Source organism: Adiantum capillus-veneris, chromosome 5 (assembly GCF_014529385.1).
Source record: "Adiantum capillus-veneris isolate H3 chromosome 5, ASM1452938v2, whole genome shotgun sequence".
Taxonomy (NCBI): domain Eukaryota; kingdom Viridiplantae; phylum Streptophyta; class Polypodiopsida; order Polypodiales; family Pteridaceae; genus Adiantum; species Adiantum capillus-veneris.
Window position 1 is genome coordinate 122,474,457 of NC_140935.1, and position 118,562 is coordinate 122,593,018.

General features: G+C 43.6%; 4 protein-coding genes and 1 pseudogene across 16 annotated transcripts; 3 read left to right on the forward strand and 2 right to left on the reverse strand.

Moving 5' to 3' along the window:
• Positions 1-19,971: 19,971 nt before the first annotated feature.
• Positions 19,972-20,954, reverse strand: LOC147458018 (uncharacterized). 2 transcript variants are annotated; one of them, XM_086512784.1, is made up of 3 exons: positions 20,733-20,954; positions 20,442-20,638; positions 19,972-20,353 (listed from the first exon to the last, which is right to left on the reverse strand). In XM_086512784.1, exons 1-3 carry the CDS (start codon positions 20,901-20,903, stop codon positions 20,176-20,178), a joined length of 546 nt encoding a protein of 181 aa, XP_086368910.1. In that variant the 5' UTR covers positions 20,904-20,954; the 3' UTR covers positions 19,972-20,175. The 2 variants fall into 2 exon arrangements, with proteins under 2 accessions (XP_086368910.1, XP_086368909.1); XM_086512783.1 differs by having other exon boundaries at positions 20,730-20,954.
• A 19,266-nt stretch (positions 20,955-40,220) lies between these two features.
• On the forward strand, positions 40,221-41,702 carry LOC147458019 (uncharacterized). The gene has a single exon (XM_086512781.1). The coding sequence runs from the start codon at positions 40,548-40,550 to the stop codon at positions 41,217-41,219; it is 672 nt and encodes a 223-aa protein (XP_086368907.1). The 5' UTR covers positions 40,221-40,547; the 3' UTR covers positions 41,220-41,702.
• Positions 41,703-48,333: 6,631 nt separating this feature from the next.
• LOC147458020 (uncharacterized) lies at positions 48,334-91,997 on the forward strand (annotated as a pseudogene). Its single transcript, XR_015188178.1, has 6 exons — positions 48,334-50,498; positions 90,091-90,501; positions 90,623-90,825; positions 91,159-91,323; positions 91,405-91,545; positions 91,629-91,997. The product of XR_015188178.1 is annotated as an uncharacterized LOC147458020 (transcript).
• LOC147458021 (uncharacterized) lies at positions 57,025-99,295 on the reverse strand. Of its 11 annotated transcripts, none has more exons than XM_086512769.1 (4): positions 98,734-99,284; positions 96,551-97,015; positions 96,396-96,463; positions 82,563-84,949 (listed from the first exon to the last, which is right to left on the reverse strand). In XM_086512769.1, exons 1-4 carry the CDS (start codon positions 98,828-98,830, stop codon positions 82,760-82,762), a joined length of 2,820 nt encoding a protein of 939 aa, XP_086368895.1. In that variant the 5' UTR covers positions 98,831-99,284; the 3' UTR covers positions 82,563-82,759. The 11 variants fall into 11 exon arrangements, 10 of the variants coding, with proteins under 10 accessions (XP_086368895.1, XP_086368898.1, XP_086368897.1 ...); XM_086512772.1 differs by lacking the exon at positions 96,551-97,015 and adding an exon at positions 95,830-96,321 and having other exon boundaries at positions 96,396-96,451; positions 98,734-98,813; XM_086512771.1 differs by lacking the exon at positions 96,551-97,015 and adding an exon at positions 95,830-96,321 and having other exon boundaries at positions 98,734-98,796.
• Positions 84,970-90,080, forward strand: LOC147458022 (uncharacterized). The gene has a single exon (XM_086512780.1). It carries the CDS (start codon positions 88,252-88,254, stop codon positions 89,191-89,193), a length of 942 nt encoding a protein of 313 aa, XP_086368906.1. The 5' UTR covers positions 84,970-88,251; the 3' UTR covers positions 89,194-90,080.
• Positions 99,296-118,562: the final 19,267 nt, after the last annotated feature.

Here is a 118,562-nt window from a genome sequence, read left to right on the forward strand (position 1 = left end):
CATAGCAGTTTTAAATGAAAAGACTGGTTTACATCAGCAGTAAGAACATTTGAACTGGTTAACACTTATATACCACTGGTACGTACCAAGGACATGTGTTCATTTTTTTTAACACTTATTTCTCACTGGTGTACATCGTGGTTAAGTGCTCACATGTACTGGTTAGGTAAATAACATACCATTTTAAATGAAAAGATTGGTTTACATCAGTAGTCAGAACATTTGAACTGGTTGACACTTATATACCACTGGTACGTACCAAGGACATGTGTTCATATATACTGGTTTGTTTAACCAATTAAGTGAAAAAACATAGTGATTTGAAATAAAAATACCGGTTTATAATAATGTAACAGTTTTCCTCAAAGATAATAAAAACCTGCAGTTTTCTTCAATGTTCTTTAACCATATATGTCTTTCATTGTAAGTGGAGCTCTTTCTCAACTTCAAAGAACAATACCCTGAAATTGTAATAAGGCAACGGGCATTTGAGTACATGAAGCCATATTTTGTGCGGAAATTGAGAGACTGATATACTTGCTGCTGCATTTCACATGTTCAAATGTCCTTCCTAAAGGATGCCATAAATCACATGCGAAGTTCTGTATTCGGTCTGCATGGAAAAGCTTGCCAATGTCAATGCAACATATGCAAAGACAATGGTGGATGCAGGGCACCAAAAAATCCTATCAAGAGTGTAACAGCCTTATTGGACTCTATACTGTGTCCAAAATCAGATACGTCCACCTTCCATGCCCTTGCTTGCTTGAGTGGTCAATGTAAAAGGTGTGGCCCAGATAAGTTAGACTTTTGTGCTGCAGAGGCTGCATTTATTGCTAAAAAGATTGTGGTGAAGATTTTTGAGGAGATAGAAGTAGGAACTGCGCATGACGGTCTGAAGAAGAAAAGGAAAGTCTTGTCGCATAAGAAAATATCATGCCAGGATCTCTCAGTCATGTTCAAAGACCATCTTAAGAAATACATATGCATAATTTTGTGTATAGATGGCAAGCAGAACAATATAAGGAATGTATACAAATCTTTCCAGAAGATGTTGTTGTGTTAGTTGTTGACTTTGCTGAAAATTATAGTTTCAAAGAACAAAATGAGATTCAGTCCATGCACTGGTATTCAAATCAAGTGACTATTTTTGTGCACTGAACATATTTCCGAATTGCAGGTAACGACATCACCCTAGATCAGTATTATTTCTTTTGTATTAAGCCTTCAATAATTTTTGATTTTTATATTATGCACGTGACATCCACAAGACAATTCACTTCTTCATTTCAGATGACAAGCAACATGACACACATTTTGTTCAACACTGTTTTCTGAAACATGTGGAATAGCTAAAGCAATTTGGTCTAAACATAAGGAGTCATTGGGTATGGTCTGATGGAGCAGCTTCACAATTCAAAGCAAGAAGACCATTATATTTCCTTGCCAGGTATACCATGTTCTAACAAACATTATCTGAAGGTGGTTTTAATATAGAGACCTATAATATTGGCATTAAAGTTGTAATAAAATGCTTGTCTAACATCAGTAATATTATAATACGTGTTTTTTTTGGTAATTTTATCGTGCCAAGAGTATATTAATCTTCTTCTATCCATTGAATAAATTGCAGATACAGTGTTTTTACAGGATGGAAAATGTCTTGGAACTTTTTTGGATTCGGCCATGGTAAGGGAGAACATGACGGTGCGGGAGCAGTGATAAAAAGGTCTTTAACTCAATACCAATTGTAGCCAAACTACCCAAAGATAGACTGTGCTACAGATGTTGTGGCATTATTGAGACGGACCTTGTCAGATGGTGCTACAGCCACCTATGCATCCCACGCCCGTTATGTAAGCATGTTTTTTTGGGTGACTGAATTGGGAGATGTAGAAAGGGGAAAAAATTGGGATGTGAAGGCTGTAAAAAATACCCGCTCAATGCACTCTGTTTCTGCATATTCAGAGCATGATACAACTGCTTTGAGAACACGTTCACTGTCTTGTTTCTGTAGTGCATGTAAACAAGAAAAGTGGAGGAGATGTGTGAGCAAGTCACACGTTTCTTTCTGGACATACCTTATTTTGGAGCCTACGGAAGAAGGGGAAGACGATGACGACAAAATAAATGAGGATGCAGCGTATGAAGGACACTATGACACCCTCAGTCAAGCTCTTATTGTTGGTGATAATTTTGTTGTTCCCGCACCAAATGACAATGAAGAAAAAGTGGATTTCTATATAGTGAAATGCACTGCAGCTATTCAGGAGTTTCATTCGGACGCTGAAGATGACTGGGGCAATATCATTGGGTGAGGATCCTATGCTATCAAAGGGTTTTACTATCGTATGATAAATGAGCAAACCTACGAGCTTTTGGACAAAAAGCCAGAGGTGTTCATATATTCACATCTTGTTCGGCCAATCAAAATCCCCATGATACCCCATCCCAGCAACTCAAAACTATATACAATATCACTTGATGTCAGTGAGTCTATCTACAGTAGTATGCCTTTTGAGCTGTAACCATCTTAAGAAATGCATAATGCATAATTTTGTGTATATCTACCTTTAACTGTAAACTGAGTTGTCTCCCTCTCCCTCTCTCTCTCTCTCTCTCTCTCTCTCTCTCTCTCTCTCTCTCTCTCTCTCTCTCTCTCTCTCTCTCTCTCTCTCTCTCTCTCTCTCTCTCTCTCTTGTCACTTCTCAGTATCATTTCGGTATCATACCAGTCATTTCTCAGTATCATACCGGTATCATAGCAGTCAATTCCCAGTATCATACCAGTATTTTCTCAGTATCATACCAATATCATACATTCCCTCTCTCTCTCTCTCTCTCTCTCTCTCTCTCTCTCTCTCACACACACACACACACACACACACACACACACACACACACACACACACACTTCTCAGTATCATACCGGTATCATACCAGTCACTCCTCAGTATGATACCAGTATTATACAAGTCCCTCTCTCTCTCTCTCTCTCTCTCTCTCTCTCTCTCTCTCTCTCTCTCTCTCTCGCTATGCAATAGAGACAACTTACACAACACCCCACCTAGATAGGGCCATGGCTACAACCATTGAAGTGTTTTCTTGCTGCCACATCTCTCTCTTTGTCTTTGTCACTTCTCAGTATCATATCGGTATCATACCAGTAACTCCTAAGTATCACACCGTTATCATACCAGTCCCTCTCCTCTCTCTCTCTCTCTCTCTCTCTCTCTCTCTCTCTCTCTCTCTCTCTCTCTCTCTCTCTCTCTCTCTCTCTCTCTCTCTCTCTCTCAGGATTATACCGGTCACTCCTCAGTATCATACCGGTATCATACTAGTCCCTCTCCCTCTCTCTCTCTCTCTCTCTCCCTCTCTCTCTCTCTCTCTCTCTCTCTCTCTCTCTCTCCTCTCTCTCTCTCTCTCTCTCTCAGTATCATACCGGTCACTCGTCAGTATCATACCGGTATCATATTAGTCACTTCACAGTATCATATCGGTATCATACCAGTCACTTCTCAGTTTAAGACTGTGTGTGTGTGTGTGTGTGTGTGTGTGTGTGTGTGTGTGTGTGTGTGTGTGTGTGTGTGTGTGTGTGTGTGTGTGTGTCACTTCTCAATATCATACCGGTCACTTCTCAATATCATAACGGTATCATACCATTCACTTCAAAGAATCATACCGGTATCATACAAGTCACTTCTCATTATCCGACTCTCTCTTTCTCTCTCTCTCTCTCTCTCTCTCTCTCACTCTCTCACACACACACACACACACACACACACACACACACACACACACACACACACACTTCTCAGTATCATACTAGTCACTGCCCAGTATCATACCGGTATCAAACTCTCTCTCTCTCTCTCTCTCTCTCTCTCTCTCTCTCTCTCTCTCTCCTTTTATTTGCAAGATACTTCAAATATAGAAAACAATGTATTTCCGTGCAACTTGCTTGTAAATGTATTATACATGAATTTTGTTACATTGATTGACAAGAAGGCTGAGTAATTCTCCATTTACATCCATCGACAAAAAAATACATCGACAAAAGTCGCCCACTTCACAGACTTTATGAAGCTTTCTTTTTATTAAAAAAATATGTTCCTTTCTTCTTGAAAAAGTCAATCCGCCATTTCCAATAAAAATGACGCACATAGGTGTCGTCAGGTTGTCCATCTGCACAAATTACAGTCCTCTTTGTATACTCAATTATGTTCATAGAGTACAACCAGTGTGCCAACCAGTTTATGACAGTGGTTGACAGAAAACAGGCGCGCAGAATCTTTAGACTTCTTTTCTAGCTTGGGAAAAACAAGAAATGACCCCAATGGATTAAACATTAGCTTATATCCAGAATCATCAAAGATAAGTGTGTCAGGTGGTAGGTCAGGAAAATTTTTGAGATTCTTGTGGAACACTGGTTTATCTGTCGCGCCCAATTTAAGAGGGGCCCTTGTGCACTGCGCCTGACTTACCACTCTATTTAATCTTTTGTGGTGGTCAGGGAACACTGTCGCTAGCGTGCGTTTGAGCTTCTCAAACTCGCAGCAGCTCCATATCCACACTTCGAACCATCGGAAACAAAAATTTAGAAACACTTCTGCATCGGGCCTTACCCAAAACTGTGTATCCTCTTCAACAACATACTGCATTTCTGGCCAGTAGGGCAATTCTTCACCATATTTTCCATCAAATTTCTTGAGCAGTAATCCATTAAGGTCCAAAATGAGAACCCTACGCTGGACGCTCAACGGAGGTGGTGGCCTTGGCCATATCAGTGGGATTCTTTCAATTAGTCTAAACCATAGAGGAAACACGAGCACTGCAGGAGACAACACGCAATTCCATATTGCACGAATGTCAGCCCTGCCATTCTGTTTGTCAGCCCTGAACCTATCTGCAAGGCGCCATCCTTCAACTGAAAACATATCTGCAGATGCAAAATTACACAAGACTCAAATTTAAATATGCAATTAGGACATATCTATAGATAGAAATCATACAATAAAAATACACAATGTTCAAAAATTAGGCACAAGATGAAAGAGACGTCAAATGGGAAAGAAAGTTATATTAATTTCAGAAGTGGTTACATACAAAGAAACATAGGGGGGGAAAACTATAATCTTTTGCAGGCTCTAGGTTTAGGGTCAGAACTTGTGCCGTATTCTGCATCTCCTTAGTGTCTTCTATGTCCATCTCCTCTTCTGGCTGCCCCTTGGTCTCTTCCTCTTCCTTGCTTTTTGGCTCCATTTCAGGCTTCTCATCTCCAGTCTTCTCGATTTTTTTTCTTTTTGCCTTTCTTATATGCTGAGCAAGGGTCTCCTCGGGACTTCCCTCCAGCCTGACATCTACACGACCATCATCTTTAGAGAGCTGTGCAACAAAAGATCACTTATTAGAGCCATAATCAATGAAAAAACTTACTCTTGCCACGTTAGCCTCGTTTTCTCGGGGTCTTTGATCTTGTCACCCGCACGCCAGTGTCTAGCAACACATCGTCTTCCTCATTCTGGGTTTTCCCTTTAGCACCAGTCGTACTCTGCTCCTTTACCTCAAAGTTTTGTTCTTCTTCAGTTGTTTCCGAAACAGGTTTCTCAGCATTACCAGGTACATTTTCATCAAGAAATACCTCCACAGGTGTCTTGTATGCAGGCGTCACTGCATCGTTCCCTGTGTCTTTACCGGTAGTAGTTCTGAAGCAGCTTGACTCAGAAAAAACATCAAAGAAGAAAAAAATCAACCACCTGAAAAAACATCAGAGAAGACAAAAATCAACCACCTGATTACCCATTGAAACAATTTTCTCACTTGTTTTTGGGCATGGTTCAACTGGCTTCTTCTTTAGAAGGGATTGTTCTTCTGCAGAAATAACTCCGGGGCAATCCTTAAGCATGCACTTTCCTTTCTCAGCCAAGTGAGCATAGCAGAATGCATGGTATGCATGTGAACAAGGCAATAGAACAACATGTCTTGAGCGATTGTGATCATGAATTTTTACACCACAAGCATTGCACACATCAATGAGAACAACACTATGTCCAGGAGCTGAAACTCCTGCAGGCAAGACTATGGTTTCAGGTAGCATTGGTTGACTAATCATGTCTGTCACAAACGTGACATAGAGACCAAAGGTTTCCTCACGCTCCGAGCATTTGGATAATTCATTAGGAAAAAAATGGACTCTCCATGGGCCTTGTAAGAATCCCTAATTTAAAGGAAGCCTGCCAAGATTAAGGGGGACAAAGGCTTTGAATGGGGCTATTTTGGTAGGGTCTCCTCCACCTTTGACTCCTAAAAAGGTAGGGGGAAGGGGGGGGGGGGGGGGGGGGGGGGGGGGGGGTAACCATTTAAAAAGTAGGGAAGGGGGGGGTAAACCATTTGAAAAGTAGGGGGGTAGGGGGTCTCTTCTCTCTAACTTTTTGGCCAACTTGTAAGTGGCCTCTTAACTCTCCCATGCCACCTAAGCAAATTCGTGGGTCAAAGAGGTTAAAAAATGACTTTTTTCAAAAACTTTCAAAAAAACTCTATTCCCCCCTAAAAAGTACCCCCAACATATACACATAATAAAAAAAGATTTTAAAGTTAAATTACTCAAAATTCAACATTTTTTGACTCCCTCCAAACTTTTAGGAAATTCCCCCCAAAATTGAAAACTTTCCCTCTTAATCTAAGCTCCTCTCCTTCACCCATCCCCCTTGCACCTGCACCTGCACCTGCACCTACACACCCATCTCTCCATCCTTCAAGCTCCATCTCTCCATCCTACAAGCTCTATCTCTCCATCCTTCAAGCTCCATCTCTCCATTCTACAATGCCTCTTGACGACGTGACCAATGTCCCAGCAAGCTCTTCACGCGGTAGGTCTCCTGGGCTTTTCCTACTCCTACCTCAAGAGTATGTTCCGACAAAGAAAACATGTCTTGGGTACATTACCTTCAGCCAACGAACGTCGCGCTCAAGGGGAGAAGAATGTGGATCTCTGGACAGACGGATGCTTGTATCCAAAGGATCCTTCTCTCAATGTTCATCCGTCTTTTACAAACATTCCATCATTGTTGCAATACGTTGGAAATGGAGAGCAAGGTTTGTTGAGCTACTGCAAGAGACTCAACAAACACGAGATTGCGCGGTCCGAGATCTACTTGCGTCATTGGCAGTTGCTCAATGCGAGTTTCCACAATCTTCAAGATCAAATGCAAATAGCTACTAGTGCGCTTGAGGAGGCAAAGAGCACCATCACAACCAAGGAAAATGTAATTAAAAAGCTTGAGGATACTCTTTCACACATGAAGAGTACTGCCATGGGAGGTAGGGTGAGGAAACGAGAGTTGTCCGAAATTGAGACTCTTGCACCACGTGGAGGTGCAAGAAAACGAAGGGTGACAGCTATGAGGTAACATGTTCTGTCCCTCATGTTGTTTAAGTCTAATACGGCTCATCATTGTTGTTTTGGGCAATAGGAACTTCGTCCAAGAAATGTGCGGCGGCGAGAATGCGGAAGCTAGGGCTACTTTACTTCGTTCTTGTTTCAACAAAGAGGATTTTATTGGGATGCTTGATGCTCCAGAGGCAAAACACTTGAAAGACGCAATCACTAAGAGAGTTCTTAGTGATTTTTCTAATATTGTCACTGATCTAGATGTTCAGGATATTTGTGATGCTGTTGAGATTAGTACCAAGGGCTATCAAGCAATACATCAAGTGTTAAAAGATGCATTAAGAAGTCGAGGAGTCACGGAAAACCTATTCCCACTTCCTCATAGAGTGCAGATTGCCAAGAAGGTGTCAAATGAAGATGTTGTTCACCGATTAGGGGACTACTTGTATATTGAAGACACGATGCCTCTTCAGCCGCTCAATAGCAAATCACAAGGAAGGAAGGGCCGCGGGAAGGGAAGCGGTGTTGTTTCTAACAGTGTGTTGCGGACCGAAGGATTTGTTTACACCAAATTCAACAATATCTTTGTGGACTTGATACGATTGCAGCAGCCCATGGCTGTTTTCTACAATTTGAGTGATGTAGGTTAGTTTAGAGTTGCCTACATGCTCTATGATGTGTCATAACAAGCATTCTGAGGCTTTATGTTGTTGGCAGTTCTTGAAGGCAAGCTTGTGTTCGTGCTGAAGTTGGATGAGTGTGTAATTGTTAAAGGGAGAAAGTTGGAGAGAATGAGCATCACGCTTATGAATGAAGCCCTAGCTTATGCCAAGCAATCTTGCAGTTCAAGTGAAGCGACAAAGCCCTCTTTTAGTGTGCAATCAGAGAAGGATATATGGTGGCTTGGTGCAATTGAAGTTCCGAAAGAGACACATGAAGTCCTTGCATGGATTTTCAGTAGAATCCCATGGGTCACAGAGGTCATTAAAGCTCAAATAAACGGTGAGAAGCTCATGGTTCTAGAACATGGGGAGTTTGATGTTGAATGGAATTTAGGTGGTGATCTAAAGACCATAAAGTGCATGCTTGGATGCAAACAAGGTGCAAATTCTTTACTTCCCTGTCCATTCTGTACGAAAGCCTGCACAAGACAAGTCGAGCAACTCAAGTGGAAGGTCAGGACGAAGATAATGATGACCATATAAATAGGGAGTGGCAAAATTCGGTTCTTTCATGTGATATGCTGCAGGTGCCCAATAGGGATAGCAAAGATCCTGGGTGGAACCCCATAATTCCCTTCTCCCTCAACAATGTTCACTTTTGTACATTGCATGCGTTTATGCGAATATTTGATAGGATCCTAAAGCATCACATTGATTATGCTTTCACAATGAAGCCCCTTCAACGGTCAAAAGACTCCTTGTAGGGGGTGGAGACGCTCCTTAATGAGATTGGATGTCACCGATCAAGGGTGAACATTGTAGCACAGACTTATAGGGAGAAGACATATGAGGTGGCACAGAAGGTTTCCATGAATGGAGCCAAGGCACGTTGATTTTTCAAGAAGATGTCAAAGTCTCCAATGCAGGTATCCAAGGCAAGTGTCGATCTAGCAAGTGAGAAGTGGTGGGAGTTGTGGAAAGATTTGTGTTCATGCACGACGGACAAAGATCCCAATGTGGAGGTTGCTAACCAACGCAAGCTAGTATGGTCATCCTTTTAAAAGGTTGTGCAATTGATGAATCTTTCAAGCACCACCGTTGAGCAGCCAGAGGAGTTCAAGAAGGTGCTTTATGAATTCACAAAGGCCGCTAAGGAAGGATGGTCTGAAAGCAAGATTACACACTACATGGTTTGTTTTAACGGACTTAATACATATGCAATGTTTGAAAATGCAACTTTTCTATTCGATTATCTCCTTTTTGGTTGTTTTAGCACATTCTCTATGCGCATGGTGCATACTTCATGGACCGCTATGGTTCGCTTGATATATGGAGTACACAAGGCATGGAGAAGTCCCACTTTCGAGCAAAAGGAGTCTACTTCAAGAATACTCGGCATGGTGGTGGTAGTTCACACTCCAACTACCTCCAAGAGATGTTTAACTGGTTTTTTAGGCACACCTTTGGGAGAACTCGTACTATTGAGAAAGCAAGAGAATCAATGTTAGCAAAGCAGTTACACAACGCTTCCCGTACTGCAGCATCCGAGAAGTGGAAACGCTCGTGAGCGTCCCTGGGCCATGAAGCTTGGCGTGCAACTAAATATCGAAAAGGCAACGTTTGGGCGTTGTGTCAGCCGTCCGCATGATCCAGGTTTAGTTGTTAAATTCAATTGCTTTATTTGAGTTTCACTCAATTGGCCGCATAGTGTGAAAGGGCCCAAATCTCAAAAAAAAATATTTAAAGGTTGAAGGGGCTCATTTTTGTCATTTTCCCTACTAGGTGCTACCATGGCAAGAACAAAACAAACGGCTAGGATTGCATATCCAGAGGGGCCGGATGGCCAACGACTCAAAGGTACAGCAACAGAAGCTGGAACTTCACAAGGTCAAGGTGAAGTCCACACAGAAGAAGCTGGAGCTTCAAATTAGCATGGCCAGTCCTCTACAGCAGCAAAAGAGAGACGGAAGCATCGCCTTGTTGTCTATTCATCGGACTCCAACGATTCTGATGGCAACAGGGAGGATGAGAGCGACCAGGGCAAAGAAACAAACAGCCAAAAGCAACCATCAGAAGGCTCCGAAGAGACGCAAACGGATGAAGATGCCCCATGGGTTGGCATCCAAATACAAACTTATCAGGCTCACATGTCTATTGGGGGTAAGACACTTCCTAAAGGGAGTGGACCTACACCATCACATCCGGTCAATAGTGAAGAGCACGAATCAGATGGAGAGTGGGTGGAATCAGATTATGAGGTGTTGGAAGTTCCTGTGCAGAAAAGAAAGAGAAAGAGCATTGTCTACAAGAAGAGGAAGCAAGTTTCCCCGACTCGTGCCAAAAATGCACCTCCATGTCGACCTCAGAAGGTACGAAAGCGCAGCCGTGCTTTTGCGGAGATTTGACACTATCAAAAGAGAACCGAGCTCTTGATTCGGAGGGCCCCTTTTGCAAGGCTATGCAGGGAGGTTTTGCAATTGTACAACACTCAGTTTCGGATGGGCGCCGTGGCCATAGAGGCAGTCCAAGAGGCAGCAGAGCAATATTTAACTGGCATATTCGAGGATTCTAACCTCTGTGCCATCCATGCAAAGCGTGTAACCATTATGCCCAAGGATATGCAGCTTGCTCGCCGTTTGCGCCATGAGGAGTAGCTTGTAATTAGTCATCAACCTTTTTGTATTTACAGAACTCCAAGATTGGGAAGAATTTGAATACAAGTGTCTTTTGATTGTATATCCCACTCTGTGCATTGTATTGGGAAGAATTTGAATATAAGCGTCTTTTATTGTATACCCCACTGCACATTTTATTGTTTTAATTCTGTACCATGCAATGTAGCACTAGTTCAAGTTTTGTCTACCTTCTATTGTATGTATGTAGCCATTAGCTTGTTATTGTGAAAAATTGCCTACGTTTAGCACCTTGGCTAAGTGGGGCATGCACTTCCTGATGTATCCATGCTATGTGGCTCACTATTGCATGGCAAAAACATCTACAAAGTGTTGAAAATGGCTTGGAATGCCCCCAAATTGGCTGCCACAAGGGCGCGCATCTGGGGCTTCCAGAGGCCTATGGATGGACATAATGCGCGCCCTTGTGGCAGCCTTTCCTAGTGCTTTCCAGACACTTTCCAATGGTTTCCAGACAATTTTGACAAGCAATAAGTATGTTTTGTTTGCTTCAATGCTTCAGTTAGCATAGATGCTGCTGGCAATCATCCCCGCTTAGTCCATGTCAGTCCAATAATCCAAAAAGGGCTTAGATATTGCCACAAAGTTTACTCTTGTGGTTTGTTAATACAACTTTAGGTATCTGGGGCAAGATGGGCTTAAGGTTACCTAGTCACTCTGTTTTGTAACTGGGTATGCTCCTATACTCCAAAAAGGGCTTAGATATTGCTACAATTTACTCTTGTGGTTTGTTGATACAACTTTAGGTATCTGGGGCAAGATGGGCTTAAGGTTACCTGGGTATCCATGTCTTTCTCTTTTGCAACTGGGTATTAATGTCTTGTCACTTTGTTTTGTACCTGGGTATGCTCTTAGATGTGTCCAATTTCATCTGCCACAAGGGCGCGCATTTGCACAGTTCACCAGCTGATGGAAAGCCCCAATGCGCGCCTTTGTGGCATCATATTTTAGGGACTTCCAAGCCCTTTACTAGGCACATACATAACTTTGGAAGCCTAGATATAACAAAGTATGCATTTTTTAAATTTTAATGCTTGCCAGACCCTTTAGTAGTCATACGAGAAATTATGGTGCTTCTCATACACAATGGAAGCCCAACATATAAGAAATTCAAAACCTTGCAAGAAAGAGAGTCATAGACAGCAAAAAGTAGTTTCATTAAAGAAATCAATGCTTTACATGATATCCGGCTTTTGCTTTAGGATCTTTCTAATTACAATTTTCTGGCGCTTGGCCTTTTGGGGTGGCTCCTTGTTAAGTAAAGTGGTTGTGATTTCTTGGGTGTCATTAACCCCTACAACTTGGTTCATGCCGACATGGGCAATAAGGCGCCCGCGAAAGTTTACATCGAAAGTGGATATTGCAAAATCTTTCTTTACAAGCACTACAAGGTTGGCCGTTTGGGCAAGTGTTGTTAAACACAACGCCTTGGAGAGTGAACGGAGAGCAAAAATGTTGTAGCAACCATTGGGAGAGTAGTCGGCATGGACAAACACCACGACACCAGTGGGAAGTGTGCCGAGGTAGTGAGCAAGTGCCGCTTGAGGTCCGAACGGCGTCTTCCTCCCCCCTGACCGTTGCGCCCAGGCATCAACCTCCAGAACATCCCGCAGAACATAGGTTTTCTGAGATATGGCACAGAATTATCATATAACATTAACAAAATCATTTGTAACAATCAAATGTAAGTGAGCATCTATACCTCTTGTCTACGATCCTCCTCATCGGCATCCGGGTGCAAGTAAAGATCCACGCTTGACTTCCCCTTTGGATCAAGCAAAACAGGTGTTGCAGCAGGTGGTGGTGAATCCACTCTTGCGCGTTTAGCCAAACACATGGCTTGCACGGCCACAAACTCCTCCTCAGAGACCTTGGCCTGCTCGGCCGCTGCCACCTCGGCTTGTGCGATCGCCACTGTGTCCGCCAAAGTATTCCCCATGGGCAGTAGGAGATCATCGTCATGGGAGGTGGTGGTATCAAGATCAAACTTGCCATGGGCATCGAGGATGGCGAAACACTCATCCATGCGAAGCTCAAAGGATTTCTCCAGATCGTGCATAAACACAAACTCCTCCCCACCCACCACAACGGAGGAGAAGCGGGTAATCTCTACCTCAGGGATGGCATCCCGAGTGGTGGTTCCTTCTGGCGGTCCGGAGGATGAACCGACTGATGGAGAGGCCTTGAATCCCTACAGGGTAGGTCAAGGCAAGCGTCCTCTCCTCTGCGGATGAGTCAATGGCCGCGGGCTTGGGGTCCTTCACATCAGCCAATACCCCGCCGATCTGCAAGTGAGGTAGCACTACGTCAGGGCCTGCTAGGCTCGTGAAGGAGGAAGATCATTATCGCCTGAACAGAGAAAAAAGTGTTTCCGATCCTTCCCTTACGCATTGCTCGCACATCATCAGCTTCAAGCCGCACATATTGTCCGACGGGTTGTGCTATGGTGGCAAAGCGTGCAAGCCGCTGATGAAATGGCATGTCCCCTTGGTAGATGTGGTGGAGAAGGCCTTCAGGGACCCATTGCCCTGGCCGGTTTGGTAACTCAACAATGAATCTCCCCATGCACGTGGAAATGTATGAAGTAATGTGCTCAAGAGATTGAGAGTGGAGGGTCAAGGTGGTTTCCAAATCGGGTTGGGTTGTGAAAAATGCTTGAAGCTCAGGGCGATTTGCATGCCCAACCTCAGTAAGGAATGCATCTAAAGCACTAGTAGCAGTCATTTCTTCTCTTTGCGTGATTGGGTATGCTAGGTCTCTCTGCAATGCTGGGATGAAAATGGTGAAATGAGGAGGTGGTCCTCCTTATATAGACATATTCCATCTCGAAAAAAATAAAAAATATGCATTTAAAAAATAAATTTACACCACCTTAAAACTCAAGTACAAAATCAAGTACAACACCTTAAAACTTTTCAAAATCTTAAATAAAATATCCAATATATAAATGATTAAAGTTACAAGCCAATTCACTTAGACAAGATGATTTCGTCTGTAGCCCAATCTTTGTAAACAAGCATAGTGGCCTCCATCCGCCTTCCAATCTATACAACCAAAAATGGCCAATCAAAATACAAAAACCCACAAAAAATAAGAAAAGGTAGCTAAGCAAGCACAAAGCAGACCTTGCGTTGTTCTAGTTTGAAACTTGCATTACCGACATCCTCGAATCCCATTATGACAAAGTGTTCACTACAACCACCTCCACCTCGTTATTGGGCATGCGGACACGAATTTCAAAGGATTGAATCTCTTCGGCTGTCAGTTGCAAGGGTATCCATTTGCCACGTTTGTGCATCCACCTCTCACAGCTAAACCGTGCATACAAGGTGCACCTTGCTTTCAAATACCGAAGGCAAAGCTGTGGTGGGGGACACATTGCACTTATAACGGTCACCATCATGCAAACCGTCAACATAGCCCCAATTGACACCTAGAATGGTGTCCATTGCATCTATGTCAACTTCTTTGCAAACAAACATTGTTGGTGTTTCTACAATCGGCAGAGAGCGGAATGCATGCACAAACAAATGAATGGGACAATGCCAACTGAGACCCACCGATCTGGTTGCCTTACCAAACTTTAGGGACCCTTGGAAATCTTGCAGCACCTTGCGCTTGGAAGAAAGCAAAGCCCAATGGTCCGGAGTTGGCCATTCTGCACTCTGCAATGAGGGTGTCTTCACGGCTTCTAACCTACCATAGCTTTGGCTTGACTTCGGCACCACGTACTTGTGGGAGTACATGAATATTCGCTGCTCGGTAAGTTTTTTCGATGAAACATTAGGAAACATAATCTCCCCAATGTGAGCATGCACAACCATGAACGTGCCTGAGAGGCACTCAAGCGGCTGCTCCTCAACTAAGCTGGATGGAAAAACATCTTTACAAATGCCCTTAGTTAAACATAATGATCACATAAACGTAAACATGACATATGCATGGGATAGCTAAACCATGAAAACTTACAATGAGGTGCAAATTGAGTTGAAGCTCTCTTGAGGTGGAGCTCAGCTACACTGTAGACATGTTGCACGATGGCCACCATTCCGGACTTTGTTTCTTTGCCAATGCCAATAGCCGGCCCTTCCAATGACGTTCCAATACGCCTCGACACCGTACGCGATGAGGTCTAGCACGTGACGGTTGCATGTAGATCCATGCACCCTTCTTGAATACTTGTGGGATCCATACCCCCTCTGAGTCTTTTGTCTTGTGCAACACAATCTCCTCTATCTCTGGTTTGGGCCGTCTATGCATGGACATGCTTGGGAAGTTGGGCTTAGGAAGGGATTTGAAAGAGTTGAGTACTGAGGGGAGGGTGAGGTGAGCTGCCTATGGTGGCTATGGTGGCTTTGATAGTAGAGATAGAGAAAGAGGGGAGGAGTGAGAGGTAGAGAGGTAGAGAGGATAGTGGAGCTGTGGGCTATGGAGTGTGGGACTATAGAGGGTTGATGGAGGTGTGAGAGACGGGGGAGCTATGGAGAGAGAGGAAGAGAGTGGTGGAAAGCTTTTGGCTATGGCTGCCTTGACTGTAGAGAGAGAATGGGAGGAGGGAGAAGAGGGAGAGTGTGGGAGAGAAAAGCAATGAGGGAGAGAGAGAAAAGTGGATTTTGGGGGAAAAAATTGACTTTTTTAAGTTAGTTCATGTTTTGGGACAGTTTTGGAGGCAAATGGGTCAACTTTGGAACTTTTAAAAAAATTTCAATTTTTAGGGTTTTTAAGCATGCGCGTTTTTTTTTTTTGGGTCCCTCCCTCTTTTATGACACCTCTCTCCTCCTATTTATCCCCCCCCCCTAGCCTACCTCCCACCTCTCTCTAAGAACCAAGCATTGAAGAGGGAGACAATTAGGCTGCACCCCTACCATTCCTCCCCCTCTAGGTGATATCCCAAGAGCCTTCTCATTGGTTCTCCCTTAAGCCTTCACTAATCAAAAAGGCCCAAGGAGAGTCCATATTTTTCCTAATGTCTTTTTGTAGGCAAGAGACCTCTGTTATCAGACAATGTCAAACATGTATAAAATCGGTATGAATGCTTGAAAATCGGTATAATGATGTTATCATACCGGTATGATTACATCCTGCCGGTATGTTGTTATCCCACCAGTATAATGTTATTATACTGGATAGTATAACATCATACCGGTAGGATAACATCCGGTAACATCATACCGGTAGGATAATATTATACCGGAAGCTTTACATCCAACCGGTTGGATTTTATCATACCGGTTGGATCTAACCATACCGGTAGGATGTTATCATACCGATAGGATTATATCCTAAATCCTACCGGTAAGATGTTATCATACCGATAGGATGTAACATCCTACCGGTATTGTCATCTACCCTTATCGAATATGATATAATCCTACCAATATGAAAAATCATACCTTATGGTACTTTGCAAGTATTATACTACAATCAGATGGAGTTAAAAGCATACCTGTGCCTATTGTAGGGTGGCTTTTGCTTGGTCAAATTTTTCTTGGAGGTTGTCAAGCAAGCCTGTTGGTACATTGGCATCGTCAGGGAAGTGCATTCGGATGGTGTCAAGGGCACCCTCGCAACGGTGCACATCAGCAACAGATTTGACCACTGAATCCTTAGCCTTCTGACACTCGGCTGATACATTGTCATGAGATTTTCTAACCTCAACAAGAAGTTCTTGCAAGGAAGTGGATACTTCAACACTAAACGCAGACAGAGTAGTCACAAAAAGCCCACTTCCGACTGGTGTACTTCCGGATGGGGTATTTACTAAGAAGATGGAAAAACCACTTGGGATTCCTGTGGATACTTGGGAAGTCTCTAACTTCCATTGTTCTCTTTTCCTATCTAAGTGACCTTCATTGGTCACATTCTTCACCACCTCAGATGCAAACTCAGCCCACTTTACCGGACCTGTGTATACGAAATAAACATATCCGCGTGCAAACTTGACTCCCAGCAGATAGTTTGGTGGTTTGGATTGGTAACCTACTTGTAGAGCTGGTAGAGTGTCTTGTAGTGATCCGTCCTTGCTGTTTTTATTGGCACTTTTTTCTCCTTCACTGGAAGACACGTGAAAACTTTCATCCAGCCGGATATGGGCACATCTGAATCTGTCAACTTCCTAACATCTTTCCCCTCAAGACTTAACCCATATTCCCTGTGAAAATCCTCCTTTGTCGTGCAGAATGCCTTAAATGGCACCTCCACATCCATGGGGTGAACAAAGTGGCTGATTTTGGGAGGAGGCTGTAACTTCTGTCTCTGAAAGGAATAAATCCATATTCATTACTCAATGTATCCACACCTCAGTACTCTACTACACATACATGCCCGCTGTACACAACACAGAGAGAGGTGACATACCTTCGTGGGAGAATGTCGGGTCTTTGTGGGGGAGACTTGTCGGGCTGCATTCCTTGGGCTCTTTCTTAGGTTGCTATCCATAGCAAAGGATAAGCAGCGTGCACAGGGGGCTGTAGAGTGAGCTCAGAAAGGCGCAGAAGGAGAAAGGCACAGAGATACAGAGAAGTCATAGTCATGAAAAAATTCGACTGAACATTCGTTTTGACGTGGGCTCCACACGTGTTTTTGAATCCTCCACATGATTTTTAAGATTTTGTATCCTCCACACGATTATTTAATTCAAACAATTCTTGCCCATAACACCAGTTTCATACCCCCTAAATTTTTAGCCTCAAAAAGCAACTTTCAATCGGTTAAAACTAGGCCACCTATTCATGCATCCACCCTAATACAAAGCCTTTTGGAGGGGGGGACCGGCTCCATGTAAATCTGGTCCTCAACTGTTGTCAATTGTTTTATTTCTCTCTCTTGTCAAGTATTTTCAATGCCAAATTAGCTAGGTGTAAAGTGCTATGTTTCTTTTCTCAATTAGGTACTCTCTCTATGCTCATTAGAAACTTGTCCTTAATGAAATGCTCACTATGTTCTCAATTTCCGCTACAAACAAGTATTAGTGCATTAAATGTTACAGGGAATGTTAGCAGTGGCTAACACATGCGACACCGATTATGTACCAAGCTAGGGATGTGCTATGGATGTTCACAATATTTCCTATTCACATTGTATAAAGTCTTGGGCTCATTTGGGAGTTCCAAATTGTATATGCTAGCTAGAGGGCTCAACTTAATCCCATAGTAGGAAGACTTGTGGTGCATGCCTTTATAAGAAAACCTTTTATGCAAAGAGGCTTCATTATTGAGTAGTCATTCTTGAGAGCTCTCTCTTGAGTGTTCACTTTATGGATGGCCTAGCCTTGAGCTTAATATCCATGCTTAGAAGGCTAGTGCTAATCCATTCTAATTAGAGAAGTATTTCCTAATTTAATCTCTACTTTCTTCATTAGTCCTAATTCTTGTATATTCCATTATGTCATGAAGTAGTTTCACCTTCTCATTATTCTAGATTTGAGTGTCTGTGATGACTTCTTGCTTATTGACCACTCATATCCTTTTATGAGCACTCAATTTGTGATATTTAATATCTCTAATTACGTTGATTAAGTAGGTTCTTAATCTTGTGATTAGAGTATGTTCCCTATTGTTTGCTTGTGTGTGGATGGGTTTAATGAAACTCAAGCACCATTCACCTTGTGTGTGTAGCATTTGATTAAGTACCTTGGCTGGCATGTGATGATTAGAGAGGCCAACACCAATGCAATTAGTGTGTGCTTGTCAAGAGTGTGCTTTAAGATTATAGTCTATGAAAGGTCGAACTTTGGTGGTCTTAATGTGTGTAGGTGATGCTTGATTGATGATTATGGTGTGATTAGAATTAGTGATTCATGGCTAATCTCTATTGCATTGGAAGAGCATTCTCTTGAATCCTCTCATTCGATACATCCAAAGATGTTCATGCTTCCATACTCTAGCCGGGTTGCCGATACTAAGATTGATAATTTTGTTGGTCTTGGGTTGATTAGGTGATGCTACGATTATCCCCAACATTTGGCGCCAAAGCAGGGGATCGATAACCTAAGCTAGGAGTAGAGGATGTTTAGAATAGAGTAATTTTCACTACTAATTTCATCAATTTTGAGTGTTTGTAACTCGATTTTGGTTTAATTTGATTGTGTGTAGAAGTAATGGAAGGTAATTTTTTAGTTATGAATACCCCAAATCCCCAATTTCACTAATTTCTCACTAACCATTACTAATTTCGCTTCATTTCCATGCTAACTATATTAATTCCATAATAGCTTTTACTAAATTCTGACTAACTTTGCTAACCTAACCGCTAACATTTGATGTGTAATGTATGTTCAATCCCCTTATAAGAGGTGCAATCAAAACTTTTATCAAGTTCTTTGTGCTAATCCATGCCTAATCTATTGATTTGAGTGTTTGATTTTTGGCCTACAATGGTCAATTTTTGGGCCAAAATTGGAAGAGCCACACATGTGTGTGCATGGTGGAATCATCTCGTGGATCAAGGATTAGTTTCGATGTAATCGATTGTAAGTGTATTGGCCTACTCCATTCAATTTTTGGGTGATTAATTTGATTCCAATGTGTTGCTAATTTATTGCTAAAATTAGGTGTGTAAATCAATTGACATACTTTGAGAGCCTACTTTGATTGTTTTGGAATGAAATTGATGGTCGATTTTGACTAATGAATGATGTGTGTGTCAAGATTAATCTTGATTTGCAACAAGAATTCATGTGTGTGTAAATCTCAATGTGTGTGTAATGCACCAAAGAGGAAAAAAACTGCCATAAAATTCAAGTGTGTGTGCACCTGATTTAATGATTGATGGTCAATTGGGGCACCCAAATGATTTTCGGTTTGTGATTTGTGCATGAAAAGTGTGTGCAATCATTAGGTGTAAGCCTAAATTCAGGGGTTTTTATTTTTGTGAGCTTTCAGTTTCGAGCTTTTACAATTGGAACTGTTTTTTCGAGCTTTTAAACCCAAATTTTATACCAATGATATCTTTAAATATCATTGTATAGTGAAAAACTCAAAACCTTACAGTACAATCCCTCAACTACCAAACACTTTTAAGAAATATGGAAGCATGTCTATACTTATGCAAAATGAAACTTTATAAAAAGCACCATTTGTATGTATTTTTGAGGTTGTACTGAAAACCGTGGGCTCCCACATGGGATTTCTTTCACATAAACTCTTATTTCCATCACTTTAATGATTTTGATATCTCACAAAAATCAACACACAAGCCAATGGTGTCAACATAATCTAACTAAAAAAGATATCTCCAATCAAAGTCATCTCCACATCATGTGGCCGTCATGTACCAAACAAACACAAATGAAATATCCAAATGAAATGTATGGAGCATACCAAAATGCCATGTCAATGTCATATGGCTACCATGTACATAAAAACATAAATCAAAACATGAAGATGTGTACTGTCAGAACAGAGTTTCCTCAACCAAATGTGCATCCACAATCAACATTTCACAGGTCCACATGCAATATCGGTCAAACATCTTTCATAGAGCACATGATCTAGCTCTAGACACATGCAATGCCTCATATCTTCCGTAGAAGCTCGGCCCAAACCACCACACCCCGCAAACAAGTCCAAAACATAGTCATGAGGCTCAGTAAATGTTGCCAGCAACCACCTGACCATATAAAAAATAAATTAGAAACCGAATGCAAACACATATATACCATAACATTCACTAGTATCATACTTTGGACTAGTCTTACCGAAAGAACAAAGAAGACTGCTCTGCCCCGCCTCTTATAATAACACCATCAATCTCAATGGGGAAGACTACATCATCTATCATGTAGCTACAATCTACTGGAAAAAATCTCTCGGCAATTTTCTCCCCTGCCTCTCTATCATAGTGTGGCATAGGATGGCCAATACGATACCAAAGACACATGGTAAGATCAAGTATCTGCATGAATAAAAAACTCAAAGAATGAATGGCATAGCTACAATGTTTTTAGTTAGGAAATTAAACTATGAAACTAAGTTTGTTATCTCACCACCTCTCTAGTGAGTGGATTCCGATATGCCTTCTTATTACACATGAGAGTCCATGTACGTAAGAGCACAAGTCCTACCCTAGTTGCATCTGCAATAAAATCTCCAATATGCTCGGCCATGCACATGGTGACTAAAAACCCCTCATCGGCCAAAAACTCACGAGCAACATCCATGCACCCTGTCACTAGACCCCTGGAAAATGTGTTCTACTTGGGAACACTCATGCCCTCTACAAAAGTGAATGATGACATGTAAGCATACAACCATAGTTAGTTGTAGGTACTAGTCCAAAGAAAAGTTACTTACCCAATGGGATTGTTCCTAGACCATCCACAAGAAAACTTGTAGGAAAATCTGCAAAGATAAGCCTAACAACCTCACGACATGGCACACCATCTTTGCTATATAGATTTGTATTCTGTGTCGCAAAAAAAAATTTGATGCTATAAGAAAACCAAACATGAATTATGTTCAAAATCATAGAACAATGCAAGAAGAAAATGCAAATAAGCAAGCACTATGAAAATCTACCTATCCAGGGCAAAATTATCAATTTGTGATATATCCACAAGAAAAACATCTACAATAGTTTGGTAATGGAACCCTGCAAGCATTATCCAAATTAGCTTTGAATTAGGAAATATGGAAGACAGATATGCTAACAATTTTCTTAAACTTACCAACAACAGATCGTGTGATTGGCCTTCTCTCCCAAGCCTCTCGCCCAAGTGAAGACTCGGCAACAAACGAAGTAGTGTGCACCAATGAGGATGTAGTGGGCACATTAGAAGAGGGTGCCATATGGGGTATACTGGTTCCCAAAGAGGACATGCCGGGCTCTGTAGATGGCACAATGGGAGACATTGAAGAAGGAGTGGATTTCCTTGATGTACTTGAAGGTTCCATTTTCCCTTTACCCTTCCTGAGTACATTGCTTGCTAGTGGAGTACCTTGAGAGCCACTCTCAATGGTGTTTTGAGTAACTCCTTGAGAAACGGGAGGGAGAGACTCTTCTTGTGTGTTCTGTAAGTACTCATCACTCTCATTTTGAAACCCTTCACTCAAAAACCATATAGCACAATATCACATAAATTAGTACTAAAGTAAGACATATACATTCTCAAAATAAAAGAGCCACTAGTGTTAAGATACTTACTCTTACGTAATTCAAACTCTTGCTTTGGAATAACTCCTAGTGGATAATCCAACCACCAAGGACAAACCTTGGCTTCCCATGTTGTCAGATTCCTTTAAATCAAAGAGGGAGAGAACATTGTATTCTCATCACGTACATCAATCCACTCTCTAGTGAATAATGGGGCTTCATTCAATTCATGCACCTCAACGCATTGCATAACCCATCTACACAATTTGTAGAGCATCATCCACTTTGAAAAGCATATAAATGCAATGGTGTAATAAATGTCATGTATCCAAAAAAAAAATGTCAGAGTCTCCTTTGTATGGAGAATACTTTTTCAAAATAAACCATAAACCCTATCTTGGGCTCCCACAAGGGATTTAAGTGTTTTCAACATAGACATTATACACACGCGTATTGTCAAAAGAACCATCCACCCCATATCGGGCTTCCACACGGAATTTAAGGATTTTTTGTAAACACAAAATGATATTTCATCATTCTCAAATTGACCCACTGTCACCAAGCCATGGCAAAAAAATGAAATTCTCTTTTTTTGCAAAGAGTGCAAGTGGAAGATGCAAACCTGTAAATCACTCTCTTAGCCGACAACACAGCTCCGGCATCTTCTCACTAGAGTCGGAAGACTTCACCGCATCCATTCGATAAATAAAATCCTACATACATAGTAACAATCAGAAAGCACACTCAACTTGATCTTGTATAAATTAAAACATGTCAATATTCCTTTAAAAACAATGGTCAAACGTCTACCTCTGTAAAATATGATTCTTCATGCTCATCTTGTAGAATAGGTCAAAAGAATTAGGAAGTTGTGGACCTTCTACTTGTATCCTTTCAATCATAAGTGTAGCCTCCCCAAGCAAGTGAGCCCAATAAGTCTTCTTTTTCATGTAACTTCTAAAAAGCTTGTAATCACCAAAATGAAGATATTGTGGATCCTTAGACTTAGTGAGGCTCATGAGGTGCAAAATTATCTTCTTTCTACAAGCAATAAGAACAACATATCACTTAATCATATAGAAAAACAAAATGGAATGAATACAATTAAAAATGAGAAACTAATAGCTTCAATACCTCTCAGGAGTGATTTTAGAGCTTGTCCAACAATAGAGCTTATCTCTAGTGATCTTTAGCATTCCAGGTTCATCCCATTTAATGCTAAAAAGAAACTTGAAGAACTCATCACCATTAAGAGGATTGGTGATTGACAAGTACTTGTAGCCCCTATCTTTCAACCGTTCCTCTTCTACCTTTATGGCCTTGTCCAGTCTCTTCTTCTTCTCAACATCATTTAGTCCAAGTGCATCTAGCTTTGCTCTTTCTTTGGACATAAATGCAGTGAACTCATCCTAATACAAAACACTTTATTGAAACCATAATAAAATTTTACATTAATTACCCAACATGTAGAGTAGGTATCACCTTCACACAAGTTGAGATATCAATCCACATGGAGTGTTGTATCATGGTGTAGCACCATGGTAATACCTTGCCTCCACAGTCATCTCCACCCTAGCCCATTCTCTCATATCAAGTGTCAATTTTTGAAGGATTGAATCTTTATTTTCCATGCCAAATCTTTGAAACATATAAACTTCATGAGTGATGTTTGGCATGACATGTGCCCTGGAAATGCTGCAGAAAAATTGAAAACAAAGAGTTGAACACAAGCATTGCTTGCAAAAAAATGAGAGTCAACATGCAATTAACAAACTTACGCATTGGAAGTGTCAAGTGCAAGAAGCAACTCTGCTTCTTTTGCTTTGGACAACTCGAGGAATTGGCAATGAACACTAACATGGTATTGACCATTGTCCGAGTACTCTATCACACACAAAAAAATCATCATTTGTAAACACAAAGCTTTACAACAAAAGAGTGAAAAAGGTGAAAGATCTTACTATCTTTGATTCTCTTCCACCATGTTTTTAGCCTATGGTTGCCATCCCATACCAGAAACTTTTTTCCTTTGAGCTCCTGCCATTCTCTACCAAGTGATCTCTCGAACTCAGCATTTCTTTCTCACCAAAGTGGTCCCCATTCCTCCAAATCCGCTGCGGTCATGGGAATGATATCTCCTCTAGAATCCCCAACGGACACAAGGAAATGCCCCATAGTTTCTAAATACCCAGCAAAATCAAATGAGGAAATGAGCCATTCTACATCATCTCTAGCAAACCTAACAGCCTCATGCACCATGAGACGACAAAGTGGAACCGGAGGAGGCAATGTCTTCTTCTTTACATAAAACTGACTTAGAACATCTTTCATCAAGCCAAGCGAAATTTGCTTGCCTAGGTGTTTGGAATGCTTATTCTCCTCATCCCCTTGAGGATCACTATCTTCTTCATTGTCATGATGATCTTCAATGTGAACATTGGTCTCTGCATAGAGATAACAAGTGACAAACATTCAATTGTCCAAAAACATATGCAATTAGGATTAGATAGTGTAAAGTATTTAATTTACAGAAATTTTGCGAGAGTATCCTTTGTATGGAGACAAATTTTAAAAAAAAAAACCGCACACCCTCTATAGGGCTCTCACATGAGATTTAAGGACCTTTTCTCCAACATAAACAAAAACAATACTTAATATTTTCTCTAGCAACTATCAATGGTATGTATACAAAAAATGGTTCACCCTTTCTTACTCTCCCACATGGTTATTAATTACCAAACTTTCCAAACGAAAAAAAAACGTCCGTCAAATTTAACAATCTACCATTGAAAAATTTATAATATAAACTACGTATTGACATAAAATTATAGCATACACTCATAATTTACCTGTGATCTCTACGTCATCTTCGATGTTGTTGGAGTCTTCATCAACTTGAGCCTCATCATCAATAAAAACACACCTTTTGAGAATCCTGTTCTTTTATTTGGTGGAGTGTCCAAATGTCGGACTCATGATGATGCCTCCTGATCGATATCTCCCTTTGGTATACAACCGGACCTAAGCTTCATGCTCACTTGACGGTTGCTAAAAGGAGAGACTGGAGGTTTTCTTTTCTTGCTATCCCTCTTTGGTGCCATTATCTACACAACACGTATAATATAGTTTTTAGTTTATATAAGACCACATAAAAAATGCAAAATAAGGGGGAGGCAGAGCTTCCCCATCATCCGCGTGCGCGCGGAGGATGTGGGAGCTCTGCCTCCCCTTTTTTTGTTGACACAGATGATGGGGGAAAAACATTTCAAAAACCTTAATCAAAAGACTATTTCCATCAACACCATTGACAAAGCTCACCAAATCTACAAAAAAAGGGGGAGGTAGAGCTCCCCAATCATCCGCGCGCGCGTGGATGATGGGGTTTCTCTGTCTCCCCTTTTTTTTGCGTTTTTGATGTGTTTATTGAAAAAATATATATCAAATAATTTAGGTTTTATTTCAATAACCTCAAGCAAAAGCATTTTTCCTACAATACCGTTGACAAAGCTAACCAAATCGACAAAAAAAGGGGGAGGCAGGAGCGCCATAGCACCAAGGGACCACAAAGGAAGAGGGCGACAGAAGGCGCCATGAGGGTAGGAAGGGTTGGTGCATGAAAGAAAGTGGTAGCACAGGGGGCAAGGCTTGGTGCTATAGGAAGAGAGAGAATGAGAGATCAGGGCTAGTCTTGATCATGATCTTCGGCAGCTAGTGGTGACATATTTAAGGAAGTTTATGTAATGCAGCCTCGCGGTTTTGTCATAAAAGGACAAGAGGACAAAGTGTGCAGATGTAAGAAGGCTTTGTATAGGTTGAAGCAATCTCCTCGTACTTGGTATGAGAAAGCTGACACTCATTTGGTTAAACAAGGCTTTCATAAATAGTCCAACAGAAAGCACATTGTATGTAAAGCGTGAGGATGATATACTTCTCATTATGGTTCTTTATGTCGATGATTTGCTCATCACTGTACCAAATGAGAGACATATTGCTGAATTTAAGGCTGATTTGAATGCTACTTTCAAGATGAAAGATTTGGGGTTGTTGCATCATTACTTGGGTATACAGTTTAAGCAGTGTGATGGTGGTATTGCCTTGTCTCAGAAAAGTTACATAGAAACATTGCTATGTAAGTTTGGGCTTGAGGATTGCAAACCTATTTCCACTCCCATGGAAACAGGTTTGAAGTTGAGTCTACATGATGTTGGCGATCCTGCTAATGTCACTCGTTACCAAACTGCTGTTGGCTGCCTCATTTATGTATGCAACACGAGGCTAGATATTCAGTTTGCAATCTCACAGGTCAGCAGATTTATGCATAGCCCAGGGTCTAAGCATTGGCAGGCTGTCAAGAGGATTTTCCGCTACCTTAGTGGCATTTTACGTCTTGGCTTGTTTATCCCAAGGGGGGATCATTGCCGCCAGACTTACATGCTTTTTCGGACTCGAATTGGGCTGGTTGTTTTGACACGCGAGTATCCACAAGTGGTTTTTGTTTCATGCTTGGCAGTTCATGTATATCATGGTTGAGCAAGAAGCAACCTACTGTGGCCACTTCGAGTTGTGAGGCTCAGTACAGGGCAGTCTTCACAGCTACGGTTGAGTGTGTATGGCTCAGACGCCTTATGGATGATTTGGGTGTTGGACAGGACACTGCCAACACTATCTACACTGACAGTCAGAGCGCATTAGCAGTTGCGAGGAACCCAGTTTTTCATGCTCGCACAAAGCACATTGAGGTGCATTACCACTATGTCAGGGAGAGGCTCTCAACAGGAGAGATCAGCTTGGCTTATATGCCAACACAGGACAACCTTGCAGATCTTTTCACAAAGGCATTGTCTCGTGAGAAGCTTGAAGCTTTCCGCAAAGATTTGGGCTTACTCCCCTTTGTGGACTGATCATGTCCTCAAGGCATGGCAGTTCCCTTTACTCATGTGCCAGCTCTCGTTCACCGCATCACTCCGGGGGGATTTGCTACCATATACATGTGGTAGTGATGTGTGTGAACACACTAGGACCGCCGGGGCATTTATTCCCTCTTTAGGAGGTTTTTTCCCCCGAGCATTATATATATGCCCATCACTCTAGGGATATCTATCTTTCCATTGCACACTAAGTTATACACTCTCTATTGTGTGCCTTGAGCTTCCTTCGTCTTCTCCAAGCTGTGTGTGATTCTCTACAACTCTAATTCCAACATTGGCAGGCTTGGAGCTTGTGGAGGCCGTGTGAAGACACAGGCCATGGGCATGGCCCCTTGAAACCACAAGCCGAAGAGGGTGAAGTGAAGTCGCGGAGCGGGGCGTGGATCACAACTCACACACACACACACACACACACACACACACACACACACACACACACACACACACACACACACACACACACAGATGCACAGAGAGATTACACAGTACACAGTACGCAGAGAACTTTGTTTTGAAGGGTTATCTCCCAAAACCTTATTGTCCACAAAAGTATAAGTGAGTATATACAAAGAGTTAGAGATAAGTGAGTTAGGTGGGCGGCCGGCCATATCTGTATAAGAGGCCACTTGGGCTATAATCCCAACAACCTCCCACTTAAAGTCCAATGTGGCACTTTAAGTAACTGTAAATCTATGAACATAAATGTACAAAGATTTACATGGCTGCCATCTATCCAATGCCCAATAACTCACGACAATGCGCAAAGCCCACTCCTGGAAGTCCCTTTGTGAGTAGATCAGCAGGATTGTCCTTGGTGTGGATCTTCAGCAGTTGTATCTGCTTGTCTTCAAGTACTTCCCTAATGAAGTGATATTTCACATCAGTATGCTTAGTCTTCGATTGGAACACTGGATTCTTTGCCAATTGTATAGCACTTTGACTATCACAATATAACTCTGGCATATATACTTTGATTCCCAAGTCTGCTACCAATCTACCAAGCCAAATAGCTTCTTTGCATGCCTCATTTCTGCAACATACTCGGCTTCTGTAGTAGACTGCGTAACACAATCTTGTAATCGAGATCGCCATGATATGGCACCTCCAGCCAATGTAAAGACATAGCCTGATGTAGATCTCCTCTTATCCAAGTCTCTTGCATAATCTGAGTCAGTGTATCCTCTGACACTCAAATCCTGACTACCATAACATATGCGCATACTCTTTGTATGTTTTAAGTATCTCATGATACCTTTCACTACCTCCCAATGTTCCTTGCCGGGATTTGACATATATCTGCTAACCACTCCCACTGCAAATGCAATATCCGGACGTGTAGCAATCATTGCATACATCAAACTACTCACTGCATACGCATATGGAATCTTATCCATTTCAGCCTTTCTTCCTCAGACACAGGACAATCTTGTTTGCTAAGTTTCACATATGGTGGCAATGGAACACCTCAATGCCTTTCCCTTCTCCATATTGAAACGTTGCAAAACCTTGTCAATATACTCTGTTTGAGATAACCAAACCAACGTCTTTGATCTGTCTCTCTCAATGCGCATACCAAGTATATGACTTGCCTCACCCATGTCTTTCATGTCAAACTATTTTGCCATCTTTGACTTCAAAGCTGAAATTTCTTCCAAGTGTTTGCCAGCAATCAACATGTCATCCACATACAAAATAAGGATCAGCCAACTGCCATCCTTAGCCTTCTTTGTATATAGACAGTGATCGAATTCACTACGTTTGTAGCCTTGTGAAAGCATAAACTGGTGGAACCTATGGTACCATGCCCTTCGTGATTGTTTTAAGTCATAAAGACTTTTTAACAACAACTGGCATACCAAATCTTCCTTGCTTTTCTCAACAAACCCTTCTGGCTGCTGCATGTAAATTTCCACATCTAAATCACCATGCAAGAACGCTGTCTTGAAATCCATTTGGTGCAACACCAAATCCAATAGCAACCAATGCAAGAAAGCATCTCAATGTAGTCATCTTGACCACTGGAGAGAAGAATTCATCAAAGTCAATGCCTTGTTCTTGCATAAAGCCCTTGGCAACAAGCCTTGCTTTGTACTTTGGCTGACTATCATGAGCGGTGATCTTATACCTGTAAACCCATTTACAAGGTAGAGCCTTTTTGCCCTGTGGTAATTTAACCAGCTTCCATGTCTGGTTTTTATGCAGATCTGTCATCTCTGACTGCATGGCCAACTGCCATTTTTTTGAGTCAACCACTTGTAATGCTTCCTTATAACAAGATGGTTCTCCGCAATCTGTGAGCATGACATAATTTAGAGATGGCACATAACGATCAGATGGTTTGGAGACACACTTAGAATGTCTCACCACAACTGATTCTACCTCTCTAGCCACTATAGGATGTTCCTGAGCCTGACCATGTTGTCTTGATGTGCTAGCACTAGGTCCATCTTCCCTGAAGACAACTCTTTTGATCTCCTTTGTCTTCTCTGGCTTAGCATGAAACTTGGCTTCATTGAAATGCACATCATTGCTACGAATAAGTTTTCTGAAATCAGGATCCCAAAGCCGGTAACCCATCTCGCCCGATTCTCCGTAGCCAAGAAATATACACTTCTTGCTCTTTGGTTCTAACTTATTCCTGAACTCCTTAGGAATATGCCTATAAGCTTCACAACCAAAGACTCTGAGATGCTTATACGAAGGTGCCTTGCCTGTCCATAGCATCTCGGCCACTGCACTCTTATCCAGAACCCTACTAGGAGACCTGTTGATCAAATGGACTGCTGTAGCCACTGCTTCCGCCCAAAATCCATCAGGCAACTCACCATTTGACAACATGCTTCTGACCTTCTCTTGTATGTTTCTATTCATACGTTCTGCAACCCCATTCTGTGAAGGATTATATGGTGTAATAAGTTCCCACTTAATCCCTTTTGCTTCACAAAAGTCTTGAAAAGCTTTGGAAACGTACTCTCCACCATTGTCAGTTCTCAAGCACTTCAACTTCTGACCACTTTGATTCTCCACAAGCTGCAAGAATGTCTTAAAGACCTTGAGCACCTCATCCTTGTGCTTCAAGAAGTAAACCCATACTTTGCGAGAATAGTCATCTATGAATGTACAAAAGTACGCTGCTCCCCCTAGTGACAAACTAGGCATTGGTCCGCATAGATCAATGTGCACAAGAGCTAATCGTTCGTCCCTACGACTCCTCTTTGATCTATGCGGTTCCAGTGTTTGATTACCATAAACACAATGCTCACAAAACTCGAAATCTTGAAATGAAAACCATAATGAGAAAGTATTTCCATTCCTCTTTTTGACATATGTCCCATCCTACGATGCCACAGTGACACACTTGGCTGCTCAATCACATTAATTACATGGTTTTTAACCTCTGAAAGATGTAAAGTGTACAGAGTTCCTGACTTGCTGCCATGTGCTATAGTGATCGAACCTTTGGAGATCTTCCAAGCACTGTTCCCAAAAACTATCACATAACCCGCATCATCCAACTTCCCTGTACTGATTAAGCTCTTTCGCATTGCTGGAACATGTCTGACATTCTTGAGCCATAAAGAAGACCCATTCTGAAACTTCAATTGTACGTCTCCCACTCCAAGTATGTCACGAACCTGCTCATTGCCAAGTCTGACATAATCTTTAGTAGCCACATATGATGTAAACCACTCTTTGTGTGGAGAAACATGTAAAGATGCCCCTGAGTCGATAATCCAATCACTCATAGCATGTCCATCCTCTGCAGTCAAGCAAACAGAATCAAGATTTCTTGTGAGGAAGATGTCACCAACTGCTATACCAGAATCACTGTCTGAACCAGATCCTGTGACATTCACCTCTTCAATCTTCACTGAACTCTTAGTTTCATCTTGCTCAGAACTCTTTGTTTTTCCTTTTTCTTGTTTCCACTTCGTACAATCTCTCTTCATGGGACCCTTCTTGCCACAATGGTAGCATTCTATGTCATCCTTTGACTTCGAGTCACGAGACTTACTTCGGTTTTGTGTTTTCTTACCCTTCTTCTCTTTAGAGTGTTGTCTCCCTCGAACGACCAAAGCACTATTTCCTTTTCCTTTGTCAATGTTCTTGATGTTCACTTCCTCTGTGAACAAGATGCCTTCTACATTGGCACTTGTAAGACCTTCTGGCGCGAAAAAATTACTTAACGTTGTACGAAAAGTATCCCAACTGTCTGGCAAAGTCATTAGGAGAAACATAGCCTTCACTGAATCTGGAAAGACTATCTCCTGTGCTGTTAACTGGCTAAAAATTGTGTGAAATTCATTGAGATGATTTGACATGGCTGTCCCTTCCTTCATCTTCAAATCCACCAATTTCTTGATCCAGTAAATCTGAGAAGCAGCACTTTGTTTCTCGTACATACCACATAGCTTTTGCCATACGCCATACCCTGTAGTCACTTCTGTTACGTAGAAGTAAACATTTTCTGCAAGTGTCAGCATGATTGTGGAACAAGCTAACTCGTCAAGCTCTTCCCACTCATCTTCAGCCATACCTTCTGGTCTCTCTCCTTTGAGCTTCAGTGGCTTCACTTGTTTTTTCAGCACCAAAACCTGTCAATCTGCTTCTTCCATAATGGAAAGTTTGTGCCATCCAGCTTCTTTATGTTGTAAAGAGTCTCACTTTGAGAAGATTCCATATCTACCAAACTGTTTACTTTTGGGAAAAATCCGGCATAGTCTCCCCTGTAAACTGGCCTCTGTACATAGTAAACAAGTTGTAAACAACAAGCTGAACACCTTTCCTTACGAACTGTCAGTATTTTGGAAAAATTTTGACAGAGTCTCCCCTGTAAACTGAGACCGCCGAGGCATTTATTCCCTCTTTAGGAGGTTTTTCCCCCCGAGCATTATATGTACGCCCATTACTCTAGGGCTATCTATCTTTCCATTGCACACTAAGTTATACACTCTCTATTGTGTGCCTTGAGCTTCCTTCGTCTTCTCCAAGCTGTGTGTGTTTCTCTGCAACCCTAATTCCAACATTGGCGAGCTTGGAGCTTGTGGAGCCCGTGTGAAGACACAGACTGTGGGCATAGCCCCTTGAAACCACAAGCCGAAGAGGGTGAAGTGAAGTCGCGGAGCAGAGCGTAGATCAACTCACACATACACACACACACACACACACACACACACACACACACACACACACACACACACACACACAGATGCACAGAGAGATTACACAGTACACAGTACGCAGAGAACTTTGTTTTGAAGGGTTATCTCCCAAAACCTTATTGTCCACAAAAGTATAAGTGAGTATATACAAAGAGTTAGAGATAAGTGAGTTAGGCGGGCGGCCGGCCATATCTGTATAAGAGGCCACTTGGGCTATAATCCCAACAACCTCCCACTTAAATTCCAATGTGGCACTTTAAGTAACTGTAAATCTATGAACATAAATGTACAAAGATTTACATGGCTGCCATCTATCCAATGCCCAATAACTCACGACAATGCACAAAGCCCACTCCTGGAAGTCCCTTTGTGAGTAGATCAGCAGGATTGTCCTTGGTGTGGATCTTCAGCAGTTGTATCTGCTTGTCTTCAAGTACTTCCCTAATGAAGTGATATTTCACATCAATATGCTTAGTCTTCGAATGGAACACTGGATTCTTTGCCAATTGTATAGCACTTTGACTATCACAATATAACTCTGGCATATATACTTTGATTCCCAAGTCTGCTACCAATCTACCAAGCCAAATAGCTTCTTTGCATGCCTCATTTCTGCAACATACTCGGCTTCTGTAGTAGACTGCGTAACACAATCTTGTAATCGAGATCGCCATGATATGGCACCTCCAGCCAATGTAAAGACATAGCCTGATGTAGATCTCCTCTTATCCAAGTCTCTTGCATAATCTGAGTCAGTGTATCCTCTGACACTCAAATCCTGACTACCATAACATATGCGCATACTCTTTGTATGTTTTAAGTATCTCATGATACCTTTCACTACCTCCCAATGTTCCTTGCCGGGATTTGACATATATCTGCTAACCACTCCCACTGCAAATGCAATATCCGGACGTGTAGCAATCATTGCATACATCAAACTACTCACTGCATACGCATATGGAATCCTATCCATTTCAGCCTTTCTTCCTTAGACACAGGACAATCTTGTTTGCTAAGTTTCACATATGGTGGCAATGGAACACCTCAATGCCTTTCCCTTCTCCATATTGAAACGTTGCAAAACCTTGTCAATATACTCTATTTGAGATAACCAAACCAACTTCTTTGATCTGTCTCTCTCAATGCGCATACCAAGTATATGACTTGCCTCACCCATGTCTTTCATGTCAAACTATTTTGTCATCTTTGACTTCAAAGCTGAAATTTCTTCCAAGTGTTTGCCAGCAATCAACATGTCATCCACATACAAAATAACGATCAGCCAACTGCCATCCTTAGCCTTCTTTGTATATAGACAGTGATCGAATTCACTACGTTTGTAGCCTTGTGAAAGCATAAACTGGTGGAACCTATGGTACCATGCCCTTCGTGATTGTTTTAAGTCATAAAGACTTTTTAACAACAACTGGCATACCAAATCTTCCTTGCTTTTCTCAACAAACCCTTCTGGCTGCTGCATGTAAATTTCCACATCTAAATCACCATGCAAGAACGCTGTCTTGAAATCCATTTGGTGCAACACCAAATCCAATAGCAACCAATGCAAGAAAGCATCTCAATGTAGTCATCTTGACCACTGGAGAGAATAATTCATCAAAGTCAATGCCTTGTTCTTGCATAAAGCCCTTGGCAACAAGCCTTGCTTTGTACTTTGGCTGACTATCATGAGCGGTGATCTTATACCTGTAAACCCATTTACAAGGTAGAGCCTTTTTGCCCTGTGGTAATTTAACCAGCTTCCATGTCTGGTTTTTATGCAGATCTGTCATCTCTGACTGCATGGCCAACTGCCATTTTTTTGAGTCAACCACTTGTAATGCTTCCTTATAACAAGATGGTTCTCCGCAATCTGTGAGCATGACATAATTTAGAGATGGCACATAACGATCAGATGGTTTGGAGACACACTTAGAATGTCTCACCACAACTGATTCTACCTCTCTAGCCACTATAGGATGTTCCTGAGCCTGACCATGTTGTCTTGATGTGCTAGCACTAGGTCCATCTTCCCTGAAGACAACTCTTTTGATCTCCTTTGTCTTCTCTGGCTTAGCATGAAACTTGGCTTCATTGAAATGCACATCATTGCTACGAATAAGTTTTCTGAAATCAGGATCCCAAAGCCGGTAACCCATCTCGCCCGATTCTCCGTAGCCAAGAAATATACACTTCTTGCTCTTTGGTTCTAACTTATTCCTGAACTCCTTAGGAATATGCCTATAAGCTTCACAACCAAAGACTCTGAGATGCTTATACGAAGGTGCCTTGCCTGTCCATAACATCTCGGCCACTGCACTCTTATCCAGAACCCTACTAGGAGACCTGTTGATCAAATGGACTGCTGTAGCCACTGCTTCCGCCCAAAATCCATCAGGCAACTCACCATTTGACAACATGCTTCTGACCTTCTCTTGTATGGTTCTATTCATACGTTCTGCAACCCCATTCTGTGAAGGATTATATGGTGTAATAAGTTCCCACTTAATCCCTTTTGCTTCACAAAAGTCTTGAAAAGCTTTGGAAACGTACTCTCCACCATTGTCAGTTCTCAAGCACTTCAACTTCTGACCACTTTGATTCTCCACAAGCTGCAAGAATGTCTTAAAGACCTTGAGCACCTCATCCTTGTGCTTCAAGAAGTAAACCCATACTTTGCGAGAATAGTCATCTATGAATGTACAAAAGTACGCTGCTCCCCCTAGTGACAAACTAGGCATTGGTCCGCATAGATCAATGTGCACAAGAGCTAATCGTTCGTCCCTACGACTCCTCTTTGATCTATGCGGTTCCAGTGTTTGATTACCATAAACACAATGCTCACAAAACTCGAAATCTTGAAATGAAAACCATAATGAGAAAGTATTTCCATTCCTCTTTTTGACATATGTCCCATCCTACGATGCCACAGTGACACACTTGGCTGCTCAATCACATTAATTACATGGTTTTTAACCTCTGAAAGATGTAAAGTGTACAGAGTTCCTGACTTGCTGCCATGTGCTATAGTGATCGAACCTTTGGAGATCTTCCAAGCACTGTTCCCAAAAACTATCACATAACCCGCATCATCCAACTTCCCTGTACTGATTAAGCTCTTTCGCATTGCTGGAACATGTCTGACATTCTTGAGCCATAAAGAAGACCCATTCTGAAACTTCAATTGTACGTCTCCCACTCCAAGTATGTCACGAACCTGCTCATTGCCAAGTCTGACATAATCTTTAGTAGCCACATATGATGTAAACCACTCTTTGTGTGGAGAAACATGTAAAGATGCCCCTGAGTCGATAATCCAATCACTCATAGCATGTCCATCCTCTGCAGTCAAGCAAACAGAATCAAGATTTCTTGTGAGGAAGATGTCACCAACTGCTATACCAGAATCACTGTCTGAACCAGATCCTGTGACATTCACCTCTTCAATCTTCACTGAACTCTTAGTTTCATCTTGCTCAGAACTCTTTGTTTTTCCTTTTTCTTGTTTCCACTTCGTACAATCTCTCTTCATGGGACCCTTCTTGCCACAATGGTAGCATTCTATGTCATCCTTTGACTTCGAGTCACGAGACTTACTTCGGTTTTGTGTTTTCTTACCCTTCTTCTCTTTAGAGTGTTGTCTCCCTCGAACGACCAAAGCACTATTTCCTTTTCCTTTGTCAATGTTCTTGATGTTCACTTCCTCTGTGAACAAGATGCCTTCTACATTGGCACTTGTAAGACCTTCTGGCGCGAAAAAATTACTTAACGTTGTACGAAAAGTATCCCAACTGTCTGGCAAAGTCATTAAGAGAAACATAGCCTTCACTGAATCTGGAAAGACTATCTCCTGTGCTGTTAACTGGCTAAAAATTGTGTGAAATTCATTGAGATGATTTGACATGGCTGTCCCTTCCTTCATCTTCAAATCCACCAATTTCTTGATCCAGTAAATCTGAGAAGCAGCACTTTGTTTCTCGTACATACCACATAGCTTTTGCCATACGCCATACCCTGTAGTCACTTCTGTTACGTAGAAGTAAACATTTTCTGCAAGTGTCAGCATGATTGTGGAACAAGCTAACTCGTCAAGCTCTTCCCACTCATCTTCAGCCATACCTTCTGGTCTCTCTCCTTTGAGCTTCAGTGGCTTCACTTGTTTTTTCTGCACCAAAACCTGCCAATCTGCTTCTTCCATAATGGAAAGTTTGTGCCATCCAGCTTCTTTATGTTGTAAAGAGTCTCACTTTGACAAGATGTCATATCTACCAAACTGTTTACTTCTGGGAAAAATCCAACAGAGTCTCCCCTGTACACTGGCCTCTGTACACAGTAAACAAGCTGTAAACAACAAGCTGAACACCTTTCCTCACGAACTGTCAGTATTTTGGAAAATTTTTGACAGAGTTTCCCGTGTAAACTGAGATCTGGGAACCAAAAGATAGCTTAAAAACAACCATTATTAGCTAACCACTGACAAATCTAAAAATCTTTGTAATATGCTATCCTATAAGCATACACTGTCTCCTGTCTGGGCGATCACAGAACCTTTATCTGTCTCAAGACTGAATCCGGAACAATGCCTTAACGGCCTGACGCATAAGATGCAATCCAGTGTCTACACAAAGTCATACATCCTATGGGATAAAAGTCGCCGAAGAGGATGCGTGTAGAGGGGAACTCCAACAGCCTAATCCACCTCACACATGGTAACCCAGCCCCTAGTGCTCGGCTTCAAAAACCTCACACACGACCATCACAAATGGCACAGCAAACTGCCCAGAACTAGCATACATCCTACAATAGACCAATCATTGTCTTATGACCATTGCAGCGGTCTGTCTGCTAGCGTGACTCACAACTAGCAGACCCACACTCACAGTACATCAATCTGCAATACATGCCAGTGGTGTCAAGCCGTCGTATGGCCACACCTCCCCTAGAACCTGGCAACACAAGAGTAGCAATGCAGACTACAATATATATATCTGATGATATATATGTGTACCTGGTCTAGAGATGATGCTTTGAAGACGAATGAGTGATGTATGTCGATCCGATATTGATGCCGACCACCTCTTGCTTGCCAATCTACACAAGACGGCGGGTTTCTTTGCGGCTGAAACCTATCTTCTGATATAGTGCTCAAAACCAAATTCTGAGGGCATAAACGGCTTCGAAAGGGGGGTAAAACCGTAGGTCACCTCCTGGAAATGCTCTCGGAACGCCGAGTGTGAATTTCCAAACTTCGGATCGAGAATCTGTATGAAAAGTGTGCACGCGCGCGATTACACAAATACGCACTGAACCAAGCTCTGATACCAATTGCAGTTGCGGAGCGGAGCGTGGATCGACTCACACACACACACACACACACACACACACACACACACAGATGCACAGAGAGCTTACAGTACACAGTACATAGAGAACACTGTTTTGAAGGGTTATCTCCCAAAACCTTATTATCCACAAAAGTATATGTGAGTATACACAAAGAGCTAGAGATAAGTGAGTTAGGCGGGCGGGCGGCCATATCCGTATAAGAGGCCACTTGGGCTTTAATCCCAACATGAAGCAGGGCCGTGGGCATGGCCCCTTGAAACCACAAGCCGAAGAAGACAAAGGTCGACCCAGCCGTGGGAGCAAACCCTTACAAATAAGGAGGAGCTCGGCAGGGGGAGGCCGTTTGCAACACAGGCGTACCAAAAAGCGTGCACGCGGGCCTGCTGGAGAAAACGCGCTTCACCACGCTCTGCATCTGCGCTCTGTAGCGGGCAGGGTGAGCGCAGCTTCGCCCCCTACGCTACCAAAAATCATCGCCATCGCTCACCTCCGTGTCTTTCACATGCAGCCGCCCAAGGGGAGGGCCTTTGGATAATTAAACAGTTAAAGGGGCATGCCCACCCCGGGCACACACCTCTCCGGAGTTTGACGTCTTGCTTCGCCCAGCTCGGAGATCCGGGGCGGAGGAGCTGTCGAGTTTCAGGACGATGTCCCAGCAAAACAGAACTGATTCGAAAACAATCCTATGATGGAATTCACGTTAACATGTACAAGTAGACATGGACTCGACGATTGTATCCGCCACAATCGGTTGTCTAGGGGATAAAGCATTCAAGGATTCAAGCGGCGTTGGTATCTGAAAATCCTTCGGCATATTGCGAGGCATATTGGAAACTCTGACACAATTCCAGGTACTCATGTTTCGATTTTCCCATTACATTCAAATTGGTTTGTGAACATCAATTTATGCCATGATGGCCGCCCAAGGGGTAGATTGGACTTTATCAAGCAAGGCTTGATTGTCAGTCCAACATGGATAGTATTAACTTTAGTCACTTACATTTCTTGGCATGGAAGATTAGCTAATATGCTGATCATTCATGTACAAAATTGCATACATACGCCTTCAGCATATGGGACATATTCATCATTGGAAAAATTGTTTTATGCATGCCATGTTGCATCCATTATTGGCATAAGACCCATGCTTCCCTTGCCAACTTGAATCAAGCATGGCTTGAGTATGACATGGTTATGATGTTTCTAACGGCAAGGCTGTGTATTGCTTAGGAAGCGTATTCTTCAAATAGAGAAAGTATCACCTCTATTGCATATCTCTACATGCATCACAGAAAGTGCATCTTCTGCACTCCAAGCACAAGCATGGCTTGTGACAGTTATCTAAAACATTAAATTTTGTTGCCTACATTGTTGGTAAAAGTCCAAAGATAAGCTTAAAAACACGAATCAAGCACGGCTTGACTCCCAACCACCTGGCTCCGAAGCCCGGCTTCTCAGCGGTTCACTTTGATGCAAAAGCATAGCAAATTCACGATGCTTTAGAATCTCAAGGAGATGATCGGCACAACCTATTGCTCGACTTGATGAAGGGTGCAAAGTACTTGGCATGGCTGACTAATGGTCACTGCTTCTAGAAGTCGACAAAGGATGCTTGCCACACAACACTAGCCAATTTTGGTTGAAATTGCTCGACAAGGTCGATTTTCCTTTGCTACGACATCTGTCTATTAGCAGGAGTCTCCGTTAGCTATGAGCACAGAAACTCCATAAGTACTTATGTGAAGCAAGGCTCGACATTTCCAGCGTTTGGAATATGCTACACACATACTCACTGAGGGGAATTTGTCAATATGTCTGCAAGTTTTTCTTCATTACGTACCAGACGAGCGTAAATGATACCTGAGGGTGTATATGATATACCTGTGAAGAACTGGCAAAAATATCACTTCGCAGAATCCCTACCAGTTTAAATAGTACAAGGCCCTTATGGTTTTAGCTCTCACGTTTGAAGCCATCACTATTGCCAACGGCTTCAAATTTTGCATGCACGGTATGCTAGGTAGGTAGATTCAATTCTACCACCTCATGAAATATGCTAGGTAGGTCGATTCAATTCTACCACCTCATGAAATATGCTTCCGCTATAACACCAGACACTTTGTCAAGGACAAGATACGTTCTGGATTGTTTAACATGCTTGTTTGTTACTAAAGGAACCTAAAATTTGAAATTCATACAAGTCAGCCATAAGATGCGTAACACACAGATTGGGCACACACTCTCAAAATTTAAGAAAAGTTTCTCAACCCAGCATGGTCTTCTTCTCTCTCTTTCTTATTTCTCTCAATGAATAATGAATATGTTTTGCTTGTGAATCAACTTAAGCCACGGTGCTCTAACTCTCGGCTAGAACTTGGCCAAGATGCCATTCACATTAGTCTTCATCGATTCGTCGATTGAACACTAATTGCCATAAGGGCCATGAGCCACACATGCTGGCTACGAGTCATTGACAGATCTCGGGTAAGGCCCAATTGCTGGCATTGCTTGGGTGTTTGTTCTCTAGCTGGAACAAACCTACCCAGTGGACTACCCATCGATGTTACTGAGCAAGCAAGAGTCTTGTCATTACGGATATCTAAGGTGTCGTTTTTTCCACTACATGTTTTCAGTGCGACACTCAAGTTGAGTTTTTTATACTCTTCAACTCACAGCAACTGAGCTCTACAAGGATGGTTGTCCATAAGAGCTCGGCAGTTCACTAGTGTGGATTTCTTGCTCTCTCTATGGCACTAAGGTGTGTCTATGGACATACTGTTTTGGGGTAAGACCCGGCGGGTGATTGTTACATCACATCATAGGCATTAAGGATCACAGTTTGATCTGCATTGACGATCACAGTTGATCTCTCCCAGTTATATTTTCAAGGAAAGAATTCCGAAATCTACCAAACGCGTAGCGGACGGACACACTTTTCTAGCTGATTACAATCTTTTTATACACGATTGACTATATTGGTTATCGTTATCTGCTAGTTGAGCAATTTTTACACAGAGTCTTATCAAGAGATTTGATTACGTAGATTCTAATCCAAGAGCTTGGATTGCAAAGGCAACACCCAGCCTTCCAGCGCAATGCTATTTGTTTTTCCAGATAGGCTAACCTCCTATAAATTAGTGGCACATTGTTATAAGCCTCTCATCAGCTGCAACACAAAGCAATAGAAGAAGCGCCTTCCTGACGACCTGCGTGCCTGCGAAACAGAGAGAAACTAGGGTTTGTATTGCATTCTGTCCAGAAAGCAATTCAGCAGCCATGGCGTCGCAAGATTCTCTCCTGAACATTCCTGCCTTGCAGCTGGACGACATCACCGGTTCTGCGTCAATACTGGAGGAGGATCCTAAACTTGCCGAGCTGAAGCGCGTGGTGCTGGTCCTCAAGAAGTCCATTCTGCACCCCAAGGTGCCCAAGGCGAACCCGCAGGCTGTCCTGGAGGCCTTGCAAGACTCTGCCTCCGCCATCTCAGCCCAACTCCAGCAGCTCTCATCACCAACTACTACTCAGGATATTGGCTCTTGGAAAATCAAGGAGCTCTTCGCCCTGCTCTACACCACGGGCATGGGCAAGGTTGTCAACAAGCTGCGCAAGTACCCTCACTCCCGCCACGTGGTCGCCCTTGCCAAGCACCTCTTCCACATCTGGAAACAGGCGGCCATGCCTGCCGTCACTCATGCTGCTCCAAGTACTTCGACAGGCGCGCCCCCGACCAAGGCCCTCATGTGTCTGCTGCCTGTCCAGCCTCTCCCACTGTGTATGTTGTGGTCGACGGTGAAGCAAATGCAGAAGAATTTGTTCTGGTTCCTCCACCTCCATCAGCTGCACTACCATCACGTCAGTACGCGCCAGGGAATGCCACAGTGGCATCCACACCCTCATGCCCAGGAGGACATGCCTCACTCTGTAAAAAAGTTAATAATGTGTCAATGACCAATATTGGCCTGCAAGTTGAAGAGGCCACATCAAGCACTTGGGTGCATATTCACCGGTTACCAGAAAACCACAAACAATATGATGCTCATGGCCGCAGATAATTGTCGACCAGTACCGCGAGTTTGACATCCCTGCACCACAAGAAGAAGCGACCCGCCGCCAGTGTTTCGGCCGAATGCTACTCGTCTCTCTCCCACCATAAAGCTGCGCGACGGTGTGCTTGGCTACTGGAAGCACTACCCAGCTGATCCAACATCTGGACCGCCAGTAAGTAATTTAATTGCAGGGTGACTTTTGGACCTGATTCAGAACTTCATTTCTGCAATTTTATAGAATGTAACATATATTGGTCCCATGCATACTGTATGGCTGCTTGGCTCCAGCAAATTGTACATTATATCTTTTGGAATTGTCAGAGAAGCTCGATGTGTTGAAGTATATTGGATCATTAATGCCTTTGTGTGTGATTGGCATATTATTATGTCAAGTCTTTTATCCGTCGAATTCTCTTATCCCATAATTCTGTGGCCTTGAATTCCCAGAAGTGTAAACTTCTGAGGTAGCAGACGTATTTGTGGATTTTCTTTCTCATTTCAAGAAGCAGCCAGATTTTGGGGTTATGCCAATGTTTCGCTTGCACGCTACTCGTCTCAGTACAGATGTTGTAGATCATATCAACCTCACATTGCAATGTTGACATCTGAGTAGCATTGATAAAAAAAACCCTGTGTGCTCCTGGGATCCCCTCACAAAGATAAAAGGGGAAAAATGTGTTGGTTTGTTTAAAGTAACAAAACAGCAAACTGCAGGCCAGATGTCTCCCAAAAACACCAATTGACATCTGATTAGCACCTATCAAAATCCCTGTGTGCTCCTGCGATCCCATCAAAATGATCACAAGAAAACTTAGTGTTTTGTTTACAGTAATAAAAAAGCAAACTGCACGCCAGATGTCTTCCAAAAACACCAGTTGCCGGCATCTGATTAGCATTGACAAAACTCCGTTTGTGCTCTGGGATCATCCCATCACAATGACAAAGAGAAAACTTAGTGTTTTGCTTAACATAACAATTGAAGGCCAGATGTCTTCCCCAAAACCACATCTTTGGACTTCTGCCTTTTCAAGCATGTCATATATATAGTTTCCATACGTTCAACTAAAGCATGGTCTTCAGTAGTGAAAGTGCGTACATGGAAGTTCATTGCCTCACAAAATGTTCAATCAGGGTAGCCCACTACAGCTTACAAGTCCATACTAGACACACACTTTACTTACATATGTGCTCCCTAAGTCAGTGTCTCAGCATATCTCAGCATATGACTTTAACCCATCATCTACAAATGTTTGTTCCAAGCATACCTGCCACCTTCTTTGAGGTCAATAATGTGACATATGTCATCCACTTCAATGTCTTGTGCAATAATGGCACAGCCAAGGGTGCGTCGTAGCTGGTGTTTTCATTAGTATGCGGTTCTGATGCCTACTAATTAGTGGTGGCATATTCCATGATTGGAAGCTTGAGACTCTTTTTTTTTTTTCCAAAGCGGGTATGGGGACCCCATTTAGCATACAACTTGATCACAACAAGGCCCGTACAGAATGTAGCATGTGATCTTGTGGCGGTACAATCAAATGCATTGGCTAGAGTGAAGGCATAAATTCCTGAAAAAACTCTGCACAAAATGTAATTTCACATGTTTACAATTGTAATTATTAAAGCATCAGTGCCTACCATGAGCCCTTATTCCAAAATGAGCTTATCAAAACTTTTGGTAGTTTTTGCAAGGTGCCACACTTGGCATATGTGCCATATAAGGACTATCTCGGACAACCGTTTTCTCTCATGAACCCTAGCTCCTAGCAATGATGCGGAGCAATGTTAAAGAAATCTTCTAGACATATCTGATTACATCCCGGGGAAAAAAGCTCCATGTCCAAGATTAATCTAGAGAGTTCCATATTTTACACCGCATGCTACATATATCGTGTGACCAATTACTCTCCGACAAGACAACTTGCAAAAGAGAAACATTTAGAAATTCTCTACTGCTTGTGAGAACATTCAGTAATAATATACATAACAAAACGTGTGCAATTGTTTCTAGGTTCTTCTTTTGAAAGACCATCAACTGTAAATGACCCTAATAATATACATAACAAAACATGTGCCATTGTTTGTAGGTTCTCGAGTCCTGCCAAGGATAACGTGCTACCTTCCCTACAGCCAACTTTCATTTTTGCAAGATACATAAAGCATATGGGGAACATGTTCTAAATAGTGAGGATGTCAGGCTGGTACTAGCGCAAGAGGTATGATGCCGCAGAATCTTGTGAAACCCCAACATGCACCAATTTTCCCCTTTTGATGACTGTTGTAGTTAGAGCAACGCAAAACCTTAATTAAGGACGACTCCAACATGGTCGGCGGGGCTCGGGAAAGCCCCTTTGAATGCATTCGTCAAATACCACTAGCCTTCACGTGAGTGTTCTCAAGAATGTCAACACCTTGCTTGAAGCCAACAAATGCCAATTAAAAGGCTCACGTTCAGCTCAAACTTTGCTACACCTTTTCTCTTGTTGTTTCCAGGCATCTCTGAAGGTGTCCCTTGAAGTTATGTAGACCTGGGTGGGGGACCCGGGAGCATCCCATAAGCTACCCAAAAGCATTGCTCTGAGCACCGCTAATGGCACGTCGCAAACGCTCTACCATTTGCCACACAATGTATTAGCGAACGCAACATGATGCCACTCAATGATACAAAAAATTTTGCATGCACGATGCAAACGCGTCGCATACTCAAAATGAAACGCGTCGCATTTATGATATAAAACACATCGCATATATGATGGCTAGCGTCGCTTATCCGACTCTTATTAATATAAAATATAGTGTCACATATACAATGGCAAGGGCATCACAAATATAAAATATAACGTCGCTTAGAGCACGTCCACTCGTTGCATATGTGACGCTAGGACTATTTATTTTATAGCACATCGGGGGTGTTATGTGTTGGAGCTATATATAGAGCACTTGTCTAGCCGACATCACACACTTCTCCGGACATTGACGTGCGGTCTCGCAAAAAATAGCAGGTTTTGGGCAGGGTGAGCTATGGCATACACTGTGTGCCCCTCGATGTGTGAGGGAAGGCAGTACAAACAACTCTCCAAATAGAGCTCCTTGTGGTGAGATATGGCCATCATCAGATAACCGGGGCCATGCGCGCGCGGTTGCGGGTAGTGAACAAGGAATGGAAAATTGCGAGTGAGTGCAAAAAATGATTTCTCAATATTTCCGGTTCATATTTGTGTTGAAGGGATTTCTGGATATTTGTGAAAATGTTTTTCCTTGAACACAGGAAGCATGGTATTTGGCAACACCGGCCTACCCTCCATGGGGTTGAATTTGGCAACCCTTCCCGCCCTTCCTTTATCTCTAGCCCTGCAAATGCATGGCAATATTTTTGTAGCCCTTCCCAGAGACAGACAAGTTGATTCAACTGCCCTTCCCAGTTGAAAGGTGATCTTTGAAAGACCCTTCACCACCACGAAGGGCTACCTTCCCACGTGCCTTGCAGATGATGCCTTCCCACGTGACTTGTAAGCCCACTCCAGCTTACAAGTCCATACTAGACACACACTTTATGTCAGATGCGTGTAACAACTACACGAGCACCTGCACTACGCCACTACGGGCATAGCCACGCCGCTCCTGGCATGCACTCAACACACACTACACATGAGAGGGGTAGACTGACTGCTCTCCACCCAACCGTGAGACTGGTGAGGTTGCCCCTCACCGAGGACCAATATATATGTGTGGCATGCCGTCCACATTGGTCCGGCCGCCCAGGCACTCCTGCCCGGGCGGTCTCCCCCTAAACTCCACCCTCCTAGCTTTACGGCTAGAGGGTGGGCGGTCTAGGTCACAGCCGTTAACAGGCTACATAACATTACCCCCCGCCCCCCCCTTAAAAAGAGTTTTTGTCCTCGAAAACAAATGGAAAACATAAAGGAAAACACACTACGGCGTATCCAAGTAGCAAGTTTTGTGTCTACATCTGTCCACATAACTAGTACCTCTAGGTACTATCTCAATACCCTATATTCCTTCCGGATCATGTGGTATCCATGGTGATTCAATCAGATTCACCAATCTATGGAGAAAACTACGTTCTCCAACTTGTAAACTGACCTCCTCAGTTTACTAATGTGGAAGACGAGATATACTTGAGAACTCTACGGTAACTCAAGTTTATATGCTACGTTCCCAATCTCTTTAAGGATTTTATTGGTTTCTGACTACCCAGAAAGTTTCAGAACACAAATTCACCTCCTTCAAAGGTTACTTTCTACACCCTTTAGCGCAATGGTTCGCGTTATCTGTGCTCTCGCTTGCCGCATAGAGCATACATCTCCTTCTCACGGTCTACAACCATAAGAGATCTTAGCTGGACACCATCAAATGGTATAGATCCAGTCACCAAATAAGGACGCAACATGTTCTCTAGAATTTGGTTAACTCTTTGGTTTTGATCACCAGACTGCAGATGATCTACCATACTCATACTCAGAGTAGCATCTAGCTTTGAAGATTTCCCTTCAAAAAGAACTATCAATCCTTTCTCTATCTGTTACTATATCTGCGGGCACGCCATATAGCTCATAGAGATTTGCAATAAAGAGTTTTTGCCAACCATGGCTTCTAACCAATTTCTTTGTGACAATAAACTTTGTCATTTTATTTCTATCCATAACCACCCATATCAAGTCAGTTCCTCAACTTATTAGGTAATCTGTTAATGGAATCTATGGAAATGATTTCCCATTTCCTCTCATGAACATCCAATAGATGGACTAATCCGCCTATCTACCCGTACTGCCTCACAACACATGAATTCAAACATGCAACTCCGTGAAACGTGGAAGTATTGGCACAACTCTGTGCACCTTGACCTTCCAAAAATAACCTTATGCATTAGCTCTACGGCTAACAAGGAAGTAGGTCACTACAGATACATAATTAGAGATTACACTCTAACTAGTAATTCATCCTATGATGAAAGGCAGCATATACACTATGACAGGTTATCCAACCATAACCTCATCTCTATATCAAGTTGTACCTGTGTACCAAGTCATACAACTCTAGAGATCTCTAGTGACACCATACCATGTGTCAATCTTGTGCAAGTCAAATGCCTTGTTCCTGTTTCTCCCCCTTTTCAAAAAGGTTTTTGTCCTCAAAAGCATGAGGTCTAGCAAGCTACGTGCTAGTCAATCTGTAGTAACTTGTGTCTACGCACAACATATATGTGTAATGCATAAAGTATTTAATGCATACTACTGTGGTTTTAACTCTGATGCAATTACATGCATCCAAGTCAATCTACTAGTTCCATCACTAACAAACTACGGATAGTGATATAGCTTTCTACAAAGTTGTTAAGCTGCTTGAAACCACACATGGTAATCAAGTGTACAAATTTGCAAATAAACGTCGTGATGACCACACCATAGAATGTTCCGTGGATATGCTATGAAGAGTACCTACAGTTGTATTTTGTTGCCTCCTAATCATATGGCAAAAAACTACCTACTTGTCTGCGCAAGTGGCAATCTCTACCTCTATGATTGGTAACTAGCAAACATACAACGCATAACAAGTCATACGCATGTCCCGTGTGAATATTACGCTTAATCACTACGGGTAGCGGACCGAGAGTACACTTGTCACTACGGACAGAGTAATGTGCTCACACTTGTCACTACGGACAAAGTAAATTAAGAAGCCAAAGAGTCAATGTATTTGCACAGGTCTTGGCGTCCCATTTCACCAAGACTACAATTAATTCAGTGGCAATTTAGATGTCCCATACCACTAAAGTACCACCAAAGTAACCGTCGGTGCCACACACATTACTCTTCTATGTTCCTGGAGAGATAACCACAAACTCACGAGGAACCAGACGCCTACGCGCGGCATAAGAGAAACTAAAAGTAGAAAAACTTTCAAAACCTTTTTAGGGTTTGTCTAATGTGAGAACTCCGTCTCAAACAACTCCTGCCAAAAAGACCACTCCCGCAAAGTACTGTCTTCCAAGGCATCATTCACATTGGATATTTCCATCCAATTTACCAGAAGATACGCATTTCTGTGAGTATAATCTACTGGTGCGATTTGACCTTATTATGAAGATCAAATCATAGCACTATGGCTGTATAATTGGCTCCACTTTATGAGCCTAGAAGGCTACTGTTGTAAGTCAACGGTTGACAATCACAGTAACTTGATAGGTCAACCACTTCACTTTCATATTTATTGAGTACTACGCTCAAAAAGACGATTTTATTGTAGCTCTATTTTTTCCAAATCAAACTACGTGCCTTTGCTAGCTTCAATAATGGTTAGGCCATAAATAGTAGCCATAATTACGCTGAATCCCGCGAGCATATATGTAGCCCATAAAAAAATGTTCACCCTAGGTGACACTCCGTGTGGATTCCATCACACAATAGTTGACGAACAGACATTCATTGTGACCCCATCCAATTTCCCGTGTGGCTACGCACACAACTTTGATTTATCCCTCAGACATTTTAAAGCCAATCAGTATGAATGCAGACTATGGTCATTAGACTATGGTCATTAATGTGGAATGTTTATCAATCCCAACGCTAAAGCTATCCTACGAGCTCTTCCTTTGTTGTCGGGTTAGTAAGTTTGAAGCTCTCACAAACAAAGAACAGATAATTTGAGGGTCTGAGGGCTATCGTTAGTTTATTTAGGTTACCCAATTTCGACTACGCAAAATCGAACCAGTAAAACTGCAGTTGGATAAGAAATTTGAAACTACATTCAAAATTATGGGGTTTAAACTTGAAGCAAAGTTCAATTTTTAATAAAGTGTGGGTAAAGAAAATAGTCACCCCCGGCCTCTATGAGAGCCAATCCACGCAGAGATTATGTGTCACCACCGGCGTGGCTTTACACACCTGTTTTATGTGACTTTGTGGCGGTCAAAGGGTTCTGCCAGGGCTCGGGAAAAGATAGGTTCTCTTTATCCAAAGCCTGTTCAAAATGAAAAATGGCCGGCTCAAGTTTGGGCAAGAAGGTTCTCAAGCCAGTTCAAATTATGGACTTTTTAGTTATAATATGAGATTTCTAGTGTGATTATCCCTCTCAAATTTACAGTTAGTATGTTCATATGCGTGTGAAAAGGTTCCAAAGCCTGGTCCACAAAAAATGTTTCCCGAGCCTTGGGTTCTGCCCTATGCGAGCATTGAGCAGGTACCCGCATCGTCCACACTTTAGATTTCTTCCAGAAATTTTTTTTTTTTGAGAAAGGTGATAAATTTATATAGAAACAAAGCATAAACTGTTACATAGCCCAACAGTAGGGGTTGGCCACCCTCAGAAAACAGTAAGTAACAGTTAATCATCCTTAGTCTAGGTCCTGAATACAATTTGAAGAGGATGGCTGACCATTGTTGCCATATGACTTCCTTGAGGACACTTGAGAGTGGGCCTGGTAAGGCATCCTTCATCATGTCCACTGCATACTTGTTTATCCTCTGAATTTCCCGTTGCAGAGAGAAGCTTGGGTCTGAGTTAGATTCCTTCAATTGTAAGTCTGTGCTTTCACTGCAAGCCTTCAGCTTTTGAAATGAGTGAGCCTTGAATTTGATGGAGACAAAGAGGGGCAGCCTCTTTTAATTATTCTTGGAAGCATTGGCCGGCCAGCCAGTGAGAAAAACAAAGGAAGTTTTAGGGCACTTCAAGAGGAGGGAGTCGGGCCCTATCCTTTTACTCTGTGCGGCGAGGGTGAGCGCCAAGTTCTGTACTCGCGGAATGGGGGGGCGCTTGCTGAAGAGAGCCCACGGAGGGCCAATTGTGTATGGGTGGGGCTTGCTGGAGACTCTGCGTCATCATGGAGGTAGCAAGGTTGCGGCCGTCGTCAGGTTGAGGTGCAGGAGCACGTTGACGGCACCGCTGCAGAGGTGTGAGGTTGGGTGGCCTATTCTTGTGCGAGCTTCTCTGCCTACGAGAGTGCTACTCGACTGCCTGCATGCTAGAGTCCGCTTGCTAGATCCGCTCCCGCTCCTTGGTTGCTCTCCCAGCCGTCTTGACCTACGATGCTCTTGCACGCTGTTTGGCTACCCTTAGAGGCTCTCTTTGTTAGCGAATGTTGCTCGGCCTCGTGCTCTTCAACCTGCACACGCGGTAGCACTGGTGGTTGTGTTGCAGTTCAGCACGCGACGCTGATCATACACAGGCCCAGGGGCTGAGTTTGGCGTTGGACCAGGCACTCTGTTGGCACTTCATGGCAAGATTCCCAGCGAGCTCGTGACGCTGTTGGCAGCAGCTGCCCTGACGACGGTGGGGAGGGGATTTTCGATAATCGGGCCCCCCACGTCATCCAAAGGCGATGGGCCTATTTCCTTGGCTTTACTGCAAAGGGTTGGCGGCTTGATGTTTTGCTTGCAACGCACTTCTCGCTGACCTCTTGTTTCTTTCTTGGTGCCAACTGTGCAGCGCTTTCTAGTGCTCTCTTTTCCTCCTGTGCAGTTTAATGATTGTGCTTGGTTGTTTCCCTTCGCCATCTCCCATCTTTTCCAAAATTTGTGCCTGTTGTCCAAGTGCTCGACCTAGCGCAGCCTGCTACGCTACCGACCTGTTGAGGTTGCCCGCTGCCTGCTATGGCCGCATCTTTTCTGTGGTGCGTCCTACTGTCTGTTCCCACTATGCAGCTACTTCTCTATCTCCCTAGAGGGTGGCCACCGGTGCATACTGAAGGGCGCTTGGCTTGCAGCTGCCCTTCTCTTCTCTGCTCACGCGAGCTTCGCTGCTTCTCCTCTCTGCAGCGCTGGTAGAGAACGCACTGTAGCAAAACTTTTTCAGGATGGCTTTAATTTCATCCAAGAGCTTCTTCTCGACTTGATCGGCACCCGTAGCCAGCTTGATGAAGAAACATCCCATCTTCTCCCAAGCTTCTTTGGTGTGCCTATGAGCGAGTTGTGCAGCTTATACTAGCCCTTGTGCGAGCGCCTCTACATGTGCTCTGCATGTCGGCATCGTGGGCTGCTACAACGCTGTCCCTCCTTCTTGAATGGCGACTCTGCTGCTGAGGATAATGGCAGTGGCAATTGAGGATAGATGGCGACGGCGTTGCGGCTTCAGTCGGTGGACAACGGCAACTTGCCTTGTTGAATGTAGCATGTGTGGCGGTGGAAGGTTGGACGCATGTGGCCTGTGGCTACTACAGTGAATGGTAATGATAATAATGATTTAATTGTGCTTGAGAGAGAAAGAGAGAGACTTGATGAGTGGAGTGTGTGTACGTAATGAAAGCTTGTAATAATTTGCTAAATGATAATGATAATAATGATTTAATTGTGCTTGAGAGAGAAAGAGAGAGACTTGATGAGTGGAGTGTGTGTACGTAATGAAATACAACGGTCTTGCCGCTCCCAAACCAAGACACGGCTCTGATACCAATGTCAAATGCATGTAACAACTACACGAACGCATGCACTACGCCACTACGGGCATAGCCATGCCGCTCCGGGCATGCACTCAACACACACTACACATGAGAGGGGTAGAACAACTGCTCTCCACCCAACCGTGAGACTGGTGAGGTTGCCCTTCAATGAGGACCAATATATTAGTGTGGCATGCAGTCCACATTGGTCCGGCCGCCCAGGCACTCCGGCCCGGGCAGTCTCCCCCTGAACTCCCCCCTCCTAGCTGTACGGCTAGAGGGTGGGCGGTCTAGGTCACAGCCATTACAGGCTACATGACACTTTACTTACATATGTGCTCCCTAAGTCAGTGCCCTCTCAAGAGGCATGAGTTCCTTAAAGTTGTCCCTAAGTAAGTGCGTTCTAGAGGATATTGTTTGTTGCATTATCTGAGCATGTGACTTTAGCCCATCATCTACAAATGTTTGTTCCGAGCATGCCTGCCACCATTTTTTAGGTTAATATGCCATCCACTTTAATGTTTTGTGCATTAATGGCACAGCCAAGGGTGCGTTGTAGCTAGTGTTTAAAATAGTATGCAACTGATGCCTACTAATTGGTGGCATACTCCATGCATGGAAGCTTGAGATTTTTCTTTATCTCTAGCCCTTCCTTTATCTCTCGCCCTGCACATGCATGGCAATATTTTTGTGTAGCCCTTCCCAAAGACACACATGTTGATTCAACTACCCGTCCCAATTGAAGGGTGATCTTTTAAAGACCCTTCACCACGAAGGGCTACCTTACCAAAAAGTGCCTTGCAGATGGTTCCTTAAAGTTGATTTTGACCATGCTAGTTTCCTTTTAAGATGACTAGGATTTTGGCTCAAAGTTTGGATATGCCACGTTTGATTAAACTTTGTATAGAGCCGGGCTATTTGGTCGGAAACTTGCAAAATAAACTCTTGGTTGACCGTGCTACGCCCTCAAAGTTTGTTGGGGCAATGCTAATGATGTGGCGTATAAGGGAAGTATGTGCCATTTTCCTCAACTTGCGAGCCCCGTTTTCATGTGATTCTTCGCGTCCCTTGTATTCGGCACTTTTTTATGATATTGATCATTCGTTCGCGTCCCTCACTCTCCTGTCCCTCTTGCGTTCAGTTTTCAAGTTGCGTTCTTGTGTATGCGTTTGCTTGCCTGCAGGTCCCGTTTGCAACGCAGGTGAGCCGGCGCGGCCCCTTTTCACCGACGCCCCGAACGAGGGCGTCACACTTGGTATCAGAGCTTCGGCTCGAGTCTCCGCCAACCCGACGTCGGCCCGTGGCTCGTGATTGTCACCACGTTCTCGGCCCGTTTGCCCCGTTTGGCCACGTTTCTCCACGTGCTTGGCCCGTTTTGCCCCGTTTGACCCGCGTTCTCCGCGTTCTTGGCCCGTTTTGCCCCGTCCCTTGCGTTTTCTCCACGCTCCCCACCGTTTTTCGCCGTTTTGCCTAGTTTGATCCGCGTTCCTTGCCGTTTTGACGCGTTCCTCCACGTTCTTCACCGTTTTACCCCCGTCTTACACCGTTTGGGACCGGTTTTCATCGTTTTTGATCCGTTTTTCACGGTTTTCGTCGTTTTGGACCCCGTTTTGCGCTGTTTCATCGTTTTTCGACGTTTTCAAGCCCGTTTTTCACAGTTTTTCAGTTTTTGACATTTTTTGAGTTTTTTTTCGGCTTCGGCCATAGGAGTACAAAAATGTCTGGAAATCAAGAATGTGACGAAGGATACAGGACCGAGCCTAACCTGAATAAAGACCGCAAGAAGAAGAAGGAGACGAAGCTGCGACAAGATGACCAAGACCTCATGGAAGAAAAACTGGAGGCACGCATCATGGCCTCCGTGGAACACCAGATCAACCTGATGTCTGCTAACCTGGGCGACCTGATTCAAACACAGTTAGGCCGACGACACGAAGACCGCCCAGGCACAAGCAATGTTAACACCCGACGAAACACACAAAGGCGACCGCGGTCCGGAAGACTAGGGACAGTCGACGAAGATGAAGACTGTCCGAATGACCAAAGGGAAGGGCGCTACTACAGCCCTGAGAGAAATCTAGAAGATGAGAACAGACTGGGAAAATTCAAACCCATTCCCCCAGAGAAATACAAAGGCCACCGTACCTCACTGGAACTCAACAAGTGGTTCAGAGAGCTAGAAGACTACATGCAGTGGAACAACATAGGCAGACGCGGATGGGTACAAGTGTCCAAAACCTTCCTGGCCGACGACGCCTATGTATGGTTCCTCACTAAACAGCTATCAGAGCACTGGGAGGACTGGGAGGACCTACAAAGAGACATGCTCAGCTTCTTTGTCCCAGAGAATGAGGGAGTCAGAGATTCGTGGCGCGATCTACGCCAGGACGGCCATATATCAGAATACATTGTCAAATACCGTTGACTCATGCTCCAACTCCCTTTGATGCACACAGCAGACAGGCTACATGGGTTCCTGTACGGCCTTAAGCCCTGGGCCGTCGAGAGGTAGAAAAACAGAATCCCAACACCTGGGAAGTGGCCGCCAATATGGCTGAAAAGCTACGCGACACAAGTTCAACACCAAGTTTGCCTCCAAATAATCCTCGCCCCAACCATTTTTCCCCCACGGCCTCCAGCAACTAGGCTAACCCACCCGCCGGGCGAGGTCGCGAATTTATAACCAATAACAGAAGCAATGACCCCCGCCCACCACCACCCAATGTCAACCCGGGATTAGGCCGCGGAAATGGCCACTCAGTCCCACGAAGCTTTTTGCTCGCAATTCTTATAGCAATACTTACAACGGCAACAATAACCAGCCGCATCCCGATCGCCTCTGGTGCAGTGACTGCAGAATCGCCCATAGACCCAACTACGCATGTGTCCGCAAGAGAAATCAGGCATCATCCTCATCTAGCAGGGTCAACACCCTCCAAATAGAAGAACCACCCTCCCTCCCCAACATAAGAATCGAAGAAAGGGATACCCCTGTTGCTGACCAACAACCACGTATTGGAGCGGTATCCCTCCACCCTCAATGCATGGCGGCAGCTATCACGGACATCCAGAACTTTTATGTCTAGGCAACAATTTGAGCACAGCCGCAATAAATCATGGTGGACTCAGGCGCTACACACAATTTTCTATCCCCGCAGTGCGCCGCTCGCATGGGCCTACGCCTCACCACCGTAAATGAAACCACTGTCAAGTTTGCCCAAGGAAAGGATAGCAATGTCAAGGCAGCCCGTCAAGTCAGGATTGAAATGGGTGAATTCACATGTCGACTTGACTTCATAGTGGTATCAATGGACAACTTCGAGGCAATCATTGGTCTGTCCTTCAACGACAAGTATCTCATTGCACTCCTAGGCATGAAGGTGGACCAATTGCTTCTGAACAATCAAGGCAAAGCAGTTACAGTCCAAGGCGCTAGACTCACAACAAAGCAAGCATTTACACGTCGATCCCTCACTTACCCTCATTCTCCAGAAGTACAAAGATGCCACTGTCCCCAGAACTTCCCCCCGGCCTACCCCCTTCACGACAAATTCAACATGAAATTGATCTCATCCCCGGGAATACACCCCCGGCCAAGGCCCCCTACCGCATGAATGACACGGAGCTAAAAGAGCTCAAGAAGCAACTCCAGGAATTAGAGGATCAAGGCTTCATCCGGCCCAGCAGCTCTCCTTTTGGAGCCCAGTCCTGTTTGTTAAGAAGAAAGATGGCTCGATGAGACTGTGCGTGGATTATCGAGCCCTCAACAAGATCACTATCAAAAAAAAGTACCCAGTTCCCCTCATGGAAGACCTCCTGGACAGACTACAGGGTGCCAAGTACTTCTTGCGCATCGATCTCCGATCAGGCTATCACCAAGTCCGCATTGCTCTTAAAGACATTGCGAAGACCGCCTTCCGCACCATTACGGCTCCTGGGAATGGCTTGTCCTGGGTTTCGGTCTCACCGGCGGTCCTGGCACTTTTTGCCGAATAATCCATGACAGTTTCCGCGCCATGATTGACGATTTTCTCATCACTTACATTGACGATCTACTCATCTACAGCAAGACCTTAGAAGAGCACCAGAAGCATGTCGCCGCAGTACTCCAGGGTCTCCGCGAGCACCAACTTTATGCCAAGCTGGAAAAGTGTGAGTTTGTTGTCCAAAGCATCGAGTTCCTCGGTTTCATCGTCACGTCCGAAGGTATTATGGTGGATCCCAAGAAAGTCGACGCCGTCATCAAGTGGGCTCCCCCAACATCCATCAAAGAAGTCCGAGAGTTTGTGGGTTTCTATCAGTACACACGCCGCTTCATCCGCGACTTCAGCAAGATTGCAGCACTACTTACAGAGATAACTAAAGGCCACAAACCCTTTTAGTGGACCTCCAGAGAAGAAGAAGCTTTCGAGAACCTGAAGATAGCCATGTGTGGCGCCCCCGTCCTCCGACTGCCCGACTTCACTAAACCCTTTGAAGTTCAAACTGATGCCTCAGATGGTGTCATTGGGGGTGTCCTCATGCAAGAGAATCAACCCATCGCCTATGAAATACCTGCAAAGCCTCCTGTCACCGCCTACCAAGTCGCCAAACACTTCTTCGCCAAAGTCTTCAAATACCACGGCCTACCCTTAGCCATAGTTTCTGATCGCGACACCCGCTTCCTCAGTGACCTCTAGCGCGAGCTCTTCAAGCTACTAGGCACCCAGCTATGCTTCTCCTCCACCTACCACCCCGAAACAGATGGGCAAACTGAAAGAGTCAACCAAGGCATCGAAGACTACATCCGCACCTACGTCAAGGCAGATCAGAAGGATTGATCCGCATACATGGACGTCCCGGAATTCCACTACAACAACTCCATCCACAGCAGCACTGGCTATATCCCATTCGAGCTCTCCACAGGTAAAGAAGTCATCACCCCTCTTACATTGGCAACCGGCGACGTGCATGCCCAGGATCTGGAATGTGAGGAGTTTCTTCAACAATGGCAAACGCGCATGCAACGCGCAAAGAAAAGCCTCGAGCAAAGCAAGGTTCGCATCGCCAAATACGCCAACCAAAAACGACGGCCTGCCGAACTCTTCCAAGAAGGTGACTTAGTCCTCGTCAGCTCCCAGAATATCACCCTCCCTCAAGGCCTCTCCCCGAAGTTCAACCACCGCTACTATGGGCCATACAAAGTGCTCAAGTTCTACAACGACATCACCTACAAGCTAGATTTTCCATCACACATTAACATCCACAACGCCTTCCATGTAAGTCTACTCAAAAGTTTTGTGCCGGATAACACGTATGGTAGAAGCCTCCCCGAATATGTAAAGGATGGCCCGCCACATGAGCCGGAGGCCATCCTAAAGTCGCGTTTTGGGCGCCGGGGACAACTCTTCTATGTCAAATGGAGCAATCGCCCCATGACGGAATGCACTTGGATACCTGAAGAAATCATGCTTCGACTCGGAAGACCCCTTGTGCTGCGCTTCTACAACATGCCCACTGAAGAGGAGGACAACACACTACATGAAAACAACATAGAGTAGTCCTCCCCCCCACTTGTAACTAGCATCACCTTAGGTAGCTAGACATTTTTGGCAACACTTCACTCCCCCCTTGTAAATATCCGCCCCAAAACCTCGGCATCAACTTTTGTATCGGCACCTCTCAAAACCCCGGCTTGACGTGGGCGTCAAGCTCTTTCAACCCGGGGGTGTATATAAGGGAAGTATGTGCCACTTCCCCCAACTTGCGAGCCCCGTTTTCATGTGATTCTTCGCATCCCTTGTATTCGGCATTTTCTTATGATATTGATCATTCGTTCGCGTCCCTCACTCTCGTCTCCCTCTTGCGTTCAGTTTTCAAGTTGCGTTCTTGTGTATGCGTTTGCTTGCCTGTAGGTCCCGTTTGCAACGCAGGTGAACCGGCGCGGCCTCTTTTCACCGACACCCCGAACGAGGGCATCACATGGCGCGTTTCGGACATCTGGGACCAATTTGAACAAATTGCACCAATGCAATCTTTGGCCTTGGGCATCGCCAGCAGAGGGCACACTCATCAGAACCACAAACGGGCTCTTGAATGGCCGTATGATGTCCCTAAAGTTTGTCGTTGTGATGCTGATGATGTGGCACTCTCGGTGCCGCAAGGATGGTGCTATGTGCCGTAGTCGTGCTACTACAGATGCCCCACCACTAAACCACTCACCGTCCCTGGTGAGTGTGAATATGTTGGCATGCTTTGGAGGTACGCAAATGTAAAAATTGGAGTGTTGGCTACAAGATCGTGAATTTTTTACATGACAGAGAGAGATGAGGAATGTTTCAAAATAGAAAATTTCATACTCCAAATAGTATACAAACTCCATGTAGTGTCTCAAAATAGACAGGCGCTGCAGAAACACTTTCTCAAAAGACCAGTTTCCCAGAGTGTGAGCTCCCAGTAGGACGTGTTGTGGTGATGCAGATACGAGGAGGGGTATAGTGAAAGTGGCAGTAGGGATAGTGACAATAGCAGTGGGTAGTGATGCGACGGATGGTGTAATAGAAGTGGGCGTAATTGCAGTGGGTGTGGTGATAGGTGTTGTTGGAAATTGGTTGACCATTGATGGAAGAGGAAAGGGTGGAGATGTGAGGGTGGGAGCTCTGTAACCTGTTCTTTAGTAACTTCAATAACCTGTTCTTCAATAGAAGTTAGTGCTTGCGCTGTAGTAGTGGAAGTGCTCTTATATTAGTGAATTGTGCCTCCTCTTTAGGAATTTCATTTGTAACTGCAATTTGCTGAGGTGTTATATCCATTTCCTGAGAAGTCGGAGTTACGTCCGCACTCGTACTCTGTCGAATTGCTTCTTCAGTTCTTAGGCATTGTGCAGCTTAGTGAAAATTGGGAGATCCTATCCACATTTCTTCTTCCTACATCTCTGCGGAGTAGGTGTCTTCTCTCTCTGCCTTCTTCAACCCCATGAAGCCTGTTTTTTGCATTTAGTAATGGAGCTTGTAGGTGCTCATTGTTTCTTTGCAACACTTGCAGAATGGAATGATCCCCGCTCATAATGCCCCTTTGAGCCACCTTTAGTTATGCACCATACGTGCAATTAAAGGATTGATTGTTTCCAAGTCTTCTTCGAACCGCAGGCGTAGCGAGCTTCATAATCTCTCTGTACATTTGACATTTTTTGAATCGCTTGATGCATTAGATGCAGAGAAACCCTTCCTTGATTAATGATTGAAAGAGAAGTAATTCGATGATCGGCATCAGTTGTACAATATCTAGACCTATCATCTCTTTGGTGCCAGATATACTCATGGAACAGTGGTTGCGGAAGATTCATCTCTGCTTGATCGACTCTTTCTTGTTGACGTTGACGTGCTTCAGCTGTTGTTGACGATTCTGGTTGATCTTGTGCAAGAGGAGTTGTGGTGATTCTAGATGGAGGGGATGACATGACTAGTGCACTAGATGGAGTCATAGGTGGAATGTGTATTTGGGTGGATGGGGTGAATGTGGTGTTAGTGGGTGGTGTGACTGGGGGTGAAGTATCTAGGTGTATGAAACCCCTTGTGGCATATATGGTGTGGAAGGTGTGTGTAAAGGTTGAACATTTCCTGTGTCACCCATTGCTCGTGCTCTTTTATCACATGTGAGTGGTGTGCGTGGTTGTGTATGTCTAGTGTGTGGAGCAGAAGTAATACCTCTTGAGATGAATTGAGACATGATGAGCTCCTTCATAGTCCAAATAATGATAGGTGTGGACCAGACAAGCGTCCACTCGGTTCTATTGTTGTTTGAATCTTCATGGCCCCTCTTAAATGTGCTGTGGCATGAATCCATGAAATGGAAAGGGTGTTATATTTATGGCAGAGAAAAGCATGAGCCACCTTTCTTGTGGGCAACTTTGGAATGCCTCTCTTAGTTCTCTAACATAAAATAGTAAATTAGTACATTGAAAATTCTTACGCTTTGCTCATGATGAGGATGAGATGGTTGAAGAAGAGCGTTTGCATCAACGACTCCAATAGCAGGAACATCGCATATAATCCTTGAATTACATGCAGCTAACGAAACTCCCAACATGTCTCTCGTGTGGGGGTTGTGGGGGTGGGTGGAGTCTATCATTCCTTTAAAAAAATGGAACTACTGCATTAGTGTTGTAGTTCGCTGGATCAACCACCACAAGTACTGCCACTAGTCGTCTAATACCCAACCTGCTTAGTTTTGCATCAAAGAGAAACTCCTTGACGTTGTGTGAGTGGGTCCTGCTAAATCAAATGTTACCTCTGCAAGACCACCCATTGTTGCTTCTTCGTGTGTTTCTTCTGCTTCCTCTTCTTTAGAATCGGCACCTTTTTTTTCTTTTGCTCGATCATTTGCCTCTAGTTGAGGTTCTTGTGGCTCGGCCGTTGTTACTTGAATGGTTGAAGTTGTTGTGGCCGCCATAGGTGGGTTGCCGAGGGCTCCAGAGAGTGGTGTAGTTGGCACATAATACGTAGCGGAAGCCATGACTATGACTAAAGGAGCTTGTGTACCCAAGTAATGAGTGATAGGGTGAGATGAAGGAGGGGTAGTCAAAGATGGAGGCCCATACATAATGATGATAACACTAATCTGTCAACGGCTAGCATGTCTTTTTTTTTGCTACAGATAGCAACGGCGCGGAGACACAAGTTTAGAATACGGGTCTCCGGGAGGACGAGCACACGCACGCGATAGGCAGGGTAGTTAGGATGTAGGTGAAGCAGTTGTGGAGGACGAGGTCTTTATCCAGTGAATGATGCAGGTTATGCTTGGATGAAGTGGTCAAGGATGTGGGGAGGGCAGGTGCAATGGTGCTTGAGGGTGCGATGGAAGAAGTGGCTCAGGATGGTGAGGGAGTGATGAGGTTGGGAGGAGGAGAAGAGGGCGACACGATGCGTATATGCAAGGACAGAAATTAGTGCTTGGGCGAGACCTGGCGATGGCAAGGACGACGCGTGTGTAGGCGATATTTAGCGTTGGCTAGTTGAGGTTGAGATTGTGTGGTGATGATGGCGCTGGAAGAGGGTCGGCAAGGGGCGAGTTCATTGATATATATGTACCCAAAACAAAAAGCAAACAACACTAAAAAAATTTAAAGAAACAATTGTGATGCAAAATACATTTGTGCGGGGTGTTTGTATTTTGCGGGGTGTTGACGTGCGCTATGTGCGTATGGGCGTATGTGTGCATGCAGAGTGGACTGCACGCATGATGGCGAGTGCGATGCCTTGTATGTGCACTGTAGCAGTGAACTTAAGCGGTGGTTGCGATTGTAGGTGTGCAAGTTGCAGCACACGAGAGCGCGCGCAATTGGGGCGCTATGCTAGTTGCACAAGGGCGCGCACACAACGTGTGCTTTGTTTTAACATGCACGTGTGTCTACGGATTTTGCATTGTGAGTGCATGCATGCTTAAAAATGTGTGGAAAGAGTGGACGCGTGGGTTTGGGTGTTAGTATAAGGGTATGCGGGTGGACGGGTGTGCGAAGGTGGGTGGGGTAGGCGGAAGGCCAAGTGTGTGGGCATGCGCGTACGCCAATGGGCAATTGGAGTAGGCAAAAAGGCGGCTGCGAGGGCCCAACATGTACTAGAGGATAGAATGCATACGTGATGTGCTCGTTGCACACATCTATGGGTGTAGAAATATGATGTGTGTGTGTTATGGAACGTTGTCTTTGGCGCAAACTGTGGATGGCGATTTAGTGCCAGACGGGGTACGTAGGTGCGCGAGCGCAAGGGGCAGACCAAGGGATGGTGCACGCTTTACTTAATTGTAGAGGCTATATTGGAGGCTAAATGAGAGGCTATGTCTGAGGTTATCTGAGAGGCTATACCCGCGGCAGTCAATTGTGATTGCGTGTATGTGTGTGATTGTGCACTTATGCTCCATCTATGCAATTGGTGTCTCTAAAGTGGTTGTGATACGTGGAGTGTTATTTTGATTTAGTGTGTGGGCCTTTGGGTGTAAAGTTAAGGGCCACGTGTGGTGGGTGTGCAAAAACTATCGTGTGCTTATAGTGTGTGTTGCAAGTTAGTGGTTGAGTGAGGCTCAAAATGAGTGCAGTGTAACTGATGTGAGGCATGAATGGCAACGCGGTTTTGTTGAGCGTGGCAGAAAGTGTAAGGGCGCTTTTGATAAAGTAAGGGTGAAGTGTAGTGCCAATATAAGCAGAGGATATGTGTGCGTGATGGTATGATAGGTGCTTGGTATGCATGGTGGGTAGAGAGGTGAGGGATTTTGAGAATATAAACATATGAGAGTATATACATATGAGAAGTGCCTCTACTAGACAATAAATCAGATTGTGAATAATGACACCAAGTGTAAACACTACATAAGACTAACATCCCGTTTTGAGTCGTGTCAAATTACGAATTTATCCGAGAGCCATTGAAGAGGGCAAGGTCTTGCCCTTGGAGAGTTGAAAGTTGAATCGCTCTTTGCAGTAAGACTGCCTTTACTAGAAATGGTCCTATCAAACGGGAAGGAGTTTCTTTGCTTTCTTCACAAATTTGACATGATATAAGAGAACCAGAGAGACTTCCTGGAAGATGCTGTGAGAATTGAGACGGCGGATCAACCTCCCTACCACCCTTTATATAGGGAGAGCCTTTCCTCTAACCCTAATTGGATCCCCCGTCCACACTAGTCCAGTCTAGACCACTCGGGCTAAGCTTGTGACTCCCTAGAACCCTTAGGTTAGGACCCTTGTCCTTACCCCTTGGAGAACAAAAACAAATGTACGAAAGCATTTCTTAAGAACGGAAATATTTTCCCGAGTGGCAGCCTCCTCAGGGCGATCTTCCCACTTAACAAGTGCTTGACAACGAAGATGATGACAAGTTCGTAACTCATGATAATCCAGAATAACGTTGTGGTCATGTGGCAATGAAGGAGGTTCAATAAGGTCAACCAACACACCTCAATCAACAATATTGACTTCGTTGCGTAATTGCTGTTGTAAAAAATGACTGACATGGAAAATAGGATCCACACGAGAGTGAGCAAGCAATTCCAACTTATATGCCAAAGGGGCAACGTGTTTGAGGATCTTGAAAGGTCCCCAAAACCATGGGGATAACTTTGCAGTGGGACCCATAATTTTCAGACTTTTTGACTTCTTCGATACGCGTAAGAAAATAGAGTCGCCTTCCTCAAAGAGAACCTGGCGTCGTTTCTCATTAGCAGAATTTTTATAACAATCTTATGCTTGTGGAAAATTTTGACGAGCATACCTTAGCATATCCATATGATCTACTAATAAGTCCTTGACTTGTTATATCCGCTCGTTTCCAAGCCAACTCCAACGGGCGAGCGTGGTTGAAAACCATACATAAGCATGAACGGACTAAACTTAGTGGAAACATTCTTAGCACTATTATATGCAAACTCAAGAATGGGCAAATAATCTTCGCAATCAGCTTGCTTCTTACTGACATACGCTCATCGCATATCTTCAAGTACCTGATTCACATGCCCAGTTCGCAGACCACGCCTACAACTTATTTGTACAAACATCCACTAAAGTCAGACCTTTTCAAGCTTTATATGGGCGGGATCCTCACTTATTGCCTCATTTGCAAACCCTACACATCCAACCCATCAAGGCAGATGCGGCTGATTGGATATTGTACCTCCAGCAACACCAACCCCTCCTACGCAGCGCTATACAATATAGCTTAAACATGGCCGAGCAACGATGAAAACGAGCTTACAATGAAAACCGTCACTTGGTCGACTATGAAGAACAAGCCTTGATTATGCTCTATTTCTCTATCCGAAGAAAAGGCCTTTGAGAATCTCTAGTTCTACATCGATGGATAGGCCCCAACAAAGTTCTCCAACGATTGTGCACAAATACCTACCATCTCTAGCCTGCCCACCACAGAGTCAGTGCAAGGATCACAAGGGACAAGCGCCGCCCTTATTATAGTCATTGATGAGGTAGAGGGCTCGACGGCCAAAGACCTAGAGTGCGAGGGATTTCCGGGGATGCAACTTCTTAGAACTCGCTACAATGCACTTTGTAGCAAGACAATTGGAATCCCAAACAGATGTGTGCGCAAAGGCCGGATTTTAGGCAAAGGCAATTATGGCACGACATCAAATCCATATTTGATGGTGTCTCTTGGTTGCCACCAAACGTTACTTATGTCATTGAGTTGTTTGGTGGTGATCCAACGGAGTCCTTGAAGTCCTACAGCATTGAGGCTTCGATCGACATAGTGCACCCTGGAATCGTAAGACCTATAGCCCACACATTGGAGGAGCCATTCATCCTAGTGTTCCCCTACTTGAACGGAGGGACACTAGGCAATCTGCTTGATATGGTACCCACCAGAAGGAAAGGGGATCATTTCAACAATGTTGGCAGCCTCTGATCCCAAGTACAAGTCCAAGAAACCCACCAAAGGTGACTAGTCACATACGAATACAAGCAGTGGTGCAAAATGGCCCAAGTATACTCGATGAACTAGTGCAAGCCTTAAGGTTGCTTATAACATGGGTTACTTGCATTGTGACCTCCACCCGTGGAATGTGATGCTGGACTTCACAAAAGAGTCACTGTCTCGGGTTGGAATCATAGATTGGGGCATGGCCTTGCGGGATTGCAGAGGCCTTTGCAAGAAGGATTATCTACTCAATGGGAGATCTTTATTCAGGTCATGATCAATTTCAGCTTGCATCTGAAAGTAGGTACATTACAACAATGCAGACTCCTTTAGGTTTACTACGTATGTGTACTCTTCCATAGGGTGCAACCAATTCAACTGCACATATGATGAATGGTATGAACAAATTTCTTCGTGATTTTATTCCACATGTTACCATGCCATATTGATGATTTACAAATAAGGGTTTTGAAGAGAGTAAAAAAAGATGAAGAAGTTTTTATTTGCAGGCTCCTACCTTGAGAAAGGTAGACCACAAAAGTGGAAGGCTAGTGATCCTTACAGTTGACACTAGTTTTTTGTTTTCGGAGTCGGGCGGGGCAAGCCCGGCCACTCCCCTTATCCACCATAAAAATGGACAAGAAGAACGACCAGGACTATGCAGTTGACAGTAGTCCTACAGGGATTGGATGGGCTATTGGTCAAGATGATGAGAAGATCACAGGTATGGCAAAGATTTTTTTGAAGTGAGACTCACACTAAAGCACTATAAGAAAGCTTAAGAAGTTTTTATTTGCAGGCTCTTACCTTGAGAAAGGTAGACTACAAGTGTGAAAGACCAGTGATCCTTACAATTGACACTAGTCCTACAGGGATTGAATGGGCTATTGATCAAGATGATATGCTGTGAGGTTTGGAGCTAAAGTGGTAAGTGGAAGACAACGTGACTATTCACAGGTCAAGAGAGAACTTTGGGGTGTTGCAACCGCCCTAAAGTGTGATAAAGAGTATTTAATTGGAGCTACAGGGATTGTTGAGACAGATTGTTTGCCAGTGTTGGGGATGATTGCTCTTTGTTCTATAGCAAATATTGCTATGCTTCCATGGATTGCTTTTACTAAAACACTTAACCATGAAATTCATCACATTACCGGAGAGATAATCCAGTTGTTGACATGTTGTCTCGAGCTAGGTATGAAGATGACGAGGAGATGCTAACAACGAGTGATGATGTGGGTTTGAATTTCTATACATCATCTCATTCATGCTAATTGAGGTTCTATTGCTCAAGTGTTTGAAGCATTTACTGAGTCTATGTATGATGGTGAGTGGCCAATTATTGGTCGCTATCTTGGTACACTTGAGAACCAAGATTATTGAAGTGATGTAGAGTTCAAGAAGATTTGAAAGAAGGCTTATGGCTACTTCTTGAATTATGGACATTTGTGGCAGCAGCCAAAGCTAGCTAAAGGAGTTTCACAATGGATTTTATGTCACAAAGCTATTCAACAACAGGTACTCAAAGAGTTTCACAAGAGTTTGTGGGTTGGACACAAAGGTGTTTGGGCTACTATGTCAAATATTAAGATCGATACTATTGGAAATCCATGTATAAAGATGTGGTTCAGTTTGTAGAGACGTGTGTTGTCTATTAGCAATACTCCAACGTTCATCATCAAGATGGTTTGCATCCTTTTTACCCATTAGCTTTGCATTATAAGTGGGTTGTTGATCTTATCAGTATGCATGTTGGAGTATGGCAGATGTGATATATTGTACTTGCCAAGGAAGACCACTCCAATCAATTGGAGGGAAGAGCTTTGCATACTGAGCAACCACTATTGTGTGTAAATTTTTGCTTAAAGATGTTATTTGCAGATATGGTTGTGTAGGGAAGATCATGGTGATCATGGAGAGCTCGATGCTAATGAAGCTTGTGATTTTTTTGATCAAATTGGGATCAAACTTGCTTTTACTACGGCATACAATCCAGAGGGCAATGGTAAGAGTGCGCGAGGTCATTCTCCTGTTGTTAAAGCACTTGCTAAAGCCTATAGAGGGAAGATTGGAGCTTGGCCAAAGATGTTTCCATATGCATTGCGGGTGGATCATACTACTCAGTGTTATACGATATATGCCATAGGAGTTGATGTACGGACAAAAGCCAATTATGCCGACTGAAGAAGTTGTTACGACTTGGAAGATTTTTCCCTGGGAAGTAGGAATGTCACGTGAAGACTTACTTGTGCTTCTTAGTGAACAGCTAGAGAGGCGTCAAGAGGACATTGGCCAGTGAAGCTCAAGGAGGAAAGACTAAAGAACAAGACATTATTTGATCAAAGCATCATTTAAGACCTACAGCTATTGAAGAAGGTGATTGGGTTCTTGTTTATGACAACAGTCTTGATACTCAGTATATAGCACTTGGAAAGATGGTGAAGCGATGGTTTGTTGGCCCCTACCAAGTTATACATGTTTATGTTAATGGGACTCACCAATTATGCGAGCTTGATGGAATAGATCAAAATTACAATTGCAGGTAAGGGAGTGAAGTACATCAAGCGGAGATATGGAGATTTGCAGTTTAAAGATCCAGAAGCAAATTCAATAGAAGAGGATGCAGTTATGTCACATGATGGGTCTAACGACTACGCTAACAAGATTTGAAGACCAGTTGGTACAGATTGGAGGCTGTATAGGTTCAGAGGCAGTGGATGCTGTGATGTAAAGACGTCATATTGGGAAAAATCTAGGAGGGTCATCTTCAAGGAATATTACATCCATGATTGTCCTCATGACTTGAGATTACCAAGGCTTTTGTATATAAAAATAATCACCCCATATGTGAAGATTAAGGTTAAGTAGAGTAGGGTTGCAGGGCGGTTCGAAGTGCAAACAAATATAAATAAAGTCTAAAAGAAGGAGAAAGGAGTTAACTTGAGCGCTTGTTTGATGTTGAAATAAAGCGTGAGTAAAGAGCTCACGTGGATCATCAAGAGAAGTGTCATTGTACTCAAGGTCTACATTGTGTCATTTCAAGAGTGTGCCATAGACGTGCATACTTAACATCAAATCCAGTTTTTTGTACTTATTTTGGTTTCAAGGCTAAAGTTCAAGTTGATTCTCCATCTCTCTTATGTCTAATAGTGTGTGTTTCTCATCTCAAACATCTCTCCCAATGAGAAGTCAGGCGCTCATCCTATCCCCCCTTGAAACCGCATTATCCCCGACAGCGTATAAGTACAATAACCCTAATCTGGATCCTAATTCAGGGATGTAACTTAGCATCAGTGAAAAACATCATTGCAAGTAAGTGTACAAACTTTGGTGAAATGTGGACTAATTGGTTGTTTTATCCACTAGTTTTCATTTGCAAGTGACATTTATGCTTGTTTGAGCTAACTGGAGCAGCAAACCAGAGCAAACAAGTGTGAACTTGGGTATAAAAGACCAAAAGGGACCTCTTTGGGAAAACCAAGTATAATAGGATCTAAGAGTTTATACGTTTATAAAGACATTAAGGCAAAATTGACAAGGAGTGAAATAATTGGGTTATCTAAGTGTAAGGATTCCCGTTGCACATTGGAAACCAAATTTGGTTATAAAATTCATCAAAGACAAGCTTTGAGAGCATAAATTGAAGAAAACAATACAGAACTAGAGTTTTGACCTAATTGAGCAAATAGTGGTAGATATCCAAGAGTTTTGACCAATATCCAAGAGCTCTAAGGCTTCAAGTGAGGAGAGCGTGAATAACATTGAACTAGAGCCATTAGTGGTTTTCCTAGAGGAAGTGTCAGACACCTCTTTGGACCAATCGTCCATCATAATGGCAAGCTTTATTCCATCCACAAGGGTTGTGAGCAACTCCGAGATGGTAGGGATTTCTCATTTCGGAAGAGATTGGAACCTGAATTGGTTGACTTTTGCCGAGACAAATGTGAAGAATACATCCATCTAACAAGATGATAATGGCATTTACTTCCACTTAGTAGGTGATTCCAATTTGGAATCCTCAAAAATATACGAATTACAATCGTATCTAAAGATCAACAAATGGACGCTCAAGGGGCAAGCCACCATTTACGAGATATTGAATGCCAAAAGCGGAGAGTAAGATGCACAAGGCTGACATATATCCCTCACTCCCTCCTAGCTCTACCCACCACAGCCATCGGAATTCATGTTGCCTTCATGGTGTTTGAGGCTTTGAGATTGAGGCCAATTTTGATTTCTTGTTGTTTACAAGACATGTTAATGGAGGTGCATGAAGTTTTTCAACTTCATGACACCCTATTGGTCTAAGCAACACCAAGAATGTATGGTACCAAGTCTCTCGTTATGGAGGGGGGACCGGCTTCTAGTAAACATCGTCCTCAACAGTTGTAAATTTCTCTATTCCTCTCTCTTTTGCAAGTATTGATCACACCAAGCTAACTAGGAATGTGTATAATCATTCTATCTCTAACCTCTCTCTCTCTCTCTCTCTCTCTCTCTCTCTCTCTCTCTCTCTCTCTCCCCCTCCCTCTCCCTCCCTCCCTCTCTCTCTCCCTCTCCCTTGCTCTCCCTCTCTCTCTCTCTCTCTCTCTCTCTCTCTCAGTTGCATTATATGTTATACACGATACGTATTATACGTGAATAATACATATAACTCATCAAAAGCATTATAATTCGGTCGAAATATACGCTGCCATGTATGCAAATGCGTAAAAACGTATTATTTATTAAACATCCGATCGAAAGATGTTTTCGATCAAAAAAATCTTCCGATCGGAAGAACTTTTCTATCAGAGATCTTTTCGACCGGAAAATGTTTTGGACCAAAAAACGTGTTATATATGTAACCCACGCGGGTTCTCTCATTGTTGAAGACTCCAAAGAGTCCTTCTCCAAAAAAAGATGTAATATTTGAAGACAAAACCCTTGAAATTATGTTTTTTATCTTGCCATTAAATACTTACTTAAAAAAACTAATTTGTTTATCTTGGTGATTTGTGAAGAGTATCGTTATCTCTCACTAACACAAGATTTTGCGAATAGAAATTATTGATCCTGTGCAGAGATTGCACTCGCACACGAGGTAATTAGTTTTAGGAATAGAAAAATAGAAATTACTATTGTGTGTTGAGGTGATCCTGTGCAGAGATTGCACTCGCACACGAGGTAATTAGTTTTAGGAATAGAAAAATAGAAATTACTATTGTGTGTTGAGGTTAAACTCGCACATTTAGTAATAAGTCTTAGTTTAGAAAAATGATTTTTTTTGTAGAGATCAAACTCACACATTAAGTAATTTAATTTTCATTAGGTTGGTTCGATTGTGATATGAAGAGTCATTGTATTTCTCTCACTTCTATTCGAACATAGATTAGATATTAGTTATGTTTTTATGTCTAGGTGAAGAGTTACATTTTACTAACTCTCACCAAAGTAAAAAATAGAAAAAATGTGTTATAGAGATATTAGTATGTGAATTTTTATTATGCAATATAATCTTGTGTTGCATGATAAATTTTCACAGCTTTCTTTCTAAAAATCTATGGTGAAGTGTTAAGAACAAACCGTTCGCACTCGAGGTAGATATTGTGACAATCAAATTATTAGATTGATTATAATACAAGAGTTGTAACCTATAGCAATTGCAACAAATTTAGCCTGGAATTATAGTCTTTTTAAGAATTTGTTGATGTCAATTTGATCGATTATTTTAATGTGTTAAAAGCTATAAGCTTGCACTTTAGATAAACCGAAGGGGATTGTGAACGGGTAGGTTACGTGATTGGAATAGTGCGTAGGTTTTGTTATTTTGTTGTCATTTGCAGTTTGTATGACATGCACTCTTTTAGTAGTGCACTAATACTCTTATGATTTGATATATAGAGTATTCTTGTGCGAAATGGGAAGAGGAAAGGAGTGGAATTACATGCATGTCGTGCGACATGAAAAGACGACATCCAGAATCAAATGCAAAGCTTGCGGTCACGAGTTCAGCGGTAATTTCACTAGGATTAAGCAACATCTCTTCAAGGTGGACAGTGAAGTGAGAGATTGCAATTGTCCTCCGTCGGATATAAGAATAGTCTTCCCCAAATATGCGTTGTTTGTGGATGCATGGCATGAAGCGAAAAGAAGAAAATTGGCAGCCAAGGCAGGGATGTCCGAAGATTCAATGTCTATGGGCAATGAACAAATGGCTACACAATTCCCTGATCAAAGTTCACCAATGGTAGGAGGGTGTACACCATTAGGTGACGGACCTGCATCAACGTCCGTTGCACCTGAATCAAGTAGAGCTCGCGATTCAACTAGAGTGCCCGAAACAAGCGGGTTTTTCAAGTCTTTGTACAATGGTCAAACATTGCATCAAGCATTCGATAAACAATCGTTGCTTGAACTCCATTTGAAATGGATGCAAGCTTTTATTGCATGCAGCATATCTTTTGATGTCATTCGCAATCCAATTTTTCAGGATGCGTTAATGAGCACGGCCAAAAAGGGATTTGTATTGCCCGGTTATAATAAAATGTGCACATAGTACTTAGATAAAGTAAAAGAAAGCACTGAAAGTATTTTAAAACGGTGTGTATTAGATTTTGGTCCAACATATGGATGTACTATAGCTTTTGATGTTTGGAAAATTTGTCAAAAAAAACCATTAATTAACGTCATCCTTATTAATCCCAGGGGGTCTATGTTTATTGAGGCCATTGATACTAGCTTGAAAGAGAAGACAAGCGTCTATTTGGCTAGGGTATATGAGCGTGCAATAGCAAAAGCTGGAGGTCCAAAACATGTCACTGCTATTGTGACCGATAATGCAGCAAATTACAAAGGTGTAGGTACCATGATCCATGCTAAATATTTTGAAATTACTTGGGTACCTTGCGCTGCTCATACATTGAATCTTCTCTTGAAAGATACTGGGAAAATGGCCTCGATTAAACAAACTCTTCTCGATGCTAATCACTGGTGAAGTTCATAAGAGAGCATCAATTTTCATATGCACTCTTTCGAACTAAATTGCCTAGAAAAGCACTGCATATATTTTGTGCGACCAGGTTTGCAACCTCGTATTACGTTCTTGCAACATTGATAGAAGTGAAGCCGACCTTAGTGAAAACTGTAGCAGATAGAATATGGGATGTTTGGCTCGACAAATATCCTAGTTATCAAGCTTCAACGCAGCGATTTTATCAACTCGCCCATGTTTTGGTGCAATGTAGAAAATATTGTCACACTATCCAAACCATTTAGATTTGCTACGTTTGGTGGACAAATATTCATTTATCTTTGGTCGAGTCTATTGGTGTCAGAGGCTGAACGGAAAGTGAAAGAACAACAGGGCTTCAGTGGAAGAGTAAAGCTGCTATAGTTGATGCGGTCAACAGACGATGGGCGCAACTGCATACAGCATTGCATGGAGCAAGATTTGTTTTGGATCCTAAATTTCATATGTATGGACAATCTGCGAATAAAGAAGTAATGGCAAATTTCAGGAATTTGTTTGCACAACTCTTGGGTGCAAAAGATGGAAGGAATGTTTTTCATCAACAGGTGGGCTACGCTAATAGGATAGGAATGTTTCAAGATTAGTGGCATATAGATGCTATATCCAAAACTAGCACACCTTTATGGTGGAAAGAGTATGGAGGAGAGAAAGTTGACTTACAGCACATTGCAGTTAGAGTCTTGTCAGTTGCTGCATCAAGTGGAAGCTGCAAAAGAAATTGGTCAGCTTTTGATTTTGTTCACCCCAAGAAGAGAAATCGTCTACATCCTATACGCTCTGCTGATTTGGTGTATGTTTTTTGCAACATGCAACTCATTCATAAACCACAACATATTGCAACAAGAGCAGCTCAAAAATAGTTTGGTGTCTTTCAAACACATGAAGCCATTGCAGAGGATCTTGATGGTGCATTTGATTCGGAATGGGAAGTTGCATCAGAGTGTTCAGATATGGATGAAGTTGATTATATGGTTGGGGTGTTTGAAGAGGGTGATGAGTAGAGAAATCCATGTACTTGAATGACTTACAATGTAATTTTGAGTGGTTATATAATGCAATTTAGTCACATTTGATATACAAAAAATTGTTCAAGAAGCGTGAAGGCGAGTTACAATTTCAAGAAACAAATGTAGAGCAAAGTGTCAAAGAAGATTCCATGTCAAACAAAGAGTCTGAAAAATATTGCAACAAAAAGTCAAGTTCGGTTGGCACAAGCCGGAGGCTGTGCAGGTTTAGAGGGGGTGGATGTCGTGATGAGTTTTATAAACATGGAAAACATCATTTCATTTTTTTATTATTAGGTCTCTTGGACCAATGGATTATCAATCGTCGTCGAAGTCGTGAATGCATGGACCTTTAAAACACCTTAATCATATAAATTTTTCTCAAGTTAATGAGATTTTAGTTGGACTAGGAAAATTGGAGGGGGAACATTTTTGTGGAGCAACGTGGAAGAAGCAAGAGAAATCCCACAAGGGAGGTGTAAAAGACTTTTGATACTTAAAGGGGAGCTTCTCCCAGAGGACCTTAAAGACCTCCAAGCTTGCCTTGCTCAAGCTGAAAGAAATGAAGAAGTCAAAGGAGGGCTTCCCCCAGAGGGGGCTCTTCACCAAGGAAAAAGGGCATCCCTCCAAGACAGCCCACCCAAAATATAATCAAGGTATGCGGTCCCATGAGGAAGCCTGCCCATTTAAAATCATAATGAAGAAGTCAAAGGAGGGATTCCCCTAGAAGGGGGCTCTTCACCCAAGGCAAAAGAGCATCCCTCCAAGAGAACCCACCCAAAATATAATCAAGGTATGCAATTCCATGAGGAAGCTTACCCATTTAAAATCATAATGTACATTTGGGGGTGTTCGCATGCTTGAGTGTGTGAGAAAAGAGGCCGCTCGGTACTCGTGGCCGTCCGCTTGGAAGTGTGAAAGGGGTGCCCATTGGCCACCCCTTCACCCTTCAATTTTAGGCCAATTTTGCCAAAAAAATAATGGCTGCAAAGCTATTTTTGAGGCCTACAAAGCCAAATTTAGCCTCTCCCTTGAGGGACAACAACAGTGCCACTATTGTTTCCTAGAGGGGGCAAAAATACGGATTTTTAAGTGCTTTTTCGTAAGGTTTTTGGAAACTATCATAAATTAACCAAGAAGAACTCTTTGCGGGAGACAAAGGACGAAGCTCGTGAAAGAGGGCGTGTATGCATGTGAACAGGAGAAGAGACAAAGAGGAAAACATTGCTGGAAGAAAAGAAGAACCCACGATCTTGAGTGCAAGTGAAGACGAAGACCGAAGAAGACAAAGGCTCGTCTATCTTGTGTGAAGGAGAGACCGTTCGTGTGTGTGGGAGTGCTCCTGGACTAAAGGGGGCCTCTCAAGTGTGGATTTTTGGTGCATACCTATGTGCACACAAATCTATGTAATCATCGTCTTTTGAATTAATGAAAGGGAAAGCTTTGGCATCTTCTCTTGAGTTCAATTGTCTCTTGAGTGTGTGTTCCCTATCTCATCTATCTCTCACAGTCAGTAGCCCAGTGCTACCCCATCATCTCATTGACCGCTTAATCCCCCCATGATAACGGAAGAGACGAATTTGTCGAGAGCGTGTGCATAAAGGTGGCGAGTTTTCTATAGAGAGGATCATTGCTTTAGTCGGTGGTGCGATCGGAAGTTCTAAAGCTATCAACAATGTCTCCACTAATTGATTTACAGTCAGTACCAGCTAGCCATGAAAAAACAGCTTCAGAATCATAAGGGCTAGAGGATAATATGGACAATATGATTGACGCAATTGTGAAAGACACCCCAATCACAAGTGAGAGGATCCCTCGTCAAGTCAAAGTGGAACATCAAAAAGAGGCGAGCACAAAAGAGGAGGATGCATTGAGGAAACTAGCCCGCCGCCTACCCGTCTACGATGATGCAAGGATCTCTGTTTTGCCGACGTGTCTTTTAATTCTAAACCTACAAAACATATTTGGATGGTCTAGTACGAGTGCTCACAACTATGAGTTACATGCAGATTGTTAAAGGACAAGTTGCTTCCTGAATCCAATGAGTGCCCATGCGATTGAAGACAAGCTAATTCAATCTTACCAGATATTGGAATGGACTATAAGTCATATCATGCATGTCCAAATGATTGTGTTCTATATAGGAACGAGCTTGATGCGGCATCACAAAGTCCAAAATGTGGCGTTGGGAGATATAAAGAAGATGCTCAAGGCCAAAATGTTCCCGCAAATGTTTTGAAGCACTTCCCAATGGCATTTCTCGAATTTGGCTCATGTACAAATACAAGAGAATAGCATCACTTATGATGTGGAATCACAACAACCAATCTACGTATAATATCATGGTGTGCCCGTAGATTCACCTGTATGGAAACATATCGAGAGTACATGGCCTGACTTTAAATCTGAGCCACGACACAATCGTCTTGGATTAGCAATGGATAGAGTCAACCCTTTTGCAATTGGTGTACAAAATTCTTCATGGAGTAGCCAGACACTTTGTCTTGTCAATTATAATCTTCCCCCGTGGATTGCTATACAAAGGGTCATATTGTTTCATTATTGCTTGTTCTAGGCCCATATAAGGTGAAGAACATGGATGGCTACATGCATCCTCTGTTCAAAGAACTACAAGAGCTATGGAGATGTATTCCCATACGGGATACGTCAAGGAAGTTAGGTGCAAGAGACACTACAATTCAGGGCAACTTGATGTGAACGATGCATGGTTGGCTAGGCTATGGAGAATGCTTTGGATTTACCTACTCAGGGCACAATGCATCTCCTATTTGTGGACCTCGCTTAATTTCTCGCTACTCTAAGACTCTACATAAGGTTATTTGTACTTTCCATATTCAATACTTGCCAATGAATTCCCCTTTACATGAGGGAAATCTTGCAAAACCCCCTCTTATATTAGCGTCAGCCAATGGAAGTTAAAGTGGGAAGAGGCATATGCAACATATGGAGGTTCTTCGCAAGGGATGAGAAAACTTCTTTACTCCACAACCTACCATGTTGGGACAAACTCCTTATTAATCATCGTTTAGATTGGATGCACATCTTCAAGAATGTTGTTGTGTCCTTTTGGAAACTATTGATAGGTGAGAAGGACACAAAGGTTCAACGTGAAGATCTTCAAGAGCAAGGTCATATGCCTGAGTTATGGCCCCGCCCTGCACCGAATGGAAAAACTCTTCTCCCAAAAGCACCTTGGGTGTTATCAAAAGAAGAGCAAACACAAGTGAAACAAATCATAGCGGATTTTCGTACCCCAATAGGAGCATGCACTTCTTGAAAGGGGCTTTCACACTGGACAATGATTTATCTGGACTAAAGCCCATGAATGGCACAAAGTTTTGCAGTTCATATTACCCATTGTTGTAAAGGATTGTACCACTCAAGACGTGCAAAGAATTATATTTAAGATCAGTACCCTAGTATGACGGATATCACCAAAGGAAATTGATTGTAACACCATTGATTCTATGCATACTAATGTTGTTGAAGCAATTGCCATGATTGAGAAGTATTTGCCAGCAAACATGCTAACAATTCAAGTCCACGTCGTGGATCAAGTACGGATCGCAGAGACGGTACATGCTCGATGGATGTTTTTCTTGGAGAGGTTTATGAAAACACTCAAGGGATTTATGCGTCAAAGAGCTAGGCCGGAGGGAAGCATGGCGACGGGATGGCTTCTTCAAAAGTCACTTGTGTATATAACGGAGTTTCTGTGCTACCACCTCTCCTAGGATGCCACATATGTGGTCGCTCAATGAAGATGATCAAAATCTAGAAGATGAGCTGCAAGGAAATGGTCAATTGAGGGTGATGAGCCAGATTATGCGGGAAAAAGTAATCAAATTTTGTATTTTGAACTCTAAGCCGATGGAGAAGTGGATAGAGAGATATAAATTGGCAAAGGCTGAAAGAGATCAAGCTCATCGGACGATTTTGTCAAAGCCGGGCTACATAGCTTACTGGAGTATCCCTCTAATCTTGCACAATTACCACGTTCCCTTTTGGTAAATGGTTGGACGAAGCCATTCAAGAAGCAAAGAAAAATCGAGACTCGATGGTTAGTTTGGAGGAGGAAGAGCTTGCGACTGGATGTGGTTTTCACGTAAGTATATGATCTTCATTGTTTTTGTATCAGCTAAAGATATAACAAAAGTTTATAAGATTTTCCAATATCCTAACTCTACTTAGTATGACAACCATTGTACAATACCGCAAATATGCCGCTCTATGGTCACGTGGTCAACATTTTTTGTCAGGGTCCTTAACATATATTTCTCTGTTGGTTTTTCACTGATGGCTGGTCCTGGCAATGAAAGATAATTCAACCACGTCCTGTGGTTTTGTAAAACTTCTTCATGCTGCTGCCATGTCCTTACTCTTGCAACTAGGCAAAAGGTGACATCGTCTCTGCACTCCTTGGGTGCTCTGGTAATGTGGATTCGATAGAAAGGGTGGGTTTCCAACCAAACCCGTCTCCACTTTGGTTCTTTTTCTTCTGGTGTTTCAGCTAACCTTGATAATTGCTGCCTTCCTTCTCTGACATTCATATTTGATAAGAGGAAGAGGCAGTTGCCTTGTATACCAATCTTCATTGATGCGGGTAGGCTGTAAAATCTGAATGTTTATTGAATGTAAGAACCCGGATGTCCCATTCCATGGCCTTTTGCCAATGAACATCCTCTTCACTTTTGATGTGCTCTCTCATCTCTGTATCAGCATGTCTGTCCGTATTTGGGTGTTTTGGATGGATCTACTTCGAATCTTTTAGCCACACTTCTCTGAGTATGGGTGTCTTCACTTTCCCTGTTTATATCCTCAAAGACTTGGGGTTGTGGTACCTTCAGGTGCCTGTGTTGGCTCAGCGGTTGTTGTCTCAGGTAGTGTGGTTGCAGCTCGGTCCCTGGGACTTTCTCCCCTTGGCTGTCATCTTCTTTGTCATTATCTTGTGGCGTGGAAGTTTGTGGGGGCTTGCGTTGTAGCTGAACTTCCAATTGAGCTACTAAAGCCCTCATTTTCTCCATCTCTTCTCTAAGTTGTTGGTTTTCTTCTTTGAGGGTGTCAATCTCTTGAGAGAGCTCCTCCTCACTAGCTATGGTAGATGTTGTGGCAACTCGCCTCATTCTCTCTTCAACTTTTACAGCTCTTTCCAGTTCTTGTGTGGATGTTCCAACTTGGGTAGCAATCTTCCCCACCTTGGGTTTGCTTTGATGTTTGCTATGAACTTCTTTTGAGAGGTGATTTCATCTTCTTTGATCTCAATTTCTGCTTCAGCAATAACCCGTTTCCCTTCCAGGTCATGTGCCCTAGTTACCAGCTCTTCAATCAGCGTTCGAAAAGTTTCTAGTGCCTCTTTGTCCTTCATGGTAGTTTCAAGGCTTCTTTTAGCTCAAGCTGCATTTGTTGGAGTTGCTTTCTGAGTGGCTCAATGATGGTTTCATATATTTTCAAAGTCTCTGGCCTCGCTAGATGCGCATCAATCACACATCATCCAAGTTATTGTTGAGAGCGTGTCGCATTGCATAAGCAAGTATTTAGCTCGTTCGCAAGAGCCACTCTTGCTGCTTCGTCTCTCTCATGGACCCACAGCCCTGGCGTACAGACCTTGAAGCAAGCTTTGAATCTGCAAATAATTTATCTCTAGTTCTGGGTACCTTGCAGGGGTTGAGTTGCTGGCTTGAGCTGTTGCCTTGCCTTTATCCTTGATGACAATTACTTGGCCTTGTTCTTGGATAGGAGAGATGTATGCTAGATCAATGATTGTTTCCATGTTTTGATCCCCATCCTTGTTCTTATCAGCATTTTGCTCAGTGTCTTTCGGAGCCTCTTTCTCAAGATCCTTTTGAGCTTTGTCGCCCTTTGTTTGCTCTTGATTCTTTTTTGAGATTTTTTCTGACTTCTCAGGTACATTGGCCGTCTTTTCAGGCTCTTTGGAGGTCTCTTCAGGTTCATTTACCTTCTCACTTTTGGCAGTAGCCTTCTCAGGTACGTCAGTCTGTTGGGTGGGTGGAGATGTTGCCTGGTGATCATCATCTTCATCATCGCTCGAAGATGAGGAAGACTCTGAGTCAGACTTCAAGGTTTTGCTATGGTTGCTCTGTAACTCTTCACCTCTTCCTTTTGCTTCTCTTTGAGCTTTTCTCTTCTCTCCTTCTAGCTTCTTTTGCAATTGTTCTTGCTCATATTATTCATAGAACTCATCTAGGGTTTTTGGAGTGATGTCAAGGAGGTTGGCGTTCTTAGTTTTTAGGTTCCTGTATTACTTCGGGATCCATTTTTCAGTAAAGTCGCCTGAATCGACTCTTCTCTTCTTCATTTCTTCAGCCAAGCGCTCAAGGCGCGCCGCTTGATGTGCCCTGTCTTCTCTGGACATTTGCCCATGCCTCTAAGGCCTTTTACCTTTGTCTTCTGGTTCAGTGTCCAACTTCTGCTTTGCAGACCTTGTGCGAGATGATCCAGCTTTTACCACCTCTGCCTCTTCTTTCCAGGCCAACCACTCGTTTTGCGATGGAGACTTGGGCAACCTGTTTGTTGCTCCAATAGCTTGGTAAGCTATTCTTGTAAGAACTTCAGAAGCACCCAAGTAACTGATTACTTCCTTTCTTCTTTTTCGTTAGAAGTTCCATCCTATATTCTGTGTAGTTGAATGTAGCACAATTTTGTTGCAGAGAGGCTAAAGTGTAGTTGATAGCCATTGTATCATTGGGCGTCGTGAATCTGGTTGGCCTTTTGTCATGAATACTCTGCTAGGGGTTTCCACGCTCGGCTCTTGCAAATCTGCAAAGGTACCTGCTGATCCTTGCCTTGTAAACACTCTCATGGGTAGGTCCTTCTTGGTAAACACTCACGGGTAGGTCCTTCTTGTTCTTCAATAACACGTCTGTGTTGGCTAAGCGTAAAGCTTCTGCTATGGTGTTAGGGGTGGTGAATACCTGCATCTCTTCTGCTGTTTCTCCATCTCTTGGCAAGCTCAAGATGATAGTTGTGCCACCCTCTTTCATAGAAGTCAATAACTCATGTGCCCTTCTAATAACAATACCACATGGCACAATATGTTATTGACTTGGTTTAATAGATCAACCACTTCTAGTGGTCCTTCTACATCAGCTTTAGTGGTGATCCTGTAGGCTTCTATTGGTGTCACTGGCACTGTGATCATATTGCCTGCCAGATCTCTGTAAACACCTTCCATTATCATAGCTCCTTGAGCTGCGAGCTTTTCTTCGTCAAGTATGATGTGTTTTCTTTCAGAGATTTTCTGAGGATCTCATATGGCTCCATCATCTCTAACTTCTTTTTCTTGCTCCACTTCTTCGGGGGTGTATCTGTCAAATGGCTCCTGTAAACAGTCAGATGAGCAACCATCTGATTCTTAGCAATTTGGACAGCATTTAACCACTTAAATGCGCATATCTGACTTGGGGGGCAAGGCTGGCCACTCTAGACAAAGCGTTGCCTCCCACTCGTTGCCCCACTGCTGCCCAAACTTACCTAGAGAATATTGATCACTTCCCCCATAGTTAGGTAGTATTGCCCATGCCCTAGGAATCTCCGGGGAATGTACAAGGTAATTGGAAACTTGGGGCTTCACAAATGGGCACAGCCACAAAAAAGCCCTCACTCACTCCCAATCCTCACGGACCATACGCAGATGAGTAGAACATGTGTGCTACTCCACATGTCAATAACCTGTACAGTGCAACAGATGTGCTAACAAATGTTGTACATCGTTCGGGCAAACCAGCCTTTGAGATGCACTCTTTTTGTTTTGACACTCCCGCCTTCCCTTGCCAGCTGAAACCTTGCACTCAATCGACCACAACCGTAGTCCATTCCATTGGCCAGCCATCCAATTTTCGCTCCTCTTACGTTAGGATTCTCTTTATAACATCACTTGTACCATTATGCACTCCTTTTCCATGCAATGAAGCAGAGAAGTTGTGCATCATATGCAGCCATGCCAACTGATAAAAAACAATATGGTCTTCATGCCTTGAGCTCTAATACAACACCATCCAACAACAACCAATGATATGCGAATGGTATCTTACTTTCTAGCGAGCTATCGTGCATCATAAAATAATGTTGAACAAAGAGCCTGACTTAGAGCTTGTCATATGATATGTAAAAATGGATTCTTCTATATTACTTCACATGAACTTTTGATACAAGTGATATGCACCAGTATTGCTACCGGTGTTAACCTCAGATGCATGGACTGAATCTTATTCTATAATACTCTACAAAATCAATGGCACAGACCACAACATTTCAAAGAAAGTTAAGCAAGTAGTATTTGAATTGTTCCTCCCACCTACACATAAACTTGTGCTTGATGAACCTTTTGAGATGACTCAAAAAAGTTTGACCAAAATTTGCGATTTTTATCTTTTCCCCGACCAAGTACTTTCTCTTCTTCTCATTTCCTTTGGCATGGAGAAATGAAATGAAATGTTATATTAACGTCTTCAAAAGGCCAGAGTGACCTATGAGACCAAACTGATACAAAAGTGGTGAATCTATTACAATGTCTGAAAAGTGTGAAAGTGTGAAAATAAATGCGAAAAACTAAATACAAAATATTAGATAAACTTCTTAGGAGCATTCTTGGTGTCTGGCTAGAATACTTCTAATCCTTTGTTATAATCTCCTCCGATGAAGTGTGCTTCTGCATCTTGGTCGTGGTCGTCTCGATTTCCTAAACTCAATCGCCCCGTCAATGAGGGTGCCTTTGGTATGAATGTGGGTACTCCTTTGTGCTTGCTGCTGGCCTCTTGCTTCTCCTTCCATTCCTGCTTCTCTCGATCCGAAGAAATCTGTGATCTGCCTCTGAGGCTGTAGTGCTCTTTGTCTTCTTATTAGATTATCCCTGTGTCGATGTAGTTCCAGTAGGTATAGACCTAAGCACCTTTGATCTTGGTATTGCATGACTCTATCTAGAGGTCCAAAGCCTTCTTTAAATAGGCAATGGAAACGCCCACGTATCTCATAGTATACGGTGCAATGGCATATGTAGTGTAGTTCTGTCTCCGATTCCATTCCGCATAACTTGCAAATTCTGCTCTCAGGTGGGATTCCCCTAAATCTGCCAAATTCAATTTCCAGCTGGTGTGAGGATGTACGAATCTGACCAATAGCACATCTCAAACCATGAGACAGGTGGGTATCCATGTAGCTCGGGCGAATCACAAAACCATCTTCAGATAGCTGTAGGAAGTTTTCTTTGTAGTCGACCATCTTCGTGCCCAGTTCTTGTGTAGGGTCTACCCATGTCCTCTTAGTGTCCAACTGCATAAGATCCAGGCGGATGATTTTATTAATCTCCGCTCGTGTGATTGCTAGTGATGGAGCCTCAAGAGAGTATTGGAAGGGAGGTAATCTTTCCATACTGAACCCGTGTCTCTGAAACCACGAGGACAGTTGCGCATACCAGCATGATGTATCTCCTTTCATTGCTAATTGTCGAGAGGATTCGAGGGCCAATCTAGTATATCGGCAATTATTTGTATCCCGTAAACCATGTATAAAGGACACTGATCTGGTAAGAGCTTCAATTTCTATCGGCGGGGCAGCTAGTTCCGCTCGGATAATCGCGTGTGGTACGGAGGCCTTGGCTCTAATCATTCGAGAAATCATAGATACCAAAGGCTCTCCATTGACTTCCAATTATCCTGATCCACAGATGGTCCCCAAATTTGGACCCCATAAAGCATAGCCGAGGCCACCATAGTATCAAAGAGCCAAAGTTTTGTTCGTGGTTCCTGAAACTGCACTTGTGAACACATCCTCTCCAACCCTTCCAAGGCCGCAGAGGCTCTGGACAATCTAGCATCTGCTGCTTTCTTAAGAGTAAACTTCGGTCCTCTAAATACCACACCAAGGTATGTGTATGCATCTGTGTACTCTACTGTATCCTGGCCATATGCAAATGTAGGTGCCGATCTCCTAACCCATTGCAGTGTGGTGTTAAACACCATAACTTTGGTTTTACCCAAATTTATCGACAGTCCGCTGTCCTCCGCGAATTTATGTAATGCATCTAACTGCCTCTGCATTCCATCTGGTGATTCTGCTATCAATACAATATCATCTGCATACAACAACAAAGGGATCCATGACCCTGCAAGTGGGACACCTCTGTCACCCTCTCTATCAATGTAATCTGATACCTCATCTATATACATACCAAATAAAGTAGGGGACAGTGGGCATCCCTGCTTTACTCCGATGGTGGAATGAACAATGTCGGAATCCCCTTCTGGAGTACGTACATAACCAGTTACTGACCCGTATAAGGCCATGATCCCCCAGATAATCTCTTTGGGAACCCCTAACTCTTGCATTCTGCGCATCAATCTGGCCCTTGGTACTGTATCAAAAGCTTTCCGAAAATCCACAAAGCAACAATACATCCTTCTCCCGCTTGCTCTTCCTTCCTCAATAATGGCTCTGAGCGTAAGAATATGATCTAAAGTGGAATAACCTCTCCTGAATCCAGCTTGTCCTGTTGCCCTTATGCCCTCATTCTCTGCCCATCTACTCAGTTTTTGTTCCAGAATGGATGCGTACAGTCGGGTCAATGTGTGACCCACCATAATGGTACGGTAGTTCCTGGGTATCATAGGATCTCCTGACTTGAAAATAGGTACGATAGTAGATAATTTCCAAGATTCAGGTAATCCTTCACACATGACCTGATTAAACAGACGAGCAAGGACTTCTGAAAGTAGATCCCTTGCATGGAGAGAGAGAGAGAGAGAGAGAGAGAGAGATCTGGCTATGGTGTGCAAGGACTGTTTCTTCTTGCTCGATAAAAGTCCAGGCCATCCACGTGTCTTCACCCACATCGATCTGTTATGAGACGTTTCAAGAGACAAAATTAAAGTATTTATTCTTAGAAAATTCTCAATTCAATTTTCCCCTTTTTTTTTCCTTGGCTAGGCTCTTCTAAGATAACTCACCAAGTCACCTTAGTCTCAAGGACAACCGATTTGTACCACTTGCCCTTGCTTTCAGCTCTAACTATGCTAATTGCTACTTGAATTGCTAACAAAACTATTAACAAGGAAACTCTTTCAGAGTCTCAAAATGTTTGACAAATGAGATGGATCCTCAAAATTAACTACATCATGAAGAAATGGTGTGATTATAAGTGACCGTCAGCTAACAATATATAATTATATATGTATATACACACACAACACATATACAAGCACATATATATATATATACACACACACACACACAATATATGTGTGTGTTTGTGTTTCTGTATGCATGTCACTATATCTAATAATTAAGTAAGAAAGGCATATCGCTCTGCACCGTTGATTGCCGTACAACGCTCTCGGGATGATTGTAGTAAGAAAGGCCTATAGAGCACATTTCCCACATCCCAATGGTTAAGCGTAGAACGTCCAGGGGAATTTGGGAATTTATAGATAAACAGTTACATTTCAAAGTGGTGACTTAGGTTACAGATTCTGAGCAAAAAAAGTACAGCAGATAGTAATGATCGACCATCCTGGGGACCAATTGCAGCCGGAGGCCGGGTGGGAGGGAAAGTCCTTATCCGGTCATCATGAATGGCCCACTACATGCCCATTTATCCAGCTACTTTACGACAACCCTGTTGCCCACCCTGGTGAGGCCATATGTATGCATTACCCTGATGACACGAATAAGGTTGTCATGAGCCAGCATATAACCAAGCTTACAGACAGGAGATTGAAGAGGATTCAGTTCGGAGTCGCTGTTTGCGGAGGTAACAATGAGGAGGGGCCGCAAGCAAGTGGCTTGCTCCCTAGCTTGGAATTCTGCAAGAATCATAAGGGCTCGGAAGTTATCACCGTCTTGCAGCACCCGTCCTTGGACAACAGGCCTTGCAGAGGCAGACGGAGGAATTGTTCCGGAAGGGAAGAATGCTGTTCCTAGATTCGGACTGACTATGGGAAAACTCATCCTAACTACAAACATGGGTTCGTGATGGATCACAAGTAGGGAAATAGCTAGGCTTCCGTTGTCAGGTACTTGAATATGTGCTGACTTAGATGTTTCTGCTATGTGGAAGTGGACAGGTATGCTCAGCATCGGCCCTTTCAGCTTCAACATACCATCCTCGAGCACCTTATATTTGATCACTTCCTCGCAAGATGTAGAAGCCGCTTCAACATGCCCCCCAAGATGCAACAATGAGGATGAAAACGGCCAATTCGTTCTGCTGTATAATCCATTTTCTACTTGTGATCCTTCTTCTAAAAAGCGTAGCTGTGGCTCATCCATTGGATGATCCTCCCAGATTTTGCACCAATAACCATCACACACAACAGAAGGTACTCCTGACGTGCTACCAGGCAACCCCTTTAGCCATCTACTAGGTGGCCTCTTTCCCTTCCTAGAAAGCTTGGCTATAGTAGAGAACGGTTCAGACAAGGAAGGTACCCAGGTTTGCTGCATGGCTGAACCATCTGCACCTCTGGTTGGTAAAAATTCATGATTTGTCCAGAAAAGGGCCTCTCCAAGTTGTTGCTGATCAAGCCTTTTCAGGAACTCAACTGTGAAAGCTTTCAAGTTTCCATCCTTGGGTGCGGAGAAGTCGGTAATGCCGGCCAAACCAAGGACACTGTTGATGCGATCAGCTGGATACTTGCTTTTGCGATAGGAAGAACATTGTCCTAGTACCTCGCTTAAGGAGGGGAACATAAAGAATTCATTTGTCAGTAATTTCAGCCAGGAGCGTATAATTATCTCCATGTTCCACACTGTTTTGTACATCCAGTGAGAGGAGGATGACTCAACTCCTACCTGCTTCACCAGAATGCTTATGCCACGATAAAGTGACAAGAGCTGCTCCCAAAGTTCCTCCTCTTCAATAACCCTAATGCAGGAATCATCCGTATAAGCTGTACTAAGCTTGATCATAAACCTACTCCAGTTGTCCATGAAAGGCCTCGAATCATCTACTGCTTCCTCTCTTATATCAACACACCGAATGCAATACCGTCGCCTCTTGGAAAGAACTGCTTCTTGAAATGTCCACACCCTCGTACTCCACCTTGTCTGCAGAGCAAACTTCTCTTCTCCTGATACATTTCGTCGACCCAGCAATGCAATTGGTTTCCCAATATAGTCCAGAAAAATAACAGTATCAGTTGCATTCGCATATATCCAGCCCATGTGCCGGATGCTCTCCTGAACCTCAGCATCATCATACTGTGCAATACACACACCATCATGCCAAATATACTCCGCTCCAGTGTCCATCAAGCGTTGGCACATCTGAAGAATGTCCTTTACCACTTGTTGGTGCTCTGACGTAGCTCCACTACATTGTTTGCCCAAGCTTCGTGCAGGGACATCTCCTACACACCTACAAGCACATTCGCAATCAAAGACCCCATAAACAGTCTGGCCCCAAGTGTGTGATATGGCAGTGTAACGATCTCGGTAGTACTGTCCATTCACCAGGATAACTTGACCCTGCTCACATGTGGATTTGCAATCAATAAGGCGAAATAAAGAAGGAGGTCCTTGCTGAAGCAATCTAGCCACGACCATAGCTTTCTCAGAAGCAGCCCCCTCTGTTAAGGACTTAATGTCAGTATGTAGAGCATCTGACCAAGCCATGTCAACTTTAGTGAGCAGCTGTTCATGAATATAAAAAGAGCTATCTTGAAACTTGTTCTCAGACAACAGCCACAAGCTCCCAAAAATTTTATCAAACTCAGGTTCAAGCAGCGACAGATCAAGGTCCCAGCTGCTGGCAGATGCACATGCTGATTCCTTCTTCTTCCTCCTCATGATCTGTAATCCGAATAAAATCTCTCCCTCCCTCCCCTCTCACTCTCCCTCCCACCATCTCTCCCTCTACTTCTCTCTCTCTTTTTTTCTTTTTGGAGGAAAGGAGTCATTCTTCTATTACTTTGAATTCCTGTGAGCGCCCATACAGAACCAACCCACAGGGAAGTAAAACTGATATAACATGAGAAGCTGTACAAGGTTGCACACAAGACCACAGGCTGCGCATATGGCATACAACCTCCAAACTGGAAAAAAACGACATAAATGCCAACTGAAATAACAACACCAAGGCCTACTGAAAGAAGCCAGGGCACATATCCCTCTTAGTGAGGGTAAAAAGCACCGCATCTGTAGAGAGGAGAGTGTGCAAAACCCAATATTTGAAACATAAACACCTCCTCAGCTACCCATAGACCTGCTTAAGACCCTGTCTGGTATCAAAGGAGTCATTAAATGGCTAGTCGATCCGGAGGTAGCTTCCAGGGGAGGCGGTAGACAAGGGAGACTGTGAAGACGTCCAGAACCATGCTGGAAAAATGAGCAAGCACCGAACTGAAGAAGAGGGTAGCTAGACAGTGGATGGTCAACAAGTCGTACACTTGGCAAAGTCCTGGCTGAAGGCATGGCAGGCAACTCAACCATCGAATCTAAGAACGTAAAGGTACCGGTGTAGAGGTTCAGGAACAACCATCGATACAAGAACATGAAGGTGCCCGCGTAGAGGCTCAGGAACATGCTGTATAGCAAGCCATTGTTCTACGAATGGTGCTAGACAGCCAAGAAGATATAGATCGCTAGCAGCAGGGAAAGATCGTGTTACATAAATCCAGCAGCGAACTCTAAAAATGGAAGGACCATCCTCAGGAGAATCGATGAGCGGGCTACAGGCAAGCATATAACTCCCAAATTCTGAAGAGGAAGTTGATGTGAACTCCAAACCCCCGAGAACAAGTAAACGTAGCAAGGGCGCCCCCAAAAACCCCTGAAGCGGCTATTTCCAAACTGGCACACACACACTCAAATTCTAACAGACATTTACGTAGACAAAACACGCACAGCACAAGCAAAGACACTCTCACAGACACAACGCACACTCACATAGACATAGCCTCCAGACATACACTCACACGAACTCAGACACACACACACACACACACACAAACTCACTCACAGGCAAAAGCAACCACACATCCACACACACTCAAAAACCCACACACACAAACAGACACAGGCACTCACTTACACCACAGTAGCATGAGCACACTCACACACACAACCTTCAAACAAACGCACACATGGCCAAAACACAGGCCCATACACACATAAATAAAATACACTCACACACACAAGTGGATAGGAAATAGCACCGGGGCTAGTCGCTACAACAGAGGTGGGGAAAGGAACGCGGAAGAGGGCACAGCACAAGCAATTGCGAGGGAGGCAGCAACCTCGGCCATACATCCATTAGGGTGCAAATCAAAGGAAAGGGGAGCGCGCACTGAGACGATGAAGGGCTGCGCAGGCGAGAGGAGGGACAAGGCAACGGGAGGGGCCAAGACCACGGGCATGGGGAGGATGACAACGAGCTAAGGGGGAGGGGGCGCTATGGCCATAGCGAGAGGGGGAAGGGGGCGCCATGGCGATAGCGAACTAGAACACTCTCTCTCTCTCTCTCTCTCTCTCTCTCTCATTATTTGATTCATTACAGGATGATTTTTTGTAGACTTTTGAGTTTGAGTGAGGGAGAGGGAGAGACGGAGAGAGAGAGAGAGAGAGAGAGCGGGAAATGACAAAAATTAAGAGGCATAAACACCTATATTGAAGTCCTATACAAAAGCCTGGCTATCTGAGTAATAATGGCATTTAGCCTATTGTTTTGTGCCCTTAACCTAGAATCTCCTTTTTCAAAGAGTAGATTTGTTGCTCAAGGTCACAAATCTGAACATCAGTTACATTGACATGGTGATTGTCAATTGAGACTTTTCAAACTATCTACAAGACTACGTATGTAACCTCTAGTGCTATCAAGATCATCATCACGCAACATTTCATTTGTACTCGCTGCATTCGTCCGCTCTTGTTCGCTACAAGATGCTTCAACTTGGGTATCATCAAATCCAACTGGAAGGCTTTATTCGGACATCGTTAGAGGCCCCCCACACGAGAGGGGGTAATTTGTAAGACAAGACACTTACTTTTTTGATTTGACATGTGCACAAGCACACACGAAAAGGGAAGAGGGGGTAACCTTTGCAAAATCCAACTGCACCTCAAAGAGGTGTAGTTATGCGAGGGAGGAGGGGTAATCCAATAACAATTACCCCCTCTCGTGTGGGGGTACCCTTATACTGTAAAAAGAAGAGATCTATGGTAAGTAAACATGAATAGACAACCATAATGAAATTGACATATAGTTTATCAAAGTTAACTCTATGAGGCAACTGTTGTCACGTCACAACAAAGGAGGTCGCCCCTCAGCACTAAGGGGCACGGAAGCTTTAAGGAAGCTCAGACGGTGGGATCAAGGGCGCGGAAATGGGGCGCGGTGATTGATGGCATCGGGGCGCTACACGTGGCAAAAAAAAGTAAACTTGGACGGGTTTTAGTAACGGGGGCGCCGGGAGGTAAACTCGGACGGGAGGGTGACGTGGACAGGAAACGTGGCGCAAATGGGCTGAGGTGGGCGGCCTGAACATCATGATACCTCGTACGTCGCATGCATGCGGATGAAAGCCCGAGGATGGGGGGTGAGTGACTGCGTTTAGGGCATTCAAGCACAGGGAGTTTTGCTGCTAGCTGATGCGAGAGGGCCTGGGGGAGGGCCTGCATTGCCTCTAGAGCCATCTAGGGCCTCTAGACCAATCTACACAGACGAAGATTGGAGCCAGGTGGAGATTGTGGCGTAGGTACAGATTGGGACGGTAGGCGGGATCACCAGGTATGTGTGTGTGTGTGTGTGTGTGTGTGTGTGTGTGTGTGTGTGTGACACCACCCCAAAACCACCTCCAAGAAAATATGTTTTTATCGTTCGTTACTTGTCATGTTGCATCAAACACACACACACACACACACACACACTCTATGAGCCCACGGACAACAACAATTTTGTAGAGAACCGGGCAGCAGGTTTGTGTGTGTGTGTGGAAGAGAGAGAGAGAGAGAGAGAGCTATGTCCCGATACCTTCTGCTTCATGCATATTTTTGCCAACATGAGTCGTCCTACTTGTCCGTTATGGTGCTTGCAAGCATGTTGCCATGCTATGATGAATGGCTGCTGGTGTTTCTTACAATAAAACGTTCATTGTATGGAGATCACCACAGGAAAAACTATGGCGCCAAGAAGGCCACATCAAGAGGTGCAGGCAAAGAAGCTAGTTGGAAAGAAGCATGGGTCAGATCTTGGGAGGGGCACAGGGGAGGCTTCACCTGTAAAAGTTCCTCGTTGTAGCCCTCAGCTAAGGGAGAAGGAGTTAAAGCAAACGGAGAATCAGCCTTCTCCATGCTCAAGCAATATGGCCCAAGTGGAGACACCAAAATCAGCGAATCCGCGCCTAAGAAAGAAGTTGGAAGGCATGTTTGAAGAGCCTGATCAGAATGAAAACAAAGTGGATGAGAAGAAGGCTGGAAGAGCTATGGCAAACGAAAAGAACCTTGATAAAGAAAAAATTGGTGAAGGCAAGAGGGATCAGCCGTGTGTCGAGACGGTGGGCGACGGAGCGCAAAACAATATGGATTCTTTGAAGGGAGAAGGAGATAGAGGCATTGGTGCATCCTCAGCCATGATTGAACCCTTGCCATATGTTGAGGTCTTCTTGCCTGATGGAAGGCTTGCACGGCAATGTCGGGCGAGCGATCATTGCCCTCAGCAGTTCCACTTTGAGTTGGTTCGATTGCGGATGGAGAGGCATCTAAAGACAGAGCATGGGCTTGATGTGGTCATTCCCCTTCGCAAGGGAGGTAGGCGTTCCAATGCTGAATTGGGCTCAAGAGCAAAACCGCCAAATGCAAGAGACAGTGCACAATGGCACAAGCAAGCGAAGATGCGCTTCGAGGATAGAGATAGGAAGTTTGCATTAAATCTGAATAAAACAGAGCGCCTTCATCGTCTTCGAGCAACTGAGAAGTGGGATAAGCTCAGGCCTGAGTTTAGAAGAGTCTCAAAGGTAGATTTTGTTGAGAACATTGTCAAAGAGCGCATGGCAACCTACCTCGCGTCCTCAAAAGAGCGCATGGATCGCATCCAATAGCGAATCGACGAAGGCTATGAAAAGAATGTGAGTACCATGGCCACTCCTTCGAGTTTACATATTATTGCATCATGCTTTATTATTACATTTGGTGTTGCATGTTTGCTTTGTTAGTCATAGTTCACTTGAAGGTGGATTGTTTGCCCGAATGCGGTCCTAGTTTATTGAGACGGGTTTAGGTCCACATTGAGATTTCTCCCATTAAATGGATGATTTAGGCATAATGACCTTGGAGATTATCCTTGCAAACCATTTACCATTAATGAGTTGAGGCATATGGCATGTTTGCTTGCCTAGTCCCAGCTTATCTTAAGGTGCATTGTTTGCTAGAAGTTGTCCTAGTTTATTGAAAAACTCATGGCGACTCTACCCAGTTTACATATTATTGCAGCATGGCTTATTACTACATTTGTTGTGGCATGTTTGCTTGCATGGTCCACTTTGTTGTGGCATCCTAGTTCAAGGTGGATTTTTTGCCCAAAAGAGGCTTAGTTTACTGAGAGCAGTTTAGATTCACATTGCACTAGATCCCGTTTGAATGGTTAATTTAGGCCCGATGAAGTCTATGACTACTTGTGTTAAGGCATGTTTGCTTTCTTGGTCCGAGTTTACAAAGCAATGCATTAATTACTTGTGGTTGAGGCAAGTTTGCTTTCTTCGTCCTAGTTTACAAGGCAGTGCATTGTTTGCTGGTAGTTGTCCTAGTTTACCGGTGGCTTTCGAAGGGATTTTAAGCTAATTCTCGACGTCTTGATTAAAATCATTTTATGTAAAATTGCTTGTTTCTTACAGGCTTCTTGTGGTTATATTTGGTGCTGGTTTTTTGGCTACATTCATTTGAACATGCTGGGTTCAATGGGGGACTAACTTGTGGTTTTATTTGGTGATTGAATGCAGAGGCGGCTCAAGGTTTTACCTCCTTGGTTAAATGTCATGATGGATGACATTGAGGACAGCCAGCCCATGGACAACTTCAAGGGCAAGGAGCTAGAGGAAGAAGAGGAGGATGCGGATGATTTTCACTCGGACCGAGAAGATGAAGAGGCTGGACATTATGAGTGGATGGAGGATGAAGACATCAAGGAGGATAAAGATGGCCAAGAAGACAAAGAGGAATGCAGGGAGGAGGAGGGGGGAGCAAGCAACGCGAAAGAGGACTCCGCTGACTCGACTTCCCTTGGGCTTGGAGATACACCGCCCTCACTGCCTCTTGAGATTGTGGACACAAAGGAGGTGCCTATTGCAAATACAGATACATTTAGCCGGTTTGCATCCATGACACTCAACGTTGATCTTGTGCACGAGGAGGTAGTGGAACATCTTCCTAATTGCAGAAGTGGCATGCATTATTAGGTTGTTTTTCTTGGCAGGTTTAGGGTGTCAAATTTGTTCGAATGATTTGGCATAAAATCTTCTTTTAACCATGCAGGGAATTGTGAAACAACATAGACCAAAGCTGCAAATTTGTTCGTCAATGAAGACTCGGGTTGTTGTTAATGTCTCATCCCCACTTGGTGCAGCGGCAACCACACATGTGTCTCTGAATTTTGCCATACAAAACGGCCAGTTAAGAGTTATGGAAGAAGGGGGAGGTAGGGTTGTCACGACACGAGGAAACATCGCAGTTGCCAGGTGGGTACAAGTCATGAGCCAGTTCTTACTGTTTGTTTGCTTGCTGGTTTTTTGGGCCTCTTCTTCTTCTATAAAACTTGCACGCTAAGCCTTGATTGTTATCGCATGTTAGGCTTGGCTCTATTGCATGCATTACTTTCACCTCCGACCGGTTCAAGTTATCAGTTAATGTAGATCAGCGATTAGTAACTGACATATTGCGTGGCGAGGCCAGTAGTAGGACTATTGACTTGTTTGGCCAATAAGTTCTCTCTTGCCCTGATCATTGTAAATGGCTATACGCACATATAGGATTGCCTGTGTTTTAATTTGGAAACTGAAATCTTTGCACAGGTGGATGGAGCACACCTTGCCTCCGACCATCCTAAGGAAAGTACACTTTGTCGATTCGCTTTGGTTTACGATGGAGGGAAGTATTCTGTCCAATTTTCTTCAGCGGCAATTTAGCGGTGTTGACATGTCAGAGCTGGTCTTTTGCTTTTGGCCAATCATTTGCAGGTATTTCAGGGTGACATAATGCTTTGTATGGTGAATTCTGAACTACTTCTCATTCGTAACACTAACAATGTGTGCTTGAAGGCATCACTGGACTCTTTTTGCTCTCTACCTGAATAGGGGAGCAAGGCTCCTCCGATTGCCTGGCAAGAAGCACTATCTGATTCATTTTGATTCTCTCAAGGGTTTGACATACCCTTTCGAGTGCCTAGAGCAAGTGCAAAGGTTGGTTTTCATCATGTGATTGTTGTGCCCAACAGATATGATTAAATTCAGCTAACCTGGTTATATGTATGGTTGTGCCTTAGTGGCCTTCGAAGCTTGGCAGAATTTGTACATGACAACGATATTCGACGTGCTTTGGCTGATTCCAAGGAAGAGATTGAGCTCAAAGTTGTGGATGTGCCTCAGCAGACAAATGCGATCGATTGCGGATTTTATGTCATGACATGAGGTGAGATCATGCTACATTATGCAATAGTGTCGACAGGTTGTTAGGGAGGGTCATTGCATGGACTAACATACGGCACTGTTCAGTAGGGAACTGATTGCAGGTGGATTGGAAGACAGGCCTGGGCGACATTGGCTTACAAAGGATTGGTTCGAGGACGTGGACGTATGCACTCTGAGGGTGCAGCTGCATGATTGGTGCTTACGTTGTTTGGTGGAGGTCTAGAGACACATGAGCAATAGCACGCTCGGGGGCTGGTGTTTTGGGAGCATATCCAGCATATGAACTCAATTGACACTACACTTATACAACGATGTGCTTTATGGATTTTGAACCCTCTGTTTTGAGCGGATCTAAGTGAATGTTTTTTTTTGTGGATGGCTTACCTAGCTACGCATTTATGCGCAATGTAGCACACCCTTTGGATGTTTTAATTAAGTATACGTAATGATTAGCCTTACGTTTCAATCTCATTGTCAATTGATCGGTCGTAGTGCTGTTATTTTGTCAGTTTACAATTGCTCATTATGGGTTGTGGTATGTGTTGGTACCATTCATGAATGTGGTTAAGTAGAATCAACTGAAATGACCCGGCTTAGGTGTTGTGGTGAGATGTTATTGGTGGTTGTTAGTATTGCTAAGGTATTTGGAGCATGCATATATTCTATTTTTATATCTCTTTAAGGGTGGTTGTTGGCTCGGATTGTGTTGTGGGTGTTGAGAAGCTCCATGAGTGGTGAGAGCGTGACATTGTCATAGCCTTTATTGTAGTCCAAGTGGGGTGTTTGTTGAGTTTACACATATGGATTTCCTTTGCTTCAGATTTTGCAAGCAGGTTGAACACATTTTAAGCTCGTCGTAGCTAAGTTTTGTGTACATTTGTTGGAATCTCTTTCTTGTCAGAATGTCAGCGATTGAAACTCTCCCTCTCTCTTTGTAATGTTTTGATAATCTGATTGCTCATAGAGAATAGCAACTCTTAACTTCCAAATTTTATCTTTGGTAGATTTATGTATCCTCGGAAAAGCAAAGGTGCTTGTATTAAAAATGACAAACTGACAACCCTTTGTTGGCATACCATGTAGGCACATTGTGGTTGCAAACTTAAAGGATGATACATAGTATTTGTGTGCATTGGCAGAGTATTTATTTTGTTCAATGGATTAAATTGTCACCTGACCAATCAAACAAATGCATGGCCAGATTATACATACGAATATTGATTATACATACGAATAGTGCAACAAAGGAGTGAAGTTCGTCGCCAAGATGTTAGTGCTACAAGCCCATGATGCAACACAAAGTTCATCTCGACATTGGTGAGTGAAAAATGCATCATATAAATGCAAAGGCATTATTCACTACATGGTTATGACACAAAGCCTAACAGAAAAACATCTCAAACCTTGCACCTTGAATGGTCAAAATACGGTGAAAGTATACGAAGGAGCCACTCTTTGCAAGGGTCTATGCTGCCCAACATAAGTCACTGCGGTAAGCATTCACTTTCTCCAGCCTCTTAAGCATGAACCAGCTTCAAACATGCCATAATGCTCACCAAATCTAGTGGGAAACCAGCCGCAGTGCCCAAGAATGGTCAAACAAAACATCAGCCTTCCATCCCCAGTAACGTAAATAGTCGATGACCGTAAATGTCTTGATCTCTGTTGCGGCACACACCTCATATATGGGTGGCAAAACAACTCACTCGCATGTATGGCAAGAATCCAAAAAACATTAAAAAATCAAAAACAAAATCAACCCTCTAACCCAGAAACTGTAAATTGTTGGATGCCATAAATGTCATTGATGCTTCGGATACCAAAAACTGTAAATACTCAGATACCAAAAATGCTAAATGTTTGCAAGTGAAATCAGCTGAGAAATCAGATCAACCTCAATGCCATCCAATTAGGGCAACCCTAGTACTCAAAGATAGTACACAATCGGATAAGAAAAATTGGCTGGCAAAACAAGACATACATTTAACAACAACCCATCCATGACTCTCACAAAAGGTCAGTTTCAATGCCATCCACTTAGAGCAGTCGTAGTCCATAGAGATCGTACACAATTTACAGGAGAAATGCATCAAGTTGGTAGCTGAAATGAGCTCATGACACATTGGCAGAATAACTTTTCGAAACCCAGCTGTAACACTCACGCACGATCAAGCAAGATGCCATCCGAAAAGATCGGCCTAATAGCCTAAACCATGTAAATAATCATCAACCAAACATATTGGAAGTCTGCAGATGGAATCAGCTCACAGCTTGCTCCCAAAACAACCCACCCAATCAGTCCAAAGATAGTTGCAAATGGGCTCACAAGTGCCTGCCGAACACTCACAAACTGGTAATCAAATCAGCCCAGCAGATTGCATAAGGGAGAAAAAAGCTACATGTCTCTCATGTAGAGAGAACCATTCGTTGCTGGGACACAAAGACTGCCTCGAGTATTGACCCATCAAGCAAGCAGATTGTGAAGCTTCTCTCTTCTGTGGGAACCTCGCCAGCTTTGCAACAGACAATCATCCCTTTTTGGATGCTCTCACCAAAGAGGGTGACATGACGATTAAGCAAGCTCGACTCTGCTCCACCATGGGCATGTTTGAGTAATAACGGAAGGAGGGCATGGCATGTATGGCATGAAATGCTCTCCAAAGGATCGAGCATGAGAGTTTTGCTGCAACAATGAGTACAATGTATTCGAGGCTTTCTTTGAAAGCGGACTCGACTCCGTCCACGCTGATGCTTGTGTCGCATAACATCAGTAGTTGAACCTTTAGATGGTGGCAGGTCAGCCTCGAGAACCTGTTCCTTGCTGGCTCCACTTGCTTCTACGAGCACCCCATGCCCGAGTCGAGTTAGAGTAACGTGAGCTTGGACTTGCTTGATCGAGCCCTTTGTTGGTAGCTCAATCTTCTTTGGGATGATCAAGGCGGCGAGACTATTTCGTGAAAGATTTAGTTGCATTAGTATGGCTGGCATCAAAGAGCTATCACATTGCACCAACTACTCTTCTAGACTCTGCAACATGCTTCTCATGTCATAGATGCAGCTACCAATCTCATTGTCTATGTTGTTGACAACTGTCTCAGCTACATCAAAATTGTCATGCTCTAGTGCTATATTATCTTCCCCTGCTCCAACTATGGGTTGTAGGTCAACATGGCTCAGAGCTTGAACGCTATCTACGATGGGGAGAACTTCGTGAAGATGAGGAAAGTGCCTCTCAATTATCAGTCGAAGGCCATATAGATGCTTACATTCTAATCCCCAATCCACACATTGGCAGTAGTTGGATTGCATGCTCACATGATATCAGTTTGAGGCCGAAGTAGTGCTAAGGACTTCGAATCGCATGTGTCCTTCCTCTATCACTTCGAGGGTGCTTGGATCTGCTTCAAATCGTTTAAGAATCGATTCGCCTACTGCTAGCTTGGCTATATGTTGCTTGCTTGATCCAAAACGACTAAAACGCCCGGAATCAGCTGAACGGTTGTCAAATTGAAACAACATGAGCTCAACATTTGGCAACAGCAAAGGCATACTCTCAAGCGAAAGAGAACCGCTCTTACCAATCTCCTACTTTTGCTTGAAGAATTCGAGAAGTGTTCCCCCAATATATGTCCCATGCACTGAATCGCCCATCAATGCATTCAACAAGACCAACAAAGACCTGTTTATCTGTGCATTTAGCAAGGTATACTTGACATATTGCCATAATCGCTCAACCAAGTTTGTAGTATCCACATTCCCATGCTGAAATAGACGACCAAATCTTGGCCAACGGCTTCGCCACATGCATGTGCTGCCACACCAGCCAGTGGAAACATACCATCGAATATTTTCATGTGCCTGATACACCTGCAATAGCTCATCGCACCTTGCATCAAATATATCCTCACTTGTTGCATGCATCAAATTCGACATGCGATTGTACACATCATTGCGCTTGTCCTTAGGGACCTATGCTCAACAACGCCATGTGAGTACGACAGTCAATTTATAGACATGAGGTGACACAAAGAACACATCAAAGAAATGACCAACTACCTGGGGCAATAGGTTCTCAACCCATGCCTTCTTGACATGAAACCAGCATAGCAAAACTTTGCATACGACTTGTTGCCACCTTCCATCCTCGTCTTCTCTCCAGCAAAAAGAATCTTGATCCACAACCTTGAGAATGGCTTCGAGCTCTTGCTGGCTCTTATCAATGACAATGGCTGCGGGCCGAACGTCACCTAACCTTGTAAAGATCATCTTGAACGTGAGCTCTAGGCCCACCTTTTCCTACCTGGTACCCACATCATTGCTACATAACATCAGCTATATCGGAATCCCTATGCCGTTTTGGTTTGGCAAGACTGCACCATAAAGCGGTAGACCATAAATGTTTGTCTTGAAAGTGCTATCCACGGCCCATGAGTTCCGACGAGAGAAACGAAGAGCAACTTGTAGCATCCACTCGTCTTGAATGAGGAGGATGAATGGCTGCTTGTTCTCATCAAGGTTTTGAGGACTGTAAGGCTGCACAAAGATTACCTGTCCATACGAGAAGTATACTTGAGGATGCATGCTTACCCATCCAGCTTAAGAAGTTGAGAATGTAGTATTACCTTCTTCAATTCTTGCAAACGTAGAGCCTCGGCAAGCATCTCACCCCATTCAGTACCTACAGAGTTACCTATAGTCAAAAAAAATGTTGGATCAAATGCTATCAAAACTCAGCAGAGAAAAGGCTTCTTAGAAATTCCAATGGCAAGCTAAGTACCACGTGTGCGCATTTGATGAAATAGCATTTGCACCTCTTTTGGTATCATAAAAAATCTATAGATTACACGATCCAGCCCAGATGCATTTGCCGTGTGAAACCTTTTCTTGGAGATCGACATTTTGGCGACATGGCGGCACATCCCAACATCAAACAAATCATCCATACAACATGCAACTGCAGTTGAATGCACCGGCATGTGGTAAAGGTCAGCACGTGAGCCAGGTATGTGCCCGATGTGATCACCGTGGATTGTGATAGTCACCCTATCACCATCATGACAGTGTTGAACCACCAGCCTAAATAGGCACCAGCACCTCTTTGACTTTTGTTGTTGTCGCTTATCCGCACCTCTCCGATCTATACTTCCACCTCGATGGCAAATGTATTCTTGTAGCCACTCAAATGTATACATCGTGGATATCCACTCAATGGCCGGTCTTCGATTACAACGATGGGAGGCATCTAATACACAACATCTCTCTCTCTCTCTCTCTCTCTCTCTCTCTCTCTCTCTCTCTCTCTCTCACACACACACACACACACACTCACACACTACCTGGTTCAAATCCATGCTACCTTTGAGCTTCCAATCTCCTACAAAGTCTTCATCTGATTACTGACTCAAATACCAGCCTCCCCTTCTCCTGCTCTCATCTCACCTTCGATTATCTCTGATTATCCTGCATTCCCGCGAGGGCAAATTTGAAAACAGGATGCCCGCGTGAAAGTAATACCATGTTGGCCCATCATTTGCCACCTAGGACTCCACCTCAGCCCATTCGCGCCACGTATCCTGTCCACATCACCCTCCCGTCCGAGTTTACCTTTCGTCGCTCCCGTTTACCAAAACCCGTCCAAGTTTGCTTTTTTTGGCCACGTGTAGCGCCCCGATGCCATCAATCACCGCGCCCCACTTCCGCGCCCTTGATCCCACCGCCTGAGCTTCCTTAAAGCTCCCATGCCCCTTAGTGCTCTCCCGTGCCACTTAGTGCTGATGGAGGTCGCCCTCTTTTTTGGGCCATGAATTCGTGTATGTTTTCACGGACATACTTCTTTAAACGACCAACTACACCTACAGATTCAAAAATACACTATCAACAACGGTTTCACACACACACACACACAAAGAGAGAGAGAGAGACTCATACTCTTCCTGGCAATGTGAGAAGCCAACGCATGTTTAAATGGCAAGCAAAAAACATATTCATTCTATGTACAAACCGCTGAGGTTCTAATCCACTTGCAGCCGTGGGTACAAACTAGAGAGAGAGAGAGAGAGAGAGAGAGAGAAAGAGAGAGAGCCCGATCATAACTCATGAGACTCAAAGATCTCAGCTCTGAGTCGGCAAGCAACGGCGTACTCATCAATACAGCACCTCCTGGCGGAAGGCGCTGAACTTTACCTAGATGGAATGGCTGCTGCCAATCCTAACATCACACAATAGCCGGCTCGTGCTACTCCAATGCCACAAACGCAAGCCGCCTCCTGCTGCTCCAACGACACGAACGCTACACAAACAGCCGCCTCCTGCTGCCAATCCCAACATCACAAACTTCTCCTGCTGCTTCAATCACACAAACGCACAACGGGACGCACGAGAGCATAGCATGTAGGCGGCTGCCGTTAGATAGAATGGTTGCTGCCAATGTCAACATGACACGAAGACCCGTCTCATGCTGCTGCAATGACATAAAAGCACGACGGGAGCCAACACGCGAGCCGTGAGAGCGTGCCGACGGACTGACAGCAGCCTGTTACCTGCGAAGAGAGAGAGAGAGAGAGAGAGAGAGAGAGAGAGAGAGAGAGGTAGAGGAGAAACAAAGGAGAGAACACAGAGATATGACTAGTCAAGTGCTACCACTACTTGAAAACCGTATTAACAATCTAGCAGTGTTTCATGATCTGCTGCATTGATCATCTATTATTTTGTTCAAGACAGAGATAGAGCTTATTATTACAATATATCCAAAATGACAAAGAGCGAAATAGAGAAAGAGGGATGGAACAAGATGTGTATAGCCTGAAGGATTTATTGTTTACCGTACATCAAGATTTTTATGAAAGCTGATTTTTAACCTGAAAGATTAATGTGTCAAATATCATGCTGCTAACGCATGCAAGCAGAGCAAAATGAAGACAAAATGCCTTTTACGACATGAACACATGAATCCAAACTTACCTGGTTTATGCTCGAGGAGGCCATGGTTGACAGGTTGATATTTATTGGTGCCCGGGCTCGCCAAGTGAGAGTTGAAATCGGCTTTGGTGAAGATCATGATCCGGATTTGAGAAGTATAATTTGTATGTCCGTGTCCGAGAGAAGAGGACGCCGCAGTCCCGTGAGGGCTATGTCGTTGCCAATAGGGCAAAGCCACACATACGGGAGGTTTGTTCAAGACTCCTAAAGCAAAGGAAGCCGATAACGCCGAAAAGCCCTCGTGAAGTGGTCGAATTAGGGGGAGAAGCAGAACCCTCACACATTATATGCAGGCAGGAGGAAACTCGAAAGAGAGGAGGGTTGAACGCGGAGTGCGCTGGGAGAGCTGTGGAGAGCGATGGGAGAGTTGTGGGAGAGCGAGGGTGAGCGATGGGAGAGTGATGGCGGGCGATGGAGATGAGGACTTATGGAAGAGCGATGGCGAACATTGGAGATGAGGAAAGAGGTACGCCGGTGTGCAGGAAAAATTTCCAAGGGAGCAGATAAGGCAGGTGTGGATTCGTATATTTATGTGTTTGGGAGATAGGGTAAGGTACGCAAGGTGAAGAAGGGTTCTTTAATTATTGGTTGGCCCTCTTTGGCCACATCTCTATCCAACCATCACTATCACTATCACTATAACATAATATCACTATTCACTATAACATCACTATCACTATCACTATAACATTATAACATAATATGACGGAAGGCTCCCCTTTTCACTATAGCATAATACGACGGAAGGACTCCCCTTTACACGTGTCGCAATCTGCGATCGGAAGGCTAAAATTCAAAAAGAAAAAAAGCTCAGTTGCACACGATAAAGAGGGAGAGAGGGGGAGAGAGAGAGGCCGCCGAAGGCAACTGGCCGTACTTGCCTTGAAATGTATGTAGGTTTTTCTCATGCCTTGAAATGTATGTAGGTTTTTCTGTTTCAATGTTCGAGATAGTATGACTCCTCCTATTGGATTTTGTTTATCCCACCCTAAGTACTCTTTTATCTTCTTGTTTATTGCTACAATGGAAGTCGAAATCATTTGCACAACCATTTGGAAATGTGAGTAGAATACACTCCCCCCTCTCTCAATGGAGCATATCCCCGTCAACGTCTCTTTTTTCAAAAATTCATACACCTTCGGTAATAAGCTAACATCTATATCCTCTCCTCCGACATAAATAGTAACAGTAACCTCCATTAGTTTTTTAGGTCTTTTAAACTCTTTTCTTAAATGTTTTCTTCTTCTGACAAAGGAGATCGCCCTCCTTTTTTGGGCATGGATTCATGTATGTTTTCACGGGCATACTTCTTTAAATAACCCATTACACCTATATAATCAAAAATACACTATCAGCAAAGGTTTCACACACACACACACACACAAAGAGAGAGAGAGAGAGACACTCATACTCTTACTAGCAATGTGAGAAGCCAACGCACACACACAAAGAGAGAGAGAGAGAGACTCATACTCTTACTAGCAATGTGAGAAGCCAACGCATGTTTAAATGGCAAGTAAAAAACATATTTATTTTATGTACACACCGCTGGAGTTCTAATCCACTTGCAACCGTGGGTACATACTTGCGATAGAGAGACAAAGAGAGAGAGAGAGAGAGAGAGAGAGAGAGAGAGAGAGAGCCCCTTCGTAACTCATGAGACTGAAAGATCTCAGCTCTGAGACAGCAAGCAGCAAGCGTACTCATCAACCTCAAAGATCCATTCTTCCGATCCCACCACAATGCACTCCACGCACTCGTACCTACTCCCAATCTAGAGCCATACTAGCAAGACAGGTAGCCTACCTCTTTGTATATCGTTGTTCGTCCTCCTTCCGCACGTTAACCTCTCCTGTTCTCATTCCTTCCTTATATCCTACCTGCCGTATCGCTGTGTGTGCCTACTGCATCGTCAATCGCAGACACGTATCCATACAGCACCTCCTGGCGGCACGCGCTGAATCGTACCTAGATGGAATGGCTGCTGCCAATCCTAACATCATACGACAACCGGCTCGTGCTGCTCCAATGCCACGAACACAAGCCGCCTCCTGCTGCTCCAATGACATGAACGCTACACAAACAGCCGCCTCCTGCTGCTCCAATGACATGAACGCTACACAAACAGCCGCCTCCTGCCAATCCCAACATCACACGAACTTCTCCTTCTGCTTCAATCACACAAACGCATGACGGGACGCACGAGAGCATAGCATGTAGGCGGCTGCCGTTAGATAGAATGGTTGCTGCCAATGTCAACATGACACGAAGACCCATCTCATGCTGCTGCAATGACACGAAAGCAAGACGAGAGCCAACACGCGAGCCGTGAGAACGTGTCAACGGACTGACAGCCGCCTGTCACCTGTGTGCCTGCGAGTACCTTCCCTCTACGTACTTTTCTTGCATCTCTGTTAGATACCCTCTTTTTCGATTAAAATCCCAGTCGTGGGTACATACTTGCGAGAGAGAGAGAGAGAGAGAAAGAGAGAGAGAGAGAGAGAGAGAGAGAGAGAGAGAGAGAGAGAGAGACCCTTCCTAACTCATGAGACTGAAAGATCTCAGCTATGAGACAGCAAGCAGCAAGCGTACTCATCAACCTCAAGGATCCATTCTTCCGATACCACCACAACGCAGTCCACGCACTCGTACCTACTCCTAATCTAGAGCCATACTAGCAAGACAGGTAGCCTACCTCTTTGTATATTGTCGTTCGTCCTCCTTCCACACGTTAACCTCTCATGTTCTCATTCCTTCCTTATATCCTACCTGTCGTATCGCCGTGTGTGCCTACTGCATCATCAATCGCATACACGTATCCATACAGCACCTCATGACAGCACACGCTGAAACGTACCTAGATGGAATGGTTGCGGCCAATCCTAGCATCACACAATAGTCGGCTTGTGCTTCACCAATGCCACGAACGCAAGCCGCCTCCTGCTGCTCCAATGACACAAACAGTACACAAACAACCGCCTCCTGCTGCCAATCCCAAGATAACATGAACTTCTCCTGTTGCTTCAATCACACGAACGCATAACAGAAGCACGAGAGCATAGCATGTAGGCGGTTGCCGTTAGATAGAATGGCTGCTGCCAATGTCAACATGACACGAAGACCCGTCTCCTGCTGCTCCAATGACACGAAAGCAAGACGGGAGCCAACACGCGAGCCGCGAGAGGATGACGGATTGACGGTAGCCGCCTGTCACCTGCGTGCATGCGAGTACCTTCCCTCTACGTTTATCACCTTTTTCTTGCATCTCTGTTAGAATCTCTTTTTCGATTAAAATCCCAATCGTGGGTTTATACTTGGAAAGTCAACTATTGTATAATAAAAAGGCAACAGCCTTTTGTCACGCGTGGTAACAAATAAAAAGGCAACAGTCTTACGTCACACGTGTCAACAAATAAGAGCCTCTACATCATCTCTCTCTCACACACATATTTGACGTGCTCTTGGAGTAAAAGCGGGGGTTTTTCACATTGGAGCTTGAAACTCGGATCAAAGGCCTCAAATGTTCGCAACGAGCACCAAACAGAAGTTGTGCCGTGTTTGGCATGAGAGATTGAGAGAGTTATATATCTCTGGCGACACAGGCATAATCTGTCACATCTTCTATCGAGTTTTGACGATCTTTCCCCCCTCTCTCCACTCCCCCCCCCCCCCCCTCTCTCTCTCTCTCTCTAATAACGTCACATTTTCTATCGAATTCTACAATCTCTCTCTCTCTCTCTCTCTCTCTCTCTCTCTCTCTCTCTCTCTCTCTCTCTCTCTCTCTCTCTGTGCTATCTCCCTGCACGAACGCTACACAAACAGCCGCCTCATGTTGCCAATCCCAACATCACACGAACTTCTCCTACTGCTTCAATCACACGAAATGCATGACGGGACGCACGAGAGCATAGCATGTAGGCGGTTGCCGTTAGATAGAATGGCTGCTGCCAATGTCAACATGACACGAAGACTCGTATCCTGCTGCTGCAATGACACGAAAGCAAGACGGGAGCCAACGCGCGAACCGCGAGAGCGTGTCGTGACGGACTGACGGCAACTGCCTGTCACCTGCGTGCCTACGAGTACCTTCCCTCTACGTATATCACCTTTTCTCGCATCTTTGTTAGATACCCTCTTTTTTTATTAAAATCCCAGAGGTGGGTACATACTCCAATATAAGATCTTCAAAGGAGTGGTAGCCTATTTTTGCCATCAATACTTTATCAAAATCCAATTTTACATGAGAATTCATTGGGTAAGCCAAAAAGCTCACCAATCCAAAATAGATAGAGGAAGCTCAAAACCACATACATTATTTGAAAAATAAACTATTACAAGATAATTTTCCAGGATCTTCTTCCCATGGGCTAGCACTACAACAAAAAAAGGTGTTATCGACGTATATAACGACGCTTAACGTCGTTATATGTGTCCCTGTGAAACTGTCGCAAAGAGCGTCGATATACGCGTGGAAAGGGTTTATTGGCGACGCGTATATAGATGCTGATATAGACGCAGATAGTGACACGGATATCGACGACCATAACAGGAAAAAAAAATTGGGCAGAGGGCAGGTAGCCTGGCCTATGCCCAGTGAAAAGATGGACACAGCCACCACAGCGAGACTTCCTGCCCTCTGCCCAAGAAAGCGAGCAGCACCAAAATCAACCGTGCTCCCGCAAAAATTTCGGCAGAGTTCCCTTTGTTTTTACATAAACTTTTCAAAAAAAACCATATCATGTATACGCCTCCTACATGCTATCCATGTAGGATCTCACATGAGATTTAAGACCAATGACCATAACGAACCATAACCATAACTTAAAACCATAACCGACCATAACCACTTTGATCATAACCAGAAACAAAATTAACAATAACCATAAGCATAACCAGAAAGTTAAACATAACCATAAACAAAACGTGAACCATAACTATGTCTATACAAGAATAGGAGAAATAACCATGTCTATACAATGACAATGACAATAACCATAGCCATAAGGAAAACAATAACTGTCTGAACAATAATCATATCTATATATATATATATATATATATATATATATATACACACACAAAAAAGAGACACAGAAGCGTGTCTGTCTCACAAAGCATATATATGAAATCCGGTCCACTGATGACTAGGCGTCACAACCTGCACATAGGACAACTCACAAAATTAGTATTGGTATTACTTCACATATACTTACGTAATTAAATCAACTCACACATATTAACGTCTCACCTCAAGCGATCAGCGAGACTGTAAGGCCTCCCAGTCTACAGGCTCTCCTAAAGCATCAAGATCATTCAATACTTCATAGATATCTCTGCGATATCCATCTGACTCCTCCTAACGTGTCGGGGCTCGATGCATTGCAAGATCCTGTGTTTATACAAAAATCAAAGTAATAAGAATACATGATTCATCGCGTTTTAAAAAACGCCATAGTTAAGATTGGATTAGAAACTCACAAACTCATAGCGAAAGGTGTCGAAGCCTCCGCTACCAAGATGAGATGTCCCCATGGTCATCTGTAGTATCTGCGCGGCCTCACGCTGCTGTCTGAACCGTGTGTCCGATGTCCGCTCATCCTCCCTGATCTGCAGCCATGTCTCATGTGGGATGCCCGAAGGCTTCTGCGAGCCGGTCCTGAAAGCCTTCCAAGCTGCATCTCGTTGATGTTTCACGGTGTCCCATGCAACACCCTTGATCCACCTCCTCGGAACAACGTCAGAACCCGAAGCAGGCTGGTACTCTCTCAGGATGGTCTCCACTATGTAAGTGACTTTGTCCTTTTTCTGCTCACCCCAAGACGTCAGAATGCTGGTCGAAAATTGTAGCTCTACGAGCTGGCGAATCCGCTGTCTGATCTCAGTCCCGACTCTATCCATGTCAACAGAACCATCTGCCTGTACAGTATAGAGCTTGGAGGCACTAGGATCGTGTGCCCCCCAAGGTGTCTGAGGTGTGCCAAGAGGTGTGTCGAGAGGTGTGCCTTGGGTAGGACGGGGGTCGTGAGCGAGGAGGGGTCGAAGCATCTATGGACCCTCCTCCACAGCAACCACCACCTCCACCTGACGAACGCCGAGATAGGCGAGTGCGCTTGTGCTTCGGAGATGAGGACGTACCCGCCTCTGCCCCACCCCTAGGTGTCGAAGCAGCCATGATGGGAGAAGTAGGTGTCGTACCCATAGGCGTCCCCCCCCCCCCCCCCCACAGGTGTCCCCCCCCTAGGCGTCGGACCCTCGGGTGTGAAGCCCGGAGGCGTAGTACCGGTGCCTCTGGCTACCGAGTACTGAGAAGCCTCTGCCATCTGAGCAGGCGTCATCCGTGTAACGAAGCCCATGAATGCATCTGCACTTATAGAAGCGGGATCTGGAAACTGGTGTGCTATACTAAAGTCTTGCACAAACAAAGTAAAATAAAGCGTCAGAACACAGTTATTTAAATTAACTTTAAGCTTAATTTTAAATCAACGTCTTCACACAAACACTTATAGGCCTAGGCCTCGACGAGTGAGGCATCATCGATAAGATCTTGCACCGTATCATCGTCTATCTCTAATTGCAAACATAACTCTGCCCCAACTCGTTCTGGCTGATTGTCTTCATCCATTGCATCTTCATCTACAAGTGTCAATTCTGGCTCGTCTGCGTCATCCGTCGTATATCTGTCAGCTTCCTCTGCCATACCTTCGTCCATCTCATCTAATGTCACAGTAGTATGGACGTCGTCTGACTGACTTTCCTCCAGGAGATCTTGCCCTTCAAATACTTGTTTATTTCTTGGAGTAACCTGAACCACAAACCACCATTGTCGCTCTCGAGGGTCCGGTACAAAGACCACTTGCTCGCAATGTTCGGGGAGAGCAAATGTGTCGCTCGCATCTGTCCAAACCTTTGTAGAATCTATTTGCACAAGTTTGTTTCCATCTCTGCGTACCGTTGCATTGCGACCAGAAGTAATCACCTTGAACCACTTCACATCCAACAAAAACATCTCAAACCGCCTGAAGCTTACTTTCAGGATATCTGACACTAGACCACAGTAATCTAGGTTGCTAGTGCTCTCATTTATGTCTCTGGCACTGGCCTTGCTCTTTTGCATGAAACTAACTATTACCCCACTGTCAAACGTGTTTCTTCTGCTGTCAATTTGTTGTGTTCTGAAATGCTTTCCATGCGACCACAGTGCCACGTATGTATGATACTTTCAGTCACATCCAATAGCCAGCTCTTCCTCTTCTAGAGATATGGGTTCTCCGATCTGTCGAGCTGCTCTCACTGTCTTGTCCAACCATGCCATTGTAGGGAATTCAGGTAGAGGAGCGAGATAGTCTGGCAAGGGTAAACCTCTAGTCGTTCGGCTTCGCCTGAAATCCTGTCGCTCCCTATTGCGTCTCTCTTTCTCTTCTTCGTAACTTTCAAGCCATTTTTGCATTGGTGTTGAATTTAGTATACAGAACTTCATGATCTTTTTTCTCATGGCGTCGTTCATTTGTCCGGCACCCCTTGCCCTTGCGGCTCCTCTCCCACCAGTCTTGCATCCTCCTCATCGCTCCACAGTCGAGGAATTTCTGGGTCAGAAACGGATAGAAATTCGGTCGTCAATACAAGAGACACTTGCACCAGCCATCTTTCCGCCATGCTCCCCTCTGGACGCGCTTTTTGGCGAACAAAACCCTTAAGTGTTTTCATGAAGCGCTCTAGAAAGAACATCCAACGGCTGTGGACTGTACCTGCCACTGCAACCTCATCTACTACATGGACCGAGCAAGTGCATTTGGATAGTTAGGCAGCTCGTGGGTAGATACTTCTCAATCATGCAAACTGCCTCAATGGAGTTAGCCCTTGCGACTACAATAGATTCCTCCCGTATCTCCTTCGAAGAGATCCACCGCACTAGCTCTGAAATCTTGTATATGTAGGTCCGCACTTCCTCCGTTAAACACCCCTTGATCGCAATTGGAAGAATGAATTGCAAAAACTTATGCCAGTCGTGCGATTTCAATCATGACAGTTGATCGTCACAGGTGAATGCTGTCTTGAGACATCGCATATATCCTGTTGGCGTCCTAAACTCTGAAATCACCCTTTTAACTTGTCGCTCTTCGTTTTATAGCAATACCCATGGCGCTCTTGGAAGTTTTGTTTGGCCAGCTGCTTTGGTGAAAGGCCACAGCTCTGGCATCTTTCCAACTAACTGTAAATCATCTCGTGAAGCTCGATTGTCTTTCATTCCCATGATTGTCTTCCAGAGGAGCTCCCCCACATTCTTGAATGCATTGGATCCAGCAAATGGTTAATTAGTAGATCACCCCAGTACGGCAACGTATGGAGAATGGACAAACGTTTCATTCCTGGAACAGGTTGCCCCTCATGTTGCTCCCATTGGCGACGCCACTCTTGTACATGCATAGGACGACATTCAACGCGACCAAGCTGACCTTCACGCAAGTGATGGCCATCTGGAAGTTAACGGTGGTGGCCTTGATAAATTCTCTTTCGAAGAGAGGCAGAATAGCGCACATCCAAAGACTGCCCGCAAATTGGACATGCATTGTATCCCGAAGTTGTTAGCCCTGCATATATTAAAGCATGAATTGGGCCAAGGCAAAGTGCTTGCGAATAGCGAGAATTTTGTAAATCAAGAACCATTACCAGAAGCTTCTCCGTATCCTGGCCAATCATGCATAGTCCACATAAGAAGTCCATGGATCCTTGCATGCTATTGTCCTACTGGTTCAACCGCATCTGCTATGTCGATCCCATGCCATAACTCCTGGAGCTCGTCAACTAGTGGAGCTAGATAAACATCCATGTTTTTTGCCTTGAACTTACCAGGTATAATCAACCTTAATATCAAATGACCCTTCTTGATGGCAAGCCATGGCGGGAGGTTGTAATTGATAAGGCACACAGGCCAAGTGCTCCATGATGAGCTTCTCAAGCCAAATGGATTGACTCCATCCATTACCATGCCCAAACGCAAATTGCGTGGTTCACTCTTAAAATGTGGCCAGGTATCTTCAATGTGCCTCCAGGCCTTTGAATCAGCAGGCACGCTAAATGTTGCGTCAGTGGATCTATTCGTAGAATGCCACCACATCAACTTTGCAATGGAACCACAATGAAAACATGCTTTTTATCCTAGGAATAATAGGGAAATGCCGCAACACTTTAGCTGGCACTGTCTCGCCAAGTGCATCTTGTTTGTAGCGCATTGCTCTGCACTTAGGACACGACAAACAATCTGCAAATTCATTGCGAAAAAGAATGCAATCATTTGGACATGCATGAATCTTGTTGTAGTCCAAGCCAAGTAGTCCAAGCCAACTGAAGTCAATAGTTGCTTTGCGTCTGGCCTAGAGGGGGGCATTTCATTGCCAGCCAGGAGAAGTTGCTCCCGCAACAACCTGTTTAAGCCACATTAAATTAAAAAGCTCTCCAAGCACGTCACCGTTGCAATCGAAAAATCTCTTTTGTAAATTACGTACCTAAAATAAGCAGTGATGCTTGCATCTGACCACCCGTACACTAACTGAAGATTCAAAAACGCCAGACAAGTACGAAGCGTCGATATTTTGGCGCCTTCATAAATTGGTTGACGTGCCAACTTCCTCAACATGTCTTCAGGAGATAGGTGCACGGCTTCTGGTGCTGCTTCGTTAGCGTTCTCCTCGCTTGTCTGGAAGAAGGCATCCAGCATCTCCTCCATGCCGTCGTCTTCTGTCTGTAAGTCCTTTTCTGCTTCCATCCTTGGCTCTATATTGGTCGGACCTTCACGCATAATCCTTTTTCTCTCTCTCTCTCAGATGTAGGTGCTATGTCGCGAAAATCAATGCCCGTTCCGTAGGAGTCGTATCGTAGATTCTGTACGGTTTCTTTAGCAAACTCTCCGTACTTGTGCACATGCTCATTACATATCCTACGCTTGCGCAGGATTTGATACTTGCAGAGCGTGCACGAGCATGCAATCTTTTCCTCCATGTTAGTTGATGATATTGCCAGCTACAATGATTATGAATGTTGTTTTAATATATATACTCCTCACAATGTAAACTACCTCGCATTCTCTAGTCTTGCCCAATCTTAGTACACCTCGGTCCAGAGGTGAACGGAGATCAGGACCACCTGGTCAAAATCTCGTCTTTATTAGTTAAATCCTATATGGGTAGACACATACGTGCACTCCCATGTGTACATGGCAATGCATGTAGCGGGCAAAACCCCTTTGCCTCTTTTAGTTCCATAGTTTCTTCTAGAGGGAGAGAGAGAGAGAGATGGGGAGAGTTTCTTTCCTTTTCACACATGCAATTGGTCAGCCAACCTAACTCTTTCTCTCTCTCTTTCTCTATCTACTATATATCTCTCTCTCTATCTCTAGTTAATTCTCTCTCTCTATATATATATATATATATATATCACTCTTTATTTCTCTCTCTCTCTCTCTCTCTCTCTCTCTCTCTACGTACCCTATCTCTCATTCTTTCTCTCTCGATCTCTCTCTCGCTATCTCCCTTTCTCTCTCTCCCGATCTCGCTCTCGCTATCTCTCTTTCTCTCACTATTTTCCTATTTCCCTATCTCTCTCTCTATCTCACTCTTGCTATCTCCCTCTCTCTCTCTCTCTCTCTCTCTCTCTCTCTCTCTCTCTCTCTCTCTCTCTCTCTCTCTCGATCTCGCTCTTGCTATCTCTCTTTCTCTCTCTATTTTCCTATTTCCCTATCTCTCTCTCTGTCTCGCTCTCCACTTCTCTATACATCTCTCTCTTTCTATTCCCTCTCTCTCTCTCTATCTCTCTCTCTCTCTCTCTATATATATATATATGTGTATATATATGTATGTATATATATATATATATATATATATATATATATATATATATATATATATATATATATATATATATATATATATGTATGTATATGTATATATATATAGATATCACTCTCTTTGTCTCTCTCTCTCTCTCTCATCTCTCTCTCTCTCTCTCTCTCTATATATATATATATATATATATATATTCCCTATCTCTTTCTCTCTCTCTCTCTCTCTCTCTCTCTCTCTCTCTCTCTCTCTCTCTCTCTCTCTCTACTTCCCTATCTCTCTACGTACTGATCGAACGAGTGTCTGAGCTAGGGAGAAAATGAACGCCCACGTCTACGGAGGCCAAACTACACAACATCGACAGAGGCTGCATCAGACGATCTAGGTCACTTTGGCTCGACATGCACAACGCCCGGTCAGACTACTGACCATGGAGGAGATTGATGAGGTCCGCCAGCGACAGATGCTGGATCTCCTATTATCTACCTATCCCAGCTAGCTGTTTTAGCTGCTTAGTCCACACACAGCAGTTTAGGATTCCATAATATTTTATTTTGTCATTTTGTCATCTTGTTATTCTGACTTTGTATCAGTCTACCACATTGTAACTTTCTGGTCTCATAGGTCACTTTGGCCTTTTGAAGAGTTAATATAACATTTCATTTCATTTCTTTCTTTAATTTTAATTTTTTACGCAAACCATAATTCTCTCTCTCTCTCTCTCTCTCTCTCTCTCTCTCTCTCTCTCTCTCTCTCTCTCTCTCTTCCTACACACACACACACACCGCTCTCTCTCTCTCTCTCTCTTTTTCCTACACAAACACACACACACACACATCGCTCTCTCTCTCTCTCTCTCTCTCTCTCTCTCTCTCTCTCTCTCTCTCTCTCTCTCTCTCTTTCCTACACAAACACACACACACACACCGCTCTCTCTCTCTCTCTCTCTCTCTCTCTCTCTCCTACATACACACTCACACACACACACCACTCTCTCTCTCTCTCTCTTTCCTACACACACACACACACACGATGTGGAGAGAGAGAGAGAGAGAGAGAGGGGTTGGGGGGGGGGGGGGGGGGGGGGGGAAGAGTGCCATAATACCTGCTGCACAGGTTTCGGCCAAGATCTGAGAACGCGCGTGTTGAGGGTGAAAATGGCCCCTGCGTGCGGATTCGGTTTTTTCCCCCCCAAATTCTTAGCGTCGATATGTCCGTCGATATACGCGTCGATAAGCGCGTCGATATATGCGTGAAAAACTTTACCTTTCCACGCATATATCGACGCACATTGCGACGTGTATATCGACGCGTATATGGACGGGCTGCAATTACGTTGATATACGCGTGGAAAGGCATGGCCGTCGATATATGATGCGTCGATATCTTCATGTTATGTTGTAGTGTAGAGTGTTAGTCGAAGTCCTCCGCCAAGGAACCGCAGCCTGCATTAACACAAGAAAACACTGAGGATGCACGTATTGGACCTTAGATTAATCACGTTTTATTAGAGTTAGAGGGGGAGGGGAATTTAAGCAGAAAAGGGGGGAGAGAGAGAGAGAGAGAGAGAGAGAGAGAGAGAGAGAGAGAGAGAGAGAGAGAGAGAGAGAGACAGATAGAGAGATAAAGATGGTGCGAGGGAGATATATCTCATTATTTTTCAGACTCGATTCTAATGATTGAAAAAATAGAGTAAGTGGAGAGAGAGAGAGAGAGAGAGAGAGAGAGCTAGAGAGAGCGAGAGAAAAAAATAGAGAGAGAGAGAGAGAGGGAGGGGGATATAGAGAGAGAACATGAGAGAGAGAGAGTGTGTGTGTGTGTGTGTGTGTGAGAAAGAGAGAGAGACAAAGAGAGAGCACTCCTAAAGGAATTGAGGCTAGATCGTCCAAGGGTGCCATGTGACACCCCCGAGCAAACTCACCCCAAGGGATAGGGATGTGAGAGAGAGAGAGAGAGAGAGAGAGAGAGATTTATGGGTAGTGGGGCGAGTGGAGGTGCCACACATACACAAATGCACATCTGAACCCCCTCCCTAGTGCGAGCTCGCCCGCGGAGGGGTGTATCCCACGTCCAAGTACTCGTTTATCGGCATACACACACATGCACACGCGTGCACACACACAGAGGCACGGGCATGCGCGCGGACACACACACACACACACAAATTCACATCTACCCAAGTAGAAAGAGACAGATAGAGAGATAAAGATGGTGCGAGGGAGATATATCTCATTATTTTTCAGACTCGATTCTAATGATTGAAAAAATAGAGTAAGTGGATGGAGAGAGAGAGAGAGAGAGAGAGAGAGAGAGAGAGAGAGAGAGAGAGAGAGAGAGAGAGAGAGAGAGGGAGGGGGATATAGAGAGAGAACATGAGAGAGAGAGAGTGTGTGTGTGTGTGAGAAAGAGAGAGAGACAGAGAGAGAGAGAGAGAGAGAGAGAGAGAGAGAGAGAGCACTCCTAAAGGAATTGAGGCTAGATCGTCCAAGGGTGCCACGTGACACCCCCGAGCGAACTCACCCCAAGGGATAGGGATGTGTGTGAGAGAGAGAGAGAGAGAGAGAGAGAGAGAGAGAGAGAGAGAGAGAGAGAGAGAGAGATTTATGGGTAGTGGGGCGAGTGGAGGTGCCACACATACACAAATGCACATCTGAACCCCCTCCCTAGGGCGAGCTCGCCCGCGGAGGGGTGTATCCCACGTCCAAGTACTCATTTATCGGCATACACACACATGCACACGCGTGCACACACACACAGGCACGGGCATGCGCACGGACACACACACACACACACACACACACACAAATTCACATCTAAACCACCCCCCCCCCCCCCTCTTCCGGCCCCCATGGATGCAAACTTCAATTAGTTGTCATAGTTCTTGACAACCCATTTTGGGCGTGGGGGTGTTTCCCACTTGTACCTCCTAGGGCGAGCTCGCCCGCGGAGGGGTGTATCCCACGTCCAAGTACTCATTCATAGGCATGGAGCCTTCTACTCTCATATGCTATGGCAAGTCTTTCTTGTAGCAAAAATGCTCCAAATCATTCGGCATAAGCATCACATTGGACCTCCAATGGCTGTGAGAGATCCGGCATGTTAGGGACCCGCAATAAGTTGAAATTTCTCTATGAAGTGTCCATAGAATACACACACATACCTATAAAGATTCGTAGTTCATGTAGATCCCTTGGATTAGACCAACCTTGTACTTCTTCTAACTTTATGGGATCCATACAAATTCCATTCTTAGAAATAATGTGGCCCTAAGTATTGAATCTCTTGGTGCACGCATGTGTATGAAGGAGAGAGAGAGAGAGAGAGAGAGAGAGAGAGAGAGAGACTGTGTGCGAGAGAGGAAGATAGAGAGAGAGAGAGAGAGAGAGAGAGAGAGAGAGAGAGAGTGTGTGCTTGGAGGAGACACGGGAGCATGTGTGTGAGACGGGGGAGAGAGAGAGAGAGAGAGAGAGAGAGAGAGAGAGAGCTTTCATGTTAAATTGTTAGTGGCTCCCCAAGTCAACTAGCCAATAGGTATTGAGCTAGCTGGGCTGCTCAATTCTTATTGGACCCCTTGAGAGTGTCCAATAGAAATTTAGAGAGACTTATATTTTAGTGGCCTTTTAACTGGGCTTTTTTGTAGACTAAAGCTTAATTATCATTAAGCTTTATTCTCATTAGACCTTTCATAAGGTCATCCAATACGATTGAATCTTAATAAGTGTCCATAATGCCTCTTGTGTGAGCCTTTACTCTAAGAAAGAGTTTGTGATTGTAGCCCTCTCAGCCCCTACATAAGAGGGGGCGCCCTCCTTTTGAACAACTGGAGAGAGAGAAGAGAAGTCAACCTTGGTCTCTCTCTAGACCATCCTCATGAGGTCCCTCATATGCCTAGTGCCTTAAGCCTAAGGACTTTACTCTATGCATTTTGGAGGCTCTAATGGGGCTAGAAACCATATAGCTCCATTAGGTATACTTTTCTCTTTGCCAAACTTCCTCTGTCTTGGATCCCTAAATTCCTTAAAAAAATGGAATCTCCTCTTTGGGGGTCCCATGTTGAGACAAGCCTGCTAGCCATAGCTCTTAGGCAGACTCTCTACATTTTGGATCCCTATAAAGATTGAGATTCTTATAAAGGTGGAATAACCTATTTTTGGGGTCCCATTTTGAGATAAGTCACGAAGCTTCTAACTCTTGTTTCCCTTACATCTTCCCATATTAAGTGATCAGTTTTATATGAGAAAATCATGGTAAAGTTAGAAATAGATTTTATGACATTATCTCTCTCTTGAAATCATAGTCATCCTCGTCTATGAGGTAGGGAGATAAAACGTAACCATTAGTCCTTTTTCTTAGCGTGTAGAGGATCTCTTTCTATCCTACTACATCGTTCCAAAATGGATGACTAGTCCATTTGGTGCTTGAGAGACTAAGCTATCTGCTCCTTAGTCCATATCACCTTTCCAACTAGATTGACAAACTCTAGCTGGTGTTTGGGTGATGTCATGACCGCAAATGTGATCATAATTATGCATATTTCATAAAACATCTGAAAAACATATGTGTGCAATATGAAAAGAACAGTAAATAGACTAAACATATATATATTTGCTTTCTCAATTGATCAGTAAAAGTACTTCTATTTACATTTTCCTACTCAATTGAATCATTGCAAGCATTGACAAGGTTCATATTGTCCTTAAATTATGTACCTTCCATCCATCTAGCACCTTCATTAGGATTATTGTTAAATTTGATAGGATATTGTCTCATAATATTAGCCATTCATAATACCTTGTCTTCATGCCAAAGGATGGAGTCGGGTTGTAGCACCTCTTCTTGATCTTTGATCTTTGGAGGGGCTTCAATTATTGCTTCCTCTTGAGGGATCTCCTTTGTAAGTCTTAAGAAGTCTCACATGGAAAGCATTGTGTATGAGCCAATGGATTGGTAATTTTAGCTTGCATGTCGTCTTGTTAATTGGCTTAAGAATATGAAATGGGCCATACTATCTTTTTGCTAGCTTAGCATAATACTTTCGATGGCCCGTAGGATTCTTGCCCGTAGTGTGCCGTAGACAAGCCTTAGGGAGCTTTAGCAAGACCCAATCATTTTCTTTAAAGGCTAAGGCAACAACCTTTTGCATGTTGAGAGATGGATATAGCCTCCTCAATCTTATCAAAAGATTCTTATAGGTCATGGCTATATTCATCACAATTGGCAAAGATTTTCTCATGTACTTTAAGTAACAAGAGACTTTTTGATATTCCCTCTATGAACTCAAAAGGTGCTTACCCTATAGAAGCATGCACCGTGTTATTGTATGCATATTCTACTAAGGGTAGGTACTTCTCCTATTGGGAGCATTGATCTACTTTTGTAACATAAGCTTTTAGTAGATCAAGGATTGTAAGGTTAGCTATCTCACTTTGGCCATCCATTTGAGGGTGATAGGCGAAGGAGACGTTTAACTTTGTGCCTAGATTCTCAAAGACCCGTCCAAAAATTATTGGTCATTCTAGGATCGCTTTTTGACTCAAGAGATGTAGGCAAGCCATGATACTGAAAATTTGAGAGATGAAGAGGATTCCCATTTGATGTGATTTAATAGTCTTCTTGACAAGTATAAAATGGGGATGTTTGCTAAACGTGTCTACTGGTCCATATCCCTGTCCCATGGATAGAGTTAGTCAATCCATGGATATGCTCTTCCATAGCAAATTAGGAACTGGCAAAGGCTGGAGCAAACTAGGTTGCTTCCCTCTCTCAAACTTTGTCTTTTGGCATACTATGCATTTTGAGACATACTCTTGTATATCTCTTTTGATAGTAGGCCAATAGATTTACATTTATACTCCTTGTAGAGTAGATTGAATCCCTCTATGTTCGGCATAAGGAGGAGCATGGGATTCATACATGACTTTCTCAGGAAGAGAGTGTGTAATACATAGCCTATTGCCATAGAGAAGATAACCATCCTCCAAAGGGAATGGTTCTTCTTTCTTCCCTAATGCAAGAGCCAAGATAACATCCTTAAAGGCAAGGTCAATTGCATTAATTCTCATATATCATAGAACTTAGATCATTGTGAAATGCTATTGACATCACATTTATTCTTGTCCATCATGAAAGTGCATTGGCCAGTTGATTGTTCTTGCCAGCTATGCGAGCAATACAAAAATGAGATTGCAAAAGAAAATTTGCCCACCTCATTTGTTTGTTAGAGAGATTGGTTTGCGTCATAAATTACTTGAGGCTTTGGTGGTCTGTTTTTAGAGTGAATGAAGTACCCAAAAAGATAATGCTTCCATGAGTCGAAGCATGTAAGACTTATAGAAAGTAACAGAAATTCATTTTTCTTTTGGTTAATAAAAAGCTTATTCTCTCTCAAAGCTTGAGAAATTAACTTGAGATGTTAGTGCTCCTCTAAAGACTTAGAGTAGATGATGACATCATCAAAGAACACTCCAGTGACTTTGCGATGAGGTCTAATGATCTCTCCATCAATCGATGAATGTAGCGGGAGCAATTTGTCAAACCAAAAGGCATGACAAGATATTCATAAAGACCAAATGTTGTGCAGAAAGAGGTCTTTATAATATCTGCATTGACTATCCTTATTTGATGATAGCCAAATCTGAGGTATATCCTACTATATAGTTAGCACAATGTAGCTTATCAAATAGATCTTCTATGCGTGGCCCACAAGAAATCTATTTTTGATAGTTAATCTATTAAGAGCTCTAAGTCTGCACACATGCGATATGTGCCAGCTTTCTTCCAAGATTCACGCCCTTCTCTCTATCTTGGGGAGCTTTCTCTTTGGGGCGTCATCTCTCCCATCATTGGTGGGAACCTGCGAGGAGTTTTATAAGGGTTCTCCTCCCTTCTCGCCATAGAGAGTCCTTTTTTGGAGGTCTCACCATGAGGCTTCTTAGGTGCCCTCTCTTCTTGCATACTTTTCTCTTTTCTCACCATAGAGAGTCATCTTTGGATGTCTCACCAAGAGACTTCTCAAGCACTCTCTCTTCTTCGAGAAATTGGAGGATACCACGAGTGTGAAGTTGTTGATAAACTTCACCTTGCAAAGCGGGGTTTCCCATGGCTTCTTCTAGCCTGATAATAAGATCATTCACAAGCCTAGTGGCATCATTAGTAGCACCTTCATGTGAAAAATCAAAGTTATCAATATTTATTCATCTCTCTTCATTATCGTGAGCCATGCTGACAAGATTTTTTAACACTCTATAACTTATGCATTGGTGTCTACAACGCCTTAGTCGCAACTCCTCTTAACTCTTGAAAATAAGCACTCGAGTATCCACACACTTAGGTTAAAATTTTGTTGACTGCAAAGAGTAGTGGAGTGGGTTTAACATTCAAAAGATGCCCAAGGATAGCTCTTGTAGGTTTAACATTCAAAAGATGCCCATGGATAGCTCTTGTAGGCTTCCTAGTAGCTTAATTTTGGTTAGGCCAAAGGCTAGTCCCGTAGGACCCACTATTAAGTTTATAGCTCCCATAGTGTGCTCCGACAGCAAGACACCCCGTGAATAAATCCGTGTTCCATTTATCCTATAACAATAAACAAATCCAGCCCTTCACAAATACTCAAGGACCTCTCTTCTTAAGCAAGAAAAGAGAAACCTACAAGCTTAAGAAGAGAGAAACCTACAAGCTCTAATACCAATGTAATGGAATTGGCTAATAATTTTTTTCTACAACAAAAAAATAGCTTGACATAGTGAGCTTCTTATTAAGAAGATTCCTAATGAAAAAGAGTAGAGAGAGTGCTTGGTTGGAGAGCAACTATCTACACAAATAGGTAGCTAGGTATGAAAAATACTTGCAAAAGAGAGTGAGAGTAAGAGAAATTGACAACAATGGAGGACCGCATTTTCATGGAGTCGATCCCCCTCCAAAATAGTTTTCATGATGTGAGAGGAGTTGGGGGGGGATGGCCCGTGGGCACCCTCCCTAAATCTTTTGTGAACATTTTTTTCCCCAGCTACTTTCTAGAAAAAGAATTTTTTGCTAAGATTTGGTTTAGTGGGAGGCCTTGATGCAAGGATCACCCCTATCAAGTCAAAATTGGAAAAAATTTCTAGAGGTAGGAGTAGAGGTAAAAAATTGCTTTTTTTTCCAACTACCTACAAGAAGAAGAATTTTTTGCCAAGCTTTAGACCAATGGGAGATCTTGATGCAGGATCACACTCATCGAGAAAAATTTGAAATTGGGAATTTGCACATGAGGTTAGACCAAACCCTAGTCAAAAAGTGCCAAAAATGGCCTACAACATTCAAAGGAGGTCAAAAGTGAACCAAATTTGGTAGGCAATATCTACAAAGAGTAGGGAACTAATAAAACAAAAAAAAACTTCATTTGGACATTGGGAGTGCAAGATCTAAGAAAAATAGTCTGCCTAGAGAACCCACCAGTGACTATGGAGTCATATGACCATGAGAATATCGCTTCATCTTCTAGTAATCCTCAGTTAATAATATCTCCAAGAAAATGGTTTACATTGAGCCAAGGAACACTAATGTTCATAGCCAATCAAGGAGAGGCTAAACAAAACGTGTATCCCACAGATACCAGTTGCCCAAAATTTGAGACAACAAGGAACCCTAAGACCTTGTTTCAAAGGTCAAGGAGACCATTTGGCTAGGAATGGCCCAACAGACCAAGCTAATGATGCAAACAAAGTTTCTAATGTGATTTCTAATGCTTTGCAAGTAGCAGGCACAGCTGCACGTGGACGTTGTGATGGATGTGGAATTAAACATTTGTACCAAGAATGTCCTCATAGCCTAGATAAGAAACAAAAAGCCACAATTAACATTATATAGGTTATCCCCTCTTCAAGTGGTTTTGATTTAGATGTGAAAGTGCGAGTGAAGGTGGGAACACGAGTGCAATCCAAGCAAAAAGTGACAGGTGAGAAAAGTGGTGATAACTATAACAAGTCGATGTGTGAA

What these genes read in the sequence shown, in the direction of transcription:
- LOC147458019 (XM_086512781.1), top strand. Translation starts at nt 40,548, where the DNA reads ATGGCGTCGCAAGATTCTCTCCTGAACATTCCTGCCTTGCAGCTGGAC.
- LOC147458021 (XM_086512769.1), bottom strand. Translation starts at nt 98,830, where the DNA reads ATGATCTTCACCAAAGCCGATTTCAACTCTCACTTGGCGAGCCCGGGC. An exon ending in TCATCAAATGCGCACACGTG is followed by an intron (nt 96,464 to 96,550) that starts GTACTTAGCTTG and finishes TTTTGACTATAG; the next exon opens with GTAACTCTGTAGGTACTGAA. An exon ending in GTTTGCAAGAATTGAAGAAG is followed by an intron (nt 84,950 to 96,395) that starts GTAATACTACAT and finishes TTCGGATTACAG; the next exon opens with ATCATGAGGAGGAAGAAGAA.
- LOC147458018 (XM_086512783.1), bottom strand. Translation starts at nt 20,903, where the DNA reads ATGGATGTTGCTCGTGAGTTTTTGGCCGATGAGGGGTTTTTAGTCACC. An exon ending in ATCCACTCACTAGAGAGGTG is followed by an intron (nt 20,639 to 20,729) that starts GTGAGATAACAA and finishes TTATTCATGCAG; the next exon opens with ATACTTGATCTTACCATGTG. An exon ending in CAGTCTTCTTTGTTCTTTCG is followed by an intron (nt 20,354 to 20,441) that starts GTAAGACTAGTC and finishes TTATATGGTCAG; the next exon opens with GTGGTTGCTGGCAACATTTA.
- LOC147458022 (XM_086512780.1), top strand. Translation starts at nt 88,252, where the DNA reads ATGGAGATCACCACAGGAAAAACTATGGCGCCAAGAAGGCCACATCAA.